This window comes from Furipterus horrens, unplaced genomic scaffold (assembly GCF_987537825.1).
Source record: "Furipterus horrens unplaced genomic scaffold, mFurHor1.1.pri manual_scaffold_8, whole genome shotgun sequence".
NCBI lineage: Eukaryota > Metazoa > Chordata > Mammalia > Chiroptera > Furipteridae > Furipterus > Furipterus horrens.
Genome location: NW_028327178.1, coordinates 67840941 through 67985119, shown reverse-complemented (window position 1 = coordinate 67985119; position 144179 = coordinate 67840941). Strand labels below are relative to the sequence as shown.

Sequence of the window (144179 nt, the reverse complement as noted above, 5' to 3'; positions counted from 1 at the left end):
CTAGGGCAACAGCTGGGGGGGGGGGGTGCCAGTCTCATATGGGAAGAAGGTGGAGTGCCTGGAAAAGGGGTGAGTGATGAGCAAGTAGTATTGTTCCCTCTCAGAACCCTCCCACACATAAAGTCTCACAACTTCATGGAACAGAATGCCCTGTACTGATGAATACCTAAGTCTCCACCCCTTATAATGTAACAGATGCAGCAGCTCTACCTAAGACACAGAGGCAAACACAGGAGGCTGTCAGTGAAGGCAACAGAGAAGTATGGCCCAAAAGAGGAAGCAGATCAAGGCTCCAGTGGGAGAGCTAAGCAATGAGGAGATAGCCAACCTAAGAGATGCAGAGTTTAAAACACTGGTGATAACAAAGCTCACAGACTTGACAGACATGCTTGAGTATGGCAAATGAATAAGGGAAGAAGTGAAGGCTCTACTAAGTGAAATGAAGGGAAATCCACATGAAACCAGTGGGAAAGGGAAGGAAGCCAAGGTTCAGATTAACAATTTGGAACAGAAGGAAGAAATAACCAGTCAACTAGTACAGAATGAAGAAACAAGAATTGAAAAAAGAAAAACAAGGAAAGGTTTAGGAACCTCTGTAACAACTTTAGACGTACCAACATCCAAATCATAGGTAGCCAGAAGGAGAAAAGAAAGAGCAAAAAATTGAAAACTTAGTTGAAAAAAAATAATGTAGGAAAACTTCCCCAACTTGGAGAAGGAAATAGACATACAAGTCCAGGAAATACAGAAAGTCCCAAACAAGCTAGACCCAATGAGAACCACACCAAGACACAACATAATTAAAATGCCAAAGGTTAAAGATAAAGAGAGAATCTTAAAAGCAGCAAGAGAAAAGCAGAGAATAAACTACAAAGGAGTTCCCATGAGACTGTCGGCTGATTTCTCAAAAGAAATTTTGCAGACAAGAAGGGACTGGCAAGAAGTATTCAAAGTAATGAGAAGCAAGGACCTACAACCAAGATTACTCTATCCAGCAAAGCTACCATTTAGGATGGAAGGGCAGAAATGTTAAAGGGACTTATTTTTAAAAAGATCAAAACTATGAACATTAAAATGACAACAAACTCACAACTATCAAGAACTGAATCTAAAAAATAAAAACAGAAACAAACTAAGCAAACAACCAGAATAGTAACAGAATCATAGGTATAGGAATCATTTGGAGTGTTATCGGCTAGGAAGAGGATGGGGGATAAAGGAGGAAATGGTGCAGGGACTAAGAAGCATAATTGGTAGGTACAAAATAGATGGGGGGTGGGGGGTGTTAAAATAGTGTAAGAAAGGGTAAAGCCAAAGAACCTAAAAGTACAACCCATGGACATGAACTAAGGGGGGTGGGATTGTCAGAGGGAAGTGGGGTACTGGGTAGAGGGGAGCAAAGGTGAAAAATTGGGACAACTGTAATAGCATAATCAATAAAATATACTTTAAAATTAAATAAAAGATGAATTTTATGTATATTGCTGCCTTCTGTGTAGTAGAGAGAAAATATATCATCTAACTGTAAATTGTTTTGGTAATGTTTTAGCTGCTGTGAAAGGTTTTTTCTCTCTCACTAACAGCTCCAATTTTGGCAGGTGGCTTTGCCCTTACACAATCATTTTGTTCCTCCTCCATCCCCATCTGGGAGATAAGAAAGAGAGCGGAAGTCCTAGGAAAATGATTTCTTTTTAAGAAGGGGCATGGAAATTTTATGAGAAGCTGGGGTGCTTGCTGGTGACAAACGTAGCTCAGCCCCAGATTTGAAAAACCGCTGGTAACATGGCAGCACACAGGACCCACTCCACACACCGGTTTTCTGTGGGGAACCAGGCCTGTGTTTCTATAATAGCTCAAAAGCTTGCTTTCTGCTAAAGAACTCCCTCATCCTGGCTTGGGAACAACAGATGTTCAGCATGAAACCTTGAAGCAGTTTCTTAGGATCTATTCTGGGCTGATTTTTAAGAACAGGATATGGCTAGACGAGTTATCCTTATCATCCATGCATGTGTAACATTCTTTTCTCTGTTACATAAAAGTAATAATCATATAAGGCAATAATTGGCACAATGGTTCATAACTTTCTTGGATGTAATTCACCTAAAGAATTAAGAAAAGCCTGTTAAGACAGAGGCAAACTGTGCTTTCTCCTCTAGAAAGTGGTCAGTTTTGTCCCTTCTTCTCCACAGGATTCTTGCAGCCCATGTGCATTTATTCATTTCATTCACAATGCCATGGACCCTGTTGGTCAGAGGTCTGCGACAAAATTTCTCACACTCCATTGATGAATACTTAGTTACATGGTCATACCTAGCCATAGCGTATGTTGGGAAACAATTTCCAACTAGGCAGCCATGTTTTCAGGAAAAAGAGGAAAATTAATTTTGGTGTAAAAATGACAGTCTTTGCCACACAATGCTGTGTGCTAAATATTAATAAAGGAACATTTCTATACAGGCCAAACCATGCAATTGTCAAACGCTCTGGTTCAGGAGACAGACAAGCCAGCACTCAGCAAAATATAATACACATAATAAGTACCCAGTAAATATTAACTAACAGTTAATATTTGCCATTTCATGGAAATATACTTAAAAGATTGGATAGACTGCCTTTGAGTAGGTTCTGTTAGGTTTAGATAAGAAAGTAATCTTTAGGCTGAATCTCAAATACCAACAGAAGACCAACAAGTGGGCAGATGAGGGTTTAGTTATTCTGGGTATGCATGTGCCAAGGGAAGAACACAAAAAAAGCAATCATTTTTACCTGTGAGCAATTAAAATTTTTACATACCAGGGGAGCTCATATTAGGTTCCTGAGCCTTGCAACCTGACCCTGTGGTAACATTGAAACCCAGCAAATCCCCTTGGGAGGATGTGCAGAGTATAGAGACTATCAATATATATCCTGAGAATCAGGGGCAGGTGCTATGTTGGTACTAAAGATAGGCAGCAGAACAGCCAGGGTTATGATCCAACTCATCCTTCATGTCTGGAAGACAAGCATCCAAACTGGAGGAGGGAGGGTTCTGTGGAGATGGCCAAGTAAGAAGCACCAGAAATCTGTCTCCCCACCTAGAAAACAACTGCATTTCAGAATCCGGTTTATGTAACTATATTTGGTCTCTGGAATCTATTCCAATGCTTGCAACTTCCAAGAGAAACCATCAGTAAATCATGGTTAATTTCAGTCCATTTCAGTGTCCAGCATGGTATCAGATACCATTCACCCACTTCTCAACCACATGGCAGGTAGCTTCCGGAAACCTTTGAAAGCATGGGTAGACAATAAGGACATTGTCCTCCAAAAATTGGAGGTCTGTGTTCTGATTGTATTGCTGCTTCTGATCTTGGAGATGTGAAAATGTAGATGGCAAATCATTGTTGCATTCCCTCCTTCACCACCAACTGAAGCAACTTCCAGGGAATTAAAAGACAAGCAGCCTTTTTTTCTCTCTTTTCCTCTTTTTCATTTTTCTTGTTTTCCATTTGTGAGCCAGACATTTAAATCTAGGACTTAAAAAAACTACATATATGAAGGAACTTAAAAAGTCACTGACAGCCTTGGTTCCCATGCCACCCCCCTCCCCCCACCCACCTGTAACTGTCTGGGAGTTTCCCATGATAGTGGGGTACATCAACCTGACTCCATTTGGCCTTGATGTGCCATAGACTCACAGCTGCGAGATAACAACTGAACTCAATAGTTTCTCTTTTCTTCCCCCTATATAACAGCCGCTCCTTCCCTAGGACCCCGGAGTCGGGCCATTCGTGGCACATCTTCCTCCCTGCTTGCTAATTCCCTCAAATAAACTTCTTTCTGTCTGCTCACTGCCTCCTCGGGTTCTCTGAGCATCACCATTCTTAGAGTCACCATATAAAAAGTTTCCTGGTCTATCCAAGATGGCAGAGGAGTAAGTGGAAGCTATACTAACCTCCTCTCAGGACCAATCTGGAGTTACAACTTAATTGTGGAGAAATCATCCAGAATAACAAACTGAACAATAACTGGAGAGAAGCCTTATAACCACAGACAGAAAGAAGAGGCCACTTCATCACAACATGACTGGCAAGGAGTGCAGAAGAGATGCAAGAGGCCTGGTGGGCTCCCACGGGTGGCAGCTGAAGGAACGAAGAAACATCTCAGCAACCAGGGATTACCCCTGAGAAGGGCAGGGTCTAAACCCCCAGCTGGGCTTCCCAGCCTACAGCAACAGACCAAGAGTAAAACAGCATCCAGCTGTGAAAAGTGAAAAGCCACAGGGTTTTTTGCCAGCCTGAGAGACAGCTGGAGACGCAGAGATTCTTAAAGAGACGACATACAAAAATACATTGGCACCCACTTATGCTGGGTTCCAGCAGAGGGAGGGCAGAGTGGACTACAGATGCTTAAGGAGAGTCCAGGGCAGTGGCTTTGAGTGAGAACTGAAGGAGCAGGTGACAGGGTCCCAGTGCTGACTCATCCCTCATACTACAGGCAGACCACTCCATTCCAAGTGGCATCAGTTTCAGGGGAAGCAATAGCCCCACTTCTTGTTTCAGCTTCACTGGAGAGGACACTCCAGCGTCATCACAAGATGTCGATTCAACACGGGAGGAGACAGATACCGTGTCACTCCCGAGTTGGACTGCACAGCCATTCTCGGCGGTGCAGATAGACTCTTAAGAAGCTACACCATCGTCTCTCGAGACGGACGGCTGCCGACGAATAGCCCCACTTGCAGGAATTAATCTGCCCCGCCCATCTGTGCTTCAGTATGATGGTTGATCACAGATTGAATAGATTAACAACTGAAGGATTATTTGTTCTAGTCCTGTGAGAATGCATTTATATTTTGAAAGAGATTGCATTGAATCTAGATTACTTTGGGTAGTATGGATATTCTAATGATACTAATTTTTCTGTGTATGAAAATGGTATATCCTTCTATTTGTATCTTATTTAGTTTCTTTCTTCCGTGTCTTATAATTTTCTGAGTATAAGTCTTTTACCTCCTTGGTTAAATTTATTGCTAGGTATTTTTTTTTGATGCAATTGTAAATGGAATTGTTTTCTTAATTTCTCTTTCTGATCATTTTATTTTCTTTCTTTCCTTTTTGCGTGTGTGTGTGTTTGTTTTAGGGTCTCTAAATAAAAATGACTTAATATTCTTCATGAACGTGTGTTTTGGCTGGTTGGGTTGACCTGGGTTATATAGTAAATGCATAATGAGGCTGGAGTTTCTACGATGGAGTCACATAACTAAAAAGAAAACTACAGGCCAATATCGCTGATGAACAGAGATGCTAAAATACTCAACAAAATATTGGCAAACCAGATCCAGCAACACATTTAAAAGATCAGGAGTGGCAGGAAGATGGCGGATGAGTGAGGAGAGGCTGCCCTTGCTTGCTGCCAAGACTGGTCTTTAGTTTTAGCTAAATGTGGACAGAGCATCTGTTAACATCTGAATACTGGTGGAAGTTGAACCTTGGTGCTACTGGCAATAGAGGAGGCCACCTCTGAGCGACCCATCTGGTGAAGTTCAGAGAAGAGACATGGGAGAGGCACAAGTTCTGGCTGGCTTGGCTCCCCAGGCAGTGGCCAGCAGAGTGCAAAGTTCTCTCAATGCCCCTGGATCTCCCCTGAGAGCAGTCGAAGGTGGAGATCCAGGCTGTGCCTACTGCCAGATCCAGGAGTTGGCCAGGTGATGTCTGGCTCTGGGAGACTAGGAGCAGCATTCTTTTCTCTGTGTGTGGTTTTTTTAAAAAAAAAATATTGTTTTTTGCGGATCGAGGAGGAAAGGCTAGAGGCGGGGCAAGATCCTTGAAGGAGCGCACCAGCAGGAGCCCACTCAGAGGGGCATGCTCGGCTCCCACACCTACCGCACCTGGCCCAGTGCCCGCTAGGAGCAGAGGAACACCCCTGCCAGCCAGCGCAGGGGAATGCCCCCAGCCTGCCCAACTTCCAGAGCAGGGGAACGCTACCAGCCCACACACACTCCAGCCAGTGTGGGATAATGCCTACACCCATCTGCCAGCATAGGGGAATGCCTTCTGGTCCTCATGCCCACATGCTGCTCTGATCTTCCTGCCAGCTGGCAGGAAAAGGTGCACTTACCACGCTTGACCTGGGCTGCAGCTGAAAGAGGGTGAAATGACCTAGAGGAGCTTTGGAAAACTTTGGATGCTGGTTCTGGAGAAAAAGCTGGGGGAGCAGCAGATCAGATCCCAGGGCAGACTCAACCTCAGTGCTATGGGAGAAATATCATAAGCAGACTACTCCCCTCCAAGAGGCATCAGCCAGAGGCAACTCAACAACTGTCAGAAGTGGGCAGAGTGACTCTCAGTCACCTAATTAAGGGAAGGCCCCACCAAAGAGCAACACAACAACCAAAACCAGAATAGTACTAGAGAGTCCAAATACAAAGCATAAAAAGCATCCCAAGAGCATCCAGTTAAGGAGATCAAGGAGTCTGCACCACTGAATCACACAGATTCCTACCACAGAAGGTCACACCATGAAGACAGAAAATAAAAGCAGATCAATATAAGAAGCAGAAGTAAACAAGAACAGCCACCCAAATGGGGAGGTGGAACAACACCCCCATCAAATAGGAACAACAGCCCACCAAAGAGAAAGGAGAAATCCACAGAAGAGGGATAGATAAAATAGAGGCAAGCAAACTATCAGACATGCAATTCAAAGCAATGGTAATGAGGAAGCTCAATGAACTCAACAAACTAAAAGAAAACTACAATGAACTCCAGGGGTACTACAAAGAACTCCAGGGAAACTACAGAGACTCCAGGGAAGCTACAAGGAACTTATGGAGAACTACACCAGCATGAAAAAGGACATAGAAACTATCAATATGAACCAGGAAGAAATGAAGAATACAATTTTGGAACTTAAGAACACAGTAAAATCAATCAAAAGCAGGCTAAATGAAGCAGAGGATAAGATCAGTGAGTTCGAGGACAACGTAGAAAAAAAAATTCCAGATAATACAACAAAATAAAAAAAGACAAAAAAGAATGAAGAAGGTTTAAGTGAACTACAGGATGATGTGAAACAAAACAATATCCATATCGTAGGGATACCAGAAGCAGAACAAGAGGAGTAAGGGATAGGAAACCTGATTTAAACAGTAATGACAGAAAACTTCCCTAACTTGATGAGAGAAAATTCATGCAAGTCCAGGAAGCATGGAGGGTTCCAATGAAGATGAACCCAAGAAGGCCCACTCCAAGGCACATCATAGTTAAAATGGCAACATTCAAAGACAAAGAGAGAATCCTAAAGGCAGCAAGGGAAAAAGAGCAAATAATATACAAGGGAGCTCCGATAAGGCTTTCAACTGCTTTCTCAACAGAAACACTACAAGCCAGAAGGGAATGGCAAAAAAATTTTCAAGTGATGAAAAACAAAGGCCTAAACCAATACCACTCTACCCAGCAAGGCTCTCATTCAAAATGGAAGATGAAATAAGGAGCTTCTCAGATAAAGGAAGTCTAAAAGAATACATCTCCACCAAACCAGCATTGCAAGAGATACTAAAGGGAATGCTTTAAGAAAAAAGATGAATAAGAGAGAGGAAGAGGAATAGAGGTACAAAGGGAAACGAATAAATACCTGTCAATAATAACCTTAAATGTAAATGGATTAAATGTTCCAATAAAAAGGCATAGGGTAGTGTAATGGAACAAAAACATGACCCACATATATGCTGTCTAGAAGAGACACACCTCAAAACAAAAGATATACACAGAATGAGAGTGAAGAGATGGGGAAAAGTATTCCAAGCAATTGGACATAAAGAGAAAAAGCTGGGGTAGCAATACTTATATCAGACAAAACAGATTTCACAGCAAAGGCCATAAAAAGAGACAAAGAAGGACATTTCATAATACTTAAGGGAACAATCCATCAGGAAGATATAACCTTGGTAAACATATATGCACCCAAACATAGAAGAACCCAAATATATAAGGAAAATCTTGGAAGACTACAAGAAGGATATCAACAGCAACTCACTCATAGTAGGGGAATTTAATACCCCATTGTCAACAATGGACATATCTTCAAAGCAAAGAAACACCATGAATATTGAGGCATTGAACAATACTCTAGATCAAATAGACTTAGTTGATATATATAGAAATTTTCACCCCAAAGAAGCAAAATATAAATTCTTTTCAAATACACATGGAACATTTTCAAAGATAAACCACATGGTAGGACACAAAACGAATCTCAATAAATTCAAGAAAATTGAAATTTTATCAAGCATCTTCTCAGATCACAATGCCTTGAAACTAGAAAAATCCTCAAGGAAAAGACTCATGGAGAATTAATAATATGATAATAAATAATGAATGGGTTAACCATGACATCAAGGAAGAAATCAAGAAGTTTCTGGAAACAAATGATAATGAACACACAACAGCCCCAAACGTATAAGACACAGTGAAAGCAGTCCTGAGAGGAAACTTCATAGCAATACAGGCCTACCTGAAAAGAATAGAAGAATCTCAAATAAAAAAATCTAACAATACAGCTACAAGAACTAAAAGAACAACAACATACAGAGCCCAGATTGAGTAGAAGGAAGGAAATCATCAAGATCAGAGCGCAATTAAATGACACAGAGACTAAACAAACAATTCAAAAGGTCAATAAAACTGGGAGCTGGTTCTTTGAAAAGAAAAACAAAATCGACAAACCTTTATCCAGGCACATCAAGAAAAAAAGAGAGGGGACCCAGATAAACAAAATTAGAACCAAAAGAGGAGAAATCACCACTGATATCACAGAAATACAAATGACTGTAAGAAATTACTACAAACAACTGTATGGCAAGTAACTTGACAACCTAGATGTAATGAACAAATTTCTGGAAACATATAATATTCCAAAACTGAATCCAGAAAAAGCACAAAGCCTGAACAGACAAATAACAAAGAGTGAAATTGAAGCAGTAATCAAAAAACTCCCAACACACAAAAGCCCTGGACCAGATGGCTTCACAGGCTAATTTTACAAAACATTTAGGGAGGAACTAACACCTACCCTTCTCAAACTATTCCAAAAAACTCAAGAAGAGGGAGGACTCCCGAACTCTTTCTATGAAGCCAGTATTACCCTAATTCCAAAACCAGGTCAAGACACAACAAAGAAAGAAAACTACAGGACAATATAGCTGATAAACATAGATGCTAAAGTCCTCAACAAAATATTGGCAAACTGGATCCAGCAACACATTAAAAAGATTATACACCGTGATTAAGTAGGATTCATCCCAGGGATGCAAGGATGGTTTAATATTCACAAATCAGTAAACATAAAATACCACATAAACAAAATGAAGCATGCAAATTTAATGATTATATCAATAGATGAAGAAAAAGCATTTGATAAAGTATAACACCCATTTATCATGAAAACACTCAGCAAAACAGGAATAGAGGGAGCATACCTCAACATAATAAAGGCCATATGAGAAAACCTGAAGCCAACATCATACTCAATGGGCAAAAACTGAAAGCATTTCCCCTGAGATCATGAACAAGACAATGATGTCCAGTCTGTCCACTCCTATTCAACATAGTGTTGGAAGTGCTAGCCACAGCAATCAGACAAGAAAAAGAAATAAGAGGCACCCAAATTGGAAATGAGGAAGTAAAACGGTCACTTTTGGCAGCTGACATGAAAGCGTACATAGAAAACCCTATGGACTCCATGAAAAAACTACTCAACATATTAAGTGAATTTAGCAAAATAGCAAGATACAAAGTCAATATTGAGAAATTGAAGGCATTTCTGTGCACCAATGATAAAATTTCAGAGATAGAAACTAAAAAAAGAAATCTCACTTACTATAGAAACAAGAAAAATAAATACATAGGAATAAACTTAACCAAAGAGGTAAAAGACCTGTACCGGAAAACTACATAACACTGAAGAAAGAAATTAAGGAAGATACAAATAAATGGAAGCATATACCATGTTCCTGGATGGGAAGAATCAACATCATTAAAATGTCCATACTACCCAAAACAGTTTATAGATTCAACGCAATCCCTATTAAAATATCAGTGACATATTTTACAGACCTAGAACAAATACTTCAATAATTCATATGAAACCAAAAAAGACCCCAAATAGCCACAGAATCTTGAGACAGAAGAACATATTAGGAGGAATCACAATACATGATACCAAACTATGCTCCGAAATCATTGTAATCAAAACAGTCTGGTACTGACATAAGAACAGTCATATAGATCAATGGAACAGAATAGAGAGCCCAGAAATAAACCCCGGACTATATGGTCAAATAATATCCGACAAAGGGGGAAAGAACATAAAATGGAGTGAGAAGAGCCTCTTCAACAAATGGTGCTGGGACAACTGGACAGGGGTGTGCAAAAAACTAAACTAGTCCACCAACTTACACCATACACCAGAATAAACTCAAGACGGATCAAAGACTGAAATGTAAACTCTGACACCATAAAAGTCCTAGAGGAAAACATAGGCAGGAAAATTTCAGATATCCCACGTAGCAATATTTTCACTGACATGTCTCCTAAAGCAAGGGAAATAAAGGCAAGAATAAACAAATGAGACTATACCAAACTAAAGAGCTTCTTCTCAGCAAAAGAAAATATCAGCAAGATGAAAGGGAACCAACCAAATGGGAAAACATATTTGCCAATGATACGTCAGACAAGGGATTGATCTCCAAAATATAGAAGGAAATTACAAGACTCAACACCAAGAAGACACACAACCCAATTAAAAAATGGGTAAAGGACCTGAACAAACACTTCTCCACTAGGACATACAGAGGGTCCATAGGCATATGAAAGAATGCTCAACATCACTGGCCATCAGAGAGATGCAAATAAAAAACACAATGAAGTAGCACCTCAAACCCATCAGAATGTACATCGTCTGGCATAAGAACAGCCAACAAATCAACAAACAAGTGCTTGCAAGAATGTGGAGCAATGGCAACCCTAGCGCATTGTTGGTGGGAATACAGACTGGTGCAGTCACTATGGAAAACAGTATGGAACTTCCTCAAAAAAACTAAAAATAGAACTGCCTTTTGATCCAGCAAGTCCATTGCTAGGATTATACCCAAAGAATCCTGAAAGACCAGTTCAAAAGAACCTATGCACCCCTATGTTCATAGCAGTGTTACTTATAATAGCCATATGGTGGAAACAGCCTAATTACCCATCTGTAGATGAGTGGATAAAAAAACTGTGGTACATTTACACTGGAATACTACACAGCAGAAAGAAAGAAGGAACTCCTACCTTTTGCAACAACATGGATGGTACTGGAGAGAATTATGCTTAGCAAAAGAAGCCAGGCAATGAAAGGCAAATACCATATGATATCGACTAATACAGGACACTAATGAACAACACAAACAAGCAAAATTGAATCAGAGGCATGTAAACAAGGAACAGACTAATAGAGAGAAGGGGGAGGGGGGAGGGAGGGAAGAGGGATAAGAAGGGGAAGGGTCTCATCAAGGAACTAGTATAAATGATCCATGGACATGGACAATGGGGTGGGATCTGAGTGTGGGAGAAGGGGTTGGCAGGGTGGGGAGAAATGGTGGAAAAAGTGGGACAAATGTGATAGAAAAACAATAAAATATTTACAAGAAATAAAAAAGAAAATCCTATAGGCTGCACAAAAAAACTACTCGACCTAATAAGTGAATTCAGCAAAATAGTGGGACACAAAGTCAATTTTCTGAAATTGAAGGCATTTTTGTATAATAAACAATGAAATATCAGAGATAGAAACTAGAAAAAAAATCCCATTTACTATAGCAACAAGAAAAATAAAGTACATGGGAATAAACTTAACCAAGGAGGTAAAAGAGCTGTACTCGGAAAACTACATAACACTGAAGTAAGATACAAATCAATAAAAGCATATACCATGTTCATGCATGGGAAGAATCAGAATAATTAAAATGTCCATAATTCCCAGAGCAATCTATAGATTCAGTGAAATCCCTATTAAAATATCAGTGACATATTTCACAGACCTAGAACAAATATTTCAAAAATACATATGAAACCAAAAATGACCCTGAATAGCTTCAGCAGTCTTGAGAAAGAAGAACAAATTGGAGGAATCCCAATACTTGATATCAAACTATATTAGAAGCCCACTGTACATAATCAAAAGCAGTCTGGTACTGGCATAAGAATAGACACATAGATCAATGGAACAGAATAGAGAGCCCAGAAGTAAAGCCAGGTCTCTACGGTCAATTAATATTTGACAAAGGGGGAAAGGGCATACAATGGAGTATAAATAGCCTCTTCAATAAATGGTGTTGGGAGATCTGGACAAATACATGCAAAAAGTGATAAAACTAGAAAATCCTAGACCTAGAGACTCAGGCCTCAGGATCTTAAAGACATCTTGTAACTTAAAAAGAATCTTGCTGAGTACTGCGTCTCCCCTGATGTTGATAAGGAAATCAAACAAAACTAAGTACAAATGGTGTTTAACCTTAATTGCTTTCTGAACAGTGCATCCGTTCCTTAGCCTTAAAAGAGTGATTGGATTTCTGTTTTCCTTTTTTTCTGTCTATGAATGCTATATAGACTTGTTTGTCAGGAAGCGTTCTCTTCAGTTGACCTTTTGAACTTCCTCTGTTGTAAGTTTCAAGTACATTGTGATTATTCCCGGGATGTGCCTGTGAGCTCGTTCCTGGATCCTCCCTGCTAATTAGCATATCTGCAAAATCCAATAAAAGGAAGGTGCTTGCACTGCTCAGTGCTGATCCTGCCTGAGCCAGCGGCAGCCCTCTGACCGTCTCTCATTCTATCTGCTGGAATTACTTCCGCGCCCTTGACCACAAAGTACTACAACACCCTTTGTTGAATATTAGTTGACCATATAGTCCAGGGTTTATTTCTGAGCTCTCTATTCTGTTCCATTGATCTATATGGCTGTTCTAATGTCAATACCAGACTGTTTTGATTACAGTGGCTTTGTAGTATAGTTTGGTATCAGGTATGTTCATAGCAGTGTTATTTACAATAGGCAAGTGCTGGAAACAGCCGAAGTTGTCATCAGTAAAAAAGTGGATCAAAAAATTGTGGTACCTTTACACAATGAAATGCTAAGCAGCAGAAAAAAGAAGGAACTCCTACCTTTTGCTACGGTATGGATGGAACTGGAGAGTATTATGCTTAGTGAAATAAGTCAGGCAGTGAAAGACAAATTCCATATGATATCAGCTAATACAGGACAGTAATTAACAACACAAATAAACCAGCAAAATAGAACTAGAGGCAGGTAAATATGGAACAGATTGACAGTGACCAGGGGGAAGGGGAACAGGGGGAAAGTGGGGAAGAGGAAAGGGTCTAGTGAAGGAACTGATAATAATATCCCATGGTCATGGACAACAGAATGGTGACTGAATGTGGAAAGGGGTCTGGGCAGGGTAAGATGGAGCAATGAGTGGAAAATGGGGCAACTGTAATAGAAAAACAATTAAATATTTAAAAATACAAATACCATATGATTTCACCTATAAGATGAACCTAATGCACAAAACAAACAAACTAGTAAAATAGAACCAGAGGCATGGAAACAAAGGACAGACTGACAGCAACCAGAGTGGAGAGGGGCAGGGGAGAAGGAGTGTAAAAAGGGGAATGGGCTAGTCGAGGAACTCATCATCATCATCATCATCATCATCATCATCATCGGCAGCCGTCCGTCTCGAGAGACGATGGCGTAGCTTCTTGAGAGTCTATCTGCACCGCCGAGAATGGCTGTGCAGTCCGACTCGGGAGTGACAATCCCTGCCGCACTTGTTACAGGTGAAGGCAGATGGCTGTTGTTGCTGCTGTTGACGCTGCTTCCGCCTCGATCTTTTCTGGACCGCCTCCTCGTTGCGCGCAGCCTCTGCGCGTGACGTACCTTGCCTGACCGCGAGCCTCCAGGCTAGGTGGTCGTCTGCTTGTACTTCCCATGTGTTGAGATTGATGGAGCATTGTGTCATGTCCTTTTTGCAGATGTCTTTGAACTGCAGTTTTGGGCGCCCTGTCATCCTCTGGCCTTCTGCTAGCTCGCCGTAGAGGAGGTCTTTGGGAATACGGCCTGCATCCATTCTTTTGACATGGCCGAGCCACCTGAGGCATCTCTCACTAAGAACTGCATGCAAACTGCTCATGTTGGCTCGCTTCAGCACCTCGGTGTTGGGGACCTTATCCTGCCAGGCGACATGCAGGACGCGTCACAGGCACCTCATGTGGAAGCTATTGAGTTTCCTTTCGTGCCTTGCGTAGGTGGTCCACGTCTCGCTGCCATAGAGGAGAGTGCTGAGTACGCAGGCTTGGTAGATGCGCAGTCTGGTTTTCTCAGTGAGGCTGGAATTGTTCCACGCTCGCCGGTTCAGTTTGGCCATAACTGTGGCTGCCCTGGCGATTCTCCGATTGACCTCCAAGTCGACTGACAGAGAGCTCGAGATGGTGGACCCGAGGTAAGTGAAATCGTTGACAACCTCCAGGGTGTATCCGTCGATGGTGATGCATGGGGGAGTCCCCGTGCCTTGAGCCATAACGTTCGTCTTCGTCAGGCTGATGGCTAGTCCGAACTCCTTGCATGCGTGGGAAAGGCAAGTGACTAGCTGCTGGAGTCCCTCTTCGGAGTGTGATGTCAAGGCTGCGTCGTCAGCGAAGAGCATCTCACGGATGAGCACCTCTTTGACTTTGGTCTTGGCTCGTAGACGGGCCAGGTTGTAGAGCTTGTCATCGGATCTGGTGTGAATGAAGACACCCTCGCTGCAGTCCTTAAAGGCGTATTGGAGGAGCATGGAGAAGAAGATTCCGAACAGCGTAGGCGCGAGGACGCAGCCCTGCTTTACTCCGCTGCTGACTGGGAAGGCCTCAGAGGTTGCACCATTGTAGGACACCGTGCTGTGCATGTTGTCGTGAAAGGACATGACCACAGCAAGCAGATGTGGTGGACAGCCAATCTTCCGTAGCAAGCTGAAGAGTCCGCTTCGACTGACCAGATCAAACGCCTTCGTGAGGTCGATAAAGGCGAGGTAGAGTGGTTTATGCTGCTCGTGACACTTCTCCTGCAGCTGACGTAGGGAGAAGATCATGTCCACTGTTGATCGGCCAGCTCTGAAGCCACACTGGGACTCTGGGTAGACGCGGGAAGCAAGGGTCTGCAGGCGGGCAAGAGCGACCCGGGCGAATACTTTGCCGACGACGCTGAGGAGAGAGATGCCCCGGTAGTTGTTGCAGTCGCTGCGGTCTCCTTTGTTCTTGTACATGGTGATAATGTTGGCGTCTCTCATATCCTGGGGGATGTAACCCTCCTTCCAGCAGAGACAGAGTAGATGGTGGAGCGGCTGTAGCAGGACTGGTTTCCCGCTCTTTAGGATTTATGGAGGGATTCCGTCGTTTCCTGGTGCTTTCCCGCAAGCGAGGCGGTCGATGGCTTTGCCGAGCTCTGCCGCAGTAGGTGGGGTGTCTAGCTCCTCCATGACTGGTAGGTCTGGGATGGCGTTAAGAGCAGTGTCTGTTACGGTGTTCCTCGTCGCATACAGCTCGAGGTAGTGCTCAGTCCACCGCCGCATTTGCTGTTCCTGGTCAGTGATGACCTCACCTGTCTTGGACTTAAGGGGGGCGATCTTGGAGGGGATTGGGCCTGTTGCCTTCTTGATACCCTCATACATTCCTCGTGCGTTGCCTATATCGGCGGCTTCCTGGATGCTTCTGCACAGGTTTAGCCAATAGGTGTTGGCACAGTGGCGGGCGGTCTTCTGGACTTTGTTCCTGGCAGCCCGTAGAGCTTGAAGTGTACTGGGAGTGGGCGTGGCCTTGTAAGCCAGTAGGTCCTTCCTCTTAGCCTCGATCACGGGTTCCATTTCTTCCCAGTGAGCCTCGTACCAGTCAGCGTTCTTCCGCTCTTTCTTCCCGTAAGCAATAATGGCGGAGTTGTATATGGCGTCGCGGAGACGTGGCCAATTGGATTCAATAATGTCATCTGCCACCATTCCCTCGCCGAGTGCATCTTCCATCCTGTTGATGAATTGCTGGGTCTTAACTGGGTTGCTGGCACAACTGGTGTTGATGCGTGGGCGACCCTTCATCTTGGAGTGGTGCAACCTCTTCGGCATTATGCGCACCTTGCTTACCACGACGGCATGGTCCGTGTCGCAGTCTGCACTGTGGTAGCTGCGGGTGAGGAGGGTGCTGCCAATATCCGTTCTTCTGGTGATGACGAGGTCAAGCTGGTGCCAGTGGCGGGAGCGGGGGTGCCTCCATGACAACTGGTGGATCTCTTTGCACTTGAAGAATGTGTTTGCCACGCACAGGCCGTGGTGACACAAAAGCTCAAGCAGTCGCTGACCATTCTCATTGATCTTTCCTCTCCCAAAGTTTCCGAGGCAGGTGGGCCAGGCCATGTGGTCGGCTCCTACTCTTGCGTTGAAGTCTCCAAGGAGATAAAGAGCGTTACTTCTGGGGATCTTGGATAACGCTTCGTCCAGTGCATGGTAGAACTGTTCTTTCTCTTCAGTGGTGGCGCAGAGGGTTGGGGCGTACGTGCTAAGAATGCTGACTGGGCCGAAAGTTGTTGACAATCGGAGGGTAAGTAATCTCTCTGTGCCTCCTGTGGGTGGCTCTATGGAGTTAACAAGCGTGTTCTTCACAGCGAACCCAACACCGTGCTGTCTTGGTTGGTCCGGAGACTTCCCTTGCCAGTAGAAGGTGTAGTTGGTTTCTCTGATAGTTCCGTTGTCGGCCAACCGGGTCTCCTGTAGAGCCGCAATGTCGATGTTTAGTCGTGCCAGTTCCCTGTCGATGACGGCAGTTTTCCTGGCACCATTGATCCACGGAAGGTCTGCAGTAAGTCCGGGACACATGGTCCTGATGTTCCAGCTAGTGAGGCGAAGAGCTGGAGGCTTCTTTCTTGTTGTTTGCTTGGAATTGCCTGGTGCGAGTGTTTTGTGGCCCACTTTTCAAGAGACGCCTCTCTGATCCCCACGCACCCAGTGGGGCAGGCGAGCCATGGCGAGACGGCACCTAATTGGCTGGGGGCTGCCCAGCTTGAGGCGGGCGGTAGCTGTCCAGTGAGGTGCGATGACCTCTCCCACCGTCAGAGGAGACCCCTGGCGCTCGTTTCCTTCGCCAATCGGATGAGCTTATAACTGGTAACTGTCTCCTCCCGTGTTAAGTCGACATCTTGCGATGACGCTGGAGTGTCCTCTCCAGTGAAGCTACAAAGCCTGGGCAGGGTGATATGGAGGGCCAGCTGTTGCCCATGCAGCAGATCCCCCCTCTCTTCGCAGCTGAAGGATCCAAGGGGAAAGACAGAGTCAATACAGCTTGGCTTCAGGTGCGCCGCAGGAGTTGCCGGTGTTGACTACAACGTCAAACCGCCTTAGAGACTCCGGCTCCGGATTTTCTGTCAGGGTTTACTCCCTTAGCCTTTCCCCTGAGGAGGTATGCTGCAAGGCAGCGGAGGTTTGGAGTCAGAGTTTCCCTTCTCCTTAGCCTTTCCCCTGAAGAGGTATGCCGCAAGGCAGCGGAGGTTTTTTGGAGTCAGAGTTTTCCTTCTCTGGTGCAACTAAGGAATATATATTATGAAATGATATTTGACTATTTATTTAAAGAGATAATAAAAGCTATATAATATTAATATAGACTGACAAAAATTCAGTTCTTAGCACTAAAAGACATGAATTTTTGAATATTAGTTGAATATTTGAGTAATATACTACAATATATTATTTTACTAAGTAGAACCTTATTTTTAAGGCAATTGTAGAAAAAACATTTTTACAGTTCTTCCATCAAGGTTTGGATCAGCCAGTGGGCCTGTGTCAGCCGGCAGAGGCTGCGAGATATATTGCGGCTTTTCCGCATTCCAGAGGGAAGGGGTCTGCAGAGCCAATTGTTTGACAGCGCTGTACATATTTCCCTTTTCCTCCCCCTTTCCTACTCTTATCATGACTGTAGCACTTTTTAATCTTGAGTCATTTTTCTTAATTTCCCTTTGTTTTTCTGAGACCGCAGTGCTTTGAGCCACAGCAGTATGCAGTAAATTAATTAGATGCCTTTCCTTAATCTGGCATGCAGTTCCTTTTATTAGTTGCTATAACATCCTAAAGTGAATCTCTTGTTCCTTAGATAACTCTGACCCCATTCTTTCATGGGAAGTGGGTCCTTTTTTGTTGTTTTTGGTTTTTCCCGTTTCTGGAGTAAACCAATAACAATGTTTCTTAACTTGTACAAGCAAATCTACAAGGGCACTTTCTTTTATCTTAATTTGAGACCCTTTTAAGTAAAGAATGTGTGGGGATCGCATATTCCTCTTCTATAGACTGCGAATTCCCCATGACTCTGGTTCGTATTGCTGAGAGGTTTGCGTACTCCGCACAACCAATCCCTTCTCGGTTCTATGTGTTCCCGGTTCTTACCTTCAGGGTCCCTGTTCTCAGGTGCCAGATGTAGATGTAGGGGTGTATGTAATCAAGTGACACTGAGGTAATTCCAGCAGACAGAATTCTTGGATGAATGCGGGGCTGCTGCACACTCAGGCAAGTCAGCAGAGAGCATGAGACCCCACTGTCCTTTTATTAGGATTTCAAAAGTTACAAAAAATAGAACGGGGTGGGGTGGCTCTACAGCCGATAGTGAAAGAATTCTTACAATGTATCATTAACGTGTAAAATACAGCTAGGGTAACTTATGACTTAGATAGCACCTATCAAGGATACAAAGCAGACCCACTAACCCTCAAGGCCAGCTCCAATTAAGACTTTATTTACAAGGAGGCAGATGGAGTACTTAACAGACCTCTTTGTTCTCAGGATTCCATGACTCAGTGGCCTGTACAGCCTAAAGCTGCAGGCGGAGACAAGGCCAGCTTATCTCCTGAGCCACAGGACACCTGGACGGAGGAGCATGTAAACATGTTCCTATCCAGAGATCTGAATTCCTGCAATAGTCGATTCCTGTGACTGTGGCTGAATCTGGTTGTGTCCTCAACCCCCTTACTGGAGATTTCTTGAACACAAACCTGTGAGCTCAACCCCCCATATTATAAGTTTCTTGCTCACACCCTGTATACTCAACCCCCCATACTGGAATTTTCTTGTGTACAGACCCGGTATACTCAACCCCCTCCTTACTGGAGACGCCATGAGCTCAACCCCCCATATTGGATGTTTCTTGCCCATGTCCCATGAACTCAACTCATGTCTGTGCCCTGTGTGCTCAACTCCCCCATACTGGAGATTTCTTGCACACAGCTCAAGATTTGCTTTGTCCATCTCTGGCCATTTCCCTCATGGGAGAACAGAACTGCAGATCGGGACTCTGCACTCGCTTCATATCTTGAGATACGTCTCAGCCACACACACACACTCGATCTCCGAGAATGCGCAACCACCAATGTAGTAATTCAGTCCAAATTTTGTACGTTGGTTCATGCACGAGGTTGCCTAGTTGCTGCGGTGTTTGCTTTTTTCCTATTTTTTTAACCCCCCACCCCCACCCCGCGCTGGTTTACTGCTGTCCCAACATGAATTCTCGGTTCGTTTCTGGACACAGTGAGGCGGATGGACTCTGGGTTAAACAAGCCACCCAAGATGGGTAGGATGTATCTCCCCGCCTCGGCTCAAAACCCCTTCCTGCATACAGGCGGAGGATCCCAGATGAGCCCCCAAATTGTAAAAAATTCTCACAGTAAAACACTGGGACACAGGACTTCAGCAGCAAAGCAAGTCCTTTACTAATGAGTCTGCAGAGTCGGGCACACAGCCAGCCAGGGGCATGTGTGCCAACAAAATGGAGCTGACTGTTTTTATCCTAACATGAGTAAACCCTCCCCTTTCCCTCTCCACCTCCTTCTCCTTCTCCGTTTTTCCATGCTGGATACAGTATTCCCTCACTTATCATGGGTATTATGTTCTAGATCCCCTGCGATAGGTGAGAATCCACGAAGTAGGAACCTTACACTTATTTTAGTATTTATATATATTTTAAGGCTTTATAAACCTTTCCCACACACTTATAAACTGTTCCCATCCCCTTATTAACCTTTTCCACACTTTTATAAACACTACTTAATGTTCTTAAACATATTCTACACTCTTAAACCTACGTAACTTTAACAACATATGTATACAGTACCACAAAATCCCATGATATAGCAAAAAATCCATGATAAATAATTAAATATATTTTTAAAAATCCCATGATAAGTGAGGCCGCGATAAGTGAACCATGATATAGAGAGGGACTACTGTACTCCAGAGTTACAACCTAATGCGATTAACTAAATTAACTGAGGATGATAATTAACTCAGGGTCATCTGGTTTAGGTCTGTTTCCAGCTCTTCTTTGAAATTTCCCAATCTAGTTTGCTGGGCTGTCTAGCTACATTTTCCCATTTCCCAGAGTTTGGTGAGGAATATCTCCCCTCCTTTGATCTCAGATACCTTTGTTCTCAAAAGCATTTGTGCTGAGCTGTGGAATGCCCTCTTCCTGACTTGTAAATGTGCTGATACTGTTAATTTTGGCTCAGAGACCGCTTGATTCAAGATTTAATTACATTTGTCCTTTGCTGCTTACTATTTTCTACTGATTTGATTCGTCATTTCCTTGCTCCTTACACCATGATCCCATGCAACATGCGCATGCTTTCCTGGATTATTATATGGCAGGTGATGACTATATACACCAAATCCTAAAGGAGAGAGTTGACAGATAAGGAATAGGGAACTATTGGGTTTGGGATTGGTTTATAGCCTTTTGGGGAGCAAGGGAAGTACTGGATCTCAGAGGAGAACAGGGCTCTGAGCTGAAGTGCTCACAGCCCCACCAAAGTTGGACTATTGTAAATAAAAAGTTGTTTTTCTAAACACTAATAGTTGCATCTTACACCAGGGCACCACGTGAATGAACCCCCTTTTGCTCAGTAAGTTTGGTATATCTAAAGACAAATAAAATTTCAAGATTAATAATGTATTTACATTTATGTAATAAATGTGGTGAATCACACATCTAAGTTAATGCCTACCCATGACCTGGTAAGCATGTGCCACTGATCACATGAATGAGGCAAAAAGAGCTGGACTAGTGTATATACATTTGCAGTCTTGGAGGCACCATCGCTTATGTGTGGGTCAACTGTCCATAAACAAGTAGTCCAAAGGTGTGTGAATGAGTGGAGTGAGCATGTAACAGAGCACTGGAAGGCAGTCTGAAAAATTAAGGCTAATGGTAGAGGGCCAAGGATGTAAGACTAAGAAGTGGAAATTCCATTCCATAGAAATCAAAACATTCCAAGGTTTTTGACAATGACAACTGCTCATGAAGGCCATTCCTATATCATCAAGTATATAATTAGATAAAATGGCACAACTACTTTGAAAACAAGCTTGGAAGTTTTTTTATAAGTTAAACATACCTACTATGCAAACATATTCCTAGTATAGCCATTCCAAAGAAAGTGTATTTCTATAAAACACTACATGAATGTTCACAGAAGCTTTAGTCTAAAAAACTGAAAACAACCCAAATACACATCAACAGGTGAATGTGTAAACAAACTGTGGTACATCTACAGTGATACCACACTGTGGTAAAAAAATGTCTGATTCACACAACATGGATGAATTTCAAAAACATTACATTTAGTAAAGAACTTGGACAGAAGACTATAAATGGTATTATTTTATTCATAGAAAACTTTGCAAAAACTAAGCTAATCTATAGGGACATAAAGCAGATCAATGGTTACCTGTGGCCAGGGGTGAGGAGGGAGCTGTTACTGCACAAGAACACAGGAAAGTTTTGGGGGACAGGGGAAATTGTTCTGTAATTTTGGTAGTTACCTAAGTGTATACATTTGTAATTGTTCTATATCTTGGTTTAATGATGGTTACCAAAATGTATACACTTGTCAAAATTCATTTAACTGTATACCTAAAATAGATGCATTTAGTGTGTGCAAATTATACTTCAATAGTTGACTTGTAGAAAAATAAAAGAACTTTGAGCACAAGGCAGAGAAAACAGGAGAGACCTTCCTAAAGTGCTTGTCATCTAGTAAGATGAGGGGTTACCCTGTGGTATAACAACCCTACACTGAAGAACAAGGGATGGCAGTGCGAATTAAGTGACCAAAGAAGCATATGGAGAAGGAGTAGATCATGTATGTGCACACATGTATACAGGGCAGGTGGTTCACTATTGCCTGTAGTTAATGACATATCACTTGTGTGAAGATCTTATTTATGTCATTCTTTCAAGACCTGTTTCCAATCTCAATTCCTCCATAAATTCTTGCTTGACTCCCTACTCACAGCAACCTTTTCTTCTTTGCCTCCTCTGACTTCTTAGTGTTGTTCTTTTCAATATGTTTGGAAATAACCATTTTTTATTGATTATAATGTTACATTTGTCCCAATTTCCCTTCCCTCTGCTCCCCTCCACCCGGTGGCCCCCCTCCCTCCAGTTGTCCCCCCTTTTAGACTATGTCCATTAGTTGTGTATATAGTTCTTCTCAACAGAGAAGGAAAACTCTGATTCCAAAAAACCTCCGCTGCCTTGCGGCATACCTCTTCAGGGGAAAGGCTAAGGGAGTAAACCCCGACAGAAAATCCGGAGCCGGAGTCCCTAAGACGGTTTGACGTTGTAGTCAACACCGGCAACTCCTGCGGCGCACCTGAAGCCAAGCTGTATTGACTCCGTCTTTCCCTTGGATCCTTCAGCTGCGAAGAGAGGGGGGGTCTGCTGCATGGGCAACAGCAGACCCTCCATATCACCCTGCCCAGGCTCTGTAGCTTCAGCTTCACTGGAGAGGACACTCCAGCGTCATCACAAGATGTCGATTCAACACGGGAGGGGACAGATACCGTGTCACTCCCGAGTTGGACTGCACAGCCATTCTCGGCGTGCAGATAGACTTTTAAGAAGCTACACCATCGTCTCTCGAGACGGACGGCTGCCGACGACGAGTTCTTCTCAACCTCTCTCTGTCTATTCCATTCCCTCCTACCATGATCCCCAATTCCTATATCATCTCCCTCCCTCTCCCCGTTCCCCCTCCCTGTTGACCTCCCCCCAATATGTTCCCCATACCTATAGTTCTTTTTCCACTCTCGTTGCCTGTTTAGTTTGCCTTTGTTTCAATTCCCTAGCTTCCGTTGTTTCTTGTGATGCAGTTTTCATATTAGTGTTCATAGTTTTGATCCTCCTTTTTCTAAACCAGTCCCTTTAACATCTCATGTAACAGTGGTTTGGATCTAATGAACTCTTTCAGTTTCATTTTGTCCTGGAAACACTTTCTCTGCCCTTCTATTCTGAATGACAATTTCGCTGGATAGAGTATTCGTGGTTGTAGGTTTTTGCTTTTCATTACTTTGAATATTTCTTGCCAGTCCCTTCTTGCCTGCAGGGTCTCCCTTGAGAAGTCAGCTGATAGTCTAATTGGGACCCCTCTGTACATGATTCTTTTCTTCTCTCTTGCTGCTTTTAAGATTCTCTCTTTATCTTTAACTTTTGACATTTTGATTATAATGTGTCTTGGAGTGGTTCTCCCTGGGTCCAGTTTTTTTGGAACTCTCTGTGGTTCCTGGACCTGTAAGTCTATTTCCTTCCCCAAGTTTGGGAAGTTCTGCTTTATTATATTTTCACTTAATTTTTCAATTTCTAGTTCATCCTCTTCGCCTTCTGGCAAACCAATGATTCTAATGTTGGGCCTTTTATAGCTGTCCCAGAGGTTTCTGATCCTCTCATCCTTGCTTCCCGTTTCCTCTCTCTGCATTGGTTGACTGTTTGTTCCTTCTCTATGTTCTAGTTTGTTGGTTTGAACTCTGGATTTTATTTCCTCACCATCTGTCTCGTATGTGGTTTTGTTCCTTTCAGTATGAGTGTTTTTCAATTCTTTCTCATCTTTTTCCAGATCTTTTGTTAATTCTGTAAGCCACCTGATAACAATGGCCCTGAACTGAGCCTCTGACAGGTTTCTTATTTGTTCATCTGTCAGATTCTTCATCTGTTGCCTGGTGAGCTGCACCACCGAGATTTCTATAGTTGTCTGCCTCATTTTGACTGATGCGTTTTGTTTTCTTGGGCCGGCTATAGGGGGCAGTGCCTGTGTACTCGTCACAACCCAGTGACTGGCGCCGATCCGCAACCTTTTTCACTGCTCTGTGGCCCTTTGTCATCACAACCCAGCGACCGGTGGTGGTCCAGCAACCTTTCTCGCCATGCTGTGGTGCTTTGTTGTCACAACCCAGCGACCGGCGCCTATCTGCAACCTATTTCGCAGCCCTGTGGCGCTTTCTGTGGGGGCGGGGGTCCAAGGTGGATTCACACAGTTATTCCGCTAGGAGACCGGGATCCGTCCTCCCACCCTCTGGGCCTCACTGTTCGGGGTGATGTGGTGGCTGCTTTCCCCAGCGTTGGGGTTGCAAGCTGCCGGGGTTCAACTGCAGCCGGGATTGTTCTCCCTGCCGCTGGGATTGTTCTCCCTGCCACTGTCCCTGGTGCGACCGCAAACAGCACCGCCCACTTTCGCTGTTCCTACCTGCCCAAAGGGCGCCGCTGGTTTATAACTTCATACGTTGGGCTTCTGTGTAGTTTTATTTTCTGGAATTTCTAGTTATCTTTTGTTTTGAAGTAGTTGTAGCCCTCTCTAGTTGTAGAGGGAGACCGAGCGTGTCCGTCTAAGCCTCCATCTTGGCCGGAAGTCCTGGAAATAACCATTTTTTAAACTGCTATTCAAATTGCTTATCTGTATTTTAAATGTGGTAATACCTTACCTCATCTATACAAGCTCCTTAAGAGAGAACTATACCCTGATCTCCCATTTCCTTAACTGCAGTCACCATGCAGTTTTTGTAGATGTTTCTGATATATTCTGATTTTCAGTTCCTAAAATTGGACTGTTAACAATTTGAGGTAAGGAAGAAACATCTACAATTCCATTATGATTGTACTAAGAAACTAAGTAAGGAGATAACTGAGCTTTGTGAATCCCTTGACAATTCATCTCCACTCCAACTTTAATTGACAGGCCATAATTTCTAAACTAAGACCCTCTGTAGACAATGTCCTTTCCAAGGCAAATTTAAATTGAGTTGACTTATTTACCCAATGACTTCACATCTCAATGATTTTTTTTTTCCAATTAGGAATTTCAGCCAGGGCAGTGACATCTGTATTTGAAGCCCGCCTACCTGACCAGAAATCAAATTCTCTGTTTAAGACACACCTTGACCAGTGGATTAGATGTTTTAATTAAAGATAGATAAATGTCATTCATGTCACTGTAAGTAAGTGTCCTGACATGCTTATTAGTTTGTAGGGTTGACGTCTTATCTTCAACACTTCTTTACTCTTTATTATCTATCCAGCTTGCTCCATTTACATCCCCAGAGGGAATTACTACTTTCCAGCTCTTCGAAACATGTACCTTCTGTCAACTTCCCATCTTTTGCTTTAGGAGACAATACAACCTGTGGCCTTAAACAGAAACCTGCCAGAATTTTCTGTCATATTAGGGAGGAACCTTTTACAGCACTGCATCTAGGACTCCTTGTACTGCTTTACAAGCAAATCATGTTCTAGTGGGCTTTGACTTTTGGGGTTATGTGAGCATGACATTTGTCATCTAATCCATGTAATAACAAGTATGGACTTAGATTCGTGGCTTTGGTAAAATCCAGTTCTTTGAAACCTAAGTACACACAGCCAAAGCTTGCTAAAACATCAATAGTAGGCTATACACACTTATATATAGACAGTATCATCTCCCAAAGTATCTGAGGGATACAAGGCCCATGAAAGATCTTAAAAAAAAAACAAGGTTTTCATGGTTAGAGAAATAGAGAAAGGAGGCACACAAAAAGGCTTTAGGATGGCCACAGAAATACAGTCTGCTTAGCTCAATTTAATCCAGAGCTCCCAAAGTTATTTGACCACAGATCTTTCTCACACACTTTGGGGTACATTACTCATTGTTTTCAGTTAACTTGAAGGTGTGTGCATAGACTGAAAAAGTTTGGAGTTACATAATCTTTCTGAATACATTTAGCTATATGTACATATCAAGGCCTTAATATGTACAGTCACATACATTCTGAGCTTCATTCTTAAGTTCCTTGATTACAAAGCTGAATATAAAATGAGTGCTTTGTATGTCTGCTCTCCAATGTCATGTTCATTTGTTCCTGTGAGTTATGCTTGGTGATAATGATTGCAGTCTGTTGTAGATAGTATAAGGAACAGGTAAAAGTGATTCCCAAACCAGTAAGAAATGATTAGCAGCAAAAGAGAAATGTAATCTTGAACAACTGTAATTTAGAAACACAGGGGCTGCAGACATGGGGCTGGAGACAAACAGTCAGAGTTAACCGAGTATGAGGGGCACCCATCACAGAATATTGATCACCTGAGAATTATGCATAGTCAGCGAGTTAAGGAAACTTACTCATGAGTTAATTACTACCCTTAGTTGATTTAATCAATCACATTAGATTGTAACTCTGGAGTATCCAGTAGGGAAAAACGGAGAGGAAGATGAGGGGGAGGAAAGGGGGGTTTACTCACGTTAGGATAAAAGCAGCCAGCTCCGAGGATCGAGGCGCGCCCTTTGTTAGGCTGCTCCCGGACTTGCAAATCCGTGAATAAACAAATGCCTCATTTACTGCTTAAGTCTTGTGTCCTGGTGTTTTCATTGTGAGCATCTCTCACAATAGAAAGGAGCATTTTAGACAAAATCCAGAAATTTAATTTGGATGGGTTCTAAGAGCAGAAACTTAGATTCCATTTCTGTTTTTATGGTATAAGACAGAAGTCTCAAAGTTTTTGGTCTCCGGACTCCTTTATACTCTTAAAATTACTGAGTACCCCAATGAGCTTTTGTTTAGGTCAATATTATATTAATGAGAAGGCTGGCATTGCTTATGTTTTTTAAATTCTTCAACATCTGGCTTAATAGAAGAAAACTGGATTGCCACATCTGCTTCTGACATTCAATCTATTGAGTTAACACATCTCACGTAGTCTCTGAAAATTTCCACAACACAGTTGGAGAATGAGAGTGAAGACAGTGAATCACATCTTAATATTATGAAAAAAGTTTTGACCTCATGGACACCCTGGACTGTATTTTGAGAACTACCGCTTTAAGAATTCAGTTCAATAAAAATATTTGATAATACTGGATTCTCACAAGATAAATAAAAATAGTTCCCTGCCTCCAGGGAACTTGTTTCCTTCCACCCTATTTCCAAACAAATCTTACTGGTATTTTAGGACAGTGTTGTTCTGCTTCCTCCCTATTATTTCTGATGACCCTGTTAGGTAACTAAATCTCTTATCTTTTCTAAATATCTGTAGCAAGTATTGTCTGTGCAATTTATTTTATCATACAGTGCAGTAAGACTTCTCTACTGTTAGTCAGTCACTCACCTTTTTATGTCATATTTTGTGGTTGTATCTTGTCCTCATTACTGATGGTAAGCACTTTGAGGGCAATAATTTATTTGCTTCTAGTACCCAACATATGTCTCAGACTATGCACCTTAAGTATATATTTAATAATTTGATTTGCAACTTAATTAAAAGTGTGGCAGACCAAACCAAGAAACCAAGCCCAACCCAAAATATCTCAACTCACCCCAAATAGAAACAGCCCCTATTACCCACCAACTTCAGCAATGAGAGAAGAGACTGACATCGGGGTATGATGTCATTACATTCCATGTTAATTGCAGCAAAAGAGCAGGGAATAGGTGAAGCTTTGGAATGAATGCTCAAAGAACTACACCCTTCCTCCTTGATTGTTTACATCAGACTTGCAATCAAATACGAAAAATATACCAGCTGTAAGTTGTTTGACTAACTCATCTGCTGTGGACTGAATTTCGTAATGCCCAAATTCATATGTTGAAGCTCTAACCACCTCATGTGACTGTGTTGGAGATGGGGCCTGTAAGGAGACTGGTGTTAAATGAGGTGATAAGGGTAAAGCCCTGATCCAACAGAACTCGTGTCCTTATAAGAAGAGGAAGAGATACCCAGAGCTGAGCTCTCTCCGTCATGTGAAAACACAGTGAGAAGGTAGCCATCTATAAGCCAAGTCTTCACCAGAACCAGACCATGCCAGCATCTTGATCTTGGGACTCCCAGCCTTCAGAACTGTGAGAAAATAAATGTGTTTTTTTTAAAAAAAGAAGTGTGGCAGACATAATACTATGTGTTCACCAATCTTGTTTCCTTTTTCTATTCTTGGGCACTCAGGACTATATTTCCTAATCTCTTTTGCAGTTGGGTTGGGAACATGTGACTGGGATTTGGTCAAATGAATGTCAGGTGAAATATTGTAAGCCACCACCAAGACAGCCCTCCTGTCCTATCTTCCTTTTCAGTAGTGACTATGGAGGATGAGCTGAGCTGACATCCCACAGGATGAAGGCAGTGGGATCCCTGAATCCCCACATAGAGGAGAGCATTGGAGAGTTGCCCAACCCCACATATGGTAGCTAATGAGGTTTCAGGCATTACTTGTTACTGCAACAAAGCCTAGTTTATCCTGATATAGGCATTACTTGCTGATGTTGCAGATTTGGTTCCAGACCATCACAATAAAGCGAGTTATAATCTTTATGCTGGTGGTCTTGTCCTCAATTTGGAAAAAAAAGCAAAATCTGTGAACTGCAATAAAATGAAAAGTAATAAAACAAGGCATGCTTGTATATGAGAAGAAAGAGAATGTTCACAAATGAAATAGAGAAATATGTAAGATGTAATACCATATATTAGAAGTCAGGGAGTATTATGGAAAATGATAGTGGGCAGGAACCAAGTTTGGGTTTGTGTGCTTGGAGAGGTTTTTGGAGAAGAGGGGAAGAGAATGAGAATTAGAATTGGCATTATAAACTCAGTTGAGATAGGAATGAGCAGGAAACAGAGTGAAGACAGCCTTGATGTTAGAAAGTTAACATTAGGTGGTGCCTGGAAAAATAAGGTTTTGCTAGATTGTTAAATAGTCCAAAACCTTATAAGTAGAACATGCTACTAAGGTTAACATTTGCTGGGTACTTAGCATGTTTTGAGCTGTGCTCTGAGTGTTATGTCATTGAATCTTCACAGAAATTCTGTGAAGTGTATCATCCTCTTCTTAAAGACTAAGAACCTAACGTTTAGAGAAGTTAAGCATCCTGCCCAATATTAATAAGGGTTCTCCAGAGAAACAACCAACAGGATATGCGTGTATATACCTATACGTTGCATATATAAATACACAGATAGATGTGGTGGAGGAGCTGATTTACTTTAAGGAATTAGCTCACGCAGTTGTGGTTGAATGAGATGCTAAATGCCCACTAGGTTCCATCTAACACCTAAAGTGAGCTACTTATGTAAATCATGTATCATTAGTGCAAAATATTTGAAAAATACTCCTTTTGATAGTCCAGGTACGTACAAAACCAGCAGAAACCGGGAAGTATAAACGAGTGATTTTAGATGCTTTGATTCCACTCTGAACTGAGCTGGGTGATAAAAACGTGAGCAAACCCGCAAGGAAGCGCTCCCCAGAGATTTCGCATTGTGGAGGTTCCCACCACAGGGTAGCCCGAGGGCTGGGAAAGCGAAATCTTGGCGGCCGCGGCGAAGACACGCTCGACCTCAGGCTCCAGGGACGGCACCCCCAGGAACGAGAGCGCGCCAAACGAAGCTGGTGGTGGGCCTCACCACCCGCTCTGCCACCGCCCCTCCCCTCCGACAGCCAGCAGGACCGCGCCCACCCCGCCGGGACTCGCTGCAGTCTCAGCTCTCTGAAGCCTCCTTCCCGGCTTCCCCCGCGGCGCCCTCGTGACATCACTTCCTGTCGCCGGCGCCCACGTGGGAGGAAGTGCCAGTGCCCGCGGTCGCAGCTTCTGCCTGTTTCTCGGTTACGTTTGTCCCTTGGCTGGGCTGCTGCTTCCAACCGGGTCGCCGTCATGGGAGTCCCGGCGTTCTTTCGCTGGCTCAGTCGCAAGTACCCGTCCATCATTGTCAACTGCGTGGAAGAGAAGGTGAGGGGGAGCCTGGTGACTGCCGCGCTGAAGCCATGACCATCAGCACTCCAAGGCCGCGGCCCTCGCGCCAGCCGCCTACCCATGAGGTGCCGTGGCGGGGTCTGCGCCGCCCTGTCGGCCCCGCGCGAAGTGGCGGCCAGACACGCGTTGGAGCGCGGTCACTAGTATTTGAGGTTCCCGGCGAGCGGCCTGGGCGGGGCGAGGGCCGAGCTGGGCCTGAAATCCCGGGAGGGCTGCTCCTCCCCTGCGGGTTTTCCCCGGATCGGAAGGCCCCGCCCACGGCTTTGTTTCCTCCCTGCACCGCGCGGTTGAGTGGCTCAGAGGCAATTGAGCCGCTCTGCGCTGGCCGGACGGATTACCGGGTTGGGATGCGTGCATGCTGATCCCAGCCTTTAACGGCTAGGTTTTTGTTGTTTACTGGCCAAGCCTCAAAAGTTTGTTTTTCTTTTTAGTGTGATAGTGTGTTGCTGGTAGATCCTACCGTGGAAGCAGCATCTTAGAACGTCTGGGGCAAGAAAGAAACGCCCCTTCGCCTAGGTATCCCAACTACTGGGAGCATTTGAACTTTACACTTTTTTTGTTACTTAATGTGTATTTAGACTTGTTCATTCTTGAGTTTTATATCTGTCGTTTCTGTGGTTTCGTCTGAGTTCGACTTTGTATTCTTAATTAGAATTTCTGGATTGGGAATGGTCAGGGGTTTTATCTTGCTCCCCGCTCCTTCGCTTTTTCTTTTGTTTTTAAAGATTTTATTTATTTTTAGAGAGAAGGGGAGGGGAGAGAAAGAGATGAAGAGAGACATCAATGTGTTGTTGCCTCTCTCGCATCGGCAACTGGGTACCTGTCCTGCAACCCAGGCTTGTGCACTGACTGGTTACGGAACTGCGAGCCTTTCGTTTGCAGGCAGGAGCTCAATGAGCCACACTAGCCAGGACCACCCCTTTGTTTTTGAATGAGGTGCCGGCCCTCCCCTTTTGCACATATTTAAAGTATACAATTTAATACATTTGACATGGGTTATTCATGAAACCATTACCACAGTCAAGATAAGAAACATCAACTCTAAAACATTACCCTGCCTCTTTGTTATTCCTCCCACCCTTCCCTGCTGCCTGTCTTTAGTCATCCACTGATTTATTTCTGATTCTATACATATTTTTGTTGTACAATTTTATATAAATGGAATTATACAATATCTACTCTTTTTTAATCTGACTCAATTCCATTCAGAATAATTATTTTGAAATTCATCAGAGTTGTTAAAAATATCAAGTTTCTATTTTTGAGTAATGTCCTATGTTGTACATATATCACCTTTTTTTTTTTTTAAATTATATTTTATTGATGATGCTGTTACTGGTCCTAATATCTTTTCCCTTTGCTCCTCTCTGCCCAGTATCCCGCTTCCCTCCAGCAATCCCACATGTCCATGGGTCATGCATACAAGTTCTCTGGCTTCACCCTTTCCTATATTATTCTTAACTTCCCCCTTTCTATTTTGTACCTACCAATTATGCTTCTTAATCCCTGCACCATTTCCCCATTTCTCCCCCTCCTTCTCCCAGCTGATAACTCTCCAAATGATCCCCACACCTATGATTCTGTTCCTATTCTGGTTGTTGACTGAGTTTGCCTTTTTTTTTTTTAGGTTCTGTTGATTGCTGTGAGTTTGTTGTTATTTTAATGTTCATAGTTTTGATCTTTTTACTAAATAAGTCCCTCTAACATTTCATATAATAATGGCTTGGTGATGATGAACTCCTTTAGTTTTACTTTGGGAAGCACTTTATCTACCCTTCCATTCCAAGTGATAGCTTTGCTGGATAGAGTAATCCTGGTTGTACTCGATTCTTGCTTTTCATCACATTGAATGTTTCTTGCCAGTTTCTTCTTGCCTTCAAAGTTTCTTTTGAGAAATCAGCTGACAATCTTATAGGGACCCTTTTGTAGGTAACTTTCTTCTTTTCTCTTGCTGCTTTTAAGGTTCTCTCTTTATCCTTAACCTTTGCCATTTTAATTATGATGTGTCTTGGTGTGATCCTCTATCGGTCCAACTTGTTTGGGACTCTGTGCTTCCTGGACTTCTATGTCTATTTCCTTCGCCAAATTAGGGACATTTTCTTTCATTATTTTTTCAACTAAGCTTTCAATTTCTTATTCTTTGTCTTCTCCTTTTGGGACCCCTATGATTTGGATGTTGGTATGTTTAAAGGAACCCAGAGGTTCCTAAGCCTCTCCTCGTTTTCTTAAATTCTTGTTTCTTCTTCCTTTTTTTCGTTCCTTTTGTTCCAAATCGTGATTTGAATCTGGTTCCTTCCCATCACTGTTGGTTGCCTGTATATTTTTCTTCATTTCACTTTGTATAGCAACCATTTTTTCCTTTATTTTGTGGCTGTACTCAATCATTTTCTCTGAGCATCCTTATCAGCAATATTTTGAACTCTGCATCTTAGGTTGGCTGTCTCCATTTTGTTTAGTTCATTTTTCTGGGGTTTTGTTCTGTTCTTCACTTGGGCCATATTTCTTTGTCTCCTTGATTTAGCAGGCTCCCTGTGTTTGTTTCTGTGTATTGAGTAGAGCTGCTTTGACTCTTTATGTCTTGGTAGTATGGCCTAATGTAGTAGGTGTCCTGTAGAGTCCAGTTGCATAGCCTCCCCTGTCACCCAAACTGGGTACTTGAGGTGCCCCCTTTGTGTGGACTGAGTACACCCTCTTCTTGTAGTTGAACCTTGGTTGCTGTTGGCAGATTAATGGAAGGGATTTACCTAGGCCAGTTAGCTGCAAGAATTGACTGTGACCACAAACTTCTGCCATCTGTGGAGGATCAGCTGTACAGAAGCAGGTTGATGGTGCTACAGTGTTGTCTATAGCTGTCCACTGTATGTGTTGGCCCTAGGATTTCCCAGATGATGCAGGCCAAGGTCAGCCCCCACCTGTGTTTGGCCCAAGGCACCATGCATGGGCTATATAGCAATATGAGATGTCTGCTACTTGTGCTGGGCTTGGAGATGCCCAGGCAAAGCCAAGCTGTGAATCACAGCTGGCTGCTGCTAGTGTTGGGCCTGGAGCTCACTGAGGCCAGCTGTTACTTGTTTGATAGGATTTAGGCGTTGTGAAGCTTGAGCTAGAAACCAGCCATTCATATAGAAAAACAGCCTGGGTGGGCCCATAAGTTGGTTGAGGTGGAGTCTCTGGGGATCTCCAAGGTGGGTCAAACAGTGTTAGGCAGATTGATGGAGTCTCATATATGACACCAGCTTGCCAGCTCTGTGTGGGTAGGGTTTAGGAAAGAGACAATATCCTCTGCTCACCTTGATGCCAGACACTTCAGTTTCTCCCTGAATGCCACTGCTGCCTTTCAAGCTGCCACCCTGGTGCAGAACTCAGAGGGAGTGAGTCTAAGTAGCTTATTCCATGTATTCCATGTGTAGGTTCTTTAAGAGGAACTGCTTGGAGCTCCAGCAGTTTCTTCCACTGACTATCCCCATGGTTTTGGCAGCCAGAAGTTGTGAGGACTTTTGTTCCTGGCACTGGAACCCTGGGCTGGGGGTCTGGTGTGTTGGTGGGAGTCCTTGATCCCAAGATATCCTTCCCAAATTTTTATCTAGTGCTTGTGGGTGAGGGACCAGTCAGTTCCGAGTCTCCGCCCCTCCTACCCGTCTCGATGGATGTGGTTTCTTTAATTCCATAGTTAGACTTCCATTCAGCTTAATTTTTTACAGTTCTGGCTGATGGTTGTTTTATATTTTAGTTGTAGTTTTGATGTGGTTGTGTGAAGAAGCAAGCCATGTCTGCCTAGGGTATCATCATGACTGGATTTCCCCTATCCTCCCTTTTTTATTTTTAAATTATATTTTATTGATTATGCTATTACAGTTGTCTAAATTTTTTTCCCTTTGCTCCCCTCCGCCCAGTACTCTCCTCCCCTGCAGCCATCCTACCCCGCCTAGCTCATGTCCGTGGGTTGTGATTGAATGTTCTTTGGCTTATTCTTTTCCTAGACTATTCTTAACATCCCCCTGTCTATTTTCTACCTACCAATTATGCTTCTTAATCCCCATACCATTTCTCCATTTCTCCCCCTTCCCCCTCCCCATACTTATGATTCTGTTCCTATTCCGTTTGTGGTTTTCGTTTTTTTTTTTTTTTGCTTAGTTTGTTTTTGTTTTTAGTTTTTCAATTCTGTTTTTGATAGTTCTGAATTTTTTGTCATTTTAGTGTTCATAGTTTTTTGATCTTATTCTTTTTCTTAAGTCCTTTTAACATTTTATATAATAATGGCTTGGTGATGATGAATTCCTTTAGCTTTACCTTGTTTGGGAAGAACTTTATCTGCCCTTCCATTCTAAATGATAACTTTGCTGAACAGAGTAATCTTGGTTGTAGGTCTTTGCTTTCATGACTTTGGAAACTCCTTGCCAGTTTCTTCTTACTTGTAAAGTTTCTTTTGAGAAATCAGCTGATAGTCTTATAGGGAGGGATCCCTTTGTAGCTAACTTTCTTCTTTTTTCTTGCTGCTTTTTAGATGTGTCTAGGTGTGGTCCTCTTTGGGTCTAGATTGTTAGGGACTCTGTGCTTCCTGGACTTGTATGTCTATTTCCTTCACCAAATTTGGGGGGTTTTCATTTATTATTTTCTCACATAAGTTTTCAATTTCTTGCTCATCCTCGTCTCCTTCTGGCACCCCTGTGGTTCATATATTGGCACATTTAAAGTTGTCCCAGAGGTTTCTAACCCTTTCCTTGTTTTTTTTTTTTCAATTCTTGTTTATTTATTCTACACTGGTTGACTGTTTATTTCTTCCTTATGTTCCAAATCTTTGATTTGAACCCCAGCGTCCTTCCCTTCACCATTGGTTTTGTGTGGATTTTCCTTTGTTTCATTTAGCATAGCCTTCACTCCTTCTCTTCTGCGTTTGCTCTATTCAAGCATGTCTGTGAAGTGCATCTTTATCTCCAGTATTTGGAACTCTGCCTCTCTTAGGTTGGCTCTCTCCTGGTTGCCTAGTTCTCCCACTGGGACCTTGATCCGTTCCCTCTTTTGGGCCATACTTCTCTCCTCCTCAACTAGACCGCCTTCAGTGTTTGCTTGTGTCTTAGGTAGAACTGTTGCACCTTGTACATTGTAAGGGGCAGCACCTTAGGTATTCATCAGTGGGGGTGACCCGTTTCACCACGTTGTGGTGCTGTGGGGGAGGGGGTGGTCTGAAAAGGAACAATGACACTTGCTCGGTGCTTGCCCCTTTTCCAAGCACTTCTCCTGCTTCTTATATGGGACTGGCGCCCCTATAGCTGTTGTCCTGGTTGTGGTTCCCAGAGTGGGTGGGTTTGCGGACATGCTAGGACCATGAGGGCCCTCTAAACAAGTGGACTCTACTGAGAGACTGGCAGTTTCTTACTCTGCCCCACTCCCCACTGGTTTTCACATAAGCAATGAGGCTTTTTTCCCCTGGCGCTGGAGTCATGATCTGCGGTGCCACATCTGGGGTTGGGATCGCTTCCCAAGTGTCCCTCCTTATTTTTATGTGTGACTGTGCCTTCTGCTGGCTGGCCACAGCCACTGCCTTACAGCTGCTGCCACCACCGCTGCCACTGCCACCTTTGTTGCCTCTTAGACTGCCACCGCCACACCGTATTCTCTCTGCCCCTTCTCCACCCTTTCTACCTGTCTGGAAGAGTATTACTTCTTTATATCTTTGTTGGACTTCCACACAGTTCAATTTTCTGGTAGTTCTGGTTGTTTTTAGTTTTGAGGTAGTTGTATTTCTTCTTATTGTGGAGGGTGATGAAACGTTGTTTACGTACACCTCCATCTTGGCTGGAAGTCTCTGTCCTCCCTTCCATAAAGTGGAGGAAGAATAGACTTTCCTCTTGGCAAAACTATCTGAACCGCCAGCCTTCTGGGTGGATGGCTCCCTATTTCTCTGGGGAACTGCTAGTCATTCAGTCGAGGTACTTCATTGTCCTTCTAACTCAAGCACCCATGTTCTCTAGGAACACCTATCAAGTTGCCTTGTCCATGTGGAGCCTGAGAGGGTGAGAGGAGAGGGGAGAGTGCAAGGGTGACCCACCTAGTTGTTCCTGCTGCTGGTGCTGATGGATTATCAAGAGGCTGTCTCTTGAGCCCTGTTTCTGGGCATCCCACTTCTTGGCAACAGAGCTTCTCTCTGTGTGTTTCAGGCTGTACTACATCTTGTCAGATCTACTAGTGTTGCACATTTCAAGCCACAGAGAGTTCTGATTTTCTAGCATATGTACACAGTTGTGGGTATATGTTTGCTTTTAGTCTTCTGGTCTTGCATAGAAAGGAAGGCAGCTCATGTTATTTGGAAAACCCAAACATAATGTGAAAGTTACTAGAAATGAATTGGTTTTAGGTTTCAGAGCGGTGTGTTTTAGCTGCCTTTTGATTGTTTAAAAATCTCTCCTTAACCCAGACACACTAGCATTGTTTTTTGGCAGGGCCCTTGAGTGAGTTCCTTTGTTGACCATAAAAATCTTCTCTTAAGGAAAGAATTTCTGGATTTATGTAATTGTTGAATATGTCTATAGTACTTCTGAAAGAAAAATGTATTTAGTTTTCTTATTGGCAAGGCCTGCAGGTTTTTTGTTTTTTGTTTTTTGTTTTTAAATTAAGACCTATCTTGCCTCTTCCCCATGCTCTGCTTTTCATGTAGTAGAGGGTCTCATGCTGCTATATGCAGCATGCTTTGAAGAGCTATAATATGCCTAGTGTTGCACTAGGTACCAGGGCAGAGGTTAGCAAGCCAGCGACTTCCTATTATATAAATAAAGTTTTATTGGAACACAGCTATACCCGTTCATGTTCATATTATTTATGACTGCTTGCACTTTACAAAGGTGATTGGTGGTATTGTAACTGAGAGCATATGTTCAACAAGTCTAAAATATTTATTAACTTGCTTGCTGGGGAGCATAAAGAAAATGGGTCTCAACTCTCCTGAGTATGGTGTCTGCTTGGTGTAGGAGAAAGGAAAAGGTGGAGTTTGTGGTGTAGAGGTTAGATGAGAAAATGGAGACCCTCTTGCCTTCATAGTTTGTTTCTGTTTAAGGGTCATCAGATTATCTTCTTCCACTGACTCCCTCAAAATTGACCTGCTTTCCTTACCACTTATTCTGTTCACTGATTTTTTTTTCCTTTAATTTATTTTTCAATTACACTTAAATTCAGTGTTATATTAGTTTCAGGTATATAGCATAGTTGTTAGTATATACTGCCAAGCCCTTTTATCTGATCAAGCCCTTTTTTCCTAATTCACAACATGTATGTGTAGAACATTGGTAGCTTCTTTCCTGTTCTGTCTTTAAATTTATTTTCATATCCTTTACTGCCAATTATCGATATAAATTGAAGCCCAGTTTCATTCCTGTCCCTCTCAGAGAGAACCACTGTCCTGACATTGGTGTTTATCCATTGCTTTTCTCTGTGCTTTCATTGCATATGTATTCATCCCTGAACAATACCTAATATTGTTTTGTCTATATTATATTTTCTTAATGTGATATACTGCATATTTTTTCTGCAACTTGCTTTTTGGGCTAAATAATATATTTGTGATTATCCTGCTCTTTCTTTGAATCTCACTTGTGTCTGGTATTTCAGAATATGAACATACCATAGCTTATTAATACATTCAGTGGGCTTATTTTCTGCTAATTAAGTTGACCTTTCATTTTTATTTTTTAACAGCTTTATTGAGATATAATGTATATATATCATAGTTATACTTTATCGTTTAAAGTATAAAATTCAGTGGTTTTTAATATATATAGTATTGTACAACATTACCATTATTTAATTTTAGAACATTTTTATCACTCCCAAAAGAAATTGTACCCATTTGCAGTCACTTCCTATCCCTCATCCTTCCCTCACCTTCATATTGAAGCCAATCTATGTCCGTTTCTAGATTTGTCTTCTAGATCATATAAATGGGATACTTTATGGTCTTTTGTGACTAGCTTTCACTTAGCAGGTGTTTCTGAGGTCCATCCATGCATGATGTGGTATATACATGATGGGCTTTTATTTATCCATCCTCACCTGAGGATATGCTTACTGATTTTTAGAGAGGGGAAGCGGAGGAGAGAAATAACAATGTCAAAGAGGAACATTGATCAGTTGCCTCCTGTGTGTGCCCCAAGCGGTGTTCAAACCAGCAACTTATGTATGTGCCCTGACTGGGAATCAAACCTGCAACCAACCTCTGGTCTATGGGTAGGTGCTCCAACCAGCTGAGCCACCTGGCCAGGGCCATGATGAGCTTTTAAATTGTTCACTTTTTGTTGTTTTTTTGCTAATATCAATGATGCTTTATATATATAGGGGAACTGTTAGTTTTTAAATGACTTCTGTTTGTACAGTAAAAGTCTGATATCATATTCTTATCATTTGCTGAAGCTGTGGAAGAAAAAAACAAAGGTAATATTCATTACAAAAATATAAGAGTGCCTCTAGGAGTAAGTAAGGTACAGTCCTTACCTTTTGAAGAACTTGGTGTGGTTGGATTAGAATGACAAATTAATTATAAAACCATGTAAGAGCTACCAGTGAATAAACATTTCTGATGAAATGCAGGAGGAACAGTTTTTGAGATGATGTGTGCAAAGTGTTATAAAGTGAGTGACATTTGATATCTGTCTAGACCCTGGAAAATAAGTAAGATTTTAGGAAGTGGAGGTTGGCAGGGAAGAAGGAGAAGCAGTGTGCAGAGCCACTGAGGGATGAAAGAGCATTTCTCAGGAACTTAGAAGAGGTAAGGTGGGCCTGATCAACGTTGTGGAAGGACAGGAGGAGACCAGTAAGGGTCTAGGCTTATCGGTGTGCACCTGCTGTGGGAATCAGTGGGAAAATTAGGCAAGATTAAGATATAATCACATTTGTATTTTAGAAGGAAAACTACCAGCATAGATGGTAGACTGGAGATAGGAGAGTCTAGAGGTGGGGCAGTCCATAGAAAGACTGTTCCGATTTTTCAGGTGAGAGATGATACTGTGATGTTGGTAATGGTAGTGGGAATGAGGTGAGATGAAGAAGCATTTTTCAAATTAAATTTACAGGACTTATCGATAATGGATGGTGAGGGAAAGGAATTGTAAGATGATTCCCCTGGTTTTTCACTTGCACAACTGAATGAGTTGAGAATTTGATAAATATCTTCAAAGTAATTAAGATTACCGTATTTTTTGCACTATAAGACGCACCGGACCATAAGATGCATGTAGGTTTAGAGGAGGTAAAGAAGAAAAAAAGTACTTACTCTGAACCAAATGTTGTACAAAACTATTTAATAAAATGTAATAGAGTAATATTTCAACCATGTAAAGTGAACAGCAGTCAACAGTGGTATTAAGAACTATTATCCCTGTCATTAACAAGTGAGGAGAGACTTTAAGGTTCAAGTACTCTTCTAGTTTTCTGGAAACCCCAGGTCAGGTAATACACATCATGGTCTGCTCCATAAGGCGCACAGATATTTCCCCCCACTTTTTTGGGGAAAAAAATGCGTCTTATGGAGCGAAAAATATGGTAATTTCTTGCATTGGAAGCTATTGTTTTCTATAGGTGAAATATCTGCTTCCATTTTCTCTAAGGAGTAAAATAACTATCTTATAATCCAATTCAGAAATGAAACATACTGAGCCAAGGATGTGGTAATTTAGACTTGAACAATCAAACTATTATTAATTATCACTTCCTCAGCCAAAAGAATGCAGTGGTGTAAAGATTCCTGTTGATGCCAGTAAACCTAATCCAAATGATGTGGAGTTTGATAATCTGTATTTGGATATGAATGGAATCATCCATCCCTGTACTCATCCTGAAGACAAGTACGTAACCCATTTTTGTCACTGATATAACAAGTTACAGAAGAGTACTATATTATATTACATTGTTTGTTTGTTATTATAGACCAGCACCAAAAAACGAAGACGAAATGATGGTTGCAATTTTTGAGTACATTGACAGACTTTTCAATATTGTAAGACCAAGACGACTTCTCTACATGGCAATAGATGGAGTGGTAAGTACTAAAATAATTAACTTAGAATCCTTTATTTTTTGCTTTTGCTGTGTTCCCAGTGTTTACAGTGCGAGTCAGCTAAATAATGAAAAATGTTGACTCTGGTCAATTTGCGAAAGCCTCATCCTTCAGTCCTTCATTCAATCATTTTTCTGTGCCTGTTTTGTACGAGATACTGTGAGATGCTGGGGATATTGATGACCACCTTTGCTTTTGAAGGGCTTAACACTAAAGGGACAGAAACATAAGTAAATGAGTGAGGTTAGTTACTAATTAATGGTTTTCATAGGCAATAAATAATACAAGCAGGGTGTAGAAGGAAGAGGGAGTCAGTGCTACTCAGGAACTAAGGAGATGAGAGGAGTTGACTTCTGTCCCATTTCCCAAAGGATAAAAAATAATTGGAGATTGGTGGGGAGTGGAGGAGAATGGATGGGACAGACATGGGGAAGAAGGACCTTCCAGATTTCTCAGATGTGCCATGCCTTTGACCACACTGACACATTTGGGCAACTACAGATGTTTTAGATTGGAAGGAGAAGTAGAACAATGACTTGAGAGCACCTTACCTGCCACACTCAGGAGTTTTGATTTCATCCTATAGGTAGTGAGTAGTCATTAAAATGACTTAAGAGGGGAATAACTTACTGATCTGTGATAACAATACCAAGTAACTTAGGTTATAAATAACCAGCAAACTACATATCAGCCTTCAAGGAAAATTAAGGTAAATCATCATCCTACATTTATTTAGCCATATGAAAATAGATTTTCCTTGTTTTATATTTAGTAATCCTAGTAGCTAATGGAATGATTTTGTAAATTCAGAAAGCTTTAGGTCCAAGAAGATTTTTTTCTGTGAGGTTCTTTTTACTCAGTGAAAAATCTTAGCTACCTGATAACTTATTAGGTTGTAGTTAAAGTGGAGTAAAGTATAAAGGGAACAGGGATATGTCTTATTTGGAGCATATTTCACTTCACATTTAACTAAATTTCTTGTAGAAATCTTTAACTTTTGTGTGCCAGATCAAGTATAAAACATGAATATTTGTATATGTATGTACATGCACATGTCTATAAGACATTTTTTGTTAAAATAGAAATGTAGATTATAGAACTTGGTACTTGAAGGAGATTAGGTGATCTCATTTTACAGGAATGGAAACTATTTAAAGAGAATATAAAATAATTTACTGTAGATGTGGACAAGATACTTCAGAGTCCCTTCCAACCCCAGAACTCAGTTCAATGATTTCAAAACCTTACAGTCCATTTCACTTCCGGCTTGTTCTGTGATTTGAATTGCATTTGGTCAGAGTGATTTAAAAGTACTTTTACTTAAAACCTTGTTCCCTTTTTTTAACTGCTGTACCATACTACTGTAGTGACAGTAGTAATTAGGAACCTCATTGTGGGAAATACAAAACAGAAGTGCCGTGAGGTCTTACAGATCAAGAAGTATTTTCTGTTGCTTTTTGGGGGGCATTGTGAATCCCATTTGGAGACCATCCTTTTTTTAGGCTTGGACATAGAGAAGGTCTCCCTGATTCTGATACTGTAGAAACTACTCCGAAAAGATCCTGCTGGCTGGGTCTTTAAGTAAAATGAGCTTTCCTTGTTGGGAAACCATAACCCAGTGAAAGTGATGTTAAGTTGTAGGCCCTGCAGTGTTAAGTACTATGGCATCATAGGATGTTTGTCTATTTCACTGAGCTCAGCTTTTAGGTTTTTGGTCCAAATTTATGTCTTCAGGGTCTGTTATCTATTATGAAAGGATTGTTAGACAGATTACTTAACCTTTTCCATCATAGTATACTATTTTTACAAGAACAGCTCATTTAGAATATACAGATTTAATTATAAGTATTTTGAATAGTATTATTTGAATATGAAATACATGTTTTCAGGCACCACGTGCTAAAATGAATCAACAGCGTTCTAGGAGGTTCAGAGCATCAAAAGAAGGAATGGAAGCAGCAGTAGAGAAGCAGCGAATCAGGGAAGAAATACTGGCAAAAGGTAAAGAATGTACTACTTGAAGTTGGACTTTTTACAAGATATATGGAGATGGGGATAGGGTGGTAGCTTTTTCTTACAAATAGGCAAAGTTTTAATTTAATTAGGATTCCAGAATATCAAGGGAAAATTTATGTTCACTGTTGAAGAAAAACATTTCATGGAACTCTTCACTCCCATTAATACACTTGTTTATTTCCACACTCTAGTCAAAGGGAAACTTGAAAATAGAAGGAGGGAATTCTGGTAGGGAGCGCACATTGTCAATGCCTTTCAGGTCAGCTCTTCAGCTACCTTTTATGCATCTGTAAAGTAGAAATACTTTAAGAGTGCTTCTTATTTCTGTGGGGGCTGTTAGAAAGCTACATTTCTGTAAACTTTTTCCTCAGATCAGCCTTTGTGGCTTGCTTATTGCTTCCCCTAAGAACTCAGAGGTCTGTATGAGGAGGCCTGGGATGACGTGATCCATATTGACTAGCTTTCACTGAGGCATATACACTGCCTGGGAATTGAACCAACAACCCTTTGGTTCACAGGCTGTCACTAAATCCACTGAGCCACACTGGCCACACTAGTGACAGTTTTCTTTCTTACATAAAGCTGTCATAAACTCAGCATTTTAACTTTGTTTTATCCTAAGAGTTTATCAGAATTAAAATCCCTGTGTGTGTGCGCGCGTGCATGTGTGTGTTTTCTGCTGCAGGGGGCATTAGAAAGAATGTAAGCATTTTCGTATTTTTGTATAACGATATAGTATCTTTTGTGTACCATATATTGTTTGACAATCTGGTTAAAGCTTAATTTAAATTTGAGGGACGGAATCTTATTGTCCTCCCAAATGGGAGAACATTGTTCCTCAGGTGACAATACTTCTCTTTCTTTTGTATTTAAACTTTCTGTTATTATTGTTCTGGCTTAACATTGTGTAATTTACTTCACTTTTTATGGGGAGAACAAAATATTGCCTCTTTTTCTTCAGGTGGCTTTCTTCCTCCAGAAGAAATAAAAGAAAGATTTGATAGCAACTGTATTACACCAGTAAGTAGTCTCATAGTTTGCTAGCTTTTGCTAACTCTTAAGTAATAGGTTAATTTATTTTCCTGTTTCATTTTAGGGAACTGAGTTCATGGACAATCTTGCTAAGTGTCTTCGCTATTATATAGCTGATCGTTTAAATAATGACCCTGCGTGGAAAAATTTAACAGTAAGTTTCACATTTTGGTACTTCAGAAAGACAAGAGTGATCATTTCAGGCTGTACTCTGGTATAGATGATACTATTTGCCCTTTCTTCTCCCCATAAAATGCTAGTTGACTGTTAGAAAAAGAGAAGTTTCCAGGGTTATTGGAAATGGGATGTTTTACATAATCCAATTTTATAGACAGCAGAATTTTCTCTCAATGTCAATTTTGTCCTCTTATTATCACTATGAAGCCATAAAATGGAACTTCAAATTTTAAGTGTGTGTGTATACATGAAAGTAGTTTTTAAATGAAAATTTCTTTTATTAGAATCAAATTATAGGAAGATTAAATTTGTGGATCTGTCTTTAAAGAATGGCTGTGTTCTCCTAAGTACTTAAGTAAAATTTAAGTGAGCTTTTATGTAATTTTAGATTTACAAGCTTTTTTCTCTATTAATTAGATATGACCAATTGTATTTAATGGGTATCTTATCAATTACTCCCTGGTCTTGACATGGTTCAGTGCTATATCTTTGGACAGTAATGAGAGTAGTAGAAGCTTGTGAACTGATCAGATATTCTAATGACTTTTATATTCTAATGATTAAGTTTGACCCAAACATTTCATTTTTGCTATTTCCTATAGTAAATTAATCAGTGAAATAGTTTTGATATTTAACACACACACACACACACACACATAAACACACACATCTTATTAAGAAAGATTTCCAATTTATAAGACTATCTAAATAGAGTTATTTCAGTTCGTTTTTAAGCTATCTAGCCCTGTTGATTTTTGTGCTATAAAATTGTGAATGCGCTAAAAGTGTTAAAAACATTTTTTTTTAAACATTTTTTTTATAGGTTATTTTATCTGATGCTAGTGCTCCTGGTGAAGGAGAACATAAAATCATGGATTACATTAGAAGACAAAGAGGTAAAGCTCACGTGTAAATATTTGATTATATATTCTAACAGGAAGATAAGCCATTATATAGAAAATGTTTTGTAAAATGTGATATTCCTATGGTATAAAACATACTTATATTAATATATGTTTCCCCCTCTTTAGCCCAGCCTAACCATGACCCAAACACTCATCATTGCCTGTGTGGAGCAGATGGTAAGTTTCTTTTTGGGGATTTGATTCTCTTGGATTAAACCATATGAATTTGATGGGTTGGTGTATAGTAATGGATTACTTCATGGTTGCCTGGAAATTCTAAAATGCCATGCTTATTTTACATTTGAGAGGTAACTAGTTTTGAGTTGTGTAATCTGTGATTAATTTACCTGTGTTTAATCATTTTTTTACATTAAAACCTGAATATTACTGCACCTGCCTTTAAAATAGAAAATTCCCCAAGTGTTGACTTCTGAAAGGTAGTCAAGACTCCTAGGACCATGTACTTGGAGGACATCTTGTTGACTGAGAACTACAAGGAATAATTTGGCTTTTTGGCTTTGTTGTCTGTGCGCTTCTTTGGAATTTCCTTTGTGTTGGTGTCTTGTTTTTTTTTGGTAATCTCCTGTGCCTTTCATTATGGTAAGGATCTTCTCAAAGTGCTCACAGTTCAGTATTTTGTCGTTGATAGCTGATCTCATTATGCTTGGCCTTGCTACACATGAACCCAACTTTACCATTATTAGAGAAGAATTCAAACCAAACAAACCCAAACCATGTGGTCTTTGTAATCAGTTTGGACACGAAGTCAAGGACTGTGAAGGTTTGCCAAGAGAAAAGATGGGAAAGGTAAGAATTTGAGGTGGTAGTTGCCTCATTTAAAATTTAAAATTTTTTAAAAATTCTACTTCTGTATTGTGATAAAATACAGAAATTAGCAAAAGTAGGTTTATAGCTCATATGGAAAAGACTATACGGTTAAGATTATAATAATACAAGAATAAACTGTTTCACATACAATTTGAAACCTACTTTTGCCCACCTCTGAATATTTTTTATTGTAAAAAAAACATGTTAAGCATATAATTTCATGGAAATAAGTATATACGGGTTGCTTTGTTTTTAAAATGGATAGAGAAGACTTAGGTTGATTAGATTTTTACCTGCTGCTCTGTTACCCCTCACAGAGATGTATCTTTTAAATCTTTTTTTTTTTTTTAAGTTTTTTAATTATTCTTTTTTTTCTACTTTTCAATTACAGTTGACATTCAGTGTTATTTTATATTAGTTTTCAGGTGTACAGCATAGTAGTCAGTCAGTTATATAATTTACAAACTGATCCCCCCGATAATTATAGTACCCACATGGCACCATACATAGTTATTACAATATTATTGACCATATACTCCATGCTGTCGCTGCCCTGGCTGGTTTAGCTCAGTGGATTGAGCGTCAGCCTGCGAGCTAAGTGTCGCTGGTTCGATCTTCCAGTCAGGGCACATCAGAGAAGGAAAACTCTGACTCCAAAAAACCTCCGCTGCCTTGCGGCATACCTCTTCGGGGGAAAGGCTAAGGGAGTAAACCCCGACAGAAAATCCGGAGCCGGAGTCCCTAAGGCGGTTTGACGTTGTAGTCAACACCGGCAACTCCTGCGGCGCACCTGAAGCCAAGCTGTATTGACTCCGTCTTTCCCTTGGACCCTTCAGCTGCGAAGAGAGGGGGGGTCTGCTGCATGGGCAACAGCAGACCCTCCATATCACCCTGCCCAGGCTCTGTAGCTTCAGCTCCACTGGAGAGGACACTCCAGCGTCATCGCAAGATGTCGATTCAACACGGGAGGAGACAGATGCCGTGTCACTCCTGAGTCGGACTGCACAGCCATTCTCGGCGGTGCAGATAGACACTTAAGAAGCTACACCATCGTCTCTCGAGACGGACGGCTGCCGACGAATACCCTGATACCCTCTAGGTCCAGCCATCTTGTTGCAAATGGAAAGATTTCTTTTCTTTCTTTTTTTTTTAAATGGCTGAGTATTATACAATATATATATATCACTTCTTATTTATCCATTTGTCTGTTGATGGGCACTTCAGGTTGCTTCCACATCTTAGCTATTTTAACTAATGCTGCAGTGAACACAGGGGTGCATATATTCTTTTGAATTAGTGTTTTGGATTTTTTTCAGATATATACCCAGAAGTGAAGTGGTGGATCATAAGTTAGTTCTGTTTTTAATTTTTTGAGGAACATCCATATTGCTTTCCATAGTGGCTGTACCAATTTTCAGTTTCATAAACTGTGTATGAGGATTCCCTTTTCTCCACATCCTCATCAGCATTTTTGTGGATGTCCTGTTAAAAGGCATTATGACAGGTGGGAAGTGATACGTCGTGATTTTAATTTGCATTTCTCTGACAATTAGTGACATTGAGCATCTTTTCATTTGTCTGATCGCCATCCGTATGTCTCCTTTGGAGAAGTATCTATTCAGATCCTCTGCCCATTTTTTAATTGGATTGATTTTTGGTATTGAGTTGTCTGAGTGCTTTATAAATTTTAGAAATTAACTCCTTATGAAAGATGTGTCAATATCATTGGCAGATGTCTTCTCCCATTCAGTGGGTTGACTCTTCTTTTTGCTCATGGTTTCTTTTGCTGTGCAGATCTTTTAGTTTGTTGTAGTCTCATTGTTTATTATTTCTTTTTTTTTTCCTTTCCCAAGAAGATAGATCAGAAAAAATATTGCTTAGAGCAATGCCTATGTTATCTTATAGGATTTTTATGGATTCACATCTTTAATCCATTTTGAGAGTTTATTTTTATATATGGTGTAAGGAGGAGATCTGGATTCATTTTTTTGCATATATCTGTCCAATTTTTTACAAGACCACTTATTGAGTAGACTGTCTTTACCCATTTTATGTTCTTGCCTCCTTTGTCATATTAATTGACCGTATAGACATTGGTTTATTTCTGGGCTCTCTATTCTCTTCTATTGCTCTATGTGTCTTTTTGCCAGTCCAAAGTTGTTTCAATTACTATAGCTTTGTAGTATAGTTTGACATCAGGTAGCATAATACCTCAAACTTTATTTTTCTTTCTCAAGATTGTTGTGGCTATTTGTGGTCTATAATGATTCCATATAGATTTTAGGATTATTTGTTCTAGTTCTGTGAAATATGTCATTGGTATTTTGATACAGATTGCATTGAATCTATAGATTGCTTTGGGTAGTACGGACATTTTAACAATGTTAATTCTTATTCATGAGCACGGTAAATGTTCCGTTTATTTGTATCATCTTGGTTTCTTTCTTCAGTGTCTTATAATTTTCTGAATATAGGTCTTTTACCTCCTTGGTTAGATTTATTCTTAGGTTTAAATTTTTTTTTTGATGCAAGTATAGATGGGATTGTTTTTTTTTATTTTAAAGTCTTATTTTTAAATTTTGTTTATTGTTCGTTTATTTATTTATTTTTAGAGAGAGGGTAAAGGAGAAAGAGAGGGAGAGAAACATCACCGTGTGGTTGCCTCTCACTTGCACCCCCAACTTGGGATCTTTGGGGACCTGACATGCAACCTAGTCATGTGCCCTGACTGGGAATTGAACCAGTGACACTGAGCTCGCAGGCCAACGCTCAGTCCACTGAGACATAGCAGCTAGGGGTTGATGGGATTTTGTTTGTGGTAGGTAGTTCATTAATGGTGTAAAAATGCAATCGCTTTCTGAATATTAATTTTGTATTGTTCTACTTTACTGAATTCATCAGTTCTGGTAATTTTTTGGTGGAATCTTTAGGGTTCTCTATGTAGTATCATGTCATTTTCAAATAATGACAGTTTTACCTCTTTCCAATTTGAATGTCTTTTCTTTTTTCCTTCTTTGATTGCTGTGGCTAGGACTTTCAATACCCATGTTGAATAAAAATGGTGAAAGTAGACAACCTAATCTTATGGAAAAAGGTTTTAGTTTTTTCCTGTTGAGTGTGATGTTAGCTTTGGGTTTGTTATATATGCCCTATTTTCACTTTGCTGAGAATTTTTATCATAAATGGATGCTGGATTTTGTCAGATGCTTTTTCTGCACCTATTTATATGATCATATGATTTTAAAGTTTTTAAGTAAACATTCAAAAGCATGCAACACACCCTTTTTCTATTCCCACTTTTTCTAACATATCTACATGAACCTTAGATCTTACAGGTAATAATGCCTATTGTATATGATTTATTCGTAGGAGTTACTTGTTTCAATGGTTATTCTTCTTAAAAGGAACTACAAATCAAATATATTACACTTTTTGTTTTTTTATTTTTTTGTCTTTTTTTTTTAAGGTATATTTTATTGATTATCTTATTACAGGTTTCCCAAATTTTTTTCCCCTTTGTCCCCCTCTTCCTGGTACCCCACTTTCCTCCAGCAGCCCCCCCATCCCACTTAGTTCATCCCTGTGGGTCATGCACATAGGTTCTTCGGCTTCTCCATTGCCTATACAGTTTTTACTATCCCCCTGTCTATTTTCTACCTACTAATTATGCTTCTTAATCCCTGTACCTTTACTCCTATTCTCCCCCTTCCCCCTCCCCGCTGATAACCCTCCATACTCCATATTTATGATTGTGTTCCTTTTGTAGTTGTTTGTTTAGTTTGTTTTTGTTCGTTAGATTCATTTGTTGGTAGTTATGAGTTTGTTGTCATTTTAATGTTCATAGTTTTGATCTTTTTAAAAAATAAGTCCCTTTAACATTTTATATAATAGGGACTGGGTAATGAAGAACTCCTTTAACTTTACCTTGTCTAGGAAATACTTTATCTGCCCTTCCATTCTAAGTGACAGTTTTGCTGGCTAGAGTAATCTTGGTTGTAGGTCCTTGCTTTTCATCACATTGAATACTTCTTGCCAGTACCTTCTTGCTTGCAAAATTTTTTTTTGAGAAATTAGCTGATAATCTTATGGGAACTCCTTTGTAGCCAACTTTCTTCTTTTCTCTTGCTGCTTTTGAGATTCTCTCTTTATCTTTAGCCATTGACATTTTAATTATGATTTGTCTTGGTGTGGTCCTTGTTGGGTCTGACTTGTTTGGGACTCTGTGCTTCCTGGACTTATTTATATGTCTTTTTCCTTTCCCAAATTAGGAAAGTTTTCTTCCATTATTTTTTCAAATCGCTTTTAAATTTCTTGCTCTTCTTGTTCTCCTTCTGGCATCCCTGTGATTCGGTTGTTCGCACTTTTAGAGATGTCCTAGAGTCGTCTTCTTCTCTCCTCATTTTTTTGAATTCTTGTTTCTCCATTTCATTCTGGTTGAATGTTTATTTCTTCCTTATGTTCCAGATAGTTGATTTGAATCCCAGTTTCCTTCCCATCACTATTGGTTTCTTGTATAATTTTCTTTATTTCACTTTATATAACTTTCACTTCTTCCTTTATTTTGTGGCCTTACTCAATTATTTCTCTGAGCATCCTTATTATCAGCGTTATGAACTCTGCATCTGATAAATTGGCTCTCTCCTTTTCGCTTAGTTCTTTTTCTGGAGTTTTGATCTATTCTTCATATGGGCTATTCTACTTTGTCTTCTCAATTTAACAGCCTCCCTGTGTCTGCTTCTGTTACCTTGTAAAGGGCAGAGCCTTAGGTATTCCTAAGTTCTGGGCAACCCATTTCACAACTTTGTGGTGCTATATGTGGGGGAGGGTTCAAAGAGGAAACAATGCCGCTTGCTCTGCACTTGCCCCTTTTCGAGTCACTTTACCCATTTCTTGTATGCGGCTGGCACCCCTCTAGTTGTTACCTGGTGATGGTTCCCAGGGTGGGTGGGCTTGCATACTTTCTAGGACCATGGTAGCCCTCTAATCAAACTCCTCTGAGAGAGGGGCAGTTTCTTCCACCTCCCAAAACCCCACTGGTTTTCACAGCTTGAAGCTGTGAGGCTTCATTTTTCTTATGCTGGAACCATGAGCTGCACAGTCTAGCCTGGGGCTGGGATCACTCTCCAGGTGTCCCTCCTGACTTTTATCTGACACGCATGAATGTGGGACCACTAGTTCCATCAGCTGCAGCCGCTGCCTTGCCACCACCTCCTCTCCGAGCTGGCTCCCTGGCTCCACCCCTCCTACCTGTCTTGATGAGTATTTCTTCATTAAATCTTTGGTTGTCAGACTTCCATACAGTTTGATTTTTTGGTAGTTCTGGTTGTTTTTTGTTTTGAGGTAGTTGTTATTCTTACAATTGTGCAAGGAGGCGAAGTGTATTTACCTATGCCTCCATCTTGGCTCAAACTACACTTTTTGTTATAAATATTCAAGTTACTCTTGAACATATTAACTTTTTAAGTTACTCTTGAACATACTGACTTTTAGATTGCTCTTATTTTCTACATATTTTGGGTTACTTGATTATTCCAGTCCTCTTTAAAAGTGTTTCTATCTGTTTCAAGATTATGGAACCTTTTTAAAAGACATGCTGAGTGAAAAAATCCAGGTAACAAATATATATTCACAGAAAGATCGAGTGGAATTTACAGGGGTTTGCAAACTACAGCTCTCCAGATTTGGCCTATGACCTAAGAATGATTTTTACATATTTAATGATTTGTCAAAACAAAACATAAAATAATATGCAAGAGAGACCATAATATGACTGCCACAGGCTAAAATAGTTTCTTTTTCAAAAAACAATAAAACAACATTTGTTGCTCCCTAGTGTGTGACTGGGATTATGGGTAATTTTTATTTTTAAAATGCTTTGGTGAGTTCTTTTTTATTTAAAAACTATACTGTTAAAATGGATCTCTCCTTAGGAAAAGCCATATTTATTTGGTTGAGAAACTTACAGGATTTAGAATAGTCATGTTTAATCTTTACTCCCTTTCTTGTAGCATGATGAACTTGCAGATAGTCTTCCTTGTGCAGAGGGAGAGTTTATCTTCCTTCGTCTTAATGTTCTTCGTGAGGTATGTAGCCATAATCATTGGAATCGACACTCTTAAAACAGGAATGTCTTTTAATAGCTTTAATGGCAGTGTTCTTTGGTTGTAGTATTTGGAAAGAGAACTCACCATGGCCAGTCTACCATTCACATTTGATGTTGAGAGAAGCATTGATGACTGGGTCTTCATGTGCTTCTTCGTTGGAAATGACTTTCTTCCTCACCTGCCATCGTTAGAGATTAGGTTTGTGTGTGTCAGTGGGTTTTCACACTACTGCTTTAGCCTCCTTGCCTTTATACTGCATACTGGTCCTAATGCATACTGTTTGTTTCCTGGTTGCAGGGAAGGTGCAATCGACCGTTTGGTTAACATATACAAAAATGTGGTACACAAAACTGGGGTAAGTTCATTCTTGAATAATTTCAAAACAGAACTACTTGCCTTTATAAGAAGATCATTTTACATGTATTTTATCACTTACAGGGTTACCTTACAGAAAGTGGTTATGTCAATCTGCAAAGAGTACAGATGATCATGTTAGCAGTTGGTGAAGTTGAGGATAGCATTTTTAAAAAGAGAAAGGATGATGAGGTAAAGTGTTTCTATTGCAGTAGCTAAATTGCTCCTCTCTGTAATAGGCTATGATGATCCTGTGATTGTACTTTTAACCTCTTTGAGTGCATTGTTATATCATTATAGTGTATCAAACATCAGTGTAATCTTTAGTGGGCAATGCCTTAATTATTTTGTAAAGGTTGTGATGCTTGCTGTGTGGAACAATATATTCCACATTGTGTGAATTGCATTGTAATTTTTTCTCTCTTCATGATCTTAATTAAGATATAATTTGAAACACTTGTCTGATCAGTAGGATGTAAAATGAGGATTCCAAGGCTACAAGAATGCTGGGATTGAGATAGTAGGTGCCATGTTTATAGGAAATATTTACTCTCTGGAAGACAGGTTAAGAGCTAAGAACTCTACTCTGGTAGTAGAATATACAGTGTCTGGGTTGGATTGCATCAGCCAAGGCAAATGGTTGCAGCTCTGCGTAAGAAATTTAAACATAAAAGAAGGAAATAATAATAACCAAGCTCTTAGAAATTGATTATATCTGAAAAAGCAAGGGAGATTAGGTGGAAAGTCCAGGTTTTTGACTTAGGTAGGCGGAAGTTTGCTGATGCCATTCACTGTGATAGCAAGTACTGAGGTAGAACAGATTAAGGTGGTGACAAGGTAGATATCGAGTTTCATTTTGGAAATACTGAGTTTGAGGGACACCTCAAGCACTCAGGACACTCAAGGGAAAAAGTCTGGGAAGCAATTTTATAGATATGTGTAAAGCTCAGAGCATAAGTTTTTTAAAAGGAAATTTGAGAACCATTAGGAGCTGCGAGGTTCTTCAAGTCATAAGTGTGAACTTAAAATCTCTGGGAGCTTGTGTGGAGTGAAAGTGCCTCCAACAGAAACTTCAAGGAGATGCATGGACATTTAAGGAGAATGAGGATCCCATTCTAGAGAGATGGGAGGTAACACCTGAAGAGAGGGGAAGCCATTAGTACTGCCTGAGGTGTTAGAACTGTATGGACAGGCCCCTAGTCTTCAGCCAGGGGTTCAGAGGCCCTGGGAAGTTAGTGGGGTCAGCAGCCTGGGAACTGAGTGGGTTGGAGGGTGATTGTGGGGGAGTGGCAAGGGAGGTAAGCAGTGGCTAAAATGAACAGATAGTAACTTCTTAGAGAGTGAAGGGAATCCTTTTGGAAACTGATTTTATAGAAGGTCATATGGCTACTTTGATTAAATAGCAACATAATATTGCTATCTTAATTCATGATCTAACAGATTAAAAAATATTGTATTTGATAAGATTTCATATTTTCTTTAACTTTGTTATTTTAGAACTTTGGGTACCATTTTAAGTAAAAGAGTAAGTGGATTGTTAGCATTCTTCTCAAAACCTTTGGTATTTGGTAATTTTTTATGGCAAGAATTTTTCACATGTAAAATTCAAATAACAGAACTAACTTTGGGATATCAAATGTCTACCAGAATGACCATTTTAAACTAAGTCTTCAACAGTTAAGTGGCTCCACTTGACATGCTACCATTTATACTTAAGAAAATAATACATGTATAGTGTACTACTTGGTGTAAAAACCTCTTGTTAGAACAGACCTTTCTTGTGACTTTAGCAGACTATATACTATTAAACATTGGTCATATTTGGCATGAGAGCAGGTTGTATGGGATTTAATAGATACCAAAGTGCTTCAGATTTTGATAATAATGGTTTTAAGATGGCCTGGCAAGCAGGGCCTTTTAAAACTATAGATCTTTTTCGTGTCCTTTACATCATATGACATCCATCAGTGTGGTTGTCCATGGGAGGGGATTATGAAACCTCAGAAATTCAATATAAAAGTATATGGTGGTATGTGTTTTCCTGGGAAGTGTGTCTACTTTTGACAGATTTCCAGAGGAGTTGATAGCACCCACATGGACCTGTTCTGCAAATGTATGGCTACCACCCTTAGAAATAGGTATTTAACTGACCAGCAAAATAGATAGTAGAAGAGGAATACATTTAATATTTGTTACTTAAATTGAGGAATTAGGTCAGAAATCTGATGCTTTTTATTTTACAAGCTTTGAGGTTTGCCTTTTATCTTGCAAATATTGTTTGTTTAGTCAACAAGTATTTATTAAGTGTTACCATGTTTCAGATGCAACAAAAAGCCAAACCAAAACAGGAAAACACAAAAATTCGTAACCCCACAGAGCTGACATTTTCCTGGGGGAGATGGATGATAAACACAAAAACTTAAGTAAACTGTGTAATGTGTTAGTGATAAGTGCCATGAGGAAAATTAAAGCAGGTGAGGAAATACCTGGGAAGGCAGTGATAGGTAGTTTGCAGTTCTAGAAAAGGTGATGAGAGAGGGCCGCACTGACAGATGACTTTGTGTGAAGACCTGGAGGATGTAAGGGAGTAAAGCACACAGATGTTTATAGGAAGAACACTTCAGATAAAGGGAATAACCAGTGGAAAGGCTCCGGGGCAGGAGCATACTCAGATGTTCACAGAACAGCAAGGAGCCAGTGTGGCAGGAGCAGAGAAAGCAAAGGGAAGGTAATAGAAGTCGGGAAGATGGAGGGCCAGATTGATAGGACCATATAGGTCATTATAAGGACTTTAGCTTTCATTATGGAGGGTTTTGAGTATAAAAGTGACAAGAACTGATACACATTATGAAAGGGTCACTGACTATTATATTGAGACTCACTATATGGAGGCAAAGATAAAAGCAGTAAGCCAAGTCCAAGGAAGCTAGTATAGTCATAAGGGAGATAACAGGTAGTTGGATTCTGCATATTTTGAAGATAAAACCAGTGAAATTTGCTAATGGGTTAAATGCTAGGTGTGAAAGAAAGAAAGCTATAGAGAATGACTCCAAGGCATTTTGTCAGAGCAGTTGAAAAATGGTCTGAGCACCTGTGATGAGGAATCCTGGGAGGGGCAAATCTCAGGGTGGGGATTCCATTTTAGAGATTCTAAGTGAGTGGAGAGAGATCCTGGTTGGACAGTCATAAGCATATAGATGGTGTTTAAAGCCAAGAGGCTAAGTGATTTACTCCCGTGAGCGTAGAGAAGTGGCGAGGTCCAAGTATTGGGCTTAGGTGAACACCAACACTGAGAGGTTGGGGAGTTGAGGAGTGAGGGCAAGCAGCAAGAATGAAAGAGGAGAACCAGGTGAGTGTAGTATCCTGGAAGCTAAGTGAAGAGCGTGATTCAAGAAGGAAAGAGTCATGGTCAGATAAGGACTGAAAGCTGAGTAATGGATTTTGCAGTCTTTAAGCCACTGGTGACTTACATAAGAGAAGTTTAATAAAGATGGGGGTAAAACAGGTGGTATTCATATCTTAGGAGGTTTTAAGGTAGTCAGATACTGTGTATTCAACATTCAACCACTTTTGGCAGAAAGCACAAATTTCAAGTCTTGTTAATACATATTGCAAGTGGCAGTACTAATTGGAAGGGATAGAAATGAAGCTAGTAGGATAGCAATACAGTACCAGCTGGCACTGTTTTAGGCCACAGCTGCAACCACGGTCACATTTGCTGTCATTTTAGTGCCCTGACAGTCACTGAATCTTGAATACTTTCTGGGGTAAAGGAGGCCTTTGAATGGTCCAGACGGTTAGTGGGGAGCAAGATCAACCCCAAATCCTATGCACTTGCAACCATGGCTACATTTTGAAAACTTGTCAATGCAGACAGGACTCTTTCATGTGACTTAAATCTGCCCAGAATAAGCAGTGCAAACATTTGAATTTCTCTTCCTTTCATTATATTGACTTTTTGGAACCAGTGGTGGTTCCACTTATGCCTTACGTGTTACAGAGGTAGGAACTGTCAAGCCCTTTTTTGGTAAGAGAGGCTTGTTATTAAATTTCGTTGTCAATATTTTTAAATTTGAAATCTTGATTATCAACTACATTCAGCTATAGCTTTAGAATTCTTTGTTTCCTTACTTATTTGTATATTCTCCATGTTGGCAGCCTATTTGCTCAAGGGTAAAACCAATGCTTCTTTGTCGTGAGAATAAACTACCTTATAATGATCTATAGAAAGAATGGTCTATCATTCTTTTGTGAAATTATATCAGAAACTATGTGAGAAAAGAAAAGGAGGAACAATTAAATTGTTTCTAAATTCAATATAGAATGCTCCCTACCCATCTAAAGTTCTGATAAGCAGCACTTTAAATACATAGTCCATTACCTAGTTTAATTTTGTACCTAGGTTTCTGGGATCTTCCTTTAAAACTTGAATTGTCTCCCAGATCATTCCTGGTAATGTTTAACTCTTACATTTTTGTGTAATTATTTGACAGAATATGTGGATTTTCTACTTTTAGGACAGTTTCAGAAGACGACAGAAAGAAAAAAGAAAGAGAATGAAGGTGAGTTTTAATTTTTTTCATAGGGTTGGCAATAGCATACATAACTATAGTTTGGGAGGAAGTAGTTTATTACAATAGCTTTTTATCCTTATCCAGTAGGAGTTGGTTAGGGACATAGTGTTCACTGAGCTGCCTTCTTACCTGGAGAAGGAATCCAAGTCTTTATTTTATTTTTAAAAATTATATTTTATAATTTAAAATATATATTTAGAATAGTTTATGCTATTCCAGTTGACCAGTTTTTCACTGTTCGCCTGCCTCCACCCAGCAACCCCACACTCCCTCACAGTCCCACCATTCTTCATGTTCATGGGTCATGGACGTTCTTTGGCTACACTGTTGCCTATGCTGTACTTACATCCCAATGACTATTCTATAACTACCAAATTGTACTTCTTAATCCCTTCACTGTTTTCACCCATCCTCTGTTCCCCTCCCATCCGACAGCCATCAAAACATTCTCTGTATCTGTGGTTCTGTTTCTGTTCTGCTTATTTGTTTACTTTGTTTTTTAGATTCAATTGTTGATAGGTATGTATTATTACCACTTTATTGTTCACATTTTTGACCATCTTCTTAAAGACCCTTTAGCATTTCATATAATACTGGTTTGCTGGTGATGGACTCCTTTAGCTTTTTCTTGTCTGGGAAGCTCTTTACCTGTGCTTCGATTCTAAATGATAGCTTTACTGGGTAGAGTAATCTTGGGTGTAGGTCCTTGCTTTTCATCATTCTGAATATTTCTTTCCAGTCCCTTCTAGCCTGCAAAGTTTCTTTTGAGAACTCAGCCAAGTCTTATGGGAGCTCCCTTGTAGGTAACTAACTGCTTTTCTCTTGCTGCTTTTAAGATTCTCTTTGTATTTAACCTTTGACATTTTAATTATGTTTTGTCTTGGTGTGGGCCTCTTTGAGTTCATCTTGCTTGGGTGGGGCTCTGCACTTCCTGGACTTGTATCTCCATTTTCTGCACCAAGTTAAGGAAGTTATCTGTCAGTTTTTTCAAACAGATTTCCAATTTCTTGTGCTTTCTCTTATGGCACTCCTGTGATGTGAATGTTGGTATGCTTGAAGTTGTCCCAGAGGTGCCCTATACCCTCCTTATTGGGGGGGATTCTAGTCTTGCTCTTCTGATTGGAAATTTTTTTTCTTCTTTATATTCCAAATTGCTGATTTGATTCTGGGCTTCATCCACTCTACTATTGATTCCCTGTAAATTGTTCTTTATTTCAGTTACTGTGTCCTTTGTTTCTGACTGGCTCTTTTTTATGCTATTGAGGTTCTCACTGAGTTCATTGAGCATCCTTGTAACCAGTATTTTGAACTCTGAATCTAGTGCATTGCTTGTCTCCATTTTGTTTAGTTCTTTTTCTGGAGTTCTGTTCTATACTTTTATTTGAGCCATGTTTCTTTGTCTCCTCATTTTGGCAGCCTCCCTGTTTTTGTTTCTGTGTATTAGGTAGAGCTGCTATGTCTCCCAGGCTTAGTAGAGTGGCCTTATAGGGTAGATGTATTATAAGGTCCTATGGCACAGCTTTCCCTTTCACCCAAGTTAGGTACTGAAGGTAAACCTACTGTGTGGTCTATGTACACTCTTCTGTTGTAATTGAGCTTTGATTGCTGCTGGCACCTCCAAGGTCAGCCACCACCTGTGTTCTGGTCGGGTTCACACAGCATAAGCTGCAAAGTGATCTGCAGATGGCTGCTACTTGTGCTGTGCTTGGAGGTACTCAGGTAAGGCCACACCGTGAACCAAGGCCACCTGATGCTAGTGCCAGGCTTGGGGCACCTTAGTGAGAGCTACAGGGTTTGCTGAAGCCAGATGCTGCTTGTTTGAAAGCATTTGGGAAAATCTGAAGCGTGAGCCAATGTAAGCCATTCATATGGAAAAGTCACTGGAAACAGCTTGGGTGGGCTTGAAAGTTGGGTGGGGCAGGACCTTAGTGAATCACCAGGGTGGGGCAAACAGTGTGAGCCAGGTTGATGGAGTGTCAGATATGGTGCCCACCTGCTGACTCTGTGGCTCTGTAGAGAGAGGACTTGGAAAAGGAACAATGGCCTCTGCCAGTATTTTTGTCTGGGAGAAAGCTGCCCTTCAGCTTTTGGCTCTGATGCTGGACAGTTCAGTTCCTCTCCTATGTCTCTGATGCCTTTCAGTCTGCTGCCCCTGTGCTGAAGCTCAGAGGGAGTCTGAGTAAGTCTGTGCACAGGCCCTTTGAGAATAACTGCCTGGGACTCTAGCAGTTTCTATTTTCCACAGCCTCAATCCCCACTGGTTTTTACAGACCACATTTATAGAGGCTTCTCTTCCTGGCACTGGAACCATGGGCTGGGGATCCTTCACTTTTGAGATATCCCTCCCGACTTTTATCTGCCACTTGTGGGTGTGGGATCAGCTTGTTCCAGGTCTCTGCCCCTCCTAACATTGTATTGTGGTTTCTTCTTTAATTCTGTAGTTGAAGGACTTCTATTCATTTTGATTTCTGATGGTTCTGAGTGATGGTTGCTCTATAGTTGTTATTTTGATGTGGTTGTGTAAGGAGGCGAGCTGTGTTTACCTTTGCTGCCATCTTGGGTGGAAGTCCTGGTGTTGATTTTAAAGAACACCTTTTCAGGTGGGCAGGAAGAGGTAGGTGGCACTTAGCTATTTGAACTTTTAACACTAGTCAGGTATTATTTTTGTAATAAAAACAGTTAACCTTTGTATCTTCTGGGAAGTTACTATACTCTTTCTACATCTTTGTCAGGTTAGTCTTCCCAGAACATGACACTTGAAATTTTGTTGTTTCTCTGTGGAAATCATTAGTGACTCCTTAGCTCCTTCAGAATAGTTTTTTCTTCATCTGGCATGCAGAGCACACTAGGATCTGGTCGAATTCTAGCTGCCCAGCTTTTCCATTTCTGCCTTTTAAGCATGAATATACCATATTTCTCCAGGATAAGAGCATTGCCTTCATTTAGTAATTCCAAAGGGCTTTTTGACTTCACAGTTCCTTCACATCTTAGCTTTTCCACAAAGTCTCCCTACTGCTTCTCCTTGCAGTCTAGGTTAAGGAGTTTTTTCTTTTTAACTCCGGTGCTTCTTGCTGTGATATTTGTTTTCTTAATTGCATGCTTTATAGTCACTGAAGTTATTCAATTCTTGTTTTCTTGTCTTACTAGATTTTAAACTCACAGTTTAGGGACTTCATTTTGTTACTATTATTTCATTGGAACTGAGCAATTTCAGGAGCCTGTAATGGAGAAAAGTAGACTTGTTTATTATTGTATGTAGGTTCAAAATCACTTAGATTGGGAAGAAAATATTTACTTTTTACCTTATATATAATTTCTTTCAGTCAATATCTGTTTTAAAAATCTGTGTTATCAGTCAACCATGACTATTACCTGTTATAGTTTTAATCATAGTTCTAATTAATTAGAAAGAGTCAAATTCTAGCAAGGTGAGGAGTTAATAAAAATTGTATTCCTAGGTATAAATCAAACTCTTGACTTGTTCTTTATCTTAATAGTTAAACTTATTACCCTAAAATTATGTCTTCAGTGTATTCTTAAATTTTAAATAAACAATAGAATAGCCTAATGAGATTGAATAGATTTTCTATAAATATCAGAACAATGATTTATATGTACTTTTAGAGTAGAGTTATTAATATTACAGACTTTTTTTATAGGGTAAATAATAATCAAATCAATGTTGATAACCTTGTAATGTTAACGGAAATCCGTTTTCATCTTTCAAGTGCTTACAGTAGGGACTCTTATTTTGTTGTCCTCTTTTCTTCCAGTCTTCTGTGCTCTGATTTAATTATAATTTCTACATTTATTTCTATTTATGTTAGAGAGATCAACCAGCTTTCACTCCTGGTGGAATATTAACCCCTCATGCCTTGGGTTCAAGAAATTCACCAGGTTCTCAAGTAGCCAGTAATCCAAGACAAGCAGCCTATGAAATGAGGATGCAGAATAACTCTGTAAGTGACTGACTTTTATGTGGTGAATATCAGATACTCCTTGCAGCCGAGTGTAAATTTTATTACTTAGCCAGTAGTAGTTTTATAGGTTTTTTTTCAATTTCTTTTGTCTTGAAATATTTTTAATTTTGTTAAATGCATTTTTATCAATATGAAAACACCTAAATGATGTGAAAGAAAGAAAATATATGAGTGTATAGCTAAGTGGCTGCAGTGATTCTGTAATGTGAATGGGCCAAAGGTACTAGGTGGTGATGGTGCTAGAAGCATGATGTAGACATGCAAATATCTTACAGCTGGGGCAAGAGAGGAGGGTGGGTTATGCTACCTGTTTTCCCTTTCCTTCCAGGGATCAATGATGGTCATTTTGCAGAATACTATTCCTCGTTTATTGAATATAGGTACTCTTTACTGCCTAAACTCTCACTCTCCAACTCAGCTTCTTATAATAGTGGCAACAGGCCATGAGCTCAGAGCACATGGCGGGACAGCAGCAGGGATGAGGGAATAGACCGTTAACCAACATTCACAGTCAGCAAATAATCAGTTACAGCTTATTTCGGGGTAGTAGGCATGAGAGAGAAAGTGTGTATTATAAAGGGAAGCAAGATAGTATGCAAACCATTGCTATGATATATTCAAGGAAATGGCATAAGTTCAGATGTTTAAATTTTACTCTGGTAGTTATTGTATCGGTGCTCAAATCTGTTTTTATAGGGCAATCCTTTATGCAGAAGTTTGGCCACACCAGGAGACTGATTGGATATATATTGCCATAAATTCACACCTGGAAGTTTTAGGGACCTTAGATTTGGGATTTGAGAACTGAGATATTGCACCTCTTAGGAAAAGCAGCCTAGGTTTCTGTTGTGTTTTTCTTGTGTTTCATAGTTGTTTTCTTATCTTATTTCTTACAGCTTATGGAGGGTCAGTGAAAGGTATTGCAATGAGACACTTGAGTAGAACAGAAAAAACTGATGTCCATCATTTAAGATGATAGTGACTATGGTCCCCTCAGAGTAGAACTGAGAGTAACAAGTATTCTCAAATGGCATGTTGATAATAGAATACTTTTCTCTTAATCTCAGGGAGGCAAATAGGTTTAAACTTTGCCAGCTGTGGTACTTTGTGAAGGATTCCCATATTAAATTCAGACTTTACAGGACTAGACCCACTGTTGATTAATGTCTGCCATGGGAATAAGAGTGGGGAGATTGATGATTAGGCTGCTTATTTGATCCTGTCTTAATTTCTGTTGACACAGTTATTTCTTTTGGAGTCTGCATAGAGGGATTTTCATCTAGAATGCCAAATTTAGGGAAATCATAAAGTAAAATTATAAAATTCATTTAAAATCATGAAGTTTGTTAAAAGGGAACCTTTAAGGTTATGTTTTATTTTTTCTAAATGTTTGGGCATGTTAGTCTCCAGTAGTTGACAAGTATCTACTGATAGTCTGCAGTTGTTAATGTTCTATTATATAGCTTTTGTTTCCTCATAAATATGTTTTTATTTATTTTATATAAATGTTTTTAAATGTTGCATTCTGAAGTGTGGTTTCATTATATCTGTGGCCAGTCTTAATTTCATAAGTTTGATTGCAAAAATAGTTCTTAACAAAAAAGTTTTGGCCTTGGTTGATGTGGCTCAGTGAATTGAGCACTGGCCTGAGACCTAGGTCACTGGTTCGATTCCTGGTCAGGGCACATGCCTGGATGGCGGGCCAGGTCCCCAGTTAAGGGTGTTGCCAGAGGCAACCGATAGAGGTTTCTCTTGTACGTCGATGTTTCTCTCCCCCTTTTTCTTCCCCCTGTTCTCCTCTCTCTAAAAAATGAATAAAATCTTTTTAAAAAAAGAAATATTTGAAGTGGTGTGGATCTAGTATGTTCAGGAAAGAATACTTTTATTAGAAAAGATGGAAGCAGAAAGGAGAACAGTGGAGATTTAGTATTGAAGAACAAATACTTTTCCTTTCGTTGAAGGTATATTAAATTTGTTATCTAAAGGTAGAGTTTATTTGTTGTCAGTTTAGGAAAGTTTGCTTTTTACAACTGCTCTGTACTAAGACAGTTGATATGAACATCACTCTCATAATTTGATCTAAATGGATTAGTGTTGGGTTTTAAAAATAAATGATGAGCCCTGGCCAGTGTGGCTCTGTTGGTTGGAGCATCATTCCATAACTGAAAGGTTGCAGGTTTGATTCCTGTTATGGGCATGTGTGATCTTCGGTCCAGGCATGTACAGGAGGCAACTGATTGATGCTTCTCTCTTGCATTGGTGTTTCTCTCTCTTCCTTCCTCTCTCTAAAAGCATTGGGAAAAAAAAAATGTCCTTGGGTGGGTTTAAAAGGAAAAAAATAACAATAGTAATGATGAGTCCTGGCCTAGCAGCTCAGTTGTTTACAGTGTCATCCCAATAAGCCAAGGTTTCTGGTTTGATCCCCAGCCAGGGCACATAGAAGAATCAACTAATGAATACATAAGTGGAACAATAAATCAGGGTTCCTCTCTCTCTCTCCTCCACCTCCCCTCTCCCTCTCTCTCTCTCTCTCTCTTCTCCCTTTCTCTCCCCACTTCTCTCTCTCTCTCCATTTCTCCTGTTCTTCCCCTCTCCCTATCTTCCTCCCCACCTCCTTCCTCTCTCTCTAAAATCAATTTTTTAAAAAATGATAACTTACTGAATGGTATGCTAGGGAGGCAATATGTTATTGATCTTTTGTGCAGATTATTTTATTTAATCCTTGAAATAACCTGTAAAGCGATAGAACATTTTTATCTCCATTTGAAGTGGAGGCTAACAGGGCCATACTTTCAGTAAAGATTAGACTTGCTGTTTAAAACTCAGATCTGTTTGACTAAGATACCCATCTCATTTTCCAAGTACAACATTTTATTCCTGGATTTATTTTTATTAGTGTTTTTTTTTTTTTACAGTATTGGCCATATAGTATCATGATAAAATTGATATACATTTTAAAAGGGAAAGTGTCATAAGCTCTATGAAATATAATTTTGCTTTGTTTTAACTTATCATGGTCTATGTTGTGAACTATCTTTATGCTAAGGTTTTAGTTACAGTATTAAAAGAGCCTCCTCAACTCTCAACTTAAAAATAATTTAATTTATTTGAAATATCTAATGTACTGTGAATAACAGAAGGAACCTTTAACATGAAAACCTTTTCTGCCACTATGGTTTTGGACATTTACCATAAAACTAAGGTTTCAGAAGATTATGGTTTTTAAATCAAATATTAAAATCCTTTAGGGTGCTACATTGAGTTAGGTACAGAGGGAAGATAATACTGATAATACTTTATTTTTTCAATTATGTTCTATTGATTTTTAGAGAGGAAGGGGTTGGGGCGATATCTCGATTTGTTGTTCCACTTATTTATGAATTAATTGCTTTATTCTTTTATGTGCCCTGACTAGGGATCGAACCCACAACCTTGGTGTATTGGAAGGGCACTCTAACTAACTGAGCTACCCAGCAAGGGCTAATATTGATAATTCATTTTGAAGTAGTACTTTCAAGTGGCATCTAAGTCTGAAATAATAAAATCTGCATTGTTCTAAGATGATTAATAGATTTTTATTTGTACATTGAATTTTAAAACAGTATATATAAAATAATTTAACAGTTATCTTGCAGTCTCAACGGTTGCTTCTCAGAGTGGTTGTGCTAGGTTGAACACTTACCATTTAACTTAATTCTCACCAATACTGATTTTTTAATGTATTATTAATTATTACTTTATGTACATGTATATTTTTCCCAATTATAACATGCAATTGGTAGAAAGTGATCATGAATTTGTGACATGAGGGAAACACACAAAAAATTCAAGTCCTATAATTATAAATGCGTAAAATTAAATTTTTCTTTTGAAGCAATTTTTATCCTAAGAATTTTTTTTGGAGTGTAAGCAACTTGGTACCATATTACTTGTTTATGGGAGGTGGAGTAGGTCAGGATCAATCTTTGTACTTCCTAAATATATTTACCATATCTGTTTGATAGCTTTTTTAAGAAATGTGGTATTGTGAAACATGGTAGTCATAGAAGTTAGTTGTAACTTCTAATGTAAAATGAATAATAAAATCCTTCCTCTGTAATGTTGCAATTGTCTGCAGAGTCCATCAGTATCTCCTAATACAAGTTTCACTTCTGATGGTTTCCCGTCTCCGTTAGGAGGAATTAAACGAAAGGCAGACGACAGTGACAGTGAACCTGAGCCAGAGGATAACGTCAGGTGAAGTAATTTTTTTCATAGCACTTTGTTAGGAAATTGCTGAAATGGATGCGGTCTGATTAATATTGTTTAGCTTAGAGCAGCAGTGCCTTCATATGCTTGCCTGTGACCTTTTTATCCATTAGTAATTAATGTGGAGGGCTAGAACAGTCATTAAATTCCAGTGAGGTGTGTAAGCCATCGCTGTTAAACCTAAGTATCCATATTAGTATGCACGCAGGTTTTCATCCTCCAGAACCACTTTTCCCTCTGAGACCAGGCACTAGATTTGCTAGACATGAGATGTTTAGCTCTGAAACTGTGTGATCTAAATGTTAGGGTTTTGAGAATAAGTTTTCAAGTCTCTTAACCTAGAAAGTTTAGTTACACTTGGATACTTAATATAGTTTGTTTTAATCTTCTCATTTGAAAAAGTAATTCCTCAAAATGAAATATACAAAAGCACTTGGTTAAGAGATAAATATGTATATTTTTAAAGACCACAAACTTGCATATGCACAATTGTATTTCATATAGAGAAGTTTCCCTTTAGCTGTATATTTAAAATAGGAAACTTCAATTATTTAATTCAGAAATTTTTGGTCATAATATAATAGTAGTATGTATAACAGCCTCTTGTATAATTAAATCTAGGTTTGAAGCCTGGGCTCCAAGTACGAAAGACCAATGATCTCAATTAGTGTAACTCATGAATTTAGCAAAATGATATATGTCAAAGTTAATAGAGGTCCACAGCTCATGCTGCTTTTATAGGACACGGTTGGTGTGTTTGTATTTATGATTAGAAACATCACAACTATCATGTGTGGTACTGCATTTTCCTAAACATTCTTTGATGTGAGATGAGTTCTGTGGTGACTTGTGATTGAACATTTTCCTGTTTTGAGTTTTTATTCTCTGATTCTGTAATTCTGGGTTTCTCTCTAGTGTGCTTTTTGTTTCACTGTACAGCCATTATGATCAGTGAATACCAGCTTAATAGCTAACTTGATTTATTTAGTACTTTATTGTTTAATCCTGTTGCTGAGGGTAATCAAGGTGGAAATGCTTCTATCAAAAAATGGGTTTTTTTAGCATTTATTTTATTGATAGTTTCTGTAAAATAGTGCTAATACACATTATGGGTAGTGGATATTTCTCCTACTTGATGTTCTGTGAATCCCGTGTGTATGTGTGTATGAGATTAAAATTGGTACAGTGTATTCTTAAACATGACTGCAATTAATTTGTAAGATCTGGTGCATAGTAGAAAATAGCCCTTTAATGGAGAATCATCTGGATGTTCTTGATCCGTCCTAGTGGGGGGTTATTTTGGTGGTTGTTTTTTTTTTGAAGTGATCTTTGCCTCCTTTTCGTCCATCAATAAAATGTTTAAATCTTTTAGAGTATGAGAATTGAGTACCTAAAAAATCATACTTTGGGTGAAAATGCGGTTCTTCACATTGTATTTTTGGTGATTAGTGATAATTTAGGGAATTGATTGACTTCTCAGTTTAGCAGCACAATCATACATACTTTAAGCCAACAGCAGCTCTTATTTCAAAGAGGGATAAGGAGGCCCAATGATAGAGTAAATATACACATAATTTCTGCTTGGATACTAGATTATTTTTTTTATATATCATGTTTTATCTTTTAAAAAATTGTGCAAATCATTTCTTAAAAAGTAATTTGACTTTTTTTGTATATTTTATAGATATTTAAACAAACTGAGAAACTTGACCAATATAAAATATCTTACGTATCTGAATCTTAAAGTGTAGTTTTAGAATCATTCCACAATCAAAAACATGTAAAAACAGTATGAAAATTTGAGCAAATAAGTGTAATTAAAATAGTTTAAAACATGGTTATTCTTTTTTTTAAGTGTAGTTTTATAATGGTCTTACTAATTTGTGTTTTGGTATTTGATGTTTAACTATCTTTAAGTTCATAATAAATATTGTGAAAGTGGACTTTTTAGAAATAACTAAATGAGGTTATATTAACGTTACAGTGTAACTCATTTACGTTTCACCAAAATATTAAATATAAGTTTATTTGGATAATGAATTGGTAGACAGTTACTGAAAATGTATTCTACATGAACTGGCTTTGACTGGTTTTTAGGCTGTGGGAAGCTGGTTGGAAGCAGCGATATTACAAGAACAAATTTGATGTTGATGCGGCTGATGAGAAATTTCGTCATAAAGTTGTACAGTCTTATGTTGAAGGGCTCTGCTGGGTTCTTCGATATTATTACCAGGTATAAAAAGAATATTTTCCTCTAAATCTCCAACTAATCACTTTAGGAAGATAGCAATTTCTATAGTAATGTGTATTAATGAGCTATATTCTGAAATTAAACCCAGACTCTCTTTTTTTGTTTATTTAGAAGTTCATTACTTTAAATAATACTTGTTTGTAAAGCTCCTTAAATGTTAATATATAAACAAAGCTAATTTTTGTTGCGTTAAAGAATTTCACATTAAACTTTGTGTGGTTGAGTGTACTTTGTCTTTCATGTGATTAAAATTTTGTGTTTTTTATAATTGGAATAAAGAGATAACTGATTAATAATCTAGAAAATACTAATAAAAATGTGAAAGGAATTCAATGCCTGATAAATGCTAGTAACAATTTGAAAGGAATTTGAATACCATTTCCTTCATGTAATATAGTGATGTTAGAGGCAGTGCCTTCTAACTGGAGTAATCTCTATCTAACTTAAACCCTTTGATAATTGATATGTCGGACTGTTAAAAGATTAGGTGAACATATAAGGGATATAACATTGTTAGATGATATCTGATGTGGCGAGCGAAGCAAGTTAGATTTGGTGTGACCTGGGAATAGATGCAGTTTGTTGGTGAGTAGAAATTTATTTAATACATTGAACAGTAATGCAGTATTGATTGTAAAATATTCTAATTTCATATTTTACCTCTACCCTTAAGATTTTAATTGCCTAGGCACAGAGTCCAAACACATATCAGGAAGACTCCTCTTTTCTATAAGTATAACTTGTTTTTGTTTTCTTTTTGATGGGTTTACTTAAATAAAATGAAACTTTTGGCTGTTTCACTCTCAGTCTGTTTCAATGATGCCCCTTATGCATCTGTATAGCCTCAGTGTCAGCTGCAACTGCTGCTTTTCATTATATTTGATAATGGCAGCTCTAGAGTTGTAAAAAAAGTCACGAAACACATTTTAAGGATACAAATCTTAGTCAAAATGTGTCTGTAAATGTAAACTTTGGTGTTGATTATTAAAGATACTTTCTAGAAGCTTCACATTTAATCAAAACAACATTTAGCACTTGTGGGAAAATATATGGAATATATATGATAAGTTGTGTGTTTTATCAATAGAACATTGTAGGTTAATAGTCTAATATTTGTTTTTACACTGTGATTATCATTAACAGATTTGTTTTGTTTTGTTTTTAATGATTGTAGGGCTGTGCTTCTTGGAAGTGGTATTATCCATTCCATTATGCACCATTTGCTTCAGACTTTGAAGGTATTGCAGACATGCCTTCTGATTTTGAGAAGGGCACTAAACCGGTAAGCTTGATTATTTGGAGCCTTTAAGTTCATAGAATTTTGGCTTAAAAACTGGGTGGAGGGGACAAAGAGAAAAAAAATTGGGACAATTATAATAGCATAGTTAATAAAATATACTTTAAAAAGTTGTTTCTCTTATCTTAAACTTATCTTAAACTTTTTTCTTCCTTGAAGTTTAAACCACTGGAACAGCTTATGGGAGTTTTTCCAGCTGCAAGTGGTAACTTTCTACCTCCATCATGGCGGAAGCTCATGAGTGATCCAGTGAGTCTTAGTATTTTGTGTGTGTTGGTAACTGCGTTTTTGTCATACATTTTACTAACAGTAGTCACCGTTGCTTTTGCATCTCAGTTGAAACACTGAAGTATAGAAACAAAGTAAAAGTATTTGAGTTCTCCTGTATATTTTTTCCTACATTTTCCCCCTGCATTCCTTGTCATCAGTACGCCACCCAGTAAATAAAATTGATTTGTGCTTGGAGAAATTTTTATAACAAATTGTTTTATTCTTAGCCTGTTTTTGTCCAGCCCTGTGTGGTGGATACAAGAGCTCCGAATACTGACCTGCCTGAAATCACCTCTGAGCTTGTTTGGTGTGCTAGCTAGAAAGAGTGAGACCAAGCCAGGAAGTAGGAATTATTAGTCAATAAACTCCTCACTCACTGTCGTGGGTCCACAGCTGTCAGCTTTATAATTTATAATAATGCCATTTTTTCCCATCATTTAAAATAAAATTGTTAACTTTGTTTTACTAGACCAGGGGTTAATGACCTGATTGCTTAACAGTTTTTAGAAGGAATGAAACATCAGTTTCTCATTAGGCTTGATAACTTGAAGGAAAGTTTTATCAGATTCTGTGTAACAGAAGCATTCAACTTTTGTTTTTGAATCTTTACTTTTTTTCCCTGATACAGGATTCTAGTATAATTGACTTCTACCCTGAAGATTTTGCTATTGATTTGAATGGGAAGAAATATGCATGGCAAGGTAAAATTCAGACATTATTTCTTTTTCATAAAATAATTTTAACTTGTTGGTAAAACTGAGCAAACACGATTTATGGGATGAAGGAATTTTTGTAAAAAATTAATATTTTAAGAATTATATGTTAAAATTTAGTATTTTTTAGTTTAACCTGGGATTAAGCAATGATTAATAGTAATTTTAATAGTAAATATCCTAATAAACAATAAAGCGGGTTCAAATAGATTAATCATCATATCTTTTGCCTCCTTTGATTAATTTATAGGACTTGGGAGTTGCTCATTCCAGTTAGCAGCTCATTGACACCTTGTGGGTTGCTGAGATATAGTGTCCATGGAAATTGACTTGTACTCCATAAAAACTTTTGAAAAATGTATTAGAAATTTAGTTTAAATACTTGACATTAATCATTACTTAAATTTTATTTCTTACTATTCTTTTCTTAATCCTTCCGTTCACAGATTTTGTAAGAATGGCAATATAAAATTAGTACTAAATTCAAGATTCTATTTACCACTCAACTAATGTGTGATGATGACTGATTATAAAACACAGTAAAGAGTCTGTCACACAGTAAGCCAAGTATTGTTTCACACCAGTGCTCCTTTCAACAAAATCACTTTAACCATTTCTTCTACCATATGTGAGGAGAGACCCCAAAAAACCATACTTATCTTCTGGAGGGTGGACCCCTTATGGTATGCACTTCCCTAGCTAGATGAGTGTTCTAGGAGCCCACCTGTATCAGTGTACCAATTGGCATTGTTGTAAGAAGCTGCATTCAGCTTTAGTGAACTTTTTTCAAGACTATGTGTTTGCCATTTCATGATGGGTGATACATGAGCACACCTGCCCACACTGTGCTAATTGTTCAGTGGTTTTTAATCAAAAGTGCCATGACCCCCGTACCCCACCCTTCCTATTCACCTATCTCACCCTGAGCAAATTTTTTTGTTTCCCCGGATGAAAAAAATCCTCAAAGGAAATGGTTTTGCTGATGTGGAAGAGGTGAAACAAAAAACAGAAGCACTTAAAAGGCATCAAAATCAACTAGTCCAAAAACGATTTTGAGCAGTAGAAAAAACATCTTGATAGGTATATTGCATCAAATAGAGAGTACTTTAATGGTGACTGAAGTCTAAACATGTAAGAATAAATACACAATTTTCTATAAATAAATACCAGGTTTTTAGGGGTCTCCTCATATTTTTCTAGGATAATAAACATGTTTGGTAAAATCACGTTATCTCTTTTTCCTTGATTATTCCCTGTGATGTGAAGACCAGTGAAATGACTCAAAGAGAGTTGTGGGGCAAAAGGAGCTAAATAATAAGTTACAATTGAAAATCATTATTTTTTGAAGTTTTTAGGGTTGACTTTTGGTTTATATAGTAACCGTATTACTTTAATGAAACGATAATGGGAAATGCAACCCATTGAATGGGGTTAAGTTTGTGCTCTGTGGTCATATTTTGTTATGTGCAAATGGATTAGGGTACTAGGTGATTTTTGAACATGCCTTGTAATGGAAGAGGAGGAATAGAATGGCAGATGGTAAAGAAATATATATATATATATATATGTTTTAGCTTAGTCTTTGCGTGGGTTTGTTAAATAAATAAGTAAATATGTAAGTATGCAGATGATTTGCTGATTATATCGCTGTATTGCAGTATAAATCCTCAGGAGGAAAAATAAGACAATGCACAATAGTTGCAATTTCTCCACATCCTCGCCAACATTTGTTAGTTTCTGTTTTTTTGATAATAGCCATCCTAATGGGTGTAAATTGGTATCTCGCTGTGTTTTTTACTTTTGTTTCCTTAATGATAATTGATAGTGAGCCTTTTTTTTTCATGTAGTTATTGTCTGTTTCTATATCTTTTTTGGAAAAGTGTTTATTCAAGTCCTTTGCCCATTTTTGAATTAGGTTTTGGTTGTTGTGTGGTAGGGATACTTTATATATTCTGGATACTAATCTCTTCTATGATCTGCATATATTTTCTCACATCCTGTGAGTTGTCTCTTTACTCTGTTGGTAGTGTCCTTTGATGCATAAAAGTTTTTAATGTTAATGAAGTTCACTTTTTTGGGTGGCAATTAGACAATGGGTTTATTGAGGGAAAAGCGGGGGAAGAGGAAAGGTAGCTCCCAGACCAGCTCAAGGGCCCGTAGGAGCAAGGGGAATGGGGAACGGGGAATTGGGACTCCCGGTCCTCCTCGTGGGCCCGCAGGAGTCCCCTGAAGTTCACTTTTTATTGGACTATTTTATTATGTTGCTGTTGCCCCTGCTTTTGGTATCATATTCAAGAAATTATTCCTAAACTTAATGTCATGAAGCTTCCTCTCTCTATTTCTAAGAGTTTTATAGTTCTAGTTCTTAATTTAGGTCTTTGATTCATTTTGAATTGATTTTTGTATATGGTGTAAGGGAAGCGTTTAACTTAATTCTTCTGCATCCATTTTCCCAGTATTATTTATTGTAAAGACTGCCTTTTCCTCATTGAATGGTCTTGGCAACCTTATTGAAAAGCATGTGACTATACATATATAGTGAGGGCTTTTTTATGGGCTCTTTCTTCCATTGGTCAATATGTCTGTCCTTATGCCAGTATCATACTATTTTAATTAGTCCTTTAAGCCAGTATCATACTAGTTAATTACTGTAGCAGTAAGTTTTGAAATCAGGAGGTGCAAGTCCTTCAGCTTTATTTTTCTTTTTCAAGATTGTTTTGGCTGTTTGGGGTCCCTTGAGATTCCAAATGAATTTTAGGATGGTTTTAAACTAAGAACTTTATTATTTTTATATTTGTATATAACAGCTTATTTAAATATTTTAATTTATTAGACATTGTAGCAAGAATGTACCTTTCTAGAGGTAAATTTAGTACTATTAGGAAATATAGTTATTTCTCCACTTACATCTTTGAAACTTATTAAAAGTAATTCTTGCCTAAGTTGAGTACATCTTAAAATGGTAGAAGATTAAATGTATCTGGGTACTTTTTCAACATTTATTGAACATGTGTACTTACCCATATTACATGTAATAACAACAGTGTTTTCATAATATTTGCTTAGTCATTTTGAATGCTGTGTATTTTATATATGAACAGAATTTAAGTAATTTGACCAGTTATACAGTGGCAGAACTAAGATCTGAACCCATAGAGCTGACCACTATGTTTACCTTACTTGGGCTACCTATCTGTTGGTTGTTGAGAAGGTTAAGTGAGCTAATGCATGTAACAGAAAATAATTGTTAAGATAAAAAGTGGCTGCTATCATCATTTTCACTGTCAGCTTCTTCTCAAGCACCACCATTATATCACATCTAGGTGTAAGGTATTTATTCCTTTCTACCCTGACCAGTAGGGCTGATTTCTTACTTAGTAACATACTAACATTGTTGCTGTCATTAGCCCTGCCAAGTTGTTTATTGTTTAGAGTTAACTTTTAGAGTTGATACTATAGGAAAGTCTGATAATTTGTTTAGATCCTATATCTAGTAGGGGCTGGTTTGGCTCAGTGGATTGAGCGTCGGCCTGCGAGCTAAGTGTCGCTGGTTCGATCTTCCAGTCAGGGCACATCAGAGAAGGAAAACTCTGACTCCAAAAAACCTCCGCTGCCTTGCGGCATACCTCTTCAGGGGAAAGGCTAAGGGAGTAAACCCCGACAGAAAATCCGGAGCCGGAGTCCCTAAGGCGGTTTGACGTTGTAGTCAACACCGGCAACTCCTGCGGCGCACCTGAAGCCAAGCTGTATTGACTCCGTCTTTCCCTTGGACCCTTCAGCTGCGAAGAGAGGGGGGGTCTGCTGCATGGGCAACAGCAGACCCTCCATATCACCCTGCCCAGGCTCTGTAGCTTCAGCTCCACTGGAGAGGACACTCCAGCGTCATCGCAAGATGTCGATTCAACACGGGAGGAGACAGATGCCGTGTCACTCCTGAGTCGGACTGCACAGCCATTCTCGGCGGTGCAGATAGACACTTAAGAAGCTACACCATCGTCTCTCGAGACGGACGGCTGCCGACGACTCTGCCCCGTACAACGCAACAGGTGCACCAGGGCACGGAGTCAAAGCAGCTCTACCTAATACACATAAGCAAACACAGGGAGGCTGCCTAATTGAGGAGACAAAAAAATACGGCTCAAACAAAAGAAGAGAACAAAACCCTAGAAAAAGAACTACATTAAATGGAGACAGCCAGCCTATCAGACACAGTTCACAACACTGGTGATAAGGATGCTCAGAGAACTCACTGAGTATGGCAAAAGCATAAGGGAGGAAATGAAGGCTACATTAAGTGAAATAAAGAAAAATCCACATTATCATCATTTTAAAGGCAATTATAACAAATACAGCACTTCTGAGTGACAATAGTTTCAAAATTATTTAGCAGTATTTAGCATTCCTCTTTACTATTTACCTTAAAATTTTTATTTAGCCAAAATACTATTTATGGTATATACAGCAGAACATAGATAACATAGAGACTATACTACTAGTGTGCTTTTTGGAAATTATGCATGTATGCCAAATAAAACGACCTTAATTCTAGCACACTTTAGAGGATAATTCTAAGCCTGAAAATGAACATCTACTATTCTACCCTTCCCCTGCCCCCAGTTATTTAAACAAGTTTCTAAAATGTTTTGTGTATAAATTATTAGCATTTATTTATTTATTTATGTTTTACTTATTTTTTAATTATAGTCGACATTTAACAGTATATGAGTTTCAGGTTTCCAGCATAGTGGTTAGACATTTATGTAACTTATAGAATGATCCCCCCATGTTTAAATTACATACCTGGCCCCACACATAATTATTACAATATTATTGATTATATTCCCTGTGCAGTAATTTACATCTCTGTGACTGTTTTATAATTGCCAATCCATATTTCTAAATCTCTTCATTGACTTTTTTTAAGTACATGTTATTGATTATGCTATTACAGTTGTCCCAATTTTGCCCTTTGCCCTCCTCCGCCCAGTATGCTCCTTTCCCTTCAGCATTCCTCACCCCTCCACCCCTTAGTTCATGTCTATGCGTCATGCGTATAAGTTCTTTGACTTCCCCATTGCCTATGCTATTCTTAACATCCCTCTGTCTATTTTGTACCTACCAGTTATGTTTCTTGATCCCTACACCTTTTACTGCATTCTCTTCCTTCCCCCCTCCCAGGTAATAACCCTCCAAATGATTCCCATACCTATGATTCTGTTCCTGTTCTGGTTGTTTGCTTAGTTTGTTTTTGTTTTTTAGATTCAGTTGTTGATAGTTGTGAATTGTCATTTTAATGTTCATAGTTTTGCTCTTCTTTTTCTTAAGAAAGTTCCTTTAACATTTCATAATAATACGGACTTGGTGGTGATGAACTCTTTTAGCTTTGCCTTGTTTGAGAAGCACTTTATCTGCCCTTCCAGTCTAAGTGATAGCTTTGCTGGATAGAGTAATCTTGATCGTAGGCCCTTGCTTTTCATCACTTTGAATACTTCTTGCCAGTCCTTTCTTGCCTATAAAGTTTCTTTTGAGAAATGAGCTGACAGTCTTATGGGAACTCCTTTACAGGTAATTCTCTGCCTTTCTCTAGCTGCTGTTAAGATTCTCACTTTGAATTTTCTTGCTCTTCCTCTTCTCCTTCTGGCATCCCTATGATTTGGATGTTGGCGCTTTCGGAGCCGTCCCAGAGTCTTCTTATTCTCCTTGTTTTTTTGAATTCTTGTTTATTCATTTCATTCTGGTTGTTTATTTCTTCTTTATGTTCTAAATCATTGATTCGAACCCTGTCTTCCTTTCCTTCACTGTTGGTTCCCTGTGGATTTTTCTTTATTTCACTTAATGTAGCCTTCATTTCCTCCCTTATGCTTTTGCCATACTCAGTGAGTTCTCTGAGCATCCTTATCACCAGTGTTGTGAACTGTGTCTGATAGGCTGGCTGTCTCCATTTAATGTAGTTCTTTTTCTAGGGTTTTGTTCTCTTCTTTTGTTTGAGCCGTATTTTTTTGTCTCCTCAATTAGGCAGCCTCCCTGTGTTTGCTTATGTGTATTAGGTAGAGCTGCTTTGACTCCGTGCCCTGGTGCACCTGTTGCGTTGTACAGGGCAGAGTCTTACTTAGGTAATTCCCAGGACAAGCAACCCGCTTCACCACTTTGTGGTTCTGTGTTGGGAAAGGGTTGGAGAGGGGACAGTGTGGTTGCCTGACTGCTGGAGGCTTGCTCAGCATTCACCCCATTTCCGTTCATTTCACCTACTTTCCATAATGGCAACTGCTGCTCCTCTAGCTGCCCTGGTGGTGATTCCCAAAGTAGGTGGATTGCGTACGTTCTAGGACCGTGTGTGCCCTTTAAATGGACCCTCCTAAGAGATGGGCAGTTTCTTCCACTTCCCCAAACCTCACTGGTTTTTGCAGCCAGAAATTATGAGGTTATTTTCCAGGCGCTGGAATCCTGGGCTTCAGAGTCTGGCCTGTGGCTGGGATCGCTCACTCCCCATGTATCCCTCCTGATTTTTATCTATCACACGTGGGACCACCCATTCTGCCTGCCCCTACTGCCTTGCTGCTGCCACACAGCATCCTCTCAGTCCTGGCTCCTTGTCTCCATCCCTCTATTCATCTGGATGAATATGGCTTCTTTAAATTTCTGGTTGTTGGACTACCATATGGTTTGCTTTTCGGGCAGTTCTGTGTGTTTTTTGTTTAAGGTTTTATTGTGATCCTTCTTATGGTTGTGCAAGGAGGCAAAGCATGTCTACCTCTCTCTCCATCTTAATTGGAAGTCAGATTATTAGGTTTTCAAATGTAAACAGAATACTGTGCAATTTTAGTGCCAGAAGAGATGTTTCAAGTATTCTAGTTGGAAAGACCTGAGTATTTTACTTGTATGATTTTTTAAAAATCCTCACCCAAAGATATGTTTATTGATTTTTTGTTGTTGTTTTTGAGGGTGATGGTTGTGGTGGTGGTGGGGGCAGAGATCGGGGTGGGGAGAAAGAGTGAAACATCGATCGGTTGCCTCCTGTATGTACCCTGATTGGGGACAAACCACCTTTGGTATATACCCTGACCCCGAATCAATCCACTACCTCTTGGTGTACAGAACTGACCCACCCTGCCAAGGCACAGTATGGGTTTTGTTTTTGTTTTGTTTTTTTTAACAAAGGGGAGAAACTTGGTCCTAGGAAGATGAAAAGATAACCTCAAGCCCTTGGGATATTAGCTGGCTTACTTACCCAAGGGCATCCTAGTAAGTAAGGCCAGATCATAGACTGATGTCTAGGTGGCCACTTGTTCATTTAATTCAAAAATTTTATCATCAGAGAGTTGATTCAGCAACCGTGGTTTTTTATATGAGCTATTTCAAGGATGAAGAATACAAAGAATCTTCACTTTTACTACCATGTGGAAAATATTTACACCTTAATTTTGGCTAAATAGAGTTCAGTTTCAAAATGTTTTGATGTTAAGAGGGATACTCGACTAGAACTGATGATAAATTAGAATTTAGATGATCCTAATAGCTGCGGCGGGCGGTGTGCATTTGTTTCCCCAGGTGTTGCTCTGTTGCCGTTCGTGGATGAGCGAAGGCTGCGAGCTGCCCTAGAAGAGGTATACTCAGACCTCACTCCAGAAGAGAGTAAGAATTATATTTCCACTTGGTCAACATTTAGTTTATGTAATACAAACTTTACATTTTCTTGTGAAATTTGAACCTTTTTTTTTCACTTGTCAGATTTCTCTTAAACATGACATCATTTATTTTACCTCTTTACACACAAAAGTTAACTTCTTAAAGTTTATTATCCATAAATTGAATACTAATTGAATAAAAAGTTTTATTTATTTATTTTTTAAACATTACCATGTCTTTCTTTTTAAAAAAAAAATTATTTACTTGGTTGTTTGTTTATTTTACTTTTAGAGAGAGGGGGAAGGAGAAAGAGGGAGAGAAACATCACTGTGTGGTTGCCTCTCACTCACGCCCCCAACTGGGGACCTGACATGCAACCTAGTAATATGCCCTGACTGGGAATCGAACCAGCGACACTTGGCTCACAGGCCGACGCTCAGTCCACTGAACCACGGCAGCCAGGGCTTAAATAAAAAGTTTTAAATTATGAATGTTAAATTTATAACAAAGCACCACTGTAAGAATATCCTTTAACTTTTTGATTCTTATATGACATGCATTCAGAAAAGGATTTTTGTGTATTGGGAAGATATTATTAATTTCCTCTCTTTCCCTTTTTCTCATCATCTCCCCTAAATAACAAAAACTTTGCTTGAAAGGTTAGGTTGAAACAAACATTTAACCGCAAGAGTGCTAACTTTGAAATGTTATTATGCACAAAAAATGGTATTTTGTCATACTACTGACAGTTAAAAGTATAGGAAAATTGCAAAGGTGAGATCTACTGGAAAATTTAGTAACAGTATAATAAACCTTTAGAAATAATTTTTTACTGACCATCCTTAGAATAAACTTTGTTATTAGATGATACAATATGTGTTTCCTCAGGGAATATTTATTTCTTATAGTAAGAAATTGAGTTCTGTATAAATATGAAAACTTGGTCCATTATCTTTCAATGCTATATTCAGATATCTTTTAGTAATAATTTTTCTGATAGTCATTGATCTTTGAGACCTTATTGTCAAAACTTTATTCCCTATAGTGATCACATATGCATGTCTAGTTGTCTTTAAATTATTTTTATAAACTTATAACTAAGTTTTTCAATTTTAGATATTTCTTAATTACATTCTCATAAATATTTCTCTTGCACATGTAATTGTTCTTTATTCTTTTCTTACTTTCCCCATAGCTAAAAGAAACAGTCTTGGAAGTGATGTCTTATTTGTGGGGAAATATCACCCACTTCATGACTTCATTTTAGAACTATACCAGACAGGCTCCACAGAGGTATGGTTTCTTTTACAATCATGAAGTGTTTTTAGACTATATTTGTCTAGTTAGTTAATCAGGAGTGTCTTTTTAAGATTTTGGTAAAATATAAACAAAACTTACCATTTTAACCATAGTTTAGTGGCATTAAGACCATACACAATATTGTACAACCATCACGAGTATCCATTTCCAAAACATTTTCATTTTTCCAATCAGAGACTCTGTGCCAATTAAATAATATTAATAAATAATTCCTCCCCATTCTTCACTTTCCAGCCTCTGGTAACCTTTTATTTTCTGTCTATGAATTTACCTGTTCTTGATACCTCACATAAAGGAATTATACAATATTTGATTTTTCTGCGTCTGACTCATTTCACTTAGCATGTTTTCAAGGTTAATTCAGGTTGTATCACGTGCCAAGAATTTTACTCCTTTTATGGCTGAATAATATCCATTATATGGGTATACCATGTTTTATTTATCTGTTCATCTATTTATGAGAACTTGAGTTGTTTCCACCTTTTGGCTGTTAAGAATAATGCTACTATGATTTTGGTGTTCAAGTATATGTTTGAGTCTTTGCTTTCCATTTTTTGGGGGTATATTATCAGGAATGCATTTATTCACAGCCAGTGGATTTACCACCTGAACTATGTCATGGGATTCAAGGAAAGTTTTCTTTGGATGAAGAAGCCATTCTTCCAGATCAGTAAGCATTCATTTGTATATAATTGGGGTGACTAGGACAGAGTTCAGTTAGTATTTTACCTTGTTTCCTGAATGTTTTATTTTCTAGTAGTAGTGAGAAAACCAAAGAACAACAAGCCTGTTGGACTTAAAAAAAATACTTGGGTCAAAGCCCAGCTCTTTGACATAATAGCTATGTCACTTTGTGTAGGAAGCCCAGGAGGTCCCTAAAACCATCTCAGGAAAGCCACAAGGTCAAAACTATTTTCAGAATACTAAGACATTGTGGTGTTATTTACTTTGTCACTTTCTCTTGAGTATGCAGTGTAGTTTTCCGGAGGCTAAATGTAGCATGATAATCTCAAGAAATTGAATCAGAAGCATGTAAGAGAATCCAGCTATTAAGGTTACACTTTACAAATGGATGTTGCTTCTCTTGTTTTTCCTTAGAATAGTATGTTCTCCTGTTCCCATGTTACAGGATCTGACACAGAACAATGCGATCAGGTAAGTTTTCCAAAATTCGTGGCATTCAGAACACAGCTCTGATCTTGCAAATAAGTTTAAGAAGATTTCTGATTCACAATGAAATGGCAGCTTTTAATTTAAGATTAGAGAAGTTCGTGTGTTGCAACTTCAGAGGAGACCCTCTTGACTTTAAATTACGTGTATTGTTAAGGTTACTGATTTAACAAGCTTGCTTCTCTGTTTTCTGGTTTCCCCTGACAACCTCTAATTCTTCCTGGATTAGGAAACTGGGAGATAGAAAGTAGGAGCTTCTAGTGATAGTTCCCTGTATAGGAACAAATAGCTCTGCGCACCAGGGGCCCATACAACTTCACTTTAAAATAACAGATCATTTTAATTATAATTGTGGCCCTACAGAACTTAAAAATAAAACTATTATATGCTTTATTTTGGTTAAGATGAGGTAGAATGAATTTTGTAATTCCAATCAACAATTAGTATAAACTCGTTTGTTTCTGCTTTCTGGAATTCTTACTTACACCTTATTTCTTCAATGGTGATAGCAAAGGATGTAAAATGTAATATGACTGTTTAGAATAAAAATCAGCAAACTTACTACTCATTTGTATAATTATTGTATATAATTACTAATCTTGTTGGCAGGGTTTCTTCTTTTCTTCAGTCTTCAGGGGATAGTAAGGCAGACGCATCCTAGTGTTCAGGGGTTTTGTAAAAGCTATCCGTGAATCCTCCTTTCCCACCCATTCTTATTATTTCTCTCACTCAGGAAATATTTCAGATTTTACTTAGGTTTCTCATTGTGAAGTATAAGCATGTTTATGTTCCTATCTTTAATGGATTTAGGTAGCAACTGTAATACTAGAAAGGCTTTTATTTTAAAGAAAACCATTGTGAACTTGGAAAATCTTCCCAGATTAGTTGCTTTTGTTTATCTTTACACGTAATTTGTTTTGGCTCTTTGTCCTTGAGCTCTTTTGTTAAGGGTGGAGTTTAGAATTATAAACCATACTCCCATGCCCATTACAAACAGTCTGGCTCCCACAGATCTGGTGTGGACACTGTTTATTAACCCTTGGGGTCTCTGGTTTGCTGCAGTGCTTCAGGCCAGTTAATCTTACCAGTTCTATCTTTGTCACATGTTTGCTTGTGTTCAATTTTTGTGCATGTTTTCTGGGGCCTTCCTCCCCAGCCCTCTAGAAATAGTTAATTCTCCTTAACATTCTAATTAGGAGGATAAAGAGTATTGCCCAAGGGGAGAGTTACAAAATTGACAAATCCTGGAGTTTTTGATTGTATGGTGGTGTTAGTGGTTGGTTGTTTTTTATCCTGAAAGAGCCTCTAGTATTATTTGTTATCTACTGTGTTTACAAGATTATTAACTTTTACTTTATGAAGTAATTTTCAAAGTTTTATTTGAGGGGTAATGTTGAGGACAAGATTCAGTTTACTGCAGTTTTGGGCAGTTTTGGGTTTATTTCAGGGCTTGTAGTGTATCCTGGCATTGTTTTTCTTTATATACCTAAATCTGACATCTGGTCAAGATGGGGCATAGGTAAATGCAACTCACCTCCGTGCACAACCACATGAAAATTGCAACTAAAATATAGAACCACCATCACTCAGAACCATCAGAGATCAAGTTGAATGAAAGTCTGACAACTACGGAATTAAAGAAACCACATCCCTCCAGAATGATAGGAGGGACGGAGACATGAAACAGGCTGGTCCCACATCCATGTGTGGTGGATAAAAATTCAGGAGGGATATCATGGGAGCAAGGAATCCCAGCCCCACATCATGTGCCTCAGCCCAGGGTTCCAGTGCCAAGAAGATAAGTGCCCATAACTTCTGGCTGCAGAAACCAGTGGGAATTGATTCAGTGGAAGAAACTTTGGAGTCCCAAGCAGTTCCTTGTAAAGAACCCACACATGGACTTACTCAGATTCACTTCCTCTGAGCTCCAGCATTGGGGAAGCAACTTAAGGCACCAGAGACATATAGGGAGAAACTAAAGTGTCTGGCATCAAGGTGAGAGCTGGGGGACAGCTTTCTCCCAGACAGAAAGTTGGGCAGAAGCCACTGTCCCTTTCCTAAATCCTTTTCTCACAGAGCCACAGAACCCAGAGGTTGGTGCCATATCTGAGACTCCATCTGCATGGCTAATACTGTTTGCCCCACCCTGGTGAGCCCCAGATATTCTGTCCCACCCAATTTACAGCCCACCCAAGCTGCTTTTCCATATGAATGGCTGGTATTGGCTTATCATTCACAACTTCCTAAGTCCTCCTAAATAAGCAATAGCCAGCCTCAACTAGCTCCCAGCCACCATACATTTTGCTAAGTGGCCCCATGCCTGGCACTAGCAGCAACCACCCTAGATTCACAGCTTGACTTTGCCTAGGAATCTCCAAGCCCAGCACAGGTAGCAGCCATCTCAGATTGCTTTATAGGTCAGGCAGGATGGCCCCTGGCAAAACACAGGTGGGGGCTGACCTTGGCCTGCATCTCCCGGGGAAAAACCAGAGTGTACACACCGGGTGAACAGCTACAGACTACAATGGAACAGCACCATCCTTCCCCCGCCCACACACACAGCTGATCCTCCATGGAGGGCAGAGACTGGTGGCCAGTGATCACAGTCAGTTCTCTCTCTCTCTCTCTCTCTCTCTCTCTCTCTCTCTCTCTCTCTCTCTCTCCCTCTCTCCCTCTCTCCCTCTCTCCCTCTCTCCCTCTCTCCCTCTCTCCCTCTCTCCCTCTCTCCCTCTCTCCCTCTCTCCCTCTCTCCCTCTCTCCCTCTCTCCCTCTCTCCCTCCCTCCCTCCTTGGACCTCCCCCCCCTCCTTTGTTTACCTCGGAATCAGTGTTCCTTTGCCCCTTGCCAGTTCTCCTGGCTGATTTCCTTTCTGTCCCTGGACCTCCTGTTTTCCCACTTGCCCAGACTTAGGAGTTCATTATATGCATTCTCTTCTCACTCTACTTCACTCCCTATATCTGCACTGCTATTCTGGAATTTGTTTTTTCTCTTCCCAGTAAGCCTGTTTTTTGTTTGTTTGTTTGTTAAGATTTTATTTAAAAAGGGAGTGAGAAAGAGAGGGAGAGAAACATGCAAGAGCTACATGGATCTGTTGCCTCTCACATGCCCCCAACTGGGGACCTGGCCTGCAACTCAGGCATATGCCCTGACTGGAAATCGAAGCAGCGACTGTTCTTTTTGCAGGCCGATGCTCCATCCACTGAGCCACACCAGCCAGGGCATCTCTCAGTAAGCCTGTTTTTACTCTTCTAGATTACTATAATGATCTCCCAGCTGATTTATTTGATTCCACCTTTCTTTCCTCTGAATCTATTGGTATGTGATCTGAGGCTTTTTTTTATTAAAGACTATCACCCTTTAGAAATCTTGGGTTACTCTCTAGTGCTGGTAGAATTACATTCCTGCTTTTTCAAGGCCTGTCATAATTTAGCAGAGCTATAGTTATGTGCCTAAATTCCCACAGTTCCTCGAGGACACCTCTTCCATACCCACGCTGATCTCTTCAGTATCCCATTGATCTTTATGCCTTCCTCCCATTGTTTGTAATGCTATATATGTATTTGTAGCCTACCCACCATTACTTCTCTTCTAAAAAGTAATCTATAACTTATATTACTTTTATTATTATTTTTATCAGTATCATTGTCAGGTTTTAGCATAGTTTTAAACTTAAGTAAAAGCTCAGTTGTTCATAGCGTTGGAACTAGTGTTTACCAAAGCCTTTTAAGAGCCCAAACTTACTTCTTTAGAGGAATATTTCTCAAACTCTATATTCATCTTTGGATGGATCAGGCAAGGTATAGAATGTTATCTCTTCAAGGAGATTTTTAAAAAACAGATGTGTGTGAAGACTGGTTTCTTGTTTTTTGTTTGTTTTAAAGATTTTATTTATTTTTAGAGAGAGGGGAAGGGAGGGAGAAAGAGAGTGTGAGAAACATCAATGTGTTGTAGCCTCTTGCTTGCCCCCAACTGGGGACCTGACCTGCAACCCAGGCATGTGCCCTGACTGGGAACTGAACCATTGACCCTTTGGTTGGCAGGCCGGCACTCAATTCACTGAGCAACACCAGCCAGGGCTGTTTTGTTTTGTTTTTAACGTAACCATTACTGTAGTTGATCGGAAGGCTTGTGGTTGGCAAACAGATAACTCAAAATCCAAAGCCTAAAAGAAGTGGAGTATAGTTAGTAACAGACTTAATGGTTGAAAACACTTGGGAGGGTTCAACTTTTGACTGCCTGTAATACTTCATGGGACACTGTACTGGTTAACCTCTTCTCATAGAATGTCAAAAGATGTCTTAAGGCCTATAAACTCTTTTAAGTGTTTTTAAAATGTTAAGTATATGAATCATAAAATTTTCTCTGCAGGAACAGTTTGCATTGGTATGCTGATTTAGCATTAATTATGGAATGTACCAGGGAAAGGTAGAGTAAAAATTAAACTTGATGTTTGTAGTTTTCTGCTTTCTTTGTGAAGTGTGCTAGCACTCTCAAACAAGAATAGTACTTAAAATAGCATTTCTAAGGATAATTCTTAAAGTGAATTTGAATTGGAAAAGGGTATACATTCTATTCCTTTCTGATTGAACCTACATTATTTTCTTCTTACAAATAGTTTTAAAGTGCTGCTTGTGGTACAAATAAAAGCACTGTTCAGTTTCCTTGCTTTCAACCATGCTTAGGTTTTAAATTTCTATTTATTTTCTTGGTGTGTTTTTGAAGACAGTTAGGTGATTAAAATAACAGGGAAGTTACCTGCCAAGGAAGGGATCCATTATGCTGCTCCTGGGTCAGAGCTGGTCTGGTGGGTAGAACCTTATGCTGTGTATGTCAGCGTTATTCTACCTGGAAGAAATGGTTAAAAATACTTCTCTTGTTTACCAAATTAGGTGAAACAATATAAGTCAGAATACAATTCTCTTACCTCAACCAGGTAGCCTGTTAAATCCATAGTCTGTTCTGTTAACTCATTTCCTCCCTGAGAGTCCTGTCTTATTTCAGTGTTATCCCTCCCCTGATAAACTTCCTAATTAATCACTTTTGTTTCTGGTGGTAGAAATTTGTCAATGAGTAATCTGTATTGTTGTTTCCCCTTTATGATTTCAAGTATTTTTACTTCTATACTTTATTATAATAAAATTACTTTTATTATTTTTAATCCTCTATCCATAAGAATTTGGATTAGATAAACCTGAAAAATGACGGAACTTTCAAAATTTGGGTCAGATGAAAGTTACCCTTTGGTTTTTGCTTAATGGGTTCCTGCCTAGTCTATCTCTTTCACTTGTAGGAGGTTTGTTTAAGTTGTGGCTTGTATTATCACACTGGAAAAGTATAGTTGAGTTGTGCTCTAGCTTTTGTTGTTATTTATTTCGTTATTTCTAAAAGCAATAATAGTTCTAAATATATATTTTGGGGAAGAAATTAAAATACTAAAAATCTCAACCAATGAAAGCTTAACTCATTTTAGGAGAGAATAAGCTATTGAGTAGGGTTCTGAGGGAAATCAAGGGAGATATGGAGACTATTTTCCTATTAGCTTGGAAATATTTCTCCTTTCAGAGCATGAGCATGAATAACGGAATATTTAAAACAACTTTATTGAGCAATAATTGACATTCAGTAAACTGCACATATTTGACAAATAAATAGATTTGTTTTTCCAAACATTAGTTTCAGCTATCTTGTTAAATTTTTTGTTACAACCATTGTCCTTCAGAAGAGATTATCCCTGGGAGCTTGGGAGCTTGTTACTTTGGCTGACTTCTTCATTCTCTTAGTTTCAGCTCTTTTCTGTGCATGACTTGCAGATCTTTATCTTCAGCCCTTACTTGAATATGCTCTTCATTGCATTGCCAGCCCTGCCATTTCTTTTCTTTGCCCAACATTTCCATTTCAAGCACATGTTGAAGCTCTTTTTGGGCTGCTGGGTGGTTCTTTCTGAATTGCATCTTTGATTGCTTTAACTCCCTTACTAACATCTTGAAGTGGTTTCATGTTGTGGTCAGAAAAAGCCCTTCACAACAGTAACCCAGTTCAACTATCCTGTCTTACTGCCTACTTCTGTTCACGTATTTTGGCACTCCAATTCAGCCCTTCACAACTGGGGTCCCACCTGAAAACTTAAAGCATTTGTTGCATGTAACGAATCAGTTTGTGTCCTGTGCCTCTAGAATGGTACTAGTTACATATGTAGTTTCCTTGGGAGAATAGAGAATGTAGTCACTCAAATCATTTTTTTGAGGGCCTACTTCTCTCCCAGTTCCCCATTAAAGATTGCTCCAATAAAACTGAGTTACTCCTTGGTCCTGGGACCCCTTTCAATATCTTTGTTCCATTATTTCTTCTGCCCTTTTGTAACCATAATCTTTTGGATGATGATGTTTTCCTTGGTCCCAGGTAAAAGAATCTCCTTACCCCACCTCTTTTCACACATGCTTTTAGCTCCCACTCACAAAGACTTACATGTAGAAGGCTTGTGCACACACGTGCTTTGACTCAGCATCTTTTCTGTGCATATTGTTGATTTTTCCACTTTCTTCCTTATAAATCTTACTGAACATTTCCTTTTTTTTTTTTAATTAGAGGAGAAGACAGGCTTGATGTGTTTGTACCTCCACTCCCACCATTAGACCGTATATGCAGTGGGCACTCTTAAGTTTGATAAACTGCTGAAAAGCCCTGCTGACACAGAGATAACTGCTTTGAGACACTTTAGTTGCAAGTCTTTTAGTTGCTAAGTAAAGTTGCAACTTTACTTAGTTGCAAAGTAAAGTTCCCTCACTTTACTTTGTATTTCCAAAGCACTGATGAACCCAAATACTCAACTGCTGTTTTCTCTATTACCCTCTTAAAACTTTTAACACCGCCTGTCTTGACTTGCCCTGACTAAGCCACCTTGCCCAGTACAGAACGTTTGAGGTAAAGGTAGTTGCTTGTGAAAAGTGAGTTGTAACAGGAACAGATTGAATAAATGAAGTGTTGCTCATTTGTTCTTGAGCTGATAGCATTTTTATTATAAGTGAAGCTATTTTTGTATACTTAAAATATATAGTTAAATCCTACTGCAAGGAAAATTATAACAGATGGGCTGTAATAATTTAGAGTGCAATATTTGAAGAAAATAAAAGTTAGCTATCTAAAATGTCAACCAGTTCATTAAAACCTTTTAAACTAATTTGTGATCATTGAAGGAATTTTCAAAAATATAAAAAAGAACAAAGGAAAGGAAAGGAAATGGTTGATTGATTATACAGAGAACATCACTGGTGACCTTTTGGTAAATATATGTCTAGTCTTGTAAATATGTTTTCCCTGTGTCATTATTCTATTACTAAAATGTTTAAAATAACAAAGTGTTTCATTTTTAGGAAGAACCATAGTTTCTTTAACCAGTCTACTATTATTCATAAACTTAGAATTTACAGTTTTCCCACATTATGAATACTGATGTTATAAGCATCCTTAAAAATAAATCAGACACATATCCAGAGTCCTAGAGAGGCTTTGCTGTGTCAGAAGGAAGACTGTATACTTAATCAAACTTTGAGGTACACACATAACAACCAGAGAGGAAGTTTGACTCAGCTTGTTATCCTCAAAGTCTGAATATACAGCCTTATGAAATGTCTGTGTAGTTTTCAAACACACAGTAGAGCAGAATATAGGGTTCAACTGGGAAGTTTACTGTTTTTCCCCCACAGATTATTTGTGTGTAAATTTTGATTTTGCAACTGTTTATATTGGTGCTGACATATTTTCCATATTGCCAAGAGCTGATCTTCCCTAGAATGCTAGAGGGAGAGGGACTTTGCCAGGGACTGAACAAAATGCAAGTTTTTTTGTTATTGCTATAAACCTCTTCAACCTGTTTCTAATATTAGGAGTTCTTGAGAATTGAGGCAATGTCTGTCATACATCAGTGTTCATCCACAGTTAGCTAGAACATGGCTCTTCCCACTGAAAGTTACCTGAAAGCTATGTACTAGAAATTAGCGACAGTTTGGTGAGGAAGATATTTATTGAATAAAATAATTTTTGGAGAAGACTTTTGAATTTTAGTTATTCTGTTTAAACATGAAAAGTACCTCAGTTTATATGGTGGTTAAGACAGGTTAATATAATCAAATTATTAAATTGTGTATTGTTCTTTTCTAGTATTAATTTTAAAGACCCGCAGTTTGCTGAAGATTACATTTTTAAAGCTGCAATGCTTCCAGGAGCAAGGTAACAGCAATGCAATTATAAAATATAAGCTATGTAGTTTTTTTTTTAATGAACAACATTTATCTTTTTAACTCTTGTATTTTCAAATGGTCAGAAAGCCAGCACCGGTACTGAAACCTAGTGACTGGGAAAAATCCAGTAATGGAAGGCAGTGGAAGCCCCAGCTTGGCTTTAATCGGGACCGGCGCCCCGTCCACCTGGATCAGGCAGCATTCAGGACTTTGGGGTGAGTGGTAGGTTTCTATCCTTTGTATATTTTGCTTTTTCTGAATCATCCACAAAGCATGAAGTTAGTATTTATACCACAGATATTTAAGAGACTATTTTGCAGATATTTTAATGACTTTTAAACTTTCCTGTTTTCTTCAGTTTTTAAAATTCACTTTTGTTTCTTTGATTTATGCATTACTTTGTTGATTGCAGATTCTACTGTTTTTTAAAATTTTACTACCTTTCTGACAGTTATTTCAAGAGAATAAAACATTTTATTTATCCACAAGAAAGTTTTAGCTGAATTAATGTATGACAGAATCCCTTTAAAGTGTTAACCAGTATGTTATTAACCACTGTTCAAACAGTGATGTCTCATTGCTGTTTGAATTTTCATTCCTTTGCCTATTAGTTAGATTGAGTCTCTTAAAATGCCTACTGGTAATTTGTATTTCCTCTTCAGAGAATTTATGATATATGTTTTTTTTTTTATCCTTTGCCATTATTAGTTATTGAATTACCTTTTTCCTAGCTACAGGGAAAACTATAGAGAGAGAGGGGACTTTGAAACAAAAATAAGTAAAAAGCTGGAAATAAAAGAGCAACAGTCTGGGGAAAATATTAATGAGCTGTTGTTTATGAATTAATAATGATAACTCATAAATAGATATCTCCAATTCATAGGAAAACCATAAGATTCTAAATGGGATTTAGGCATTAGGTCACTAGCAGCATGTACTTTATACAGTGAGTGTGGCATAGTAGTTTAAGAGCATGGGTTTTGGATCTTAAATGTTTATATTCAAATGCCTTTTCTACCACTTGATATTTTTGTACAGGTTATTGAACTGCTCTATGCCATTTCCTGTGTGTAAAATGGGAATAATAATTATACCTACTTCATAAAACTTGTAGTGAGAATTAAGTGAACTAATGTTTATCAAGTGCTTCGAATAGTTCCTCAACACTGGAAGTGTTAGCTTTGTGGTTGGTTGTTTTGGAAGTCTTTATTCCTAATAGTAAAAGAAATAAAAATTTAAAATATTCTTAAGTTATAAGATATCTTTTTCAACTGTTTTCTATTAATTTTTTTTTTTTTTTTAAGAGGAGAAAGGAGGGAGAAGGAGGGGGAGAGAAACATTGATGTGTGAAAGATACATCAATTGGTTACCTCTCACATGCCCCCAACTGGGGACTCAGCCTGCAACCCAGGCACGTGCCCTGACCTGGAATCGAACCTGAGACCTTTTGGTTTGCAGGCCAGCACTCAATCCACTGAGCCACACCAGCCAGGGCTCAACTGTTTTCTAAAGTAACATAGAAGTACTTCTAAATGGAGTTATGAGTTCTGAAGATATTCTTTAACTTTGATCTAAATTTCTAATTCTTGGAATTTATCCTGAGAAAATCATTTTAGAGGATCACATTAGTTATTTGCCTAATCTCTCCAGACCAGTGTTTCTCAACCTGTGGGTTGCAACCCCTTTGGGGGTTGAATGACCCTTTCACAGGGGTCGCCTAAGACCATCGGAAAACACATATATAATTACATATTGTTTTTGTGATTAATCACTATGCTTTAGTTATGGTTGGGGGTCACCACAACATGAGGAACTGTATTAAAGGGTGACGGCATTAGGAACGTTGAGAACCACTGCTTTAGACCATTGTTATCTATAATAAAAGTACTAAATGAGAATAATGGTTTAGTAAAATATGAGACATAAACATTGTAAAGTAGTCCGTAGTTATACATATTACAATAGTAAACACTATGAAAAATAGAAATGTTTGATATAGTAAGTTGAAAAGAGCATGATATAGAGTAGTGGTATATGTAGTTGGCCCTCTGAATCCACATGTTTTGTATTCATGGAGTCAACCACCCCTGGATCAGAAATATTGGGGGGAACCCTGGCTGGCTTTGCTCAGTTGGTTGGAGCATCATCCCATACACCAAAAGGCTGTGGGTTTGATTCCCAGTCAGGCAGGACACATACATAGGTTGTGGTTTCGATCCCTGGTCAGGGTGCATATCGGAGGCAACTGATCGATGTTTCTTTGTCACGTCGATGTTTCTGTCTCTTATCCTCTCTCTAAAATCAGTAAACAGAGCCTTGGGTGAGAATTTAAAAAATACATATATTATGGGGAAAAATCCCCAAAAGTTCCCCAAAAAGCAAAATTTGAATTTGCCACATGCTAAGTACTATCCTGAATCCATGTGAATAAAGCGATTGTATGCATACACTGCTGTAGCTTACATAAAAATTTAGATTATGTAACAAATATTACACCATTTTATTTAAGGGACTTCTTGGGTTTTGGTATCCCCAGTGGGTCCAGACCAGATCCCCTAGATACCAAGAGACATCTGAGCATGAGTCCTTTAAGACAAAACTGAAATACAATGCAAAGAAGGGAAAATAGACTCACTTCCTTTTGCTTAGAGTAATTAGTAAATATTTAAATGGTTATGCATTAAGAATCTTGGTGTGAGAAATGAACATTTACTGTCACCATTAATATCAGGTACTGTTTTGAACTTTGTCAGTAATCTTTTAAATTTGCATTATCATAATCAGATCTAGTAGTAAAGAGATGGCTACTAGCACTTGTTTAATTTGTGTCAGCTGTGATGTGATGGTTATATCTAGATATAATTTTTTTTCTGATTGGGGGGTTCTTTTTACAGGCATGTTATTCCAAGAGGCTCAGGAAGTGGTGTTTACAGCAATGCTGTGCCACCACCAGTCACTTATCAGGGTAACATATACAGGCCGCTGTTGAGAGGACAAGCCCAGATTCCAAAACTTATGTCAAGTAAGTTTTTACTAATTGGTTATTTTACGTGCTAAATTAAATACTACACCAAAGGTTGGTTTCTAATCTTCATTGCTAGAAAGATTTATTATATCCATGCAAAAGTAGTGGACTTAAAAACATACAATTTAGAATACTTAGAGTACTTCATGCAGTCTTCAGGTATTTTTACTGTGTATATGTAGTGAATTGAATATATGAATTTGGATTTATTTTCATTTATAAATCTTCTTTTGAGTTAGCATATGCAAAAAGAGGTACGTGGAATGCATTGCTGTTTATTCCATTAATACAAGTAGCGGGGCAGTTAAATCACATGCAGTAGATATTAACAATCACTTAATTGAAAGACAGCAATATTCTGTTCTTGAACAGCTGTATCTCAGAACCACCAAAGATAAAGCCAGGCATTGCTTTAGATAGGAATATATCTTTAACCCTGTGGTTCTGAGAAGACCTTGGTCTTTTCCTGACCCCTTATAACTTGTTTTGTGGACAGAAGTGGTTCAGAAATGGTAACCATGAAAATAATTACATGGCATTTGGATTGCAGTGGAAAAGGGAAAAAATAGTTGTATGTTAGGTAGGCTTCATAAATTATTCATTGAGTTTAAATTGTATCCCCATTTAATGTTACTTTTGAGCCCCATGGCTGTGCTCCTTTATCAAGAGAGTCTTAAGTCATATGTCAAATTTTCAAAACCACTTTCTTCATGAAGCCCTTTCTGCATTACTGGTTGTCTGGTGACCAGTTGTCTGGTTGCTACTTAACCAGACAATTTCAGAATGGCAGAGGAAGAGAGTGTGGCACATGCTAACATTTATTAAATCTAAGTGTGATATTTTACTATTTTCCTGAATCTTTGGAATATTTCATTAAAATTGAATTTTAAAAAAAGAGAGTGCTCTATTACCTATGTTCTACATTACATTCCTTTGACTTACAACTGGAAATTTGTACATCTTAATTTCTTTTCCTGCCTATTTACTCCCACTCCCCTCTCCTCTGTCAACCATCAGATTGTTCTCTGTATCTATAAGTTTGTTTCTGTCTCCTTTTGCTTTTTTTTTTTATATTCCATATATAAGTGAAATCATATGGTACGTATTTGTCTTTCTCTGTCTTATGTCACTTATAGTACTTTCAAAGTCCAATCCATGTTATCACAAATCCTTTTTTATAGGCTTCTGTCTTATTTTTCTAGTTTCTTTAGGTGTAAGGTTAGATTGTTTCTTTCACATTTTTCTTGTTTCTTGCAGTAGGCCTGTTTTGCTATGAATTTCCCTCTCAGAATCACCTTTGCTATGTCCCAAAAATGTTGAATTACTGTGTTTCTATTTATGTTTGTCTCAGTATAGTAAAAAAGATTTTTACTTTTTTTAAAAGTATATTTTATTATGTTACAGTATCGCAATTTTTTCCCCTTTGCTCCCCTCTGCCCAGTACCCCACTTCACTCCAGCAGTCCCACCCCCCCTTAGTTCATGTCCATGGGTTGTGCATATAAGTTCTTTGGCTTCACCTTTCCTTTATTAATCATAACTTCCCTATGTCTATTTTGTACCAACCAATTATGCTTCTTAATCCCTACATCATTTCCCCATTTCTCCCCCTTCCCCCTCCCAGCTGATAACCCTCCAAATGATCCCCATATCTATGATTCTGTTCCTGTTCTGGTTTGCTTAGTTGGATTTTGTTTTTACTTTTAGACTCAGTTGTTGATAGTTGTGAGTTTGTTGTCATTTTAATGTTCATAATTTTGATCTTCTTTTTCTTAACTAAGTCCCTTTGACATTTCATATAACAATAGTTTGGTGATGATGAGTTCCTTAAGCTTTACCTTGTGTGGGAAGCACTTTATCTGCCCTTCCATTCTAAATGAGAGCTTTGCTGGATAGAGTAATCTTGGTTGTAAGTCCTTGCTTTTCATCACCTTGAACACTTCTTGCCAGTCCCTTCTTGCCTGCAAAGTTCCTTTTGAGAAATCAGCTGAAAGTCTTATAGCCCCCCCCCCCCCCTTTGTAGGGAACTCTCTGCTTTTCTCTTGCTGTTTTTCAGGTTCTCTCTTTATCTTGAACCTTTGGCATTTTAATTATGATGTGTCTTGGTGTGGACTCTCTGTGCTTCCTGGACTTGTATGTCTATTTCCTTTGCCAAATTCGGAGAGTTTTTCTTCATTATTTTATCACATAAGTTTTCAATTTCTTGCTCTTCCTCTTCTCCTTCTGGCACCCCTATGGTTCAGATGTTTGCACATTTAAAGTTGTCCCAAAAGTTCCTAAGCCTCTCCTCATTTTTTTCAATTCTTGTTTCCTCATTCTGTACTGGTTGACTTTTTTTCTTCCTTATGTTCCAAATCATTGATTTGAACCCCGGTTTCCTTCCCTTAACCTCTTGTTTTTTTTGTGGATTTTCCTTCGTTTCATTAAGCACAGCCTTCACTTCTTCTGTTATGCATTTGCCATACTTAAGGATATCTGTCAAGTCTTTGAGCATCTCTATCACCAGTGTTTTGCACTCTGTGACTGTTAGGTTAGCTATCTCCTCATTTGTTAGGCTGGCTATCTCCTCATCGCTTAGTTCTCCCACTGGAACCTTGATCCATTTCCCCTTTTGGGGCATACTTTTCTGTCTCAACTTGACAGGCTCCTGTGTTTGTTTGCCTCTGTGTCTTAGGTAGAGCTGTCGCTCCTGTTATGTTGTAAGAGACAAAGTTTTAGGTATTCGCCAGTATAATGTGACCCATTTCACCAAGTTATGGCACTGTATGTGAGGGATGAGTCTGAGAGGGAACAATGCCGCCCACTCAGCACTCACAGCTTTTACAGGGTCTTCTCCCACCTTCGCATGGGACTGACGCCTCTCTAGCTCTTGCCCTGGCTGTCGTTCCCAGAGTGGATGAGTCTGCGAATGTCCTAGGACTGTGGGGGCCCTTAAAAACAAGTGGACTCTTCGGAGAGACCAGCGGTTTCCGCCTCTGCCCCAACCCCTACTGGTTTGTACAGTCAGGAGCGATGAGGCTTGATTTTCCCCCCACTGGGACTGTGAGCTGTGCGTCTGGTTAGGAGCTGGGAATGCTCCCCAGGTGTTTCTCCCGACTTTTTAAAATGTGTGACTGTGCTTTCAGCCAGCCTGTTGCTTCTGCCGCTACCACCAACACACTGTGTCCTCTCTGCCCCTCCTACCTTTCTGGATGAGTATTTCTTCTTTATATCTTTGTTTGTTGGACTTCCATGCAACTCGATTTTCTGGAACTTCTGGTTGTCTCTAGTTTTGAGGCAGTTGTATTCCTTCTTAGTTGTGGAGGGAGATGCAGTGTGTCTAGGCCTCCATCTTGCCAGAAGTCAATTTTTACTTTTTGATTAATCCATTCATTGTTTAGTAGCATTTTGTTTTTCCAGTTTTAGCCTTATAATTGACATCTGGTTTCATACTGTTGTGATCAGAGATAGGATTTCAGTCTTAAATTTACTGAGATGTGTTTTGTGCCCTAACTTGTGGTCTGTCCTGGGAAATGCTCATGTGTACTTGAATATGTATTATGCTGTTTTGGGGTGGAATGTTTTGGAAATATGAAGACCACTGTTTCCCTGTTGATTTTTTCCGTCTGGATGATCTTTTCGTTGATATAAATGGGATGTTAAAGTTCTCTATATGTTAATTGTGTTACTACGAATCTCTCCCTCATGTCTGCTAATATTTGCTTTCTAAGGTTATGTTCTCCTACTTTGGGTACCTAGATGTTTACAAGTGTTATATCTTCTTGTTGGAATGATCCCTTTATTATTATATAATGCCCTTCTTTGTTTCTTGTTACAGTCTTCATTTTAAGGCTATTTTGTCTGATAGTAGTGTTGCTACCTCAGCTTTCTTTTTATTTCATTTGCATGAAATATCTCTTTTAATTTCTCCACTTTCAGTCTGTCTCAATCTGAAGTGAGTCTCTTGTAGACCACATAATCCATTCAGCAATCCTATGCCTTTTTGTTGGAGCATTTAATCCATTTACATTTAATGTAATTACAGATAGGTGTTTAAGTGTTTTCTGGTTATTTTATAGTTCTCTGTTCTTTCTTCTCTTGCTATCTTGTACATTGATGACTTTCTGTCATGACCGGTTTTGGTTCCTTTATATTTTTGTGTGTCAGTTAAAGGTTTATTGTTTGTGGTTACCATAAAATTCATATATAACTAGCTATGTTTATAGCAGTCTATTTTAAGTTGATGTTTGCTTAAGTTTTATGTTCTAAAAGCACTACATTTTTTATTCACCCTCCTTAACAAATTTGTTTTTGGCATCATATCTTATATCTGTGTGTTGTGTGTGTGTGTGTGTATCCCTTAATTTATTACTGTAGTTACACATGTTCTTAAGTTTTACTTTTTTTTTTAACTGAAAGAAGTACCTTTAACAATTCTTGAAATGCAGATTTAGTGGTGATGAACTCCTTTAGCTTTTGCTTGTCTAAGAAACACTCTCTCTTTCAATTCTGAATGATAACATTGCTGGATAGAGTATTCTTGGCTATAGTTCTGCCCCTTCACCACTTGGAATATATAGTGCTATTCCCCTATGACCTGCTAACTTTCTGCTGAAAAATCAGGTGATAATCCTTTGTATATAACCAGTTGTTTTTCTCTTGATGCTTTTAAGAATCTTTTTTTATTTTTAACTTTTGACATTTTAATTATGATGTGTCTTGATGTGGACCTTTTTAGGTTCATCTTGTTTAGGACTTTTGTGCTTCCTGGACTTGGAAGTCTTACCAGGTTAGAAAAGTTTCAGCCCTTATTTTTTTCAAATAGGTTTTTTGGTCCCTTTCTTCTTCTGGGATTCCTCTGATTCAAATGTCTGTGTACTTGATGTTGTTCCAGAGGTCCCTTAAACTGTACTCTCTCGTTTTTGTTTTTGTTTTTTTTTTTTAATTTTTTCTTTTGCTATCCCAACTGGGTGATTTCCAATTGGAAATTGGTGACTCATTCTGCATCATCTAATCTGTTGACTTCCTCTATAGAGAATTTTTTTTTTCATTTAAGCTATTGTTGGTTAGTTCTTCAGTTCTATTGGTTCTTTTGGGGGTAGGGGTTCTTTTTCATATTTTCTACCTCTCTGTTGAAGTTTTTACCTAGTTCATCTATTCTTCTCCCAAGTTCATTGAACATGTTTATAACCACTGTTGTGAATATCAAGTATTGCTTATCTCCATTTCAGTTAGCTCTTTCTTAGGCTAATTCCTCTTAATTCATTGGGAACATATTTCTGTGTCTCCTTATTTTAGATGTCTCTCTGTGTTTGTTTCTATGAGTCATGTGAATCAGCAACCTCTCCTGGTCTTGAAGTAGCCTTATAGGATCTTTCCTTTGTAGACTGTGTGCTGAGTATCTTAGGCAGGCCAGCTGTAGGTGGAGCTGGAGCTGGAGTGGGCATGGGCTCTGTGAAGATCTGAGGCAGGCTGTGCCAAGACCACTTAGGCCCGTCGTAACTATAGTTGCAGTTGACTCAGGCCATGGAGAGTCCAGGGGTAAGCAATGCTGGGAGCTGCCTTGGTAGGAATGTTAGAGCTGGAGCAAGTATAAGCTGTGGGGAGTCCTGGGGCAAGTCCTACACTGCATGTTGGACTGGAACCTGGCTTGATGACATTGAATGGAGCATTGTTAGACTCCATCATGAAATCTATGGACTTCTGCAGTATTATTCTATTTAGTGCAGCACAGAGGGGACACAGAGTTTAACAGTCCTCTTGGGGAACTGATTGTTGCAGTAGTGTACTTTCCTGCTTTTTCTCCAAGGTTTAGCAAATAACATTTCCGAGTATTTTCATATATATATGTATCCAGCCATACCACATACTTGTGAATGGTCTAGTCACTTTTAAAGCACTATCTATGCCCTGAAACTTTATCAGTAAATGGTGAAAGCTTCTCCAGATTATTGTTAAAGCCAGCTGTTAATCGACATATTCTTATCAGTTTCTTTTTTTCTTATGGCTCTTTGACATTTACTTATATCCACAATGGTATCACAGCTTCCAAATAGGAAGAAAAATTGAGGTGGAAAATGCTAGAGCCAGGTATAATCTCTTTGGGTTAGTTTAACCACTATTTCTTAAGATGCCAATGATGAGGAATTTCTAAGGTTTTTGCATTTAGTAAAGTGAAGAGAACTGGAAACAAATTTGATTAGCAAAGGTGAAAGCATGTATTCTTCCTTCCATTTCATGTTTCCTGATAGCCAGAAGCTGGGAGCCCTGTCATCACAGTCTGCTTAGATACCACCTGTATAGCTGCTTAAATCCTTGAATATTTTTTTAACTGAAATTAGTTTTTTAAAATTATACCAACTATGGATTTGGTGTGCTTGTACTTTTTCAAATATACATCAAAATCAATACAGGTGTGAAGATAACTTTAATGACCCATAAGTTTCTTGGACTTCCAGAAAATCATCTTGAGTACCCCCTGTAGTAGGCAGACCACACTTTGGGAAATGTTGCCTCGATCAGTGGTTCTTAACTTTTAGGGAATCATAGGCCTATATGAGAATTTGTAAAAGCCTGTGATTTTTTTCAGGAAAATCACTTCATTGTGGTGTTCATGTAAATCCAAGTGCTCCATTTGAGGTCCCCTTCTAATGTGGGATTCTGCTCCAATTGTAAGAGAAAGAAAAAATGTCAGAAAGTTCTTCGATTTATGAAGATCACACCAGAGGTGAAGAATTTCATGCCTTTAGGGGCCTATAATTCTGTATTTTTTATTTGCCTTCTTTGGAAACAGACAACTCTTGTCAGCATCTGGGCATATTATTTCAAATGTTGGGGTCCCCTTTTATTACTTCGAGTAACTCCTCATTTGCCATTGTTATATCTATTAGATGTAATTGTTATACTTAAAAAGAAACTTTGATTAGGTTCTGTTTCTGTTAGGATCTCTTTATTTTAACTGTGTCACTAAAAAATAGGAAATATGTACAATAGGGATTGACTTATATCAAGTGGCCCTCTCTGCCTGGTGACTTATAAACACTGAGTCCCGAGAATTAGTGCTGGCACTCTAATTATATTTAACATCTTTCAAAGGAGGTAGGGATGAGAGGAGTAAAAACGTGTACAGAAGAAAATCAGCAAGAATGTGATATTTGAATTGAATGAACAAGGAGGAATTAGAATACTCTGGGCTTAGAGAAAATAATGAGTTTGAAGTACAAGGCAAGTAGAAGTGGTATTAAGCTTAGAATAACTGATATAAAAAGTCTGGGAGCATCTTTTGGAACAGATTATAAACATAGGGAGACTGATTTTTTAAAATATTTCTTGCAGTGTTTAAAATGTGCATTATAGCTATACAACATGTTAATTAAATTAAAACAGTAAAACTTAAAAAAGAAAACCACTCATAATTTCATGAACCTGAAATAAGCTGTGTTTTTCTTCATTAGTCTGCATATATGCAGTTTTGAGAATTGGGTTATTATACATGTATTTTTACATATACTTCGTATTGAAATTATTAATCACAGAGTGCCAGATCATAAGTATACAGTTCAATTAACTTTTATGAAAGGAATATACTCAAGTAACCATCACTCATAACAAGAAATACGGAATTACCAATACCCAAGAAATGGCCCCATTGTGTCCTCTCCCAAGTACTACCCCAGAGCATTAAAGTAACCATTATGCTGACTTCAGTACCATAGAGTAGATTTGTGCGCTTTTTAAAAAAACTTTTTATCTGACAGACTCTTACACTATTACCTTTTTAAAAATTTGCCCCCTTTTGCTCATTGTTTCTTTTTGTTTCTGAGATTTATCCATGTTGTTGCTTATAGTAATAGTTCATTCCTTCTCATTGCTTACAGTGTTCTATCATATGATTCTATGACCATTTATCTCTCCAGTTGGGATTACGTTCAGGTTGGTTATCAGTTTGGGGCTGCTGGAATAGCACTGCTGTGAAATTCTCGTGTTTTTGGTGCACATGCATAAACATTTTTGATGAGAATGTACCTAGCAGTAGATTGCAAAATTAGAATTATGTGCGTGCTCAGCTTTAATGAATAAAAATGCCAGGCACGATTTCCAGATTACATTCATTTGTATCTATTTACATTCCTACTGCAGTGTAGCAAAATTGTGGGTGCTCCATGTTCTCTTCAACCTTTGGAAATTGTCAGTCTTTTTACTTTCAGCCATTCTACTAGAAGGAAGTGGTATCTCTCACTGATGTTTTAATTAGCATTTTCTTTACTACTTAGTTGAGCTTTTTTCCATGTTTATTGACCACCTTTGTGCGTGCAGTGTGCCTGCTCGAGACTGTTGTCCATGTTTCTCTTGGGCTGGGCTTTTTTTTTTCTTCTCTTTTGGAGTTCTTTTATATTCTATTTATTAGATGTTTTGGGTTTTTTTTAAAATATCTTTTTCCACTTGATAATTTGACTTTCGCTTTAATTGGTGGCATGTGATAAGTTTATGCCAACATTTAGGGAATGTGGATAAAAGGCATGAAATCACAAAAAATATTGAGGACAAAAATATTCCTAGATTTATGCTGTGTTTTGATGTTTTTGTAATTTTCTTTAAAGAATATATATATATATATATATATATACACATATATATAGTTTGTTTTTAGTATATTTTATTGATTATGTTTTTACAGTAGTCCCAATTTTTTTCCCCTTTGCTCCCTGCTGCCCAATACCCCTTTCCCCCAGCAGTCCCACCCCCCTTCGTTCATGTCCATGGGTGGTGCATTTAAGTTCTTCGGCTTCACCCTTTCCTATATTATTCTTAGCTTCCTCTGTTTAATTTATACCAACCAATTATGCTTCTTAATCCCCGCACCATTTCCCCGTTTCTCCCCCTCTCCCCTCCCAGCTGATAACCCTCCAGATGATCCCCATACATATGATTCTATTCCTATTCTGGTTTGCTTAGTTGGATTTTGTTTTTCTTTCTTAGATTCAGTTGTTGATAGTTGTGAGTTTGTTGTCATTTTAGTGTTCATAGTTTTGATCTTATTTTTCTTAAGTAAGTCCCTTTGACATTTCATATAGTAATGGCTTGGTGATGGTGAACTCTTAGCTTTAGCTTGTCTGGGAAGCACTTCATCTGCCTTTCCATTCTAAATGATAATTTTGCTGGATAAAGTAATTTTGGCTGTAGGTTGCTTTTCATCACATTGAATACTGCTTGCCAGTCCCTTCTTGTCTGTAAAGTGTCTTTTGAGAAATCAGCTGATAGTTTTATAGAAACCCCTTTGTAGGCAACTCTCTGCTTCTCTCTTGCTGTTTTTAGGATTCTCTATCTTTCACTTATTACATTTTAATCATGATGTGTCTTGGTGTGGTCTCCTCTGGGTCCAGCTTGCCTGGCACTCTTTGTGCTTCCTAGACTTTTATGTCTATTTAGTTCGCCAAATTTGGGAAGTTTTCCTTCATTATTTTTTCACATAAGCTTTCAATTTCCTGCTCTTCCTCTTCTCCTTCTGGCACCCCCATGATTCGGATGTTGGCACATTTAAAGTTGTCCCAGAGGTTCCTAAGCCTCTCCTCATTTTTTTCAATTCTTGTTTCCTCATTCTGTACTGGTTGACTTTTTTTCTTCCTTATGTTCCAAATAATTGATTTGAACCCTGGTTTTCTTCCCTTCACCATTTGTTTTGTGTGGATTTTCCTTCGTTTCACTTAGCATAGCCCTCACTTCTTCTCTTATTCATTTGCCATACTCAAGCATATCTGTCAAGCTTGTGAGCATCTTTATCACCAATGTTTTGAACTCTGCAACTGTTAGGTTGGCTATCTCCTTGTTGTTTAGTTCTCCCACTGGAACCTTGATCCATTCCACCTTTTAGGGGATACTTTTCTGTCTCCTCAACTTGAGAGGCTCCTGTGTTTGTTTGCCTCTGTGTCTTAGGTAGAGCCGTTGCTCCTATTATGTTTAAGGGGTGGAGCCTTAGGGCTTTGTCAGTACAGGCGACCTGTTTCACCATGTTGTGGCACTGTATGTGGAGGATGGGTCTGAGAGTGAACAATGCAACCCACTCAGCACTCGCCCCTTTTCCAGACACTTCTCCCACTTCCATATGGGAGTGGCGCCCCTCTAGCTATTGCCCTGGCCATCACTCTCAGAGTGGATGTTTTAGGACATGAGGCTTGATTTTCCCTGGTGCTGGAACCGTGAGCTGCATGGTCTGGTGAGGAGCTGGGAGTGCTCCCCAGGTGTCACTTCTGACTTTTTAAAATGTGTGACTGCGGTTTCTGCTGGGCTGCCACTGCCACCGCTGCTGCCACCACCACACCACGTCCTCTGTGTCCAGCTCCGCCCCTCCTACCAGTCTGGATGAGTATTTCTTCTTTAGATCTTCATTTGCTGGACTTCCATACTGTTTGATTTTCTGGAACTTCTGGTTGTTTCTAGGTTTGAGGTAGTTTTATTCCTTCTTATTTGTGGAGGGAGATGCAGCGTGTCTGTATACGCCTCTGTCTTGGCCAGAAGTCAATAATGTTATCTTTGAAATGTTGTTTCTAGTTCCTTGCTTGTATATAGAAAGAGAGTTCATATCTACAACCTTATAAATTCATGTATTCAGAAATTTTTTTATATGTTCTTTCAGATATTTTTGCCTCAGTCATGTCATCTACAAGCAGTGACATATTTTATAACCATTTTCTGTTCTTAATGTCTTTTTGTCTTTTTGCTTTATTGCGCTGGCTAGGACCTCTGGTATAATTGAACATCCTTGTTTAATTCTCAATCTTAAGAGAAAAACTTGTAGTATTTCATCATTAAATATGATGGTTGTTATAGTTTATTTTCTTCCTAACCTCTATTAAATTGATCATTTTTGTTTCTAGTGGCTATTGATTGAATTTTATTAAATGCTTTGCCTCCATCTGTTGAGATGGTAATAGATTTTTTTGTTTTGTTTTTCTTTTACCCTTCTTCTGTTATGCAGTAAATTACATGGATTAATTTTCAACTGTTAAACCAATGTGGCGTTCCTGGGATAAGCCTAATTTATTGTTGTAACCCTACAAACTGGGGCTCAGCCACTTGGCACCTTTGATCCACATGACCCAACGATTTGTGTTGTAGGAAACAAGTTCTTTTAACAGAGTTCCAATTTTGCCGGTGGGGGTAGGGGGGTTGATTGCACTCCTGCTCTAAGCCCTTCTTTCCCATGAGACTCAGACCTTCTCTTGCTCCCCAAAAGGCTATAAGCCAAAACCACACCCAGAAGTTTCCCATTTCCTTATCTGTCCTTAAGCTGGTCACACAAACACATCTCCATCCTCTCTGGAATGTGCACTTGTGGGTTTCAGAGTTGCCATTTTCTGGCAGCAGCTCTCTTTCAGGATCTGGATTGCACTGCTCTTCATCTCCCTATAACAGACCAGAAGCCGTGTGCCATGCTACACTGAATGGATCATGGTGTCTCAGATGTTGGAGCCCAAGAAGGCACATGTCCCTGTATGGGACCCTGCTTTCAGGAGTGGGCTCTCACCTTCTGCAGAGTCTAAGCCCCTGATGGGCCTGGCATTTCCTGGTCCCATGAGCACTCTCATCCATGCAGGGAGCAGGGCCAAGGCCCAGAATGTCCAAAATGCCAGAAGCCCGGAAAGCAAGCTTGCACCAAGCTCCAAAGCAAGAAAATAACTTCTCTGTACCAAGTGCACTTACCAAGAGTGCAAGCGAGAGAGCCTGCGGGCCCCTTTTCATTTTAAAAGAAGGCCCTCCCGAAATCCCATGTGTGCAGAAAGTCGGTGGGCATGTCCAGCTTTGGTGCACCATTATCTGCCATTTTGTCATCTTCCCAGTGTCCTTGACTCTCTTTTGGCTGCCATTTTTGGTAAGGGCAAAAGTTTCCCAGCCACACGCAGGTCCACATGTACCTGTTTGTCCTGGGTTCAGCATCCAGCCCCAATGGCTCACTCAGGCACTGTGTGAGATCCCATCACCCCATGTCATGAGTGACTCTGTAGGTTCACACCTTTACAGTTTGCCCCAGGCAGCAGCCTTCTTCTGCAGCCCCTCCTTTCTGGAAGGCATGGACTGTTTTATCTGTCGTTGCTATGCAATATACCTTAAATTCTATGCCTTCTGTTCCATGAGTGCCCTTCCCCAACCCCTTGCCTTTTGGCAGAATGGGCAGTGGTTTCCCTCTTTTCCAGGGACCTATGTTCTGATCTACCCCGTTACAGTGTGATATAATTTTCTTTTTTACCCATCACTATGCTCTGTGTGTCAGTATATTGTGGAGTACTTTTTCATCTGCATAATATGAGAAAAATTAGCTTGTAATTTTTGTATGCATTCTGGCCTCAGAACAAGTTAGAAAGTGTTTGCTACATTTCTGTTTTCTGTAAGGGTTATTGTGAGATTTAGTACCCTGGCTGGCTTAGCTCAGTGGATTGAGCGTCGGCCTGCGAGCTGAGTGTCGCTGGTTCGATCTTCCAGTCGGGGTACATCAGAGAAGGAAAACTCTGACTCCAAAAAACCTCCGCTGCCTTGCGGCATACCTCTTCAGGGGAAGGGCTAAGGGAGTAAACCCCGACAGAAAATCCGGAGCCGGAGTCCCTAAGGCGGTTTGACGTTGTAGTCAACACCGGCAACTCCTGCGGCGCACCTGAAGCCAAGCTGTATTGACTCCGTCTTTCCCTTGGACCCTTCAGCTGCGAAGAGAGGGGGGGTCTGCTGCATGGGCAACAGCAGACCCTCCATATTACCCTGCCCAGGCTCTGTAGCTTCAGCGTCATCACAAGATGTCGATTCAACACGGGAGGAGACAGATACCATGTCACTCCCGAGTCGGACTGCACAGCCATTCTCGGCGGTGCAGATAGACTCTTAAGAAGCTACCCCATCGTCTCTCGAGACGGACGGCTGCCGACGATTGTGAGATTGTAGTCATGTCTTTGTTTCTAGAAGAATTAAATGGTGAAACTATGTGGGCCTAGCAATTTCTTCATGAAAAGATTTTTAATTACAGATTTAAATTCTTAGGTAGATATAGGTCCTTCATTCTTCTATTTTTTGTCTTCCAATTTTTTTGTCACTTCCTGTTTTGGTTTGGTAAGCTGCCCTTTTTTTGTAGGAATGTGCCCATTTATTCTAAAATTTCAAATTTATTGCCAGAAGTTGTTCACAATACACTCTTCTTTTGAGGCCTGATTTTTATTTTTTTATGTTATTTTTAATCTTACCTTTTTTAAAATTTAAATTTTAGTTATAGTTGACATACAATATATCAGTTTCATGTTTAAAACATAGTGATTTAGATTTTTTATATACCTTACAAAGTGATCCCACCTGACACCATACATAGTTAGTAGAATGATATTGACTGTATTCCCTGTGCTATACTTTGCATCCACTTAACTGTTTTGTAACTGCCAATTTGTACTTAATCCCTTTACCTTTTCACCCACCCTCAACCCTTCCTTGCATTTGCAAACCATCAGTTCTGTTTCTGTTAGTTTATTTGTTACTTTGCTTGTTTGTTTTTCTTTAGATTCCACATGTAAGTGAAATCATATGGTGTTTGTCTTTAGCATAATACCTTCTTCTTCCATCCATGTTGTAATGGTCATTCTTTTTTATGGGCCAAGTAATATGCCGTTGTATATACGTACATCTTTATCCAGTCGTCCTTCAATGGATATCTAGATTGCTTCCATATCTTGGCTATTGTATTTTAATTTCTTGAGGAATCTCCGTATTATTTTCCATGATGTCTCTACCAACGTGCAATCCCACCAGCAATGTTATGAGGGTTCCCTTTTCCCCACATCTTGTTTGTTCATTTATTGATGGCAGTCATTCTGATAGATGGGAGGTGATACCTTATTGTGGGTTTAATTCGCATTTCTTTGATGATTAGTTGCATTTTTCTGATGATTAGGGTAATTAAATATATTTTTATATATCTGTTGGCCATCTGTATGTGCTCTTTGGAGAAATGTCTGCTCAGGTACTCTGCCCATTTTTTTGTGTTTTTGGTGTAAAGTTATATGAGTTCCTTATATATTTTGGATACTAATCCCTTATTGTAGGTATCAATGGCAAGTATCTTCCTTCATTAAGTGGGTGTTCTTTTTGTTTTGTTACGATAGTGTTCCGTTTGTTTATTTTACTTTTGTTTGCCTTTCTTAAGGAGACATATCCAAAAAATATCATTAAGACCAATTATGAAGAGTTTACTGCCTGTTTAGTCTTTTAGAAGTTTTGGGTTTCGGGTCTTAGATTTATTGGCTTGGCCAAAAAGTCCATTATGTTTTTTCTGTAAAATAAAAGACACATTTTTAATTTTCACCAATAACTTTATTGATTTGGATAGTTTTGAGTATGTCAGCTATCTCCCACTATTGGCTTCTAGCGGATAGAGGCCAGGGTTGCTGCTAAACATCTTCCAGTGCATAAGACAGCCCCACAGCAAAGGATTATGTAGCCAAAATGTCAATAGTACCAAGAAACTGTACAAACCACTCTTCACATGTTCAGTCAGTCAGTTGCATGTGTTTCAGTTGTATTTTTACCTTTCTTGAAATAATAAGGCATAATACACCAAAAATGTTGAGTATCTTCTTCCATCTTCGATATTAAAATGGTGGCACAAAAATTCACCAATTTTGATAAATTTTTTAAAATTGCACTCTGATATAACAGCTGTCACAGTACAATGTAACAAAATTGTTTCCAATGAAGTTAAAGACAACTAAGCACTACTAGAGCAATTGTACGGAAAAAAACAAATGAACTTTTTCACCAACCCAGCAAGTCTTTAATCCATTCTTAGTTTATTTTTGTATATGGTGTAAGAAAATGGTCTAGTTTCATTTTTTTGCATGTATCCAGTTTTCTCAACACCATTTATTGAAGAGGCTATCTTTTAACTCATTGTATATTCTTGCCTCCCTTGTCTCATGATATACTTTGACTATCTTTTTAATGACTGTAAGACTTTAGAATTAAATTCCTGATATTGGTACTGTATATCGTTCCTCATTTTGATTAATATATTAACACTTATTTAACATTATTTGTTCTTTGTTTTTTCATTAAATTAATTTCTAGCTTTGTGGATTTTTTCCCCCATTGTATGTTTTCTACTGATTGCTGCTTTTGTCTTTATTATTCTCTTTCTAGTTTCTTTGGAATTAAATAGCTATTTTTCTTATTTTTGGAGACGGAAACTTATTTGCAGTTTTTCTTATATATGCCCTTGAGTGCTATAAATTTCACTTTAGATTTATGTCATATATTCCTTTTGTTTTGTGTTATATATTCATTGTTCAGTTCATAGTATTTGATTTCCATTTTTAAAAGTTACGCATCTATGGATCATTTGAGTATATTGTATTGTTTTTCAGCATATATGCTTCTAATCTTTTAAAATATATATATATTTTAATTTAACTGTAAACTAAATTCCTACAAATAGTGTCACTGGATGAAAAGGTATTAAATTTCTGGACTTTTGAGTAATATCACCACATTAACCTCCAGATAATAGCATAATAATTTTTACTTCCTATAGCAGCAGATGAAAATTTCTAATATCCTAATCAATATCAGGTGTTATAATTTTTTTAAAATTCTTACTAATTTGATAAGGGATTATGTATCTTTTAAGGTATGATTATTTTCAATTGCAGCTTTGATAACATTCTTACTAACCCGTTTTTCTTTTATAAATTGACTGTTCTTGTCCCTTGCTGATATATTAACTTGTGTGCACGTTCTTTCTTTTTATTTGTGAGAGCTTTTTAAGCAGAAGAGTGCACAGTTATTTATTTTTTTCTAGAACCACAACTCTGTTGGTTATGGAAAAGACTTGGTGGTGGTTCTAGTTAGGGGAGATAAAGAAGATCAGAAATGATCTGTGGTAAAGTAGATTAAAAGTGGAGAGGGTGAGAGAGGAGGAACTGAGGGCTGGATAATTGAATGTGGTAAAGGAGGGAGAGAGAAGATTCAAGATGAGGCTCATCTGTGCACTGTGGACTCCTGGGCTTTAGAATTTGGAAACCCAGGAGGGTGAAGGAATATCCAGGAATATGATAGATCTGATTTTAGTGGAGGTTGAAGTGCTAAAGACATTGAAGTCATTAGCCAGGAGTTAAATATGGGTCCGATACTTGCTCGAGAGAGAAGATGGTTCTATAGAAAAAATTGGGAATTATATGCATATAAGCCAGAAATATAAAAGTTCAAGAAGGATTTGGATAGATTAACAAAATTTAATTGCCCTTGGTTATAAGAGAACCTAGGAAAGCTTGGGGTTGTAAGGTTGGACTTCCTAGAAGGCAGTCATGTCATACATAATCACTATTCTGTGGTAACCTTTTTAAGATATGTGTTGGATAAATAATTGGCCTAATCTGGAATGGCCATTACTGGAAAGTAAATGGTCACAGTTGTATGATAAGCCCAGACAAATGCTGCTGACTGTCAAGAAAGGAAATCCCATGTTCTGTGATTTTTTTTCCCCCCAGTACTCTTTGTCTGTCGTTCAACATATGATTTGACTTTTTTTTTCTTTAGTGTACTGTCATTAAGACTTTTCTGGCGTATTTATTTTATGACTTATTATGACTTCTAGATTTCATATTTATGCAGATAGAACTAATCCCCACCTTTCTGTCTCTATATCGTCATTTTTATCTGATACCTTACATTTATTTTTTTTTGAATATTCAATTTTTTAGAGTAATATTACCCTTTTAAAAAGGGCAGTGATTTCAAATATTTTAACCAAGATCTTTTTTTTTTTTCTTCTTCTCATGAACCTGTGTTTGTCAAGGTGCTTACTGCCAAAATGTAGTTAAGCATTTTTTAAGTATGTTTATTTTTCTTTCCTGTGTTAATACATATTTGATATTATTGTGTTAATTCTACACTTTAGAAAAGTTGCAAGTTTTCAAATTCCTAATCCTACCTTCCTGAAAAACGCTAAGCTTCGGAGCCTCTGGTCCTTCTGAAATAAAATAACATGAAGAATCATCTTAGCCAACAACACAAGTGCATGTGAAAGTTGGAGTAGCATAGCATATTGGGGAGTGGTTAAGCGAACTTGTCCTGTGGCTTTTACTCTGTCCTGTAAAAACATTGTGATCTCAGGCAGGTTTTTGTTAGTACTCATGTTTCCTCATTTCTCAGATGGTAGAGAATACCCATCTCACAGGATAGTCACAATAAATGAGTTTAAGTTATTAAGCACTTAAAACAGTACCTGGCACATAGTACCATGGAAGTATTAAATGATGCAAAAAGACTGGTTTTCTATATATAGAATTTTGAACTTTAAAGTATGTTCAGAAATTGTTTGTTTTAGTAAAGTTAACATATAAACCATTTTATCAATCTTTTAAAATATTTTTTGTTTCATACCTCTTTTTTTTATGTGGTGCAAAATTACACTCAAGAAGGACCATTTGGTCAAACTACCAACTGTCAGGTGCCTGCTGTGGGTGTTTCTTACTGTTGGTCTTTGATTTGTCTTTGATATATCATTTTTTGGCTGATGAGTAATTGTCTAGTTACTGATAGATTCTTGGAATCAAGTGCAGCCCTGAATACTTAGTGTGAATAAAGCATTTCATTTCTACAACCCAGAACCAGATATGTCACTTCTCTTAATTCCAGTAAGTAAATTTGTCAGTTAGCCCCATTTGAAATGTGATTTTTTGATTAGTACAATTAGTAAACAAATTTTTTTCTGTGATTGCCACGCTGAATTAGGTAAGTTATCACTGGAGTTACTGGTGAAGCCTTGGTTTGTGTGGCCTTAGATGCTCTGGGAGGGGGATACCTTTTTAAAGACCAGAGTAAAAATTAACTGTCATTTTTCTTCTCTCATCTGTACCTTTCTGAAGTGCAATTCACTATCTCAGAATTTTATTTTCTACCTTTCAAATGGATCTTCTGTTAAAGCCATACAAGTGAATGATGTTTATTTTACCTTCTACTTTATTACTTATCAACCAGGAAATATTTCTTCTTTATGAATACTTAAGGGCTGTATATGTTTTGCCCAGGGCCACATGAAGAGATTGGTTTAAAGGTTGCTTGAAGTTTGCCTTTGATCTTTCTTATTTTTCTTTCTTTCTTTTTTTTTTTTTTTTTGATTGAAAGCAAGAGGTGTTTTAATAATTGTGTGATAGTTTTTAAAGTTTTGCAAAATTTGATTAGGTTTTAACAAAGAACTATAGTTTGTGCATGTGTTAAATCTTTTTATGTGAAAAATAATTCTGGAGGTGATAAAAAGCACAATGGAGTAGGAAGTACCTGGCATACTAGAAGTGATAGAATGGGAACTTTTGCCATATTTCTGGGTACTTATAGGTGTATAGGTAGACTGTTGAAGGGTTCTGCCTCTCCAAAAAAAGCATTTATATTTAATGAACATTATATTCCAGTTCTACTTAGAAATACTGATATGCTTAATCAAACATTTAGCATATTTGAATCTAATGAAGCTGTATTCCTGATTGTGATCTATCTGCACTGTTTCTAGAAGAAAATATACATGCTTTTTTTCTGCATTTATTTTTCATAAAACATTAAGATAAATACTTCTGAGGGCTTTTCTTAATGCAGATGTATCCTTTTTTAAATTAAATTTATTAGTGATCCAGTATGAAAGCTTCTGTAAATACCATGGAAGTGTGTATTCTTTGGCTCTACCATATATAAAGAGACACCATGGAACCAGAATCAAGGAATTAAGTCTTAATGGTAAAAGGCAGCATGGTTTTCATACTGACCATGATGATTCTGGGATGTGTGAAGTACAGCACTAGACAGGAGTCTAAATGAAATTCACTTTATTTCTTTTGACTTTTGTTATATTAGCTAATTTTGTATATGTAACACACTAAAATAAAAATACTTCTGGGAATATTTTAACCAATTTTCACTAACCTAAATTTTGTATGTAATCTGAATAGACCGATGGACTTAAGCTTTAACAAAGTAATGATCAAAAAAAGTAGCCCAAATGCTTATTTTGCTTTCTCATTGAAAATTATATAATGTGTTAAAGGAAATGTATCTTGAGGTTTTCCATAGAAATAAACCACACAAATGAAACACTGCTGTCTTCTAAGAATTTCTGGTTTTACCTCCTCTTAATTATGATTTTCTGATAGTATATGGTCTGTAGTAATGATTCAGAAGTTATTCTGGGCCTAGACTAGTGATCCTTCTTGCCCTGTTTTCTCTGGATTGTGTGGTGATTAGCTTTCTGAGTTTCCATTCAGGTTTACCGTGCAAACTCCTCAGCATTGTTTCTCAGTTTGACTGCTACTAGTTCAGTTTTTAAAGAGATTAAAAAGGGACTTAATTCAAATCAACTAGATATGCCACTTCTCCTTCAATATAGAATGGGATTCTTCTTGGAATAATGGTGATGAAGGCTTCCCCGTTCCTTTCCAAGAGTGATATCTCATGAGTTTGGCTGCCATGGACCTAGGGGCAGCGGGCTATCAAGCTGCAGATGTCACTTGTCACGGCTGCTCCCCCAGAGGTAGCTTGTCCATCTAGGAACTTTCTTCAGTCTAGCATTGTCAGCTGAATTGGGGTGGGAAGAAGCCCAGGGCAGAAATAGCCCGTCGTCTCACACTGGAATGATTGTGAGCAGCCAGATACTTTACTTGTTTCATATTCTCCTTTGCGGCAGCTACTTAAAACACAATTTCACTTTTCTTTCTTTCCTTTTTGTTTTAAGTAAACGTGGATTGCATTTGAGGTGGGGGGATTCTAACCAGAGATAAGCTTTTATTTCTTCTTTCCTTTAAAAAAGTAATTTTGAAAAGCGTATTTTTGTTTGTGTTTCCATTAAAATGTGAGTCTGGATACATTATGGTAAGCCTTGTTGTCCTTGGATCTCAGGAGTCTGGAGGAGGTTACTTTCCTCACACAGTGACCTCATTAGAGGACTCCTGGAACCAGCTGTTTTAATTCGGTCACACACAGACCTGGCTAAAGGGAGGCTGAGGTGACTGACTATAAGACGAGACCAGAGTGGTGGTTGGTTGGTACCAACCTACTGAGCTACTAAACTCCCCTGCTGACCAGTGTTGTGGAATGTTCCTTTAATCCTGCTTATGTAGCAGGACAGTGGCCATTAAATTGTTTCTTATAGTTAGAAGTTGCTTGATCAGCTTTGTGTTAGGGAAAGAGATTTAACTATCAGAAGAAAACAGTAGAAAAGTGGATGGTTCCTTTATTAACACGTCTTTCTGGCCTGTGTTGGAGAGATGGTGTGCTCTCTGCTTTATGTTATAACAGATAGGTAAGTAAAGGTTCCTTTCGGGTTGACACATCTAGGGAGGATATTTCAGCATTTCTGTTATTAAAGTTACTATATGTTGTTTGTATTTATGGAAAAAATGTAATCTCTCTAGCACAGTATTTAAAATATAAATGTAAAAGAGTACATCTATACTTTTACATACCATGAACATGCAGAGAGAGAGAGAGAGGAAGAAATGTGTGAGTTTAATAACCAAGGTTACTAAAACTATGTTTCATTACCAAAGGAAAAATAAAATGAACAAACTTACTAATTTTGTTGGTTTTGTATCTTTTACACTTCCAGTCTGTGTAATTATATTAGTTTATTTAGTTTATATTGTCTCATTTTTTGCATGATTTTAATTATAAAATACATGAGTATCTGAATAGTGATTATTTGTTAAAAGAAATCAAAAAACTTCTGTTTAACTGTTCGCTGTTTATTTTACAGATATGAGGCCCCAGGATTCCTGGAGAGGGCCTCCTCCCCTTTTCCAGCAACAAAGATTTGACAGGTAATAATAAAGCAAACATCACTTTAAAATATTTTTCCACATCAGCATTTAAAGTTTGTACTTTATGTTTGAAATATACTTTCTTCCCTCTAAACAGTTTCTCTTATGCCTGTTCTTTAGGAAAATAGATGGTTAACACATTGAAGTAAAAGACTCATGTTTATATACTTTTCTACTTTTCTTGGTTCTCATCCTTTATTTTATTGAAGCTTTTGACGTGTCTTGAAAAATGCAACACAGAGAGCTTAAAATTGTATTAGGTTTTGGTATGGCTAAACAAATTTCTTTTTAGAAGGGTTGTGGAGTTTAATGAGGCATAACTAATGGTGTTCCACTTTTATCATTTCTGTGCCAGCAACACTGCGTTAGTACAGACCAACCATTGATTCTTGCTACAAACCTCTTGAAGTCCTAATCAGCTTCTTTGGTACAACTTTTTCAGGGCTGACAAGTCTATTGTATGGCAGTGTCACTGTAGGTCAGTAGTTATTAGTTGCCACTGAAAACAGTTTCTTTAACTACTTAAGACTGAACTGAATTAAACGCAGAAGGGACTCAGAAGAGGATTATGGGATCTGCAGTCTAATAAGTACCACGGACTAGGGCGAATGTGACATGGTTTAATAACAAGGGATGTTTGACATGTGTTCTTTCGTTGATAAGTTGTAAGCTTCTAACTCATTTGGTCTCTATACAAAAGGACAGCTAGGCATGTTACGAATAATTATATTAACATCTGAAGAATAATTTTTTAAAGGACACCTCTAAAATCTATCTATCCATGCTGGTTTTGCCACCTCAGTTAGTGCTAAAACGAATTAAGCCTCATCATGGTAAGGCTTCCTTCTTTGCCTTCTTAGTTATAATCTGTTTTGTTCCCCTCTCCTCTAGCATTTTTAGCAGTCTGATCTGTTCACATCTAAAGTGTTATTATGAACAGGATTGTAAATGCTGAACCCTTTTTAAGAAAACCCTTTCTTTAGAGACTTCAAAAGATAAGAGATTTTCAAAAAGATAAAAGAAAATGTGGTATTCAATTGTTTATTAATAAAAGCAAGCTGCTTTTTAAATTTAAGATAACTGATAATGCTGTGTGTGTTCTGTTTTCAATAAAATTGCTCAAAGCACACTGGCTGTACTACTTCAACATCCTCAGAGTTGCACCATTTCCCAAACAGAAATTAAATGAGTAAAAGGTAAATTTTTTCTAAATTACATATTATCATGTAAGAGCTGTTCTCTTTTTTTTTTTTATAATTAAATTTTATTTTTTGGTTTTTCAATTACAGTTGTCCCATTTTTCCCCCACACCCAGACAACCCCTTCTCCCACAATCATATCCCTCCCCTTTGTCCATGTCCATGAGTCATTTATACACGTTCCTTGACTAAACCCTTTCCTTACTTATTTATCCCCCTTCTCTCCCACCCTCCTCCCCCTATTGACTGTTATTCTGCTCCTTGTCCCATTTAGGTCTTTATGTTGTTCTTTAGTTTCCTGTATTAGGTGATATCATATGGTATCTTTCTTTCTTTGCCTGGCTTATTTCACTAAGCATAATTCTCTCTAGTTCCATCCATGTCATCGCAAATGGCAGGAGTTCCTTCTTTCTGCTGCATAGTATTCCATTGTGTAAATGAACCACAATTTTTTGACCCACTAATCCACAGATTGGCACTTAGGCTGTTTCCAGCACTTAGCTATTGTAAACAGGGCTTCTATGAACATAGGGGTGCATAAGTTCTTTTGAATTAGGGTTTTAGGATTCTTCGGGTATAATCCTAGCAGTGGAATCATTGGTTCAAAAGGCAGTTCCATTTTTAGTTCTTTGAGGTAATTCCATGCTGTTTTCCATAGTGGCTGCACTAGCCTGCATTCCCACCAACAGTGCAGTAGGGTTCCCGTTTCTCCACATTCTCGCCAGCACTTGTTGTTTGTTGATTTGTTGATGATGGCCATTCTGACAATTGTAAAATGGTGGTATCTCATTGTGGTTTTTATTGGCATCTCTCTGATGGCCAATGATGTTGAGCATTTTTTCATGTGCCTATGGACCTTCTGTATGTCCTCTTCAGAGAAGTGTTTGTTCAGTTCCTTTGCCCATTTTTTAATTGGGTTGTTTGTTTTCTTGATGTTGAGTCGTATAAGTTCTTCATATATTTTGTAGATCAGTCCCCTGTCTGAGATATCTTTGGCAAATATGTGTTCCCATATGGTTGGTTTCCTTTTCATCTTGCTGATGTTTTCTTTTGCTGAGCAGAAACTCTTTAGTTTGATGTAGTCCCATTTGTTTATTTTTTACTTTATTTCTCTTGCTTTAGGAGATGTATCCGTGAAAATATTGTTACGTGGGATATCTGAAATTTTCCTGCCTATGTTTTCCTCTAGGACTTTTATGGTGTCATGGCTTACATTTAAGTCTTTGATCCATCTTGAGTTTATTCTCGTGTGTGGTGTAAGCTGGTGGTCTCGTTTCATTTTTTTGCACGTCCCTGTCCAGTTCTCCCAGCACCATTTGTTAAAGAGGCTCTTCACACTCCATTTTATGTTCCTTCCTCCTTTATCAAATACTAGTTGACCATACAGTCCTGCATTTATTTCTGGACTCTCTGTTCTATTCCACTGATCTATATGTCTGTTCTTATGCCAGTACCAGACTGTTTTGATCACAGTGGCTCTGTAGTATTGTTTGATGACTGGTATTGTGATTCCTCCTGCTGTGTTCTTCTGTCTCAAGATTGCTTTTGCTATTCGGGATCTTTTGTGGTTTCATATGAATTTTGGAGTATTTGTTCTAGGTTTGTGAAATATGTCACTGGTATTTTAATAGGGATTTCATTGAATCTGTAGATTGCTTTGGGTAGTACAGCCATTTTGATGATGTTGATTCTTCCCATCCAAGAACATGTTATTTGTTTCCATTTATTTGTATCTTCCTTAATGTCTGTCTTCAATGTTACGTAATTTTCAGAGTACAGGTCTTTTATCTCTTTGGTTAAGTTTATTCCTAGGTACTTTATTTTTCTTGTTGCTATAGTAAATGGTATTTTCTTTTTTGTCTCTGTCTCTGATATTTTATTGTTGGTGTACAGAAATGCCTTAGATTTCTGTATATTTATCTTGTACCCTGCTATTTTGCCAAATTCACTTACTATATCGAGTAGTGTTTTAGTGGAGTTCATAGAGTTTTCTATGTATACTATCCTGTCATCTGCATGTAATGATAGTTTTACTTCTTCTTTCCCAATTTGGAAGCCTTTTATTTCTTTGTCTTGTCTGATTGCTGTGGCTAGGGCTTCCAACAAAATGTTGAATAGGAGTAAAGAGAGTGGACAGCCTTGTCTAGTTCCTGATTTCAGGGGGAATGGTTTCAGTTTTTGTCCATTGAGTATGATGTTGGCTTCAGGTTTCTCTATATAGCCTTAATTATGTTAAGGTATGCTCCCTCTATTCCCATTTTGCTAAGTGTTTTCATCATAAATGGGTGTTGTACTTTATCAAATGCTTTTTCTGCATCTATTGATATGATCATGTGATTTTTGTATTTCATTTTGTTTAGGTGATGTATTATATTTATTGATATGTGAATATTAAACCATCCTTGAATCCCTAGGATAAATCCCACTTCATCGTGGTTTATGATCTTTTTGATGTGTTTCTGGATCTAGTTTGCCAATATTTTGTTGAGGATTTTAACATCTATGTTCATCAGTATATTGGTCTGTAGTTTTCTTTCTTTGTTGTGTCTTGACCTGGTTTTGGAATTACTGTAATGCTGGCTCCATGGAAAGAGTTTAGGATTTTTCCCTCTTCTTGGATTCTTGGAATAGTTTGAGGAGGGTAGGAGTTAATTCTTCCCTAAATGTTTTGTAAAATTCGCCTGTGAAGCCATCCGGTGCAGGACTTTGTGTGCCGGGAGATTTTTTATTACTATTTCAATTTCCTTCTTTGTTATTGGTCTGTTGAGACTTTCTACTTCTTCTTGATTCATTTTTGGAAGGTTATATGTTTCTAGAAATTTGTCCATTTCTTCTAGGTTGTCGAATTTCTTGCCATACAGTTGTTTGTAGTAATTTCTTACAATCGTTTGTATTTCTGTGGTATCAGTCGTGACGTCTCCTTTCTCGTTTCTGATTTGTTTATTTGGGTCTTCTCTCTTTTTTTCTTGATGAGCCTGGCTAAAGGCTTGTCAATTTTGTTTATTTTTTAAAAGAACCAGCTCCTAGTTTCGTTGATCTTTTGAATTGTTTGTTTGGTCTCTATGTCATTTAATTCTGCTCTGATCTTGATGATTTCCTTCCTTCTTCTTGCCCTAGGCTTTGTTTGTTGTTGTTGTTCTAGTTCTTATAGCTTTAGGGTTAGATTTTTTATTTGATTCTTCTGTCCTTTTCAGATATGCCTGCATTGCTATGAACTTCCCTCTTAGGTCTGCTTTTGCTGTGTTCCATAGGTTTTGGGCTGTGGTGTGTTCATTATCACTAGTTTCCACAAATTTCTTGATTTCTTCTTTGATGTCATTGTTAACCCATTCATTATTTAATAGCATGTTATTCATTCTCCATGAGTTTGGATGTCTTTGATTTTTTTCTCTGAGGTTGATTTCTAGTTTCAAGGCATTGTGGTCTGAAAAGATGCTTGATGTAATTTCAGTTTTCTTGAATTTGTTGAGGCTTGATTTGTGTCCTATCACGTGGTCTATCTTTGAAAATGTCCCATGTGCATTTGAAAAGAATGTATATTTTGCTTCTTTGGGGTGAAAAGTTCTATATATGTCAGATAAGTCCATGTGGTTTAGTATGTTGTTCAATGCCTGTATATCCTTGGTGTTCCTTTGCTTCGAAGATCTGTCTAGTGTTGATAATGGAGTGCTAAAGTCCCCTACTATGAGTGTGTTGCTGTTAATATCTTTCTTGTGGTCTTCTAGTACTTTCTTTATGTATTTGGGTGCTCTGTGTTGGGTGCATATATGTTTATCAGTGTTATGAAATGTCCTTCTTTATCTCTTTTTATTGCCCTTGCTTTGAAATCCGTTTTGTCTGATATGAGGACTGCTACCCCAGCTTTTTTTCAGGTCTGTTTGCTTGGAATATTTTTTTATATCCCTTTACTTTCAGTCTTGTAAATCTTTTGTTTTGAGGTGTGTTTCTTGTAGACAGCAAATATGTGGGTCCTGTTTTCTTATCCATTCCGTTACCCTATGTCTTTTAATTGGAGCATTTAATCTGTTTACATTTAAGGCTATTATTGACATTTATTTATTCATTTCCCTTTGTACCTCTGTTCCTCTCCTCTTTTTTTCTTTTCTATTCTTAGAACATTCCCTTTAGCATCTCTTGCAATGCTGGTTTGGTGGAGATGTATTCTTTTTGTCTTCCTTTGTGTGGGAAACTCTTTATTTCACCTTCCATTTTGAATGAGAGTCTTGCTGGGTAGAGTATTCTTGGTTGTAGGCCTTCGTTTTTCATTGCTTGAAATAGTTTTGACCATTCCGTTCTGGCTTGTAGTGTTTCTGTTGAGAAATCGGTCGATAGCCTTATCGGAGCTCCCTTGTATGTTATTTGCTGTTTTTCTCTTGCTGCTTTTAGGATTCTCTCTTTGTCTTTGAATGTTGCCATTTTAATTATGATGTGCCTTGGAGTGGGTTTTTTAGGGTTCCTCTTCATTAGGACTCTCTGTGCTTCTTGAACTTGCATAACTTTTTCTCTCATCAGGTTGGAAATATTTTCTGTCAACACTTCTGCTATCAGCTTTTATATTCCTTGTTCTTTTTCTTCTGCCTCTTTTATTCCAATGATCCTGATCTTTTTTTTTTCCTGCTATCCTGTAATTCCCTTACATCTTGTTCATATTTTTTAAATCTTTTTTCATTTTGTTGTATTGTCTGGGAATTTTTTCCTACATTGTCCTCTAACTCACTGATCCGATCCCTGCTTTGTGTAGCCTGCTTTTGGTTGATTCTGCTGTGTTTTTCAGTTCAGAGATTGTGTTCTTCATTTCTTCCTGGTTCTTGTTGATAGTTTCTATGTCTTTTTTTATGCTGGTGTAGTTCTCTGCAAGTTCCCTGTAACTTTCTTGGAGCTGCTGGTAACTTCCTTGGAAGTTGTCATAGTTGTTTTTGAGGTTGTCGAGTACATTGAGCTTCTTCACCACCATTGTTTTGAATTCCATGTCTGACATTTGGGCTATGTCTATTCCATTTACCTCTCTTTCTGGGGATTCCTCTTTTCTTTTCATTGAGAGGTGGTTTTTGCATCTTACCGTGTTGGATTCTTCTTGTTTGTTTTTGTTTTTTTTGATTTGTCTGCTTTGACTTCACGCATTTGTGGTTTGATATTCTTTATAGGAGATCTGGAGGTTTCAGTGGTGCAGTCTCTTTGATCTCCTGAGCCTGATGTTCTTGGGATACCCTTTATGTCATTTTTTTATGTTGTCTTGTTATGTTTCAGATGCTCTTTGGTTGGATATTCCCTCTGGCTAGTTGATTGAGAGTCACTCTGTCCACTTTGTCTTGAGTTCTTTTGTGGAGATGCTGTTAAAAACATACAACACACAGCCCAGGCAGGAAACCCACACCCTCAAAAATATCCCCCACCCTCTATCCCACTATCATCAGCCAATAAACCAGTATTAATGTAAATGTAGAGAGGTTAAGGCTTTTATACTATAGAAAGAACAGATAAGAGTTGTTTATAAGGAGGAAAAATATGATTTTTGAGAGAGGGGTGATAGATTAATAATAGTAGGAAGTAGTGTCGAGACTATGCAAGACAGTAGGTAATATTTACATTGTATGTTAATAATAAAAGAAAAAGAGGGAAGAATGCAGAATATATTAAGAAAGTAGGATTGTATAGTATTTGATTCATATAGTAGTTATATTCTATTTATTTAGTGTGAAAGGGAGGCTAAACTAGACAGACAAACAAACAAACAAAAATTAAAGAGGAAGGATGAGAAGCAGAGATGGTATGAAACAAGTTAACGAGATAGTTTTTTAAAAAATATTTAAAAAAGATAAAAGTAAAAATTAAAATTAAAAAGAAATTTAAAAAATAACATAAACTAAGATACAAATAAAAAAACTAAAATAGAAATAAAAATTTTTTAAATATACAAAAGGAAGTTTTTACTCAGTTCAGCCTTTGTGTGTCGTCATCTTTTTCTGGATCCACAGCTGGTTGAATTAGGCAGGCCAGAGGTTCCTGATTCTTGCAGCAGCGGTATGCGCCCGTGGTGGCCAGTGCGTCCCTTTGGCGCATGCACAGCAGTACACTGTCTCTTGTCTTTGAGCACCATATGCCACCTGGCCCACTCCTGGCTCTGCCAGTGGGCAGAGATCCGCTCTCTTCCCGATTCCTCTCTGGGGAAGCCAAACAGGTCGCTCCCAGATGGTTTTCTCCAATCCAGCAGTGCCAAGGCTCGACTCCTGCCAGTGTCTAGCTGCTCACTGAGATGTTCTGTCTGCAGTTAGTCTGATCTCTTTAAATAGCTGCCTTTCTCAATTTCTTTGGTCAAGTTTGATTTTAAGACTTGATTTCTTCACTTGGTTGCTTTCCTCTTTCCCATATTATTAATAATTGCTAACATTTATCATCTGCTTACACAGTGTCAGCACTGTGCTAAGATGCTTTTAAAGACATGACCTCATTTATTCCTCCTAGCAATCTTGAAAGCGATTATTTTTGCAGATGAGGAAATGAAGGCATACAAAAGTTCAGTGGCTTAAGTTCTTCCTTCCATACCATTTTTTACTAGGAAACTTTTCACTTGAACAAAACTCATCAGAATACTTACTTTGAGCATAATATTCTAGTAAGGATACAGGAACTTCAAAGGATATAAAGGATCTACTTCCACATCTGAGGCACAGTTTCTTTCCCAATAGCTTTCCTTTCTCTTCACATTAAGAGTTTTCCTAAGATTATCACCATTGTTATGTCCATCATATTTTTTTATTTTTCTTCCCTTTTCAAGTATTGGTAGTATCCTGACTGACTTTATGAACCCAGCATATTAGGGACAAGTTTGTGAGGCATTTTTGGTTTAGTTTTAGTCAGAAACTTAAAATCATGCCTTAAAACTAAAGTTTACTGTGAGCATAATAGAATTCTGTCTTATGTCTTAAATCATGGACATGTAAGAAATATACCATTTATTCATAAAGAAAGTTAGAATTCAGCCATCCTAAACTTCATTAGCCTTTTTAGCAAATACAGTACATCACTCTTTTTGGTAGCACTTGTCATTGTAATCATTCCAACCTTATGAGACATAGAAGAGAAAATATAGTTATAGTCAATATGACTTTCCTAAGATGTCACAACTAGTAAATAGAATTCTCACTAAAACCAGGTATAATTGATCCTATTTCAGTACTCTTCTACTGCACTATTTTGAATGGTGGGTTGAGAATCCTCTGGAAAAGAACATTTTTTGTGTACCTCTTTTTCTAAACTACACTGTGTTTTGAATTATCTCCTATTTTGAGATAGTATTTATAATTCATATATTCATTTCACTTAAAAATACAATAGGAACACACACAGAACCCTTGCCTCTCCATGGAAGACAACCTACTGTTAATATATGTAGAGATGTCCAGCCCTGGATGTCACTTGAGTTCTGCTCCTTTTTTTCTTTTCTTGCCAGTGGAGGCTTCTCTTTTCTGGCCATATTCAGTGTAGCTATTTATCCTTAGTAGCTCAATTAGTCGTGGAAAATCTTTAACCTTTTGAGTGCCAGCGTTGCTCCCAGCGACTCTTTTTTCGATGGCTATAAATGTAAATAACAATGGAATAATTCATATTTTATGTTTTGTTCTCTTTTTTTGTACCTCAGGTTATATATTGATATAATTTTTTCTCATGTTGATCCAAATTTCAAATTACGCATGGCACTCAAAGGGTTAAAAACTGATTTGCCATATGTCTGAAAAACATAAAAACATCCAAATTGGAGTCATTTGCTTCACATTGCCAGCTTCTTTCCAAAGCAGTAATTTAAATACTTAAGAATATTCTTGCCATCCATGATGCTGAATGCCTCAAATTAGTTGGCTCAGTCAGTAGCTGCTAATTTTTGAAAGCTGAATTGTGTTAACCCAACACTTCCATCTCATATTTAAAATTATTTTCCAAGGCACATTTCAGTTTGTAAACATTTACAAATTAATATAATTAGTAGAGAAATATGATAAACTTGTGGAAAATAAGAAACCTTTCTGCCAGCAAAGGGCAAAGAAAAAATAAACACATGCTTCCTCTTTGTTCTTTCTATTTAATTTTAATTAGATTATTTTATAACAGTTATCTTTGTCGAAAACATTTTAAATAATCATTTTAAACAAAAATGAGAACTCTGTGTTTCTAAACTGTGGCTTTGTTCCTAACCTATTTTAGAACATAGGATTATGTAAAATTATAATGTGTATTATTTATACTAACAGATCTACCTGTAACTCAGTTCAGGTTTATCATTGTAAAACTGAAAAAGATTGTTCATAGTTAATACAGTGTGTGAATTGCATTTTTGTTGTGTGGGTTTTGCATTAATGTCCCAATTTTGATGAGCATCTTTGGTCACAGCCCAAACCTTCACCCCTCACTCCTACAGAGACCAGAAAAGACCATTCTTGTCTGCATACAGAGCTATTACTAAACAGATGAGGCACTCTTGCTAAAATGTATTTATGTTCATAATGAACCGGAAAAATAAGTAAAAATCCTTGAATATATGCATATTCTTTCTGAAATGTAGGGTTTATTTTATTTTATTTTTATTTACTTACAGCAAGTTTTATTATTAGAGCTTTGGTTTCACCACTAAACCGTGAAGAATAGCATTGGCCTTTGAAGAGTTCTTCAGAGAGCTGTTTGTTCCTCAAGCCATAACACAAAAATAATCATCTTTGGTGTTTAAAAAAATAAGGCAAGCCCAAGTGAAGGGAGAGATCTTGGAGGGTAGAGAGGATGGATTCAGCCTTGAATAGCTTTGAGAAGAATTCATTTATCCAATGAGCCCAACGTTGGGCTTTTTCCGTAAGATCCAAGCGGTTAAATTCATATGCTGATAATAGTTATAGCTAATTCCAGCTCATCAGTGCTTTAGTAAATTTAAAGTTTTACTGTAGTTCCTCCTAACATTTTCAGTGGCCCCTAAAGGTTCTGATTTTAAAATATATTGGAGAATTTTGCATTTGTTTATTATTTGTAATGAATGATCTATAAAATCGAAGTTGAGGAAAATGCCTCAAGGAGAAAGTTACATTTTAAATGGTGATTGCCTTTAGAAAGTGTGTCTTTGCTACATTGTTTATGTAACGGTTTTAAATTAAGTTATGATTACATACATCATACCTGTTGCTTTGTATCTGCAAAGTTAAAATAGGCACTTGAAGACAATTAAAACATTTCTTTTGACTAGTAATCTGGGCCAGCAAACTGGGTTATAATAGCTATTGAATCTGTGTTTCCATGTAAACTGTACACCAAATGCCAGTCAGCCCATACCAATTAGTGCTCATGTTGCTAGGTCACCATGGTCAATTGAGAGCTGCATCAATAGGACTTGAAAAGGTTTCCTCCTGATCAGACCTTCTGACATATTGAGCAGAATAATGGATGGGAAAATACAGCCAAGTTCCCTACCCTAGATTCAAAATACTCAGCAGTAAGAATTCATTTGCAACCTGCAATTAACTGCAAAGAATAGACTCCAAGAAGGAGTCTGGGCATTTTTAAAAATAAAGCCTCATTCTCCTGTCTTGTACATGTTTACACTTTGGAAAACATCTTAAATGTAGCCAACTTGGAGATCTTGGGTCCAAATCTTTATATGACTAAAAAGGAAATTTCACAATTGAAAATGAACAAAATATTTTTTAAAATCAGGCCTTTCAGAATTAATTGAGCTTTAAACACCCTTAAAATAAATTCTGATACTTCATGAAACATTAGACTACACTGGATATGTAGAATACAAAGGCCACTTTGATACTATATATCCCATATGACTAATGCAACAAAATTGGATTTTCCTAAAATTTAAATACGTTACCTTCCAGTTTTTATGCTTTGGACTGCATAACATGCTTGACTTTTAATGCACACATGATGCTTTTCCACAGAGGTGTTGGGGCTGAACCTCTGCTGCCATGGAACCGGATGCTCCAAACCCAAAATGCAGCCTTCCAGCCGAACCAGTACCAGATGCTAGCGGGTCCTGGAGGCTATCCACCCAGACGTGATGATCGTGGAGGGAGACAGGTGATATGGTGTCGGCGGTGGGAGGAAGAGCACGCTTCTCACTTCGTACTTAGCCGTGCCTCTCAGGACTCCATATTTTCGTAAACACATTTTTTGGATAAGATGTTAACAGAGTAGCTCAGCTGAACTTTGGACCCTTGTTAAAAATGTATATTGGATGAGAATCTGCCTCACTAACGTCAGTTATACCTTGAAGATACTGAAAACCCTTCTAATCATAGCAATCAGTGACATTTAGCACAAATATGGTTAATTACCAAAATGCATTGTTTATCCTTTAAGGATATTGCTTTTTGTTTTACTATAAACTAGAGCTCTGATAGTAGATGATAATTTCCTATAAGATGAAAGCAGGAATCTACTTTTTCAATTGTTATCTCTATTTATCTTAGAAGTTTTCTGTCTTGATTTATCTGATATATCTTCTCATTGAAAAAAAAATCTCTCCATTAAAAAGAAGTTTCCATATATTTTTCTACCAAATTTAAACAGCTATACATTGAACGAGTATAATAATTTCTGGGTACCTTTAGTAGAGGTAAGCTTCATTTCTTTTTCTTTACAGCATGCAGTTTTAGCAGCATTTAAGACCAAGGTCTATTTGCTTCATTCTGTTTGTCTCCCAGCCATTTGACACCCTGTCCAGTATTGACATGCTCTTGAATCAAATCCTTTCCAGAGAACAGGATCAGAATGCTGTGATTTGGAGTGTGTGGTGTTTGTGGAGTTTGGCACCTGTGGTGTTGTGAAGTGGTTTTAAATTGCTTACCTGGTGTTGCCTACGTGCTTTTTGCAGTGTTTCCAATATTAATTTTGTAACTCAACATCTTACTCTATGTATCCCTCATTCAGATAGCTAAGAAAAGTCATTTTTACACTTTTAGTATAATCGTACAAATCTGTTTACAAGGAAATAATCATCTTAATTGTCTTTTGAGAGAATTTTGTTAGTTTATTAGACTCGGTTCATAGAATTTTACTTTGAAAACCTTTATTATATCATAGATTGAGACTTCATACTACTTAGAGTCAGTGATACAAGGCAATCTAAATAGAGTATTATTGAAATGATGACATCCTGGAGAATGTTTAGTCCAGTCACCTTATTTTCCCAGTCAAGAACTAAAGCACTTTCAGTTTGGCAGCAAAGCTGGGAACTTCTGTAATTCTGACCTCAGTTCATTGACTTTCCTGCCTCCTTCAGAGAAGGTGATCTTCCCTTTGAAGGAGCATTTAACTGTTATAGGATGTGAAATTTTTAATCACTTAGGATATCAAAACCACTTGGTGAATTTATAATTCTTTTAGGACCTTTTGGAAATACATTTCTTTTTCTCAGTCTCTTTTCCACTGATTTTTATTAAATCACAGTTATTGAAGTACTGTTAAATTGTAACAGGTCATTGGTAAAAACAACATAATTGTGACGTCACTATATTTTTAGTGAAGTTTATATGACTAAGCAAGACCTTATATCCTATAGTGTGTCCTTGAAGGGTCTACAGAAATGCTATTTGTATGCGTACTAGGGTATGTTGTGGATGTCACTGGTAGTTGATTCTGTAATAACCTAACTTAATGCTCTACTATTTATAGCTACCAAAAAAATCCCTAAAATTAAGTTATTTATCCCTTAATTGACTTCTTACCTTGGTTAAGCAAATTGACTTTCCTTCTAAATGTATCTAAAGATGTTGTAGGCACCTTACCACACTATGGTTTACCGGGTAGGGAGGATTGAGAATTTCAGCGGTTTTACACAAAACATTTTAACTATATACGGTACTTCATTTGTGTGAATTTTAAGGGATTTCTAAATTGCTTTTGTTAAGAAGTGTTTGGTTAGTTGTCAGCAATAGCATTTGTGCTATTATTAATGTCCACTTTGCAACAAGCTATGTATAAATAAAGCTCCAGACCAAAACCACCTGTGTATTTATGGAGACTTTTCATGTGCTATATTTTTAAGACATTTATCTTCTTTATGGTGTATTTTTTCATAGAGATGAAAAATTAAATTTCTTTGCAAGGATGTTAATCCAGAAAATAAACTGTTTCTTTTGCTTATTTTCAGGGATATCCCAGAGAAGGAAGGAAATACCCTTTGCCACCACCTTCAGGAAGATACAGTTGGAATTAGGCTTTTGTGAAGCTTTCCCAAATCCTTTCATTATTCTACAGTTTTATGCTATTTGTGGAAAGTTTTCTTTCTCAAGTAGTAGTTTTTAAGAAAACTACAGTACTTTGTGTATTTCTTTTAACTGTATATTTCTACTGATCTGATCTCACTGTTTTATGTTGCTCTCCAAAGATGTGTTGCATAATACAGTGGATCTGGATTTATTATTGCTTGTAAAACACTTTGATTGAATAGGAATACTGGATTTTCATTATGGTTAAAAATCAAACCAGCTGTGGATTTCAAAACACAGTGTATTCTAGATCGTCTATGATCCATGCTGATTTTTAATGCACAAGAATTAGGTATGAACTCTTGAGCTGGAACCCTCAGCCAACTAGAGTATATATTGTTCAGTATTTCTCTGGAAACACTTCATTAATGTACTTGTCTTACGGAAATTTCTGGACTTTAGTTAAAAAAAAAAAAAAAGGAAACCTTTGGTCTCTTGTGTTCTTATTCTTTTATAGTATTTAAACTTTGAAAATCTTTGCTAAGCGTGGTTTTTTTTTTTTTAATATCAGTTTTTCAGAAAACATTTCATTTCTACAATTAGATGTCAAAAGAAAATCAGTGAAGAAGTAAATGTTAAGATGATATGCTCAGCAAGACCACCCAACCACCCCATACATTAGTATGTATGTCAGCTACTGATTTGGCTAACTATAAAATCTTTATGAGACTAAATTATTTATTTTTTACCAATTCTTTGTAGACTTCTGTACCAGTTTTAAGGACTTAAAATTTTTAAGAAAGGTTGAAAAGTTAAATTCATAGGTAAATAGTCTATGCTTCTTAGCATTTTTTTTTTCTTCTTAGCATTTTTTGGTGCATGTGTGTTATTTCATAATAGATTCCAATTTGTACTTTTTTTTTTTTTTAAATGCTTGGAGTTCACACTCCACTTCCATATGTGTTTTCATTTGATCACCACAACATATTTAGATACATTATAAAGACTTACTGCCTTGTTTTCTTCTTTCCATTCTAGTCCAAGATTGTAAAATAAGATTTCTCTTTGACCTTCTGACTTAGGACATTTTTGCTTTAATATTCAACTAAGGCACACTTATTAATCTTACTCTATGTGGGAAAAACAACCCCACCTTAAATGAGAATGTACACGTATTTTCAAGCTATTGAGATCATTGCTGGTGATGGGTAAACAGAGCAGCGTTCTTTATTGTTGAGATAGTCCACTGGGAATTAACACAACCATTGTGTGTGACTTTCACAATACATTAAAATGATAATGCCTTCTGTTTAATTTCTCTTCCAAATATTAAAAATGTATAGCCACCTAAATCAAGTATTGCATATTCCAGAGGAGCTTAGGTAAATGTCTTAACTGTATACAGGTACCCAAAGTCCACACTTCTACAGAACCTATATTTTCTCAGATATTTAGGTTTGGTTTAGTTTCGTATTGTTTTAATCTATCATGAGTGTGTCTGTAAAATAATTACATTTTGACTTGGCTTTTCCACAATTACATGTTACTTCAATTTAAATTTGAAAATTAATGTTTACAGTGTTGTTGTGAAGACGCCCAAGCAAAAAGCCTGACGAAAAAGTTAAAGACATTGGATTCCCTCTTAACAGGTAGTGTTAAACTTAAGGACATCTGGCAGGTAGCTGAACCCTTAGTTCTGGCCTCAGTTTTTTCACCTTTACTGCTCTCCTTATTCTACCTCCTTTATTTCAACAAGTGAAAGCTTCTGAAAACTTTGTTTTTTGGTTTGTCTTTTTTAAAGATTTTAGTTATTTATTCTTAGAGGAAAAGGGAGAAAGAGGGAGAGAAACATAAATATGAGAGAAAAATTGATGGGTTGCCTCTCCTACACTCCCAGAGTTGGCAGCCCAGGCACGGTGAATGGAACCAGCCACATTTAGCTTTGCAGGACAATGCCCAACCGAGCTACACTGGTCAGGGCAGCTTTTGAGAGCTTTAAATGGAATGTTTAAAACTATAAATATCTTCCTCCACATTCAGATGTAAATAGAGTTAAGGAGCCAATTTTTAAATAATTAACTGTACTACATTATATTATCATTAAGGCAAAGTTTTTGAGGGTTTTCAGAAATCTTAGAACCTGGAACCGGCCTGACTTGATTGTGGCAGTAAGGGCCCTTACTAAGCAATGGTCTTCTCTTTAAAAAGATCAAATGAGGTAATGTACATTAAAGTACAAAGCCATCTACAAATGACTTGTTAGATTGCCATTTAACTTTACAAAGGCAAATCGGGTGTAATGACCGGTAGGTTAACTTCAGTGCGGTGAGGAGGGATATAGGTGGGGGCGGCTGGCTAAGATGGAGCTTGGGGTCCTGAGCTCTTTTTTTCCTTCGGGTTCGTTGGAGGTCGGGCGCACGTCGATCGAGTCGAGATCCCGGGGAGAAAAGTCTTAGCAGCAGGAAGCTGGTGGCGCTGGGAAGCCGCAGGGCTGGTTGTGGCGGGGATAGAGGTTCAGCTCTTAAGAAGCAAGGTCCGTGAACTGCGGTCCCAGTCACCCCTCGAGGAGGGGGGGACAGGAAACTGCGCTCCGTGCACCTGCGGCGCGGATGCTGCGCCCGGCTCCTGTTCCGCGTTCCGGTGCCCCGCGCGTCCGGCATCCAGCCACAGCCTAGGAAGCCCAGTTGAGAAGTAGGCGTGGAGCAGCGTGAGTCCAGGAGAGCTCAGATCTCCGACCCTTGGGGTGGTCCTGTGTCCCCAGCGCCATCAATCCCAAGCCAGAATATTGCATCAGTATCCTTCGGTCTCCCGAAGGCAGCGTCACAGCTCTTTAGTCGAACCAGTTTCATCACCTCAGCTCCCTGGGCAAATGCACCCAACCTGAAAGGGAAGAACGGGAATTGTCCTTCCTTCCGAGGCTGATGTTTTAAGTTCTGAGTCTGAACTTAACGCAATTTTTCTATGCTTAAAAATCTGAAATGCAGACATTCTCCGGAGAGTCCACTAAGATTCCCCATTCCCAGCCGCCAGAGTGGCTGCTTGGCTCCATTGAGTTTGTTGGACGCTTCTTTCTGCCCACTGCAGAGGGTCGTGGAGCTGAGATCCCGCCAAACTATTCCTGGTGATTGACTGCTCTGCTAATTCTAACCAGGAAAAAAAGTTAAAAACTAATAAAAGAGCAAGTGGCCTATTCCCTGCACGCTGGGCCAAATTTAATACTTGGGCTGCATGTTTCCCTAATACCATATTAATGGAATGAGGCCAGAGAGAAAACTTAGCGTTAGGCAAATTAGTGGTTAATAAGAGAAGTCACCCAAACAATTGCTGAAATTAGGTTACATGGAATCTAAAACATGGCATTTCATTCTATTGCAGGTAAACCTTCAAAATAAAAAAATGAAACAAAAAATCCTCTCAGAAGCTTTCATTACCTCCTAACAAAAATAATTTTAAAAAAGTGATCTTGAAATCACAAAATTAGTACATATTGGAGCCATTTCCTGACCAGATGTTGATGTAGTTCTCCATCTGAGTATAGTCTGTAAATCCTCATGAATTTTCACTAGCAGTAAAAGGCTATTTTTTTAGTATATTTTATTGATTATATTAGAATAGTTCCAATTTTTCTCCCTTTGCTCCCCTCTGCCCTGCACCCCCCCTCCCCTAGCAATCCCACCCCCTCAGTCCATGCCCATGGGTTATGCATACAAGTTCTCTGGCTTCATCCTTTCCTATATTATTCTTTTTAAAGAAAGTAATCAATTTTTTTATAACAAAAAATAACAATCCCTCCCTCTCAGACTTAAGACCCTTTATAATCTTATAATGGACAATGGGTGAAGGTCTTGTGCTCCTCTAGCTGCTTCAAGCTGGGCATGGTGGTCGTCCTTACCTACCCTTGGGTCCAGAAATCCCTAATAAGAGTGGGGGTGTGGAGGGGAGGGTTATTTATTTTCTTAATAAAATCTATCCTTGTTCCCTGTCTCATTGGGTTTGAGTTTGGCAAGTAGCAGTATTTTTAAAAACTGGACCAAAATAATTAAAATACTGGGTTTTATCCATATTAGTGTTGGGTTAAACAGCTTGGCAAATATTATTCATGCTTTGAACTGTATCTGAAATTTATATTGCTACCATATAATTCATCATTTTCTCATGCACAAATTCATATAAAAAAAATTCAATCTTTTGGTCTTTTATGTGATTATTGCCCACAAATTTATTCTAAGAATTTTTCTAAATCACCAGTATTCAATTCAGTTAACACGGTAAATGTTTGGAAGGTGCTTGCATTTAGTGAACAGGACCGAGTCTCTGATTTGCTTTAAATTGAAAGTAAACAGTCGCTAGCAGAATGAGTTTGAACACATCAGTTGATAAAAGTCTGACTACTTGTTCTGAGCAAAGCCTGAAATAGAAGACAACTGGATTACACCCCTACTCTTCCATATACAAAACCCCCTTCCTGTTTACATCAACACCGCGCACACACTCACACACACAATACTTCAATTTACATCCCAACGCAGATTACAGAAAAGTACCTGAAATCCCTGCTGGTCCTCTCTGCAATTTTGATTCTGGATTTTGGTTCCTGTGTCTCAATTAGAAAAGATACGTTAGATTGTTGTAAAACCCCAAAACATTTAAGAAAATGTCCCATCTGCAGTTAGCATTTCTGAAACTGAATTTGGCTGTGGCCTCTGCTAAACTTGGAGGGGGCTTTGTTTCACCCAGACCCTGTGCCAACCCCTTCCGCTTGGTTGTGAAGATGCTTCTCCTCTCTAGTTAATGAGTTTCACCTAGTCTAGCTATTTGTGTTTTACAAAAGATCTGCGAAGCACTGACGGCAAAGGAAAAACAAGGTCTTGTTTTGCATTAATCAGAATATGAATTCTATAGTAAAAACATTTTTTTAAATTTTCACGTTTCAAGACTCAAACATTCTGATTTCAGGATGTGCACAGTTCAGTTTTTGGGTGTAGAATGTTAAGATCTCTGGCAGCAACAGCTTCTGGCTTGGGTTTTTTACTACTTAACTCTGAAAGGAAAAAGATATGCCTGTACCAAATATACTTTCAGAAAATATTGTATAAAGAGGCTGTTTATTCTTAATGATTTTTTTGATACTGAGTTCACTTAGTCTCAGGGATTCTTTTTTCCAGAAATAAATTATAAAGGAAAAAAACCTCCATGAATAGTTATTTTTTTAAATGTTACTTGAAGCCCTTAGTCCATAAGCTACTATCGTTCTTAAGTGTTGAGCTGATATATATCAAGCCATGTGGACTTTTGAAACATGTTTTCTAGAAGTAAAAACTTTGAATTATGGTATTACTACAAGAGAATCAAATCAATATAAACAGCATTTTGAAATGTGGCACATCAGTAATAGTTACGCTTACTTGGTTAACATTCTGAAAGCCAATTCCATCAATATGCAAAAACCCAAACTGGGAGAATTTTTTTGTAGGTGTATTGCACCATTTCATATTACTTTTTTGCTCAAGTTATTTTTATGTAAAATGTTTTAAAAAGTAGTCCTCATTTTTTACAAATGCATTCAGACCCTTGATAAAGGCTGATTCCCTTGCTGCATCATTTTTTTTTTTCTCCGTGAAAGTGTCTGGAATTTATTATTACGTACCAAGTGCAAATTTAACTTCTAAAACACCTTCCTAAGGATTCACTTTACACATTCAGAAACAAATTCAAACAGTCAAATGAAATAAAATGTTTCAACCTCAAACTAATTCTTCACATGTAGAAGAGGTTTACTCTAGTAACTTTTAATCATTTATAAACCATGCTTTAAAAAAATCATGCTTTATCCATGTTATGTCTTTAGTTTTCATTAATTTTATAAGTTCATGTATCTTTTTAGCTTTCCTTTAGTATTTTAACTCCAACACCAGTTATTTCAATTGTAAGTAAACTGAGCTGTTGTCAATCATGCCAACTATTGTAAATAACAAAACCTATATAACTTAGTGAAAAAGAAATGACCACCTGACTTTAACAAAAAAAGTACCGGTACTTGTTTCTTTTGATATAAATGTCTATTGAAACACAGGAAAGATAAATTGGCATATTAAAGAGCAAATACATTATTTTTACAATAAAACACCAACAAAAACGGTATGCAACCCCTCTTAAGTTCTAATGTAATGGAAAAATTATAAAAATTTGTGTTACTTATTCTCTACATCCTGACTACAATTCAATAAATCACCTATTTTCTTCCTTCTTCTTGACATACTTTGAAATATAGATTGAAGTCAGTTTTAGCAATATTGCTTGCTTGTTCTAGTATATTATCAAGGTATTCAAAATCAGACAAACAAATACCGTAGAATAAATAACATGTCTAAACAAGAATGGGTGTATTTATTTTATCGGTTAATTTTGGGAGACCAGATCCGATATAAAAAGTTTACAACTCTTCTTTCTTATGATGTGCTGCATGGTGGAGTGGGGTTGGGGGGGGGTCCTCTTTTAGGGTAATATACACTCATTTGCTAAATAATAGTCAAAACATTTAAAAATCAGCATTAAATTAAAAAGACTGTCTCAATCAATATAAGCAGTATTTTGATTATTAGCCCATTTATCTATTACCTAAATGGCAATAATTCTTCTGCGATAATGTAACTATGTGCATGGTCCACCAATTTACTTTCAATCAAACATAAATGAAATTGCACTTCGGGGCAGGAGGGATGCTCTTCGGAAATGAAATTTCCCAAGGTAAGTTCCACTTTCAAAAGCATTCACTGTTAAGGCTGGGTTGATTTTTAGAGCTACGAACACCAACTTAAGTTTCCAACGTTTAAAACTCTGAGAGCTTTGGCTAGGAACATGGTGCATGTGGACTCCGCCAGCTTTTCGCATAATTTGGAACTTCTAGAAGGAGGAAATCACCACCACAAAGCTTCCTGGTGTTACATTATTTGGTCCTGGGGCTATTACCGTATCCCGCCCCCAGCAAACAGGTTCAGAGCCTGCCCCTCCCCGTGACCCGTTTGGATAGCCGCATACAAGGACGTCAGTTTGGGTAATTTTCCTCCATCTATTCTCGCAGTTCTTTTGCAAACCCTTCCGTCCTCAGGCAGGATCCCGCTCCAGGGCACCCGCGCGGTCACCATGTCCTGCCATAGAGCAGGTTGGCGCCGAGCACTCCGCTGCCGTAGTCTCCCGCGGCCGCGTCCAGGGCGGACAGCCCACTTCCCGGGCCGGGCAGCGCAGGCGGGCTTGGCGGCAGCTCCTCCAGTTCGGGTGCAGGCGTCGGGGCCAGCGGCTGCTGGCCGGCCTGGCCCGGCGTCGGCGTGCCCGCGCCGTTCTGGCAGGGCTTGCCGTCCTTGACCAGCACGGGGACAGCCACGCGGCGCGGGGACGGCGGCTGCGGCGGCCGGGCCGGGCCGCTCTCCGGCTGCAGCTGCTGCCGCTGCGCCGCCTTGTCTTTGGCCTGCCGCTTCATCTTGTAGCGGTGGTTCTGGAACCAGATCTTAACCTGCGTGGGCGTCAGGTGGATCATGCCGGCCAGGTGCTCGCGCTCCGGCGCCGACAAGTACCTCTGCTGCTTGAAGCGCCGCTCCAGCTCGTACACCTGCGCCTGCGAGAAGAGCACGCGGCGCTTCCTTCGCGGCGCTGCTGCCGCTCCGTGCAAGGGCGCCAGCGCCTTCGCGGCGTCCGCGACGCCCGTCAGCGGCCCCATGCCGGCCACGTTCACGCCCGCCGACGGCCCCACGAACCTGGAAACTGGGGAGGGGCCGAACGGGTTAGCCCCGTGAGCGCGCGGCCTGCTTCCCACCGTCGCGGCCTCGACGCCGGCGGGACCTACGCTGGGCCCCAGCACCCCTCGCCCAACCCCAAGTCGTGTCCCGGGACATCCCTTGCACCTCGGGCCGGCGCCCCGCGCCCCACGCCGTGTCGGACAGAACCCGAGCCGTCCGCCTGCCCTCGGCCCCACGCTCCTGGCCCCGCTCACTTGACGAGTAGCGCGGGTCCGGGTTGGCTCCGTACCAGCCGGTGGCCGCGGCGGCCGCGCTGCCCCGTATGCTGTCTGGGTAGGCGGGCAGCTCGCCCACGTTCCCCAGGCCGCTGTTGCAGTAGCCGCCCATCGCGCCGGGCGGGAACTGGGAGACTCCTGCTGGCATGTGGTAGGTGGCCGCCGCGGCCGCCGCAGCCGCCGCCGCCGCCGCCGCCGCCGCCGCGGCGCTGTGCCCCGCCAGGCCGTGGGGCTGCAGGCCGGCCGCCGCCGCCCCCTGCGAGGAGGGCCCAGGCTGCGCGCAATAGGCGGCGGCGGCCGCGGCCCCCAGGGGTGCCCCCAGGCCGGGCGGCGCGCCGTCCATGGCGCCACTGAACTTCTTGTAAGTCTCCTCGATGGGGCTCAGGATGTCAGACACTGAGAAGGGCGTTGTGTGCTTGGGGCTCAACGACATGGCTTGGCGGGCCGCCGGGGAGGGGGCCCGGCGCGGGCTTGGGCGGGATGCGGCGGCCGCTGGTCGCCGCCACCTCAACCGCACCGCAACGCCTGTGAGGAGGAATCGGAGGCGAGGCGAGCCCGGGGAGCTGCAGATCTGGGGTTTATTTCAGTCCCGCTCCAGGTTTACGACAGACTCGGGGGGCGGAGCAACATTCCAATCCAGCAAACAATGGTCATTGGCATCTTTTTCTCTCGCACCCCCACCCCCCCACACACACAGCGGAGGCAAAAATGGTAAAGGAGGCTATTGGATGTTGTTTGACAAGATCACCCCTCTTTGCATTCTCCATGCTCCCGCCTCTGTCCCCGGCACCCCAACCCTGAAACACCAGAATCAGAAACTCCGAGCCCGGCGTCTAGGCTTGACGTGAAGGGCTGAGAACTTCTCCGATCCAGACTCTTGTTTTCCCAAAGTGACTTCGTAGCAGAGTCCAGTATAATTGTGGATGGGAAATGTGGTGCTAAGTTGGGGTGGAGGGGCGTGCAGGGCTCGATTTGTCGTCTCCAGCTACCCGCCCCTCACTTGCTCAATCATCTAAAGTGTTGAAAAAACAAAACTAAACTCTTGGGTCCAACCGTAAGAGCGCATAAAGAGAAGAGGTACAATGACCATCCTTTGCGTCCCTTGCCATTGTAGGGCTCCTAATTTATGCATCTTTAGACTCTTAAGCATCATTTTGTGGACAACCAAACGAGCACTTCTAAATTAGCTCAAAGTATCCAAATCCAAAGAAGAGAGAAAACACACAGAGAGACACAAATACACAGATGCTGACTTGTAAGTATTCTGTTTTTACTTTGTGGGAATGGAGGTTGAAGTTGGTTAAGGGAAAGAGAGTAACTGTTATTTGCTAAAATATTGTACTTTCAATTTGCACCTTTAAAGTTCTTTACCATTTTCTTTCCCTTCTCTCCTCCCATCACTTAAGGATTAGGTTCCTATCACCAGCACGATCAAAAAGAAGAGGTGAAAAAACCCAAATACAATATTTCTAGCTGTTCGAAATGGGTCTTTTGTTGTTGGAAAAACATAACTTGTTCAAGGAAGGAATATGAAATGGATGCAGTAATCAGGTGAAAATGGTGGTTTCTCTTTTAAAAAACAAAAATTGTAATTTCTTTTTTAAAAACCATTATCATCCTTTGATTTGCAAATTTACCTGCATAGCAAAGAATTTAGGTATTGTGAACTCTCCACCAAATGCTGAACACAACAAATAAGACAAAATAAGTGTGCAAAACATATTGGCTAAATTTTGAAAATAATCTTACAGTTAAAATTATGATAAAGAGGAAATGACCATATACAATTTTTAAGATTTTCTGGAGAATGGGATAGGAGAAAGAAAAACAAGGAACAGGAAAGTGCTTTCTAAAGCAAGGTTTTATTGTTTAAAAGAAGAAAGGGATGTGCGCAAATCATTTTGGTTTAACTTAGCAGTGCATGTCTTGAAGACAAGAGTATTACCTATTCTTTTTCCTGTTTTATTTCAAACCTTTGGTTGGGATGTCTTCCAAGATTTTGCTTTTATTGTTTTAATTATTGTTTCATTCTTTCTTTGTACTTCTGCAAAGAATCTGCCCTTGGGTTGCAGGGGTGGGGATGGGGGTGAAGGTGGGACTAGTATGGTCACCTGTGAGAAGAGGGAGCATCAACAAGGCAAGTGTGTACAATAGTACTTTAAAATACTAAAAGAACAGAACACAAAACTACATAAATTGTTTGCATTCATCAGTTATTGACTTAGCAAGAATAGTATTGCTTCGGTTTTAACATGATGCTATTTCTACAGGTCTTTCCTGAACTTGAAACACTTGGGGTTGGTTCTTCATTCTCACCTGCACTGGAATGGTTACTTTTTTTAAATTAATGATACACAAAGAAGCATTGACGTATATATTTAAATGATTGCTGGAATCCTGAAAACTGTAGTCTGGGTTTTAAGGTTTGGTTTAATTCAGTATTGTTTACTTGTGTCAACTTAAATTAAAAGTAGTATAAAGTCTTTCATTTCAACCTTTCCTCAGAGATAACAGGATACATAAAAATAGTTGTTATAATATCTGTGGTTATGAAAGTCACTTGCAAACCGTTGTATTTTATTTTTTTACTTCAAACATGTTTCAGATTATCATAATCTTCATGTTGATTAGGTATCCGAATTGAAAACATGTTTATAGTTATAGTTTCTCCCCCCACCCAGACTATTATTATTTACTGTGTTTTCAAGCTATACATTTTATCTTGTGTAATTTTTTAAAAATAGAACTTAAGGATAGCAGTTCACATAAGTGGTTATACCACAATCATTGCTTATTTTGTTTTTCAACATGATTGGGACCTGCTACAGGTACATTTACATCTGGATGGTTCCCATCTTTCAATAAAAAAGCACTTTATCATATCTGTAGGCTCTCTGCAGAGAGTCACTTTCTGACTACTTAGGCACTTGATACCCTAAATAATACTCCTTCACTTGTGAGCAGTTCTGGAAAAAAAAAAAAAAAATCCACAGTCTTTAACATTTCTCCCTATCAATTATTTATGTCTCTTTCCAGAAATTATATGCTTCCATGCTGGACTGTTTGGATGTGTGCAGATGATTCCGAAAATAGATATAGAGTGGAGGGTGCATATATACATTTATGTACAGACACAGATTAAAATCCATTTAATATTCCATTAAAGATTTTCATCAAATTGATTTTATCAGATTATTTTCTGCCTAAATTATGCATGGAAATTTATGCTCAGTACATATTTAAATACTAATGACTGAATTAGATCTCCTGGGAAATGTATTTTAGGAATGTTTTCTTTCCTTAAAAACAATGTTGGCAATCAGAAAACAAGTGCAAATACTGTCAAAGGGAATTTAGTGCAAAGTTTCCCTTTTCAGAGGCACCGCTACCTATTCTGGGATGTATAGAACACTATACATCTAGAAGCATACCAACATTTTACACACAAGGAGTAGCATGTTCTACATTGCTTGGTACCTTTTTTAAAAAGGTAGTTTAGGTTTTCATAATTTTACATAGTACACATAACCTGAAAACTTAATAAATGGTCTGTTGCAGATACAGAGCATTTTCATGGACAAAAAGATTCAGCAGAATTTCTTGGCTTTCTGACAAAAATATGGTATTTGTTGAAAATTTCTGATGTGTTAGTTAACCTTAGGGCCAAAGATATTTGGCAAAAAAATTCTGAAGTAGATGCCTTCCCTAGATTTGGGAACTGCTGTTGTCAGACAGAAGCTTAGAGAAAGGGGCCCGAGGACTGTTGAGAAACCTCCTGACATATCCAGACAGTACTTAATGGGAAATGGTTTTCTAGGGTGGTAAACATTTCTAATGCATAATGAATTTCTTCACAAAAACAAATTGTGTTTGAAAATATAACTTTCTGCTTGATACTAAAGAAGGTAAGTTCTTTTTAGAAACGAGAGGCTTGAAATATTTGTGATTAGTTTAAAAGAGTTGTGTCATTTGATTAATAAAAATTTTATTTTGTGCAAATAGCTTTAAATGGCCATCTTTGCAGTTGGGAAGGAATAAAGAAATATGTCACATCTACAATGAGTGCATGAATTAATGGAACAACAAAACCCATGGTTCTCTCCTCAAAATCCTATAAATAAAAAATTTTTAAATGTAAAAATACTAGTGTTTTATAGCAAAATTTAAGGTTATAAAGAGGAAACAAAACTGCTATAGAAATGAAACACAGTTTAGTTATCTTTAAGATTTTTGCTAATTTCACCAGTTTCTATAATTTGGTTTTTCTTTTCAGTCATTCTAAAAGCTTTTTGTTTGAACATTCACTTCAATTATTTTGAATCTCGTGATAATTTCATACTTGTGTTTATGACTTTATTTCTACATGACAGTAATCCTTTCATATTTTCTTCACAAATTGCAATTCTCTCCTTGTAATTTATATCCTATAAGAAATTCATAAGTCATCATCTCCTGAGATCAAATATTTTATACTGAAAATAGTTTTTTAGTTTTTGACCAATGAATTTCTTTTAAATTAATGTTATAGAAACAATGAGAGAATGAATGATAGGTGCTAAAGACATTATTGTTGTTGAAGTCATTATGATAAGGAGTTCAATTAGGTGATTTCAAAAATAAAAACTAGAAGGTTCCGCTTCTAGGGTCCAGCTGTAATACTAGTTTTTACAGTCATGGTTGAGAATAACATTAGGCCATATCGAGGATGTAAAACTATGAAAATTGCCTAGTATGTTAAACTCTTTCACCCTAGGACTGCGAGCTTGAGTTAGAACTTTATTTTTTGTGTTTATTATTTTATTGATTTTTAGAGAGAGAAAGGAAGGGAAAGAGAGAGAGATTTGTTCCACTTATTTATGTATTTATTGGTTGATTCTTGTATGTGCCCTGACCGGGGATCAAAGCTATCGTCGTCGTCGTCGTCGGCAGCCGTCCGTCTCGAGAGACGATGGTGTAGCTTCTTAAGAGTCTATCTGCACCGCCGAGAATGGCTGTGCAGTCCGACTCGGGAGTGACACGGTAGCTGTCTCCTCCCGTGTTGAATCGACATCTTGCGATGACACTGAAGCTACAGAGCCTGGGCAGGGTAATATGGAGGGTCTGCTGTTGCCCATGCAGCAGACCCCCCCTCTCTTCGCAGCTGAAGGGTCCAAGGGAAAGACGGAGTCGATACAGCTTGGCTTCAGGTGCGCCGCAGGAGTTGCCGGTGTTGACTACAACATCAAACCGCCTTAGGGACTCCGGCTCCGGATTTTCTGTCGGGGTTTACTCCCTTAGCCTTTCCCCTGAAGAGGTATGCCGCAAGGCAGCGGAGGTTTTTTGGAGTCAGAGTTTTCCTTCTCTGATGTACCCTGACTGGAAGATCGAACCAGTGACACTTAGCTCGCAGGCCGACGCTCAATCCACTGAGCTAAACCAGCCAGGGCAATCAAAGCTATAACCTTGGCATATTGGGTTGATGCTCTAACCAACCTAATTTTTATTTTTGGAATTATTTTTTAGGGTAATAATACATGGAAAAACATGTATTGGAAAAACAAGTTTACTTGTATATCTTGCTTACACAGAAAGTTTAAATTTTTTAGAAGATAATGCCATTTCTATTCAGCAATATAGCTGACATTTAAAAAATGATTTGGAATGTCATTAAATGGCTCTTTTATAGGAAAAGATTCTTTGCATTATAAGCAAAACCATATTTCTATTTATTATTCCGTATGAGGAGCTAGTCATTCTAAAAGTTCTGCCATATCTCTACACATAGCTCATTAGAGTGAATACATGCAGCTTAAAAAAAAATAGGTACTTTTATAAATTTTTCTCACATGCTTTCAATTTTTCCAAGGCTAAGAGGTTCAGTTAATTTACTGTAAAATATCTTTCTGTCTTACAGTTTCCTTTAAAAGTGTACCACCTTACATTTACAAATTATTTTGTAATTATAAAGTAGATATCAGTCTTTACACGTGAATCAGGTAAGTGACTTACATTCATTGCTATGACTTCCTTTAAGGAGAAACTCCAATTTTTGATAGTTTGATAAATTGATTATTTATTGTATTTTTTAAAAAGGTTTTATTTGTTTATTTTTAGAGGGGAAAGGAGGGAGAAACTGAGGGAGAGAAAAATCAATTAGTTGCCTCTTGCACGCTCCAACTGGGGACTTGGCCCTGTCGGGGAACTCAGGCATGTGTCCTGACAGGAAATCAAAGCTGCGACATTTTGGTTTGTGGGACGACGCCCAACACACTGAGCACACCAATCAGGGATGTTCTATTTATTACTAAAGTTTTACTATGTACATTTGAAAAGAAAGAACTGTGACAATAATAATAATTAGAGAACAATTTGCCTCATATTATTCCTTATTGTTCTGTGTAATGCTAACATTGAGGGAGATATTTGACAGATGTTTGTATGTATCTGTCCTCATTTCAGGTTGAGAATTGTGCTTGAAGCAGTAGGCTAGTGTACACCTTATAAATCAATATCAGTTTTGGTAGGTCTTAATCAATTTAATTTATTGATTCAATATTTTGCATGAAAAAGCTATTTTAATATGAAATGACTTCATTAGTCTACTTTATATAGACATTGAGTGTCATGAGGAGAACCTGACTGATAAAAGTTGCCTCATAAGGTTTCCTTAAAAATAAAATCTAGAGACTTCCAGCCAATGGAGGTGTAGACAGACACGCTGTGTCTCCCTCCACAACTGAGAAGGAATACAACTGCCTCAAAACTAGGAACAACCAGAAGTTCCGGAAAATCGAGCTGCATGGAAGTCCAACAAACAGAGATATAAAGAAGAGGTGCTCATCTGGACAGGTAGGAAGGGCGGAGTCATGGCAGAGAGGATGTGGTGTGGTGGCATCAGCAGCAGTGGCAGCGGTGGCGGCAGCAGCCTGGCGGGAAAGCACAGTCACACATTTTGAGAGGTAGGGAGGGACACCTGGGGAGTGCTCCAAGTACCAGACCAGACCCCACAGCTTACGGTCCCAGCGCCAGGGAAAATCAGGCCTCATTGCGCCTGACTGTGAAACCAGTGGGGGTTGGGGCAGAGGCGGAAACTGCTGGTCTCTCAGCAGAGTCCACTTGTTTTTAAGGGCCCCCACAGTCCTAGGACATCCGCAGAGTCACCCACTCTGGGAACGACAGCCAGGGCAAGAGCTAGAGAGGCTCCAGTCCCATACGAAGGTGGGAGAAGTGCCTGGAAAAGCTGCGAGTGCTGAGTGGGCGGCATTGTTCCCTCTCAGACCCATCCCTCACATACAGTGCCATAACTTGGTGAAACGGATCACACTGTACTGGCGAATCCCTAAGGCTCTGCCTCTTACAACATAACGGGAGCGACAGCTCTACTGAAGACACAGAGGCAAACAAACACAGGAGCCTGTCAGGTTGAGACAGAAAAGTATGCCCCAAAAGGGGGAATGGATCAAGGTTCCAGTGGGAGAACTAAGCGATGAGGAGATAGCCAGCCTAACAAATGAGGAAATAGCTAAGCTAACAGTCGCAGAGTTAAAAACACTGGTGATAAAGATGCTCACAGACTTGACAGATATCCTTAAGTATGGCAAATGCATAACAGAAGAAGTGAAGGCTGTGCTTAATGAAACGAAGGAAAATCCACAAAAAAAAAAAACGGGTTAAGGGAAGGAAACCGGGGTTCAAATCAATGATTTGGAACATAAGGAAGAAAAAAAGTCAACCAGTACAGAATGAGGAAACAAGAATTGAAAAAAATGAGGAGAGGCTTAGGAACCTTTGGGACAACTTTAAGTGTGCAAACATCTGAACCATAGGGGTGCCAGAAGGAGAAGAGGAAGTGCAAGAAATTGAAAACTTATGTGGGGAAATAAATGAAGAAAAACTCCCCAAATTTGGCAAAGGAAATAGATCTACAAGTCCAAGAAGCACAGAGAGTCCCAAACAAGCTAGTCCCAAAAAGGACCACACCAAGACACATCATAATTAAAATGCCAAAGGTTCAAGATAAAAAGAGAATCTGAAAAACAGCAAGAGAAAAGCAGAGAGTTCCCTACAAAGGGGGGCCTATAAGACTTTCAGCTGATTTCTCAAAAGAAACTTTGCAGGCAAGAAGGGACTGGCAAGAAGTATTCAATGTGATGGAAAGCAAGGACTTACAACCAAGATTACTCTATCCAGCAAAGCTATCATTTAGAATGGAAGGGCAGGTGAAATGCTTCCCACACAAGGTAAAGCTAAAAGAGTTCATTATCACCAAACCATTATTATACGAAATGTTAAAGGGACTTATTTAAGGAAAAGATCAAAACTATAAACACTAAAATGACAACAAACTCACAACTATCAACAACTGAGTCTAAAAGTAAAAACAAAATCCAACTAAGCAAACCAGAACAGGAACAGAATCATAGATATGGGGATCATTTGGAGGGTTATCAGCTGGGAGGGGGAAGGGGGAGAAATGGGGAAATGGTGCAAGGATTAAGAAGCATAATTGGTTGGTACAAAATAGATATAGAGAAGTTATGGTGAAGCCAAAGAACTTATATGCACAACCCATGAACCTGAACTAAGGGGAGTGGGATTGCTGGAGTGAAGTGGGATACTGGGCAGAAGGGAGCAAAGGGGGAAAAATGCGATACTGTAACAACATAATAAAATATACTTAAAAATATAAATAAATAAATAAATCTAATGAGTCTTAAACCAGACAAACATGTCAGAAGGACCTGAATATTACTAATAACCACCTCAAAATATCCAGTTTGTGAAATACACTATAATGGAATCTGACTCATCAGTAAACCTAGTGTTTATTAAATTCTTGAAAGTGAAGTTCTAAATTTAAAAGATAGTTTGATTTTGTCACTGTATAGGGAATTATGTAGGGGTCATATTGAAAGCGTGATTCAAACATTTTTTTTTTCTTTTAGAAATAATGGAAGTTTCACAAAAAATTCTACAAACCACAAGCTATTGGAATTGAACAAAAAATGCAAGCTAGGGAAATAAGAATTGCTTGAGAAAATCAGTACCAGCTTGAGTGAAAGCAGTATATCTTTTATTGATAAAAATATAATTATCTGATAGAAGAAATATATGCCATTTGGAGATCATTTTTTCCAAAATAAAAAGCAAATGTAGCCAAAATAAAATTTAAAATAAAATTAACCATAAGAATAAATGGCAAACCTCAATGGGAGAGTTTTAAAAATTACTCAGTAAAAAGAGTTAAAATTGAATTTATAATTGTTTAAATTTTATTTTTTAATGGGATAAGTAAATCTTGAAATGTGAAGGGTATATTAAGGTTGAATGTTATGCATAAGTTCTAGGAATTAAAGGAATACTTCACAACATAATTGTTTTAATAAGTTCTCTATATGCTTTATATGCTTACTATAGGAAACATAAAGTACTCTGAAAGATCTGAATGAAAATATTATTCGTATGAAATTTTATTTTTCTATAAATAGTCTGGTGTATTATGATGCCTTCTTCTAGAGTTGATTTTCTTAATGCAGTATTTCTTTAGGATAATCAATGATTCAGCTACCATTGTGAACAAAATTGATGGCAGACTGCCTTGATGTAGCTCTTACCAACAATTTGCAGAGATTAAAATGGTGATGGAAATGGTGGTTTAAGAATTGCTTTCTAAAGACATTGTAGGATCAAAGAGAAACCTGGGTTTTTCAGTGCCCTTTGAGATCATTTTCACATAAAACTTAGGTTTAGTAGGTACAAGTGTTGTGAAGTGCTTTGCTTATGGAGAAAAAATATTTATGTAGTGTAAAGAGATAATTTGGTCATGGGCTGTAAATGAACATATTGGAGTGTCTATTCTCTACCTATTTCAAGAAAAGAAAGACTTTTGAATATTCAATATTTTATATGTGGTTGTGATGAGCTACATAGCCTATAAATTAATATAGGCAAATACTTATGAAAATAAAACATTTTTGATACCCAAAAAAGTCTAATCATGAACTGTCTTTAGCTTTCTATATGTATATTGCTACATTTCCTTGTGTTCAAGCAAGTAAGTTGTATCTCTCTCACATAGATATTTTGAACTAGAGACTCATGAAGAATTAATTATATGAAGCAAAACAAACAAAGAAAAAAACCCAACCCTTAATTATACATTTAATCTTCCTCAACCTTGATTCATAAAGGATATGAGGCAGTTAGTAAGTAAGTAAATTTGTGTATTTTAAACACTTAGTAAGAATCAGGACCTCATAGGGATTGTATAAAAGAGTAGAAAGTTAAGATATGGGTGAAAAAAACAAACTATACAGACCACAAAGCCTTCCAAGTTCCAATAATTGAACCTCAGCCTTGGCTCTAAGTTTCCTAATGATTAGTTGAAAAAGTCATTTACACTTTCCATATTTTTAGGACGTAAAACACCCCTGATTCCTTGGTGGAAAGAAGCTTTTCTTAACATTAGGCTCAAAGAAATTTCTCATGAGGTTGGGGTGGGCTTCACATAGTGAGCAATGAATGTAAAACTCTATAGCAGATGAAGTTATCCTAAAGTTGGTTCATTATAATGGCCATTTCTCAAAAATGTAAGACCTCAATTCCAAATCAGCTCAATTAAGGTAGCTAAGGAGTGGGAGCAAAATAATAGGGTTCAGGTATGTAGCTTTTTTATATTCCAGGAACAAACTGCATACATTTCACAGAAGACTTCATAAAAACCACTACATTATTCTACAGTCTGCTTATTAGAAAGTTCTTATACTGAGGTTAAATATGTCACTGTAATTTGTAAGTATCAGTCCTTGTTCAGTCCTTTGATGCCAACTGTAAGAGTAGTCCCTTCCCATAAAGTCCTCTAAATATAAAAAAGATACTGTATTATTATTATGTTATTCTACTTGTTTCCTCCTTTCTAATAATAATAAAAAAAATCCCCCAGAATGAAAAGATCTGGAATGACCATATACAATTCTACAAACCAAGAATTTATCAAGTGATTACTATATGCTTGAGGATATACTGAGTGCTTTAGAAAATTGGGAAGGGATCCCCTTTGATACCAGACAAAGGAAGTTTATTCTCGACATCCACATGCTGCCCTTGAAACAGTACTTTTAAACTGTAAATATATATATGTGTGTGTGTGTGTATTACTTTATATATTATTTCAAATTGTATGTATATATTATATGCATATATAGGCATGCAAATGTATATGACTTTCTGTCTATCTAGGAAATACATGCCATTTTAAATAACAATCCTAAGTAATCGACTTACTAATGAACTCTTTAGAATATATACTGTTTGTAAGGTAGAGATAAAACCACTAACATTTATTAATCTTTTACTAATGTACTAGGTACATTCATCAGCTTTATGTATTTATCTCATTTAATAGTCACAACAGAAGAGAACTTAAAAGTGTGACCAACATAGACAGTAATTTCAAGTGAAAAAATATTCTGAAAATGAGCTACAAGGAAATCTCAAAACTGTTTATATGTACTACTTTCCTGTACCTCTATAAGGTTGATAGATCAGGATTTAAGTGATATTTGAGTAGTTATTATTAAAGAGACTAGTTTTACATTTTAAGACAAGTTTGATGTTTATGTAGACCAAAGTTTACAAACTTACTATTCAACTGGATGTTTGTTTTGCATACATTTTCTTTATAAGGACACCAGAAAGTTTGGAAGT

At 38.6% G+C, this 144179-nt stretch overlaps 2 protein-coding genes across 5 annotated transcripts; one reads left to right on the top strand and one right to left on the bottom strand.

Moving 5' to 3' along the window:
• Window positions 1-29917: 29917 nt before the first annotated feature.
• Window positions 29918-125296, top strand: XRN2 (5'-3' exoribonuclease 2). 4 transcript variants are annotated; one of them, XM_090285983.1, is made up of 30 exons: window positions 29918-30091; window positions 39818-39945; window positions 40028-40139; window positions 42047-42158; window positions 43135-43193; window positions 43270-43359; window positions 44206-44278; window positions 44414-44464; window positions 44937-45094; window positions 51124-51198; window positions 51284-51417; window positions 51517-51574; window positions 51658-51765; window positions 56091-56135; window positions 59975-60106; window positions 64245-64363; window positions 66473-66608; window positions 67801-67908; window positions 68083-68172; window positions 68822-68894; window positions 76455-76538; window positions 77728-77825; window positions 78425-78522; window positions 78951-79007; window positions 87180-87248; window positions 87343-87474; window positions 90154-90281; window positions 111027-111090; window positions 122216-122354; window positions 124429-125295. In XM_090285983.1, exons 1-30 carry the CDS (start codon window positions 30017-30019, stop codon window positions 124492-124494), a joined length of 2871 nt encoding a protein of 956 aa, XP_090142109.1. In that variant the 5' UTR covers window positions 29918-30016; the 3' UTR covers window positions 124495-125295. The 4 variants fall into 4 exon arrangements, with proteins under 4 accessions (XP_090142109.1, XP_090142110.1, XP_090142111.1 ...); XM_090285984.1 differs by having other exon boundaries at window positions 78443-78522; window positions 124429-125294; XM_090285985.1 differs by lacking the exon at window positions 51658-51765 and having other exon boundaries at window positions 124429-125296.
• A 6328-nt stretch (window positions 125297-131624) lies between these two features.
• NKX2-4 (NK2 homeobox 4) lies at window positions 131625-132927 on the bottom strand. Its single transcript, XM_090285186.1, has 2 exons — window positions 132474-132927; window positions 131625-132244 (listed from the first exon to the last, which is right to left on the bottom strand). Exons 1-2 carry the CDS (start codon window positions 132925-132927, stop codon window positions 131625-131627), a joined length of 1074 nt encoding a protein of 357 aa, XP_090141312.1.
• Between the last annotated feature and the right edge of the window lie 11252 nt (window positions 132928-144179).

Excerpts from the sequence above, each read along its gene's own strand:
- NKX2-4 (XM_090285186.1), bottom strand. The coding sequence starts at position 132,927 with ATGTCGTTGAGCCCCAAGCACACAACGCCCTTCTCAGTGTCTGACATC. Across the intron at positions 132,245-132,473 it reads GGACCCGCGCTACTCGTCAA|TTTCCAGGTTCGTGGGGCCG; the intron begins GTGAGCGGGGCC and ends GCCCCTCCCCAG.
- XRN2 (XM_090285983.1), top strand. The coding sequence starts at position 30,017 with ATGGGAGTCCCGGCGTTCTTTCGCTGGCTCAGTCGCAAGTACCCGTCC. Across the intron at positions 39,946-40,027 it reads TGTACTCATCCTGAAGACAA|ACCAGCACCAAAAAACGAAG; the intron begins GTACGTAACCCA and ends TTGTTATTATAG. Across the intron at positions 68,173-68,821 it reads GGAAGCTCATGAGTGATCCA|GATTCTAGTATAATTGACTT; the intron begins GTGAGTCTTAGT and ends TCCCTGATACAG.